The sequence below is a fragment of the Elephas maximus genome, chromosome X, assembly GCF_024166365.1.
Source record: "Elephas maximus indicus isolate mEleMax1 chromosome X, mEleMax1 primary haplotype, whole genome shotgun sequence".
In the NCBI taxonomy this organism is placed as follows: Eukaryota; Metazoa; Chordata; class Mammalia; order Proboscidea; family Elephantidae; genus Elephas; species Elephas maximus.
The window spans coordinates 130,011,903-130,156,081 of NC_064846.1; positions in this window are offsets into that span (position 1 = coordinate 130,011,903).

The following is a 144,179-nucleotide window of genomic DNA, read 5'->3' on the forward strand; positions in this document are numbered from 1 at the left end:
CATATTATCTGAAAATAGGGACAGTTCAACTTCTTCATTACCAACCTGGATGCCCTTTATTTCTTTTTCTTGCCTTATTGCCCTAGCTAGAACTTCCAGCACAATGTTAAATAGGAGTGGTGATAAAGGGCATCCTTGTCTTGTTCCTATTCTCAAGGGGAATATTTTCAGCCTCTTTCCATTAAGAATGATGTTGGCCATTGGCTTTACATATATGCCCTTTATTATGTTGAGACTTTTCCCTTCTATACCTGTTTTATTGAGTTTTTTTTTTTTTTAAATCAGGAATGGGTGTTGGACTTTGTGGAATGGCCTTTCTGTATGTTTGAGATAATTGTGTGATTCTTTTCTTTCCCCAAAGGAACATTCCTGCGCTACTTCCCCTCTCTCACCCCAAACTCCTAGCAACCACTAATTTGTTCTCCATTTCCTTAGTTTTGTCATTTCAAGAATATAACCTTTAGAGGTTGGTCTTCTTGATATCTGTTTCTCTGCCTTGGACAGCTTAACTTTCTGCATTATGTGTATGTGGGTTTAGCCTGGAAAAAAACCTTCCAGCCATTTGTATCTCACAGACTGATAAGGTTCAAGCTGTAATTTACCTACTTCTCCAGTGTACCTAGACCTAGGTCTTTCAATCTGCACCTTCCTATCCAATGACTTTTCCCTCTGGTTTTAGTTTCTTTCTGTTCTTTCCTTGCTCCTTATCCTAATTATCAAACAAACAAAACAAACCTGTTGCTCTCAAGTTGATTCCAACACATAGCAAACCTATAGGACAGAGTAGAACTGCCCCCACAGGGTTTTCTGAGGCTGTAATCTTTACAGAAGCAGACTGACACATTTTTCCTTCAAGGAGCAACTGGTGGGTTTGAACCACTAATCTTTCAGTTAGCAGCTGAGTGCTTAACCACTGTGCTGCCAGGGATCCTTATCCTAAGTAAAAAGGACATGAAAAATCTTTGCTGTTGTGATAGTCTGCTTGGTTAAATGCTTTTAAGACTGTCTCTGAAGTCATCAAAGCAGTGATCCATAATAAGGGATTCTGATCCAGTGACTGAGAAAATAGGGAATAGACAGGAGAACAGATGGGGGAGGTGTCCTACAAAAATGACTACCCATGGGCCTTATAGATGTAGTCTACTCTCTGGCGTTTCCAGTGCCATGTATCTGTACGCTTAGCCTCAGAGTAAATGTATTCTTGTAACTGAGCCATGTTCCTCCTATGTGATGAAAATTTCTTCCGAATTTAAGGTAGGCATAATTCTCACATAAACGAGAAACTTATTTACTACCTGTTATGGACTCAACTGTGTCCCCCTTAAAAAAATGTGTGTCAGCTTGGCTAGGCCATGATTCCCAGTATTGGGTGATTGTCCACCATTTTGTGATCTGATGTTGATTTTCCTATGTGTCGTAGATCCTGTCTCTATGATGTTAATGCCACCCTACAAAGCCACCCTCAATAACATCCAAAACATTGGAATAATACAAAGCATTCTCTCTGATCACACCATAAAAGTAGAAATCAATAACAGGAACATCAAGGAAAGAAAACCAAATACATGGAAACTGGATAACACTTTGCTTAAAAAAAATTGAGTAATAGGAGAAATCAAAGAAGGAATAAAAAAAATCCCTAGAATCAAGTGGTAATGAAAACTCATCATACCAAAACCTTTGGGACACAGCAAAAGCAGTGCTCCAAGGGTACTTTACGGCAATAAATACACACGTCAAAAAAGAAAAATGGGGCGAAATCAAAATTCTAGTCCTACAATTCAAACAAATAATAATAGAGGAACAAAAGAGGCCCGCAGACACCAGAAGAAAGGAAATAATAAAGATTAGAGCAGAAGTAAATGAAATAGAGAACAGAAAAATAAAAAGCATCACCAAGAACAAAAGTTGGTTCTTTCAAAAGATCAACAAAATAGATAAGCCATTGACCAAAATGACAAAAGAAAAACAGAAGAGGAAGAAAATAACCAAAATAAGAAATGAGATAGGAAGAATCACAACAGATTCAACTGAAATAAAAAAGGATCATAACAGAATACTATGAAAAATTATACTACAAGAAATTTGAAAACCTAGAGGAAATGGACAAGTTTCTGGAAAAACACTACCTACCTGAACTAACACAAACTGAGATAGGAAATCTGAGCAGACCCATAACAAGAGAAGATATGGAAGAGGTAAAAAAAAAAAAAAAAACACTTCCAACAACAACAAAAAAGCCCCGGCCCAGATGGCTTCACTGGTGAATTCTACCAACCATTCAGAGAAGAGGTCACACCAGTACTACTCAAACCATTTCAGAACACAGAAAAGGAAGGAATACTCCCGAATTCATACTATGAAGCCAGCATAACCCTGATACTAAAGCCAAGCAAAAACACCACAAGAAAGAAAGTTACAGACCAATATCTCTGATGAATATAGATGCAAAAATTCTCAACAAAATTACAGCCAGTAGAATTTAACATAATATCAAAAAAAAATAATACACCATGACCAAGTGGGGTTCAATGTAATCCACCCTGTAAATAAAACAAATGAAAAGAATTACATAATCTTATGAATCAACAATCAACACAGAAAAGGCATTTGATAAAGTCCAACACCCATTCCTGATTAAAAAAACTCTCAATAAAATAGGAATAGGAGAAAAATTCCTCAGCATAATAATGGGCATTTATACAAAACTAACAGTCAACATCATTCTTAATGGAGAGATACTGAAAGCATTCCCCCCCGAGAACAGGAATAAGACAAGGGTGCCCTCTATCACAACTCCTATTTAACATTGTGCTGGAAGTCCTAGCTACAACAATAAGGCAAGAAAAAGAAATAAAAGGCATCCAAATTGGAAAGGAAGAAGTAAAATTATCCCTGTTCACAGATGATATGATCCTATACATAAAAAACAAATTTTTTTTTTTTAATATTCCACAGAGTAGCAGGATATGAGATCAACATATGAAAATCATTTGGATTACAACCAACAAAGAAATATGGCACTTCCTTAAAGAGAACTTTGAAAAGGAAATCGGGAAAACAATACCATTTATAATATTCCCTAAAAAGATAAAGTACTTAGGAATAAATCTAACCAGAGACGTAAAAGACGTATACAAAGAAAACTACAAAACACTACTGCAAGAAACCAAAAAAGACCTACATAAATGGAAAAACATACCATGCTCATGGATAGGAAGACTCAACATTGTGAAAATGTCAATCCTACCCAAAGTGATCTACAGATATAATGCAATCCCAATCCAAACACCAACAGGATTCTTTAACAAAATGGAATAGCTAATCACCGGCTTTATATGGAAAGGAAAGAGGCCCCAGACGAGCAAAGCATTATTGAAGAAAAAGAACAAAGTAGGAGGCCTCACACTACCTGATCTCAGGATCTACTATATAGCCATGATAGTCAAAACAGCCTGGTATTAGTACAATAACAGACACATAGACCAATGGAACAGAATAGAGAACCCAGATGTAAATCCATCCACCTATGGTCAGCTGATCTTTGACAAAGAACCAAAGTCCACTAAACGGGGAAAAGACAGTTTTTTTTTTTTAACAAATGGTGCTCACAAAACTGGATGTCCATCTGTAAAAAAACAAAACAGGATCCATGCCTCACACCATACACAAAAACTAACTCAAGGAGGCAGAGCCAAGATGGTGGGATAGACAGATACTTCCAGCGAGCCCAAAGACCCGAAAAACAAGTGAAACGAGTATATTTGTGATAAGCTGGGAGCCCTGAGCTTCAAAGACAGGCTTAGAAAACAAACTGAGGAGTGGAGGAGGGGGCGGTGGGGAGAGATGGTTCAGAAGCAGAGTGGAGCTACCAGACCTGGATGGAGGGGAGCCCTCAGGCACCATTCCCAGAGCAGTGGTGGCAGTGGGCTGGTACGAGCATTCGGCCAGAGTTTCCTCAGGGAGAAGAAGCCACCCATACAGCCTACTCACACCTCTGGATCCTGAGAAGAACACCGCTCTTGGCAAAAGCGAAGTACTTGCGTATATTTTACCACGCCCCCACACCCCCAAGCTGGCTTCAGGGGCTGAATTCCCTGGGCCTGAGATAGGAACAGTTGAGCACCTAGAGCCATCCTCCCGGCCTTGGGGAAGGAAAAAATTTGCAATTGGGGGAAAAGATAATTTGCTAGCTCCACTAACTGGGGGAGCTCAGGACAGAAGCGGCTCCTGTCCAGGCATAAACCGTCCATGGACATTGATCACCTTTCCCTTCTGCATGGACCTGTGTGGGCCTATTTCGGGAGAATAGACCCTTGTGGGCAGACTCCAACTGTTTCAGCTGTGCAGTGGAGAGGGGGGTGTTTGATGTTTTACATTGCTTTGCCTATTAGATAAGGTCCTCACCTACCCACATCAGGGGCCTAAGGATTGGTAGCTCCACTCAGGTCACCCAGCCACCTGCAACAGGGGTCCAAAGATAACTGGTACCTCCCAGTCCTTACAACCAAAAACATTGGGGGCCCATGGTCCAGCTGCAGATCCCAACCACCTGAGTGGTCTAGGGAAGAGGAAAGCACTTTCCACAGAGACAGTTGGGGGTCAGTTCTCAGCCCACTGCCTTGTTCAGAGCATGACCCCCTGCTGCAATCAGATACCAGTACAAACGCCAATCACCCCTGCCCCTCCAAGACTGTAGGACAGAGCCTGTACCACACACTTGATGATCAGCTACCTGGAAACATGAGCTGAATTCATACAAGAAAACTGAACGGACTCCTAGAATGATATACCTGATAACAGCTCTAGCCAGCTGGGGACAGGACACCAGAGCTCCAAAGGCAAAAATAATCAAGCTAGCTCACTCAAGCAACCCATAGGGGTATACCAAAACAAAACAAAGCAAGGTAGCTATGACACAGTAAGCAAACATAAACTAATACAATAACTTATAGATGGCTGAAAGACAACAGTCAATATCAAGTCCCATAAAGAAACAGACCATGATCACCTCAACAGGCTCTCAAAACAAAGAATCCAGGGATCTTCTAGATGAAAATGCATTTCCGAAATTACCAGATGCAGAATACAAAAGTTTAATATACAGAACTCTTCAAGACATCAGGAAGGAAATGAGGCAATATGCAGAACAAGCCAAGGAACACACAGATAAAGCAACTGAAGAAATCAGAAAGATTATTCAGGAACATAATGAAAAGTTTAATAAGCTAGAAAAATCCATAGACAGACAGCAATCAGAAATTCAGAAGATTAACAATAAAATTACAGAATTAGAAAATTCAATAGAAAGTCAGAGGAGCAGAATTGAGCAAGTAGAAGCTAGAATTTCTGAACTCGAAGATAAATCACTTGGCACTAATATATTTGAAGAAAAATCAGATAAAATAATTTAAAAAAATGAAGAAACCTTAAGAATCATGTGGGACTCTATCAAGAGAAATAACCTACGAGTGATTGGAGTACCACAACAGGGAGGGATAACAGAAAATACAGAGAGAATTGTTGAAGATTTGTTGGCAGGTAACTTCTCTGATATCGTGAAAGATGAGAAGATATCTATCCAAGATGCTCATCGAACTCCACATAAGGTAGATCTTAAAAGAAAGTCACCAAGACATATTATAATCAAGCTTGCCAAAACCAAAGATAAAGAGAGAATTATAAGAGCAGCAAGGGATAAAAGAAAAGTCACCTACAAAGGAGAGTCAATAAGAATAAGCTCGGACTACTCAGCAGAAACTGTGCAGACAAGAAGGCAATGGGATGACATATTTAAAAAATTGAAGGAAAAAAATTGCCTGCCAAGAATCATATATCCAGCAAAACTGTCTTTTAAATATGAAGGTGAAATTAAGACAATTCCAGATAAACACCATTTTAGGGAATTCATAAAAACCAAACCAAAACTACAAGAAATAATAAAAAGAGTTCTTTGGTTAGAAAATCAATAATATCAGATACCAACCTGAGACTAGAACACCAGGCAGAGCAACCAGAAGTCAACCCAGACAGGGAAATCCAAAAAAACAAAGCAAGATTGTAAAAAAAAAAAAAAAAAGGTCAAAATAGGGTAACAGCGATGTTATTACAAAAAAGAAGACAACAATAAAATAATAAAGAGGGACTAAGAAATGTAATCATACACTTTCCATATGGAGAGAAAGACACAGCGATACAAAGAAATAAAAGTTAGGATTAAATTCAGAAAAATAGGGGTAAATGATAAGGTAACCACAAAGGAGACAAACTATTCTACTCATCAAAATAAAATACAAGAAATAATAGAGACTCAGCAGAAACAAAATCAACAACAAAAAATATGAGGAAAGGGCAACATATAAAGATAATCTACTCAGCACATAAAATTAAGTGGGAAAAAGGAACTGTCAACAACACACAAAAAAGACATGAAAATGATAGCACTAAATTCATATCTATCTTTGTTTTGTTATCCATAATTACCCTGAATGTAAATGGACTAAATGCACCAATAAAGAGACAGAGAGTGGCACAATGCATTAAAAAACAAGATCCGTCTATATGCTGCCTACAAGAGACACACCTTAGACTTAGACACAAACTAAAACTCAAAGGATGGAAAAAAAATATCAAGCAAACAACCTTCAAAAAAAAGCAGGATTGAGGGGCGGAGCCAAGATGGCGGACTAGGCAGACGCTACCTCAGATCCCTCTTACAACAAAGACACGGAAAAACAAGTGAATCGATCGCAAACATAACAATCTACGAACCCTGAACAACAAACACAGATTTAGAGATGGAGAACGAACTAATACGGGGAAGCAGCAATTGTTTCCAGAGCCTGGAGCCAACGTACCAGTCAGGTACGGCACAAGCGCAGAGAGCTGCTCCACCCCCCCCGAACTAACCCCGGGAGGGGGGCCAGCTGGTTCCGCAGGCGGCGTGGGACGCAGCCGGTGGGAGAAGTCCCCGGGAGACAGTGCCTGGTCTTGGAGCAGGAAGAGCAGCGTCCCAGCCGGGGAACCATCCCGCCGGGATTTGGACTGGATGCAGGTACGGCATAAACACGGAGAGCTGCTCCACCCCCCTGAACTAACCCCAGGAGGGGGCCCAGTTGGGTCGCACGGGCAGCGTGGGACGCAGCCGGTAGGAGAATTCCCTGGGAGGCAGCGACAGGTATTGCAGCGGGGAGAACAGCGTCCCAGCCGGGACACTCGGTCACGGCACAAGCACGGGGAGCTGCTCCACCCATCTGAACTAACCCTGGGAGGTGGCCCAACTAGTTCGTAGAGGTGGCACGGCAACGCGGCTGGAGGGACGAGAAGTCCCCGGGAGGCAGCGACTGATTTTGGAGTCGAGAGTGCACCGTCCTAGTAGGGGAGCCTTGACGCTGGGCGTGGGGCTGGAAGCGGAGGATCTGACCTTGACTCCAGTGGGCCAGACCCCCCGGAGGCAATCTCCACACAGCCAGCACACATAGGCGACGCGCCCCACGGGAATCTCAGATATAATAGTCATTCCAAGCAAGACAAGCAACTCTGGCTATATTCTGAGGTGCTACTCTCCTATCTTCTGTTCCCTCCCCCATCCTCCCCAGGAGGTTTCATTAACATCCGAATAGCCTGAGCCAGAGGGAGAACTCTGATAGGGATCTGACTGCATTTTTTTTTAGCGGATTTTCTGGAAAAACTAGTTTCCCAGTGATGGCTCGGAGACAACAATCCATACCAAACCACTTAAAGAAGCAGGCCATGACAGCTTCTCCAACCCCCCAAACAAAAGAATCAAAATCTTTCCCAAATGAAGATACAATCCTGGAATTATCAGATACAGAATATAAAAAACTAATTTACAGAATGCTTGAAGACATCACAAATGAAATAAGGCAAACTGCAGAACAAGCCAAGGAACACACTGATAAAACTGTTGAAGAACTCAAAAAGATTATCCAAGAACATAGTGGAAAAATTAATAAGTTGCAAGAATCCATAGAGAGACAACATGTAGAAATCCAAAAGATTAACAATAAAATTACAGAATTAGACAATGCAATAGGAAGGCAGAGGAGCAGAATCGAGCAATTAGAATGCAGACTGGGACATCTGGAGGACCAGGGAATCAACACCAACATAGCTGAAAAAAAAATCAGATAAAAGAATTAAAAAAAAATGAAGAAACTCTAAGAATCATGTGGGACTCTATCAAGAAGGATAACCTGCGGGTGATTGGAGTCCCAGAACAGGGAGGGGGGGACAGAAAACACAGAGAAAATAGTTGAAGAACTCCTGACAGAAAACTTCCCTGACATCATGAAAGACGAAAGGATATCTATCCAAGATGCTCATCGAACCCCATTTAAGATTGATCCAAAAAGAAAACACCAAGACATATTATCATCAAACTCACCAAAACCAAAGATAAACAGAAAATTTTAAAAGCAGCCAGGGAGAAAAGAAAGGTTTCCTTCAAGGGAGAATCAATAAGAATGAGTTCAGACTACTCAGCAGAAACCATGCAGGCAAGAAGGAAATGGGACGACATATACAGAACACTGAAGGAGAAAAACTGCCAGCCAAGGATCATATATCCAGCAAAACTCTCTCTGAAATATGAAGGCGAAATTAAGATATTTACAGATAAACACAAGTTTAGAGAATTTGCAAAAACCAAACCAAAGCTACAAGAAATACTAAAGGATATTGTTTGGTCAGAGAACCAATAATATCAGATATCAGCACAACACAAGGTCACAGAACAGAACGTCTTGATATCAACTCAAATAGGGAAGTCACAAAAACAAACAAATTAAGAGTAATTAAAAAAAATACACATAACAGGGAATCATGGAAGTCAATAGGTAAAAGATCTCAATAATCAAAAAGAGGGACTAAATACAGGAGGCATTGAACTGCCATATGGAGAGTGATACAAGGCGATATAGAACAATACAAGTTAGGTTTTTACTTAGAAAAATAGGGGTAAATAATAAGGTAACCACAAAAAGGTATAACAACTCTATAACTCAAGATAAAAACCAAGAAAAACGTAACAACTCAACTAACATAAAGTCAAACACTATGAAAATGAGGATCTCACAATTTACTAAGAAAAACGCCTCAGCACAAAAAAGTATGCGGAAAAATGAAATTGTCAACAACACACATAAAAAGGCATCAAAATGACAGCACTAAAAACTTATTTATCTATAATTACCCTGAATGGAAATGGACTAAATGCACCAATAAAGAGACAGAGAGTCACAGACTGGATAAAGAAACACGATCCATCTATATGCTGCCTACAAGAGACACACCTTAGACTTAGAGACACAAACAAACTAAAACTCAAAGGATGGAAAAAAGTATATCAAGCAAACAATAAGCAAAAAAGAAGAGGAGTAGCAATATTAATTTCTGACAAAATAGACTTTAGACTTAAATCCGCCACAAAGGATAAAGAAGGACACTATATAATGATAAAAGGGACAATTGATCAGGAAGACATAACCATATTAAATATTTATGCACCCAATGACAGGGCTGCAAGATACATAAATCAAATTTTAACAGAATTGAAAAGTGAGATAGATTATAGTAGGAGACTTCAACACACCACTTTTGGAGAAGGACAGGACATCCAGTAAGAAGCTCAGTAGAGACACGGAAGATCTAATTACAACAATCAACCAACTTGACCTCATTGACTTATACAGAACTCTCCATCCAACTGCTGCAAAATATACTTTTTTTTCTAGCGCACATGGAACATTCTCTAGAATAGACCACATATTAGGTCATAAAACAAACCTTTGCGGAGTCCAAAACATCGAAATATTACAAAGCATCTTCTCAGACCACAAGGCAATAAAACTAGAGATCAATAACAGAAAAACTAGGGAAAAGAAATCAAATACTTGGAAAATGAACAATACCCTCCTGAAAAAACACTGGGTTATAGAAGACATCAAGGAGGGAATAAGGAAATTCTTAGAAAGCAACGAGAATGAAAATACTTCCTGTCAAAACCTCTGGGACACAGCAAAAGCAGTGCTCAGAGGCCAATTTATATCAATAAATGCACACATACAAAAAGAAGAAAGAGCCAAAATCAGAGAACTGTCCCTACAACTTGAACAAATAGAAAGTGAGCAACAAAAGAATCCATCAGGCTCCAGAAGAAAACAAATAATAAAAATTAGAGCTGAACTAAATGAATTAGAGAACAGGAAAACAATTGAAAGAATTAACAAAGCCAAAAGCTGGTTCTTTGAAAAAATTAACAAAATTGATAAACCATTGGCTAGACTGACTAAAGAAATACAGGAAAGGAAACAAATAACCCGAATAAGAAATGAGAAGGACCACATCACAACAGAACCAAATGAAATTTAAAGAATCATTTCAGATTATTATGAAAAATTGTACTCTAACAAATTTGCAAACCTAGAAGAAATGGATGAATTCCTGGAAAAACACTACCTACCTAAACTAACACATTCAGAAGTAGAACAACTAAATAGACCCATAACAAAAAAAGAGATTGAAACGGTAATCAAAAAACTCCCAGCAAAAAAAAAACCCTGGCCTGGACGGCTTCACTGCAGAGTTCTACCAAACTTTCAGAGAAGAGTTAACACCACTACTTCTGAAGGTATTCCAAAGCATAGAAAATGACGGAATACTACCCAACTCATTCTATGAAGCCACCATCTCCCTGATACCAAAACCAGGTAAAGACATTACAAAAAAAGAAAATTATAGACCTATATCCCTCATGAACATAGATGCAAAAATCCTCAACAAAATTCTAGCCAATAGAATCCAACAACACATTAAAAAAATAATTCACCCTGATCAAGTGGGATTTATACCAGGTATGCAAGGCTGGTTTAATATCAGAAAAACCATTAATGTAATCCATCACATAAATAAAACAAAAGACAAAAACCACATGATCTTATCAATTGATGCAGAAAAGGCATTTGACAAAGTCCAACACCCATTTATGATAAAAACTCTCACCAAAATAGGAATTAAAGGAAAATTCCTCAACATAATAAAGGGCATCTATGCAAAGCCAACAGCCAATATCACTCTAAATGGAGAGAACCTGAAAGCATTTCCCTTGAGAACAGGAACCAGACAAGGATGCCCTTTATCACCACTCTTATTCAACATCGTACTTGAAGTCCTAGCCAGGGCAATTAGGCTAGACAAAGAAATAAAAGGTATCCGGATTGGCAAGGAAGAAGTAAAGTTATCACTATTTGCAGATGACATGATTATATACACAGAAAACCCTAAGGAATCCTCCAGAAAACTACTGAAACTAATAGAAGAGTTTGGCAGAGTCTCAGGTTATAAAATAAACATACAAAAATCACTTGGATTCCTCTACATCAACAAAAAGAACACCGAAGAGGAAATCACCAAATCAATACCATTCACAGTAGCCCCCAAGAAGATAAGATACTTAGGAATAAATCTTACCAAGGATGTAAAAGACCTATACAAAGAAAACTACAAAGCTCTACTACAAGAAATTCAAAAGGACATACTTAAGTGGAAAAACATACCCTGCTCATGGATAGGAAGACTTAACATAGTAAAAATGTCTATTCTACCAAAAGCCATCTATACATTTAACGCACTTCCGATCCAAATTCCAATGTCATATTTTAAGGGGATAGAGAAACAAATGACCAATTTCATATGGAAGGGAAAGAAGCCCCGGATAAGCAAAGCATTACTGAAAAAGAAGAAGAAAGTGGGAGGCCTCACTTTGCCTGATTTCAGAAGCTATTATACAGCCACAGTAGTCAAAACAGCCTGGTACTGGTACAACAACAGGCACATAGACCAATGGAACAGAATTGAGAACCCAGACATAGATCCATCCACGTATGAGCAGCTGATATTTGACAAAGGACCAGTGTCAATTAATTGGGGAAAGGAAAGCCTTTTTAACAAATGGTGCTGGCATAACTGGATATTCATTTGCAAAAAAATGAAACAGGACCTATACCTTACACCATGCACAAAAACTAACTCCAAGTGGATCAAAGACCTAAACATAAAGACTAAAACGATAAAAATCATGGAAAAAAAATTGGGACAACCCTAGGAGCCCTAATACAAGGCATAAACAGAATACAAAACATTACCAAAAATGATGAAGAGAAACCCGATAACTGGGAGCTCCTAAAAATCAAACAGCTATGCTCATCTAAAGACTTCACCAAAAGAGTAAAAAGACCACCTACAGATGGGAAAGAATTTTCAGCTATGACATCTCCGACCAGCACCTGATCTCTAAAATCTACATGATTCTGTCAAAACTCAACCACAAAAAGACAAACAACCCAATCAAAAAGTGGGCAAAGGATATGAACACACATTTCACTAAAGAAGATATTCAGGCAGCCAACAGATACTTGAGAAAATGCTCTCGATCATTAGAGAAATGCAAATTAAAACTACGATGAGATTCCATCTCACACCAGCAAGGCTGGCATTAATCCAAAAAACACAAAATAATAAATGTTGGAGAGGCTGCGGAGAGATTGGAACTCTTATACACTGCTGGTGGGAATGTAAAATGGTATAACCACTTTGGAAATCTATCTGGCGTTATCTTAAACAGTTAGAAATAGAACTACCATACATCCCAGAAATCCCACTCCTCGGAATATACCCTAGAGATACAAGAGCCTTCATACAAACAGATATATGCACACCCATGTTTATTGCAGCTCTGTTTACAATAGCAAAAAGCTGGAAGCAACCAAGGTGTCCATCATCGGATGAATGGGTAAATAAATGGTGGTATACTCATACAATGGAATACTACGCATCGATAAAGAACAGTGACGAATCTCTGAAACATTTCATAACATGGAGGAACCTGGAAGGCATTATGCTGAGCAAAATTAGTCAGAGGCAAAAGGACAAATATTGTATAAGACCACTATTATAAGATCTTGAGTAATAGTAAGCCTGAGAAGAACACATACTTTTGTGGTTATGAAGGGGGGAGGAAGGGAGGGTGGGAGAGAGTTTTTTTATTGATTAATCAGTAGATAAGAACTCCTTTAGGTGAAGGGAAAGACAACACTCAATACATGGAAGGTCAGCTCAATTGGACTGGACCAAAAGCAAAGAAGTTTCCGGGATAAACTGAATGCTTCAAAGGTCAGCGGAGCAAGCGCAGGGGTCTGGGGAACATGGTTTGGGGGGACTTCTAAGTCAATTGGCAAAATAATTCTATTATGAAATCATTCTGCATCCCACTTTGAAATGTGGCGTCTGGGGTCTTAAATGCTAACAAGCGGCCATCTAAGATGCATCAATTGGTCTCAACCCACCTGGAGCAAAGGAAAATGAAGAACACCAAGGCCACATGACAACGAAGAGCCCAAGAAACAGAAAGGGCCACATGAACCAGAGACCTACATTATCCTGAGACCAGAAGAACTAGTTGGTGCCCGGCCACAATCGATGACTGCCCTGACAGGGAGCACAGCAGAGGACCCCCGAGGGAGCAGGAGATCAGTGGGATAAAGACCCCAAATTCTCATAAAAAGACCAAACTTAATGGTCTGACTGAGACTAGAGGAATCCCGGAAGCCATGGTCCCCAGACCTTCTGTTGGCAGAGGACAGGAACCATCCCCGAAGACAACTCATCAGACATGAAAGGGACTGGTCAGCGGGTGGGGGAGAGATGCTGATGAAGAGTGAGCTAATTATATCAGGTGGGCACTTGGGATTGTGTTGGCAACTCTTGTCTGGAGGGGGGATGGGAGGATAGAGAGAGAGAGAAGCCGGCAAAATTGTCACGAAAGGAGAGACTGAAAGGGCTGACTCAAGAAGGGGAGAGCAAGTGGGAGTAGGGAGTGAGATGTATGTAAACATATTTGTGACAGACTGATTGGATTTGTAAACGTTCACTTGAAGCTTAATAAAAGTTAATAAAAAAAAAGCAGGAGTGGTAATATTCATTTCTGACAAAATACACTAAAGTTAAATCCATCAGAAAGGATAAGGAAGGACAGTATATAATGATTAAAGGGACAATACACCAAGAAGATATAACCATTTTAAATACTTATGCACCCAATGACAGGGCTGCAAGATACATAAAACAAACTCGATCAGCATTGAAAAGTGAAATAGATAGCTCCACAATAATAGTAGGAGACTTCAACACACCACTTTCGGTGAAGGACAGGACATCCAGAAAGAAGCTCAATAAAGACACGGAAGATCTAAATGCCACAATCAACCAACTTGGCCTCATAGACATATACAGAACACTCCACCCAACAGCAACCAACTATACTTTCTTTTCTAGTGCACATGGAACATTCTCCAGAATAGACCACATATTAGATCATAAAGCAAGCCTTAGCAGAATCCAAAGCATTGAAATATTACAAAGCATCTTCTCTGACCATATGGCCATAAAAGTGGAAATCAATAACAAGAAATGCAGGGAAAAGAAATGAAACACTTGGAAACTGAACAATACCCTGCTCAAAAAAGCCTGGATTACAGAATCCAACGAGAATGAAAAGACTTCATATCAGAACCTTTGAGACACAGCAAAAGGGGTGCTCAGAGGCCAGTTTATATCAATAAATGCACACATACAAAAAGAAGAAAGGGCCAAAATCAAAGAATTATCTCTACAACTTGAACAAATAGAAAGAGAGGAACAAAAGATACCCTCAGGCACCAGAAGAAAACAAATTATAAAAATTAGGGCTGAACTAAATGAAATAGAAAACAGAAAAGCAATTGAGAGAATTAACAAGACCAAAAGCTGGTTTTTTGAAAAAATCACCAAAATTGATAGACCACTGGCCAAAGTGACAAAAGAAAAACAGGAGAGGAAGCAAATAATGCCAATAAGAAATGAGATTGGCGATACTACAACAGACCCAACTGAAATTAAAAGAATCATATCAGATTACTACGAGAAATTGTACTCTAACAAATTTGAAAACCTAGAAGAAATGGACGAATTCCTAGAATGACACCACCTACCTAAACTAACACAAGCAGAGGTAGAACAACTAAATAGACTCGTAAGAAAAGAAGAGATTGAAAAAGTAATCAAAAAACTCCCAAGAAAAAAAAGCCCTCGTCACTGCAGAGTTCTACCAAACTTTCAGAGAAGAGTTAACACCACTACTACCAAAGGTATTTCAGGGCATAGAAAAGGACGGAATACTACCAAACTCATTCTATAAGCCACCATATTCCTGATACCAAAACCAGGTAAAGACACCATAAGAAAAGAAAATTATAGACCTATATCCCTCATGAACGTAGATGCAAAAACCCTCAACAAAATTCTAGCCAATAGAATTCAACAACATATCAAAAAAATAATTCACCATGACCAAGTGGGATTCATACCAGGTATGCAGGGATGGTTCAACATTAGAAAAACAGTGTAATTCACCACATAAATATAACAAAAGACAAGAATTACGTGATTGTATCAATTGATGCTGAAAAGGCATTTGACAAAGTTCGATACCCATTCATGATAAAAACTCTCAGCAAAATAGGAAGAGAAGGAAAATTCCTCAACATAATAAAGGGCATTTATAGAAAGCCAACAGCCAACATCATCCTCAATGGAGGGAGACTGAAAGTATTCCCACTGAGATCAGGAACCAGGCAAAAAAAAAAAAAAAAAAGATCAGGAACCAGGCAAGGATGCCCATTATCACTGCTCTTATTCTACATTGTGTTGGAGGTCCTAGCCAGAACACTTAGGCTAGACAAAGAAATAAAGGGCATCCAGATTGGCAAGGAAGAAGTAAAAATATCTCTATTTGCAGATGATATGATCTTATACACAGAAAACCCTAAGGAATCCTCAAGAAAAGTACTGAAACTAGTAGAAGAGTTCAGCAGAGTATTGGGATACAAGATAAACATACAAAAATCAGTTGGATTCCTCTACACCAACAAAAAGAACATCAAAGAGGAAATCACCAAATCAATGCCATTTACAGTAGCCCCCAAGAAGTTAAAATGCTTAGGAATAAATCTTACCAGAGATGTAAAAGACTTAGACAAAGAAAACTACGGTACACTTCTGCAAGAAGCCAAAAGAGACTTACATAAATGGAATAACATACCTTGTTCATGGATAGGAACTTAACATTATAAAAATGTCTATTCTACCAAAAGTGATCTATACATTTAAGGCAATTCCGATCCGGATCCCAACGAAATTCTTTCATGAGATGGAGAAAAAAATCACCAACTTCATAGGGAAGGGAATGAGGCCCCGGATAAGTAAAGCATTACTGAAAAAGAAGAACAAAGTGGGAGGCCTTACTTTACTTGACTTAAAACCTATTATACTGCCACAGTAGTCAAAACAGCCTGGTAGTTGTACAACAACAGCTACATAGACCAATGGAACAGATTCGAGAATCCAGACATAAATCCATCCACATATGAGCAGTTGATATTTGACAAAGGTCCCAAAAGAGTTAAACGGGGAAAAGACAGTCTTTTTAACAAATGGTGCTGGCATAACTGGATACCCATCTGCAAAAAAAGAAACAAGACTAATACCTCACTCCATGCATAAAAATGAGCTCAAAATATATCAAAGACTTAAACATAAAATCTAAAAGAATAATGATCATGGAAGAAAAATTAGGGACAATATTAGGAGCCCTAATACATGGCATAAACAGTATAGAAAACATTACTAACAATGCAGAAGAAAAACTAGATAACTGGGAGCTCCTAAAAATCAAACACCTATGTTCATCCAAAGACTTCACCAAAAGAGTACAAAGACTACCTACAGACTGGGAAAAAGTTTTTAGCTATGACATTTCCGATCAGCGCATGATCCCTAAAATCTACATGATGCTGCAAAAACTCAACTGCAGAAAGACACATAACTCAATTAAAAATGGGTGAAAGATATGAACAGACACTTCACTAAAGAAGATATTCAGGTAGCTAACAGATACATGAGGAAATGTTCTTGATAATTAGCCATTGGAAAAATGCAGATCAAAACTACAAAGAGATTTCATCTCACTCCAACAAGGCTGGCATTAATCCAAAAAACACAAAATAATACATGTTGGAGAAGTTGTGGATAAATTGGAACACTTATATACTGCTGGTGGGAATGTAAAATGGTACTACCAATTTGGAAATCGATTTGGTGCTTCCTTAAAAAGCTAGAAATAGAAGTACCATAGGATCCAGCAATCCCACTCCTTGGAATATATCCTAGAGAAATAAGAGCCTTTACACGAACAGATATATGCGCACCCATGTTTATTACAGCACTGTTCACAACAGCAAAAATATGGAAGCAACCAAGGTGCCCATCAATGGATGAATGGATAAATAAATTATGGTATATTCACGCAATGGAATACTATGCATTGATAAAGAACAGTGAGGAATCTGTGAAACATTTCATAACATGGAGGAACCTGGAAGGCATTTTATTATACTGAGTGAAGTTAGTTGCAAAAGGACAAATATTGTATGAGACCACTATTATAAGAACTTGAGAAATAGTTTAAACTGAGAAGAAAACATTCTTTTGTGGTTACAAGAGGGCGGAGGGAGGGAGGGTGGAAGAGGGGTATTCACTAATTAGATAGTAAAAAAAAAATAACCAAAAAACAAACCCACTGCCGTCGAGTCGATTCCGACTCATAGTGACCCTATAGGGCAGAGTAGAACTGCCCCATGGAGTTTCCAAGGAGCACCTGGCAGATTTGAACCGCTGACCTTTTGGTTAGCAGCCACAGCACTTAACCACTATGCCACCAGGGCTTCCCTATACTAGATAAGAACTACTTTAGGTGAAGGGAAAGACAACACAATACAGGGGAGGTCAGCACAATTAGACTAAACCAAAAGAAAAGAAGTTTCCTGAATAAACTGAGTGCTTCGAAGGCCAGTGTAGCAGGGGCAGGGGTTTGGGGACCATGGTTTCAGGGGACATCTAAGTCAGTTGGCAGAATAAAATCTATTAAGAAAACACTCTGCATCCCACTTTGAAGAGTGGCATCTGGGGTCTTAAATGCTAGCAAGCAGCCATCTAAGATGCATCAGTTGGTCTCAACCTACCTGGATCAAAGGAGAATGAAGAACACCAAGGACACAAGGTAATTCCGAGCCCAAGAGACAGAAAGGGCCACATGAACCAGAGACTACATCAGCCTGACACCAGAACTAAAATGGTGCCTGGCTACAACCAATGACTGCTCTGACAGGGAACAAAACAGAGAACCCCTGAGGGAGCAGGAGACCAGTGGGATGCAGATCCCAAATTCTCGTAAAAAGACCAGAATTAATGGTCTGACTGAGACTAGAAGGACCCTAGCGGTCATGGTCCCCAGACCTTCTGTTGGCCCAGGACAGGAACCATTCCTGAAGCCAACTCTTCAGACATGGATTGGACTGGACGATGGGTTGGAGAGGGATGCTGGTGACAAGTGAGCTTCTTGGATCAGGTGGATACTTGAGACTATGTCGGCATCACATACCTGGAAGGGAGATGAGAGGGTGGAGAGGGTTAGAAGCTGGCGAAATGGACATGAAAAGAGAGAGTGGAGGGAGAGAGCGGGCTGTCTCATTAGGGGAAGAGTAATTAGGAGTATAAAAAAAATTTTTTTTTTTTTTAGCAAGGTGTATATAAGTTTTTGCGTGAGAGACTGACTTGATTTGTAAATTTTCACTTAAAGCACAATAAAAATTATTAAAAAGAAAACATTCTGCATCCCACTTTGGAGAGTGGCATCTGGGGTCTCAAACGCTAGCATGCGACCATATAAGATGCATCAATTTGTCTCAACCCACCTGGACCAAAGGAGAATGAAGTACACCAAAGACACAAGGTAATTATGAGCCCAAGAGACAGAAAGGGCCACATAAACCAGAGACTACATCAGCCTGAGACCAGAAGAACTAGGCGGTGTCGGCTACAACTGATGACTGCTCTGACAGGGAACACAACAGACAACCCCTGAGGGAGCAGGAGACCAGTGAGATACAGACCCCAAATTTTCGTAAAAAGACCAGACTTAATGGTCTGACTGAGACTAGAAGGACCCTAGCGGTCATGGTGCCCAGACCTTCTGTTAGCCCAAGACAGGAACCATTCCTGAAGCCAACTCTTCAGACAGGGATTGGACTGGACAATGGGGTAGAAAATAATGCTGGTGAAGAGTGAGCTTCTTGGATCAAGTAGACACACGAGACTGTTGCCATCTCCTGTCTGGAGGGGAGATAGAATGACAGACGGGGCCAGAGGCTGGCTGAATGGTCACGAAAAGAGAGAGTGGAAGGAAGGAGTGTGCTGTGTCATTAGGGAGAGAGGTATTAGGAGTATATAGCAAGGTGTGTATAAATTTTTGTATGAAAGACTGACTTGATTTGTAAACTTTCACTTAAGGCACAATAAAAATTAAAAAAAAAAAAAAAACTAACTCAAAATGGATCAAAGACCGGAATATAAAACAAAAAATGGTAAAGATCATGGAAGAAAAAACAGGGACAACAACCAAATCTGTTGCCGTTGAGTCGATTCCGACTCATAGTGACTCTATAGAACAGTGTAGAACTGCCCCATAGGGTTTCCAAGGAATGGCTGGTGAATTTGGAACTGCAAAAAAAATTTTTTTTTAATTTTTTTTACCTTTTAGGTAGCAGCCATAGTACTTAATCACTGTACCACCAGAGACAACACTAGGAGCCCTAATACATGGCATAAAGAGAATACGAACCCTAACCAACAATGCACAAACACCAGAACGTAAACTAGATAACTGGGTGTTTCTAAAAGTTAAACACTTATGCTCATCAAAAGACTTCACTAAAGGGTAAAAAGAGAACCTACAGACTGGGAAAAAAATTTTGGCTACGACATATCCAACAAAGGTCTAAAATCTGTGGGATACTTCAACACCTGAACAACAAAAAGACAACCCAATTAAAAAACGGGGAAAGGATATGAACAGACCCTTCACTAAAGAAGACATTCAGACAGCTAACAGACACATGAGGAAATGCTAGCGATCATTTGACATTAGAGAAATGCAAGTCAAAACTACAATGAGATACCATCTCACCCCGACATTACTGGAACACACACACACACACAAACCAGAAAATAACAAACTTTGGGGAGGTTGCAGGGAGACTGGAATTCTTATGGACTGCTAGTGGGAATGTAAGACGATACAACCATTTTGGAAAATGATATGGTGCTTCCTTAAAAAGATAGAAATGGAAATACTATCTGATCTAGCAATCCCACTCCTAGGAATATATCCTAGAGAAATAAGAGCCATCACATGAATACATATATGCACATCCACATTCACTGCAGCATTACTCACAAAAACAAAAAGATGGAACTAACCTAAGTGCCCATCAACATGTGAATGGATAAACAAACTATGTTACGTACACACAATGGAATACTACACAATGACAAAGAACAATGATGAGTCTGAGAAACATCTCACAACATGGATGAATCTGGAGGGCATTATGCTGAGTGAAATAAGTCAATCACAAAAGAACCACAATCATAAAAACCCAAGAAAAGGTTTACACACAAAAACCCCAATCTTTGATGGATTACCTATGAGAAGAGGGGTGGGAAGGGAAAATCACTAACTAGATAGTAGAGAAGTGTTAACTTTGGTGAAAGGAAAGACAGCACACAGTTTAGAAGAAGTCAGCACAACTTTACCAAGGCAAAGTAATGGAAGCTTCCTAGACTTAGCCAAACACCTTGATGAACCGAGTTACTGGAGCTGAGGGCTGGGGACTGTGGTCTCAGGGGACATCTAGGTCAATTGGCATAATGTAGTTCATAAAGAAAATGTTCAACATCCTACTTTGATGAGTACCGTCTAGGGTCTTAGGGGATTTTGAGGAACCATCTAAGATACATCTATTGTCCTATCACGTTTGGAGCAAAGGTGAATGAAGAAAACCAAAGACACAAAGAAAATATTAGTCCAAAGAACTAATGGACCACATGAACCACAGCCTCCACCAGCCTGAGCCCAGAACTAGATGGGGGTGGATCCAGCTGGAGACTGTCTATTCTGTTTCCCACAGTAGGCTCTCCTGAAGGGAAATCTGAACAACGCACCTCATGGCGAATGTTGTTGTTGTTGTTGTTAGATGCCGTCGAGTCGGTTCCAACTCATAGTGACCCTATGCAAAACAGAACGAAACACTGCCCGGTCCTGTGCCGTCCTTACAATCGTTGTTATGCTTGAGCTCATTGTTGCAGCCACTGTGTCAATCCACCTCGTTGAGGGTCTCCCTCTTTCCCGTTGACCCTGTACTCTGCCAAGCATGATGTCCTTCTCCAGGGACTGATCCCTCATGACAACATGTCCAAAGTATGTAAGACGCAGTCTCACCATCTTTGCCTCTAAGGAGCATTCTGGTTGTACTTCTTCCAAGACAGATTTGTTCATTCTTTTGGAAGTCCATGGTGTATTCAATATTCTTCGCCAACACCACAATTCAAAGCCATCAATTCTTCTCTGGTCTTTCTTATTCATTGTCCAGCTTTCACATGCATATGATGTGACTGAAAATACTATGGCTTGGGTCAGGCGCACCTCAGTTTTCAAGGTGACATCTTTGCTCTCCAACACTTTAAAGAGGTCCTTTGCAGCAGATTTGCCCAATGCAGTGCATCCTTTGATTTCTTGACTGCTGCTTCCATGGCTGTTGCTTGTGGATCCAAGTAAAATGAAATCCTTGACAACTTCAATCTTTTCTCCGTTTATCATGATGTTGCTCATTGGTCCAGTTGTGAGGATTTTTGTTTTCTTTATGTTGTGGTACAATCCATACTGAAAGCTGTGGTCTTTGATCTTCATTAGTAAGTGCTTCAAGTCCTCTTCACTTTCAGCAAGCGAGGTTGTGTCATCTGCATAAGGCAGGTTGTTAACGAGTCTTCCTCCAATCCTGATGCCCTGTTCTTCTTCATGTAGTCCAGCTTCTTGTATTATTTGCTCAGCATACAGATTGAATAGGTATGGAGAAAGAATACAACCCCGCCGCACAACTTTCCTAACTTTAAACCAATTAGTATCCCCTTGTTCTGTCTGAACAACTGCCTCTTGATTTATGTAAGGGTTCCTCATGAGCACAATTAAGTGTTCTGGAATTCCCATTCTTCACAACGTTATCCATAATTTGTTATGATCCACACAGTCAAATGCCTTTGCATAGTCAATAAAACATCCTTCTGGTATTCTCTGCTTTCAGCCAGGATCCATCTGACATCAGCAATGATATCCCGGTTCCACATCCTCTTCTGAAACAGGCCTGAATTTCTGGCAGTTCCCTGTCGATATACTGTTGCACCCGTTTTTGAATGATCTTCAGCAAAATTTTGCTTGTGTGTGATATTAATGATATCGTTCTATAATTTCCACATTCGATTGGATCACCTTTCTTGAGAATAGGCATAATATGGATCTCTTCTAGTCAGTTGGCCAGGAAGCTGTCTTCCATATTTCTTGGCATAGATGAGTGAGCACCTCCAGCGCTGCATCTGTTTGTTGAAACATCTCAATTGATATTTCATCAATTCCTGGAGCCTTATTTTTCACCAATGCCTTCAGAGCAGCTTGGACTTCTTCCTTCAGTACCATTGGTTCCTGATCATATGCCACCTCTTGAAATGGTTGAACATCGACTAATTCTTTTTGGTATAATGACTCTGTGTATTCCTTCCATCTTGTTTTGATGCTTCCTGCATCATTTAATGTTTTCCCCATAGAATCCTTCACTATTGCAACTAGAGCCTTGAATTTTTTCTTCAGTTCTTTCAGCTTGCAGATGAAATGCTGCCCAGTTCCATGCCATCCTCACAACTGTTAGTATGTTTGAACTCATTGTTGAAGCTATTGTGTCACTCCATCTCATGGAGAGTTTCCCCCTTTTTTGTTGAGTCTCTACTTTATCAAACATGATGTAGTTTTTTAGATTGGTCTTTCCTGATGACTTGTCCAAAATAAGCAAGATGAAGTCTTGCCATTCTCACTTCTAAGGAACATTCTGTTTGTACTTCCTCCAAGATTGATTAGTTCATTCTTCTGGCAGCCTATGGTGCATATTCAATGTTCATTACCAACGCCAGAATTCAAATGCATCAATTCTTCAGTCTTCCTTTTTCCTTGTCTAGCTTTCGCCTGCAAATGAGGCAATTGAAAAAACCATGGCTTGGGTCAGTCACACCTTAGTCGTCAAAATGAAATCTTTGCTTTTTAACACTCTAAAGATGACTTTTGCAGCAAATTTTCCCAATGCAACATGTTATTTGGTTTCTTGACTACTGCTTCCATGGGCATTGATTGTTACCCAGTAGAATGAAATCCTTGACAACTTCTATTTCTTCACCATTTATCATAAGGTTGTTTATTGGTCTGGTTGTGAGGATTTTTTCTTTTCTTTATGTTCAGGTGTAATCTATATTTTGGGCTGTAAAGTTTTACCTTCATCAGTAAGTGCTTCAAGTTGTCTTCATTTTTGGCAAGCAAGGTTGTATCATCTGATAAAAAAAATAAAAAAAAGATTATTTTTTTTATCAGTTGTTAATTAATCTTCCTCCAATCCTGATGCTGCTGCATTCTTCCTATAGTGCAGCTTCTTGGATTATTTGTTCAACATATGATTAAATAAGTATGGTGAAAGAATACAACTCTGCCACCTTTTCTGATTTTAAACTATCCAGTATCCCCTTGTTCTATTTGAGTAACTGCCTCTTGGCTTGTGTACAGATTCTGCATGAGCACAATTAAATGTTCCAGTAAAGGACACCATACATTATCAGAATCAATATTTTAATACTGAATCAATATTTTAATTTTTCATATATTTTAATTTACACACACACACATGTATATATATATATAAATCTCATCAGATGGGGGAGAGTAGAGCCAACATGAGCACTAATCATTTGTAGGACCCACATGTTAGGGTTTGTCAGCTGTCAACTCCCCCAAAATACACCAGAAAAATCTGCTGATCAAGGAAAGCTAAGTTTACTGGACTTACTGCAATAAAGAGAACTTGACATTGACAAAGGCTTAGTGGTGTTTCCAAATGGGAAACTAGGGCAGAGTATTTGTACAGTTTTGTGGCATAGGCTGAATGATTTTTAAGGTGCATGTTGCAAATCAAGGAGCTTGTTGGAAGTTGGCAGAGTCTGATACAGTATTTGATTGGTGGGACCAGTGCGATGAGAGTTTGAAGTGAGTATTGATAAGTTAGCTGCTAGTGTTGATAAGTAAACTGTTCAGTTTGCTCAGTCTTTGTCTTAGGCTGGGTTCTCTAGAGGAATAAACCAGTGAAGCATATATCTATATAAATCTATATCTATGTCAATATATAGATGTAGAGAAATTTATTTCAAGGAAATGGCTCACGCAGTTGTGGAGGTTGACAAGTCCCAAATTTGTGGGTCAGGTGTTAGGGTGGAGGCTTCTCTTGACTCACATGTTTGCAGGGGCTAACGAATCCAAAATCAGCAGGTCAGGTGGCAGACTGCTGGCTCATGGGGCTGTGGAAGCTGGCAAATCCCAAAATCTACAGGTAAGGTGGCAGGCTGCTGGCTCACATCCCAAGAGCCAGTGGTCAGATGATGATGAGTCAGATGCAGGATCCAGAGAGAGTGAGCTTTGCCAGAACATTCATATATATTGGATGCAGATCACACTCCCAAGGAAACTCCCCTTACATCAGATCACAAAATGGAGGATAATTATGTAATACTGAGAATCCTGGCCTGGCCAAATTGACACATTACATTAACCATCACAGTCTTCTTTCAGGATCAGGCATATCTTGGAGCAAACAGTGAAGTTTTTTGTTTGTTTGTTTTGGTCTAGCCCCAGGAAAGTGTGCTTTCTCTATGTGAAAGTATATTTGTTCTCATAATTATTTAATACAGCGACAGAGAGTTATTTTGGTTTAGGTTCTCAGGTCCCCAAAGTGTAAAATCCTTGAGCTTTCATGGCTTAGTGGCACTTGCTTCCATAGCAGGGTTGCATGCTCTCCCTCAGCGTTCCTAATGCTCTGTTATGGACTGAATTGTCCCTCTAAAGTATGTGTTGAAATCCTTATCCCTAAACCTGTGGATGTAATTTAATCTAACGTAATGTAATCAGCTTCTACAGTGCTATCTAACGTAATGAAATCAATCAGTAGAGGTCATACCAGTGTAGGGTAGATACAAAATCACTTCTGAGTTATAGAAAGAGCGACATAGACAAGAGACATGCACCTACATACTGGAAAAGACAGAGGCCATGTAAGGATCACCAAGAACCAAGGAACTCCCTAAGCTACCAACAATGAAGGAATTGACACAGCCAAGACTCTAATTTGGACTTTTATACTTCAGAACCATGAGAAAATAAATTTCTGTTTTTTAAAGTCACCCACTTGTGGTCTTTGTGTTACATCATCAATAAGAATCTAATACACACTCTAAGGTTGAGTCTGTTGCTATAGGCTCTGGATCTTTCTCTAACAAAAGCTCTCATACTGGATCCAATCCACAATGACAACCAAGGCAGCCATCTGGGAAAGAGGCAGCATCCATACCTACAAGGTGACTACAAGTCACAAACCTAAGGGGTAAGGTACAGCAGCCTTCTACCCCACCTACAAAAGATACATGAGTGTGTATTCATAGGGAATTTTAATCTATATATCTGTATTCTGGGTAACTTTTATGTTGATCGATTCTGTAATAAATATAAGTAATCTGAAAAGGCCACCTATGGTCAGATTCTACGTTATGTCAACGCTAGTTGAGTGAATATAGCATGGTTCCCTCTAGGTCTTAGACACCACTCCTCAACCCCAAAGCTTTGACAGTGAGGAAGGGTGAGTATCCACTGGGTATTTATTATTCTCAGTTGCTATCATGGGTATATGAAAATATGAATCTTCTAAAATACCATCTTTAGATTATTTTAAGGATTTAAGGAATTTCTTTTAAAATACTGATAAAACTTCTGTCTTCTTGAATCTAACAGATTAAGCAGCTAGGATCTGCTATCATCCACCATCTCTCTGTCAGGTTGTCATACTGTGGTGGCTAGCATGTTGCTGTGATGCTAGAAGCTATGCCACCAGTATTTGAAATACCATCAGGGTCACCCACAGTGGACAGATTTCAGTGGTTCTTCTAGACTAAGACAAATTAGAAAGAAGGACATGGCAATCTACTTCTGGAAAAAAAATTGACCAGTGAAAACCTTATGGATAGCAGAGAAACATTGTCTGATATAGTGCCGGAAGATAAGCCCCTCAGGTTGGAAGGCACTCAAAATATGACTGGGTAAGAGCTTCCTTCCTAAAGTAGAGTCAAATTTAATGATGTAGATGGATTAAAGCTCTTGGGATTTTCGTTTGCTGATGTGTCATGATTCAAAATAAGTGGAAACAGCTGCAAACATCTATTAGTAAGTGGAACATTATTAGTAAGTGGAACGAAGTATGAATTAAGGAAAATTGGAAGTTGTCAAAAACAAAATGGAATGCTTGAAGATCAATATCCTAGACATTAGTGAGCTGAAATGGACTGGTGTTGGCCATTTTGAATTAAACAATCATATGGTCTACTATGTCGGGAATGACAAATGGAAGAGAAACGACATCTTGTTCATTGTCAAAAAGAATATTGCAAGATCTATAATGCTGTCAATGACAGAATAATATCCATATGCCTACAAGGAAGACCAGTTAATATGACTACTATTTGAATTTATGCACCAACTGCATTAATGCCAGAAATGAAGAAGCTGAAATATTTACCAGCTTCTGCAATCTGAAACTGATCGAACATGCAGTCAGAAGGCATTGAAAATTACTGGTTATTGGAATGCAGAAATTGGAAACAAAGAAGTATCAGTAGTTGGAAAATATGGCCTCTGTGATAGAAATGACACCGAAGATTGCATGATAGAATTTTGCAAGACCAATGAATCATTCATTGAAAATACATTTTTTCAACCACATGAACGGCAACCTTACACATGGACCTCACTGGATACAATACATAAGAATCAAATCAACTACATCTGTGAAAAGAGACGACGGAGAAGTTGAATATCATCGGTCAGAACAAGGCTAGGGATTGACTGTGGAACAGGTCACTAATTGCTCATTTGCAAGTTCAAGTTGAAGCTGAAGAAAATTAAAACAAGTCCACAAAAGCAAAAGTATGACCTTGAGCATATCCCACCTGAATTTAGAAGCCCTCTCAAGAATAGATTTGACGCATTGAACGCTAATGACCGAACACCAGACGAGTTGTGGCATGACATCAAAATATCATACATGAAGAAAGCAAAAGGTCATTAAAAAGTCAGGAAAGAAAGAAAACACAAAAATGGATATCAGAAGAGACTCTGAAACTTGCTCTTGAATGTAGAGTGGCTAAAGGAAACAGAATAAATGGTGAAGTAAAAGAGCTGAACAGAAGATTTCAAATATTAGCTTGAGAAAACAAAGTAAACAATTATAATGAAATGTGTAAAGACCTGGAGTTAGAAAACCAAAAGGGAGGCACACACTTGGCATTTCTCAAACTGAAAGAAGTGAAGAAAAAATTCAAGCCTTGAGTTGCACTATTGACAGATCGTATGGTGGCACAGTGGTTAAGATCTTGGCTGCTAACCAAAAGATCTGCAGTTTGAATCCACTAGCTTCTCCTTGGAAATCCTGTGGGGCAGTTCTACGCTGTCCTATAGGGTTGTTATGAGTTGGAATCAACTTGATGGCAACACATTCTGGGAAAAATGTTGAGCAATACAGGAAGCATGAAAGAAGATGAGAGGAATACAAAGTCACTGTACCAAAAAGAACGGTCAACATTCAACCATTTTGGGAGGTAGTAACTATGGTCCGGAAAGAAGAAGTCCAAGTTGCACTGAAGTCATTGGTGAAAAAGAAGCTTCCAGGAATTGATGGAATACCAATTGAAATGTTTCAATAAATGGATGTAATTCTGGAAATGCTCCCTCATCTATGCCAAAAAATTTCAAAGGCAGCTACTTGGGCAACAAACTGGAAGAGATCCATATATGTGCCCATTTCAAAGAAAGGTGATTCAGTGGAATGAGAAAGTTATTGAACAATATCATTAAAATCAGTCATAAGTAAAATTTGGCTGAAGACAATTCAAAAATAGTCACAGCAGCACACTGACAAGGAACTGCCAGGACTTCAAGCTGGATTCAGAAGATGACGTGGGATGAGGGATATCATTGCTGATGTCAGATGGATCTTGGCTGAGAGCAGAGAATACCAGAAAGATGTTTACCTATGTTTTATTGACTATGCAAAGGCATTTGACTGTGTGGGTCATTACAGATTATGGATGACATTGTGAAGAATGAGAATTCTAGAACACTTAATTGTGCTCCTGTGGAACCTGTGTATACACCAAGAGGCAGTTGTTGGGACAGAACAAAGGGATGCTGTGTGGTTTAAAATGAGAAAGGTGTGCATCAGGGTTGTATCCTTTCATTATTCTTGTTCAATTTGTGTGCTGAGCAAATAATCCCAGAAGCCGGACTATATGAAGAAGAACATGGCATCAGGATTGGAAGAAGACTAATATCCTTTGATATGCAGATGACACAACCTTGCTTGCTAAAAGCCAAGAGGATTTGAAGAATTTATTGATGAAGATCAAATCCTATAGCCTTCAGTATGGATTATACCTCAACAAAAAGAAAACAAAAACGCTCACGACTGGACCAATAAGCAACATCATGATAAATGGAGAAAAGATTGAAGTTGTCAAGGATTTCATTTTACTTGGATCCACAATCAATGCCTATGGAAGCAGCAGTCAAGAAATCAAACGATGCATTACCTTGGACAAATCTGCTGCAAAAGACCTCTTTAAAGTGTTAAAAAAAAAAATGATGTCACTTCAAGGATTATGGTACGCCTGACCCAAGCCATGATATTTTCAATCGTCTCGTATGCATGCGAAAGCTGGACGATGAATAAGGAAGACTGAAGAAGAATTGATGCATTTGGATTATGGCACTGATGAAGAATATCGAATATATCATGGGCTGCCAGAAGAACGAGCAAATCTGTCTTGGAAGAAGTACAGTTGGAATGCTCCTTAGAAGTGAGGATGGTGAGATTCTGTCTCCTATACTTTGGACATGGTATCTGGAGGGGCCAGTACCTGGAGAAGAACATCATGCTTAGTAGAGGGTCAGTGAAAAAGAGGAAGCCCCTCAACAAGATGGATTGACTCAGTGGCTGCAACAATGGGCTTAAACATAGCCAATCACTTTTTTTTTTTAATAACTTTTATTAAGCTTCAAGTGAACGTTTACAAATCCAATCAGTCTGTCACATATAAGTTTACATACATCTCACTCCCTACTCCCACTTGCTCTCCCCCTCTTGAGTCAGCCCTTTCAGTCTCTCCTTTCTTGACAATTTTGCCGGCTTCCCTCTCTCTCTATCCTCCCATCCCCCCTCCAGACAAGAGTTGCCAACACAATCTCAAGTGTCCACCTGATATAATTAGCTCACTCTTCATCAGCGTCTCTCTCCCACCCGCTGACCAGTCCCTTTCATTTCTGATGAGTTGTCTTCGGGGATGGTTCCTGTCCTGTGTCAACTGAAGGTCTGGGGAGCATGGCTGCCGGGATTCCTCCAGTCTCAGTCAGACCATTAAGTTTGGTCTTTTTATGAGAATTTGGGGTCTGTATCCCACTGATCTCCTGCTCCCTCAGGGGTCCTCTGCTGTGCTCCCTGTCAGGGCAGTCATCGATTGTGGCCGGGCACCAACTAGTTCTTCTGGTCTCAGGATGATGTAGGTCTCTGGTTCATGTGGCCCTTTCTGTCTCTTAGGCTCTTAGTTGTCGTGTGGCCTTGGTGTTCTTCCTTTGCCTTTGCTCCAGGTGGGTTGAGACTAATTGATGCATCTTAGATGGCCGCTTGTTAGCATTTAAGACCCCAGACGCCACATTTCAAAGTGGGATGCAGAATGATTTCATAATAGAATTATTTTGCCAATTGACTTAGAAGTCCCCGCAAACCATGTTCCCCAGACCCCCGCGCTTGCTCCGCTGACCTTTGAAGCATTCATTTTATCCCGGAAACTTCTTTGCTTTTGGTCCACTCCAATTGAGCTGACCTTCTATGTATTGAGTGTTGTCTTTCCCTTCACCTAAAGCAGTTCTTGTCTACTGATTAATCAATAAAAAACCCTCTCCCACCCTCTCTCCCTCCCCCCCTCGTAACCACAAAAGTATGTGTTCTTCTCAGGCTTACTATTACTCAAGATCTTATAATAGTGGTCTTATACAATATTTGTCCTTTTGCCTCTGACTAATTTTGCTCAGCATAATGCCTTCCAGGTTCCTCCATGTTATGAAATGTTTCAGAGATTCGTCACTGTTCTTTATCGATGCGTAGTATTCCATTGTATGAGTATACCACCATTTATTTACCCATTCATCCGATGATGGACACCTTGGTTGCTTCCAGCTTTTTGCTATTGTAAACAGAGCTGCAATAAACATGGGTGTGCATATATCTGTTTGTATGAAGGCTCTTGTATCTCTAGGGTATATTCCTAGGAGTGGGATTTCTGGGATGTATGGTAGTTCTATTTCTAACTGTTTAAGATAACGCCAGATAGATTTCCAAAGTGGTTGTGCCATTTTACATTCCCACCAGCAGTGTATGAGAGTTCCAATCTCTCCGCAGCCTCTCCAACATTTATTATTTTGTGTTTTTTGGATTAATGCCAGCCTTGCTGGTGTGAGATGGAATCTCATCATAGTTTTAATTTGCATTTCTCTAATGGCTAATGATCGAGAGCATTTTCTCATGTATCTGTTGGCTGCCTGAATATCTTCTTTAGTGAAATGTGTGTTCATATCCTTTGCCCACTTCTTGATTGGGTTGTTTGTCTTTTTGTGGTTGAGTTTTGACAGAATCATGTAGATTTTAGAGATCAGGCGCTGGTCAGAGATGTCATAGCTGAAAATTCTTTCCCAGTCTGTAGGTGGTCTTTTTACTCTTTTGGTGAAGTCTTTAGATGAGCATAGGTGTTTGATTTTTAGGAGCTCCCAGTTATCGGGTTTCTCTTCATCATTTTTGGTAATGCTTTGTATTCTGTTTATACCTTGTATTAGGGCTCCTAGGGTTGTCCCTATTTTTTCTTCCATGATCTTTATCGTTTTAGTCTCTATGTTTAGGTCTTTGATCCACTTGGAGTTAGTTTTTGTGCATGGTGTGAGGTATGGGTCCTGTTTCATTTTTTTGCAAATGGATATCCAGTTATGCCAGCACCATTTGTTAAAAAGGCTATCTTTTCCCCAGTTAATTGACACTGGTCCTTTGTCAAATATCAGCTGCTCATACGTGGATGGATCTATGTCTGGGTTCTCAATTCTGTTCCATTGGTCTATGTGTCTGTTGTTGTACCAATACCAGGCTGTTTTGACTACTGTGGCTGTATAATAGGTTCTGAAGTCGGGTAAAGTGAGGCCTCCCACTTTCTTCTTCTTTTTCAGTAGTGCTTTGCTTATCCGGGGCTTCTTTCCCTTCCATATGAAATTGGTCATTTGTTTCTCTATCCCCTTAAAATATGACATTGGAATTTGGATCGGAAGTGCGTTAAATGTATAGATGGCTTTTGGTAGAATAGACATTTTTACTATGTTAAGTCTTCCTATCCATGAGCAGGGTATGTTTTTCCACTTAAGTATGTCCTTTTGAATTTCTTGTAGTAGAGCTTTGTAGTTTTCTTTGTATAGGTCTTTTACATCCTTGGTAAGATTTATTCCTAAGTATCTTATCTTCTTGGGGGCTACTGTGAATGATATTGATTTGGTGATTTCCTCTTCGGTGTTCTTTTTGTTGATGTAGAGGAATCCAAGTGATTTTTGTATGTTTATTTTATAACCTGAGACTCTGCCAAACTCTTCGATTAGTTTCAGTAGTTTTCTGGAGGATTCCTTAGGGTTTTCTGTGTATATAATCATGTCATCTGCAAATAGTGATAACTTTACTTCTTCCTTGCCAATCCGGATACCTTTTATTTCTTTGTCTAGCCTAATTGCCGTGGCTAAGACTTCCAACACGATGTTGAATAAGAGCGGTGATAAAGGGTATCCTTGTCTGGTTCCCGTTCTCAAGGGAAATGCTTTCAGGTTCTCTCCATTTAGAGTGATATTGGCTGTTGGCTTTGCATAGATGCCCTTTATTATGTTGAGGAATTTTCCTTCAATTCCTATTTTGGTGAGAGTTTTTATCATAAATGGGTGTTGGACTTTGTCAAATGCCTTTTCTGCATCAATTGATAAGATCATGTGGTTTTTGTCTTTTGTTTTATTTATGTGATGGATTACATTAATGGTTTTTCTGATATTAAACCAGCCTTGCATAAAAAAAAAATAAAATAAATCCCACTTGATCAGGGTGAATTATTTTTTTGATGTGTGGTTGGATTCTATTGGCTAGAATTTTGTTGAGGATTTTTGCATCAATGTTCATGAGGGATATAGGTCTATAATTTTCTTTTTTTGTAATGTCTTTACCTGGTTTTGGTATCAGGGAGATGGTGGCTTCATAGAATGAGTTGGGTAGTATTCCGTCATTTTCTATGCTTTGGAATACCTTTAGTAGTAGTGGTGTTAACTCTTCTCTGAAAGTTTGGTAGAACTCTGCAGTGAAGCCGTCCGGGCCAGGACTTTTTTTTGTTGGGAGTTTTTTGATTACCGTTTCAATCTCTTTTTTTGTTATGGGTCTATTTAGTTGTTCTGCTTCTGAATGTGTTAGTTTAGGTAGGTAGTGTTTTTCCAGGAATTCATCCATTTCTTCTAGGTTTGCAAATTTGTTAGAGTACAATTTTTCATAATAATCTGAAATGATTCTTTTAATTTCATTTGGTTCTGTTGTGATGTGGTCCTTCTCATTTCTTATTCGGGTTATTTGTTTCCTTTCCTGTATTTCTTTAGTCAGTCTAGCCAATGGTTTATCAATTTTGTTAATTTTTTCAAAGAACCAGCTTTTGGCTTTGTTAATTCTTTCAATTGTTTTCCTGTTCTCTAATTCATTTAGTTCAGCTCTAATTTTTATTATTTGTTTTCTTCTGGAGCCTGATGGATTCTTTTGTTGCTCACTTTCTATTTGTTCAAGTTGTAGGGACAGTTCTCTGATTTTGGCTCTTTCTTCTTTTTGTATGTGTGCATTTATTGATATAAATTGGCCTCTGAGCACTGCTTTTGGTGTGTCCCAGAGGTTTTGATAGGAAGTATTTTCATTCTCGTTGCTTTCTATGAATTTCCTTATTCCCTCCTTGATGTCTTCTATAACCCAGTCTTTTTTCAGAAGGGTGTTGTTCATTTTCCAAGTATTTGATTTCTTTTCCCTAGTTTTTCTGTTATTGATCTCTAGTTTTATTGCCTTGTGGTCTGAGAAGATGCTTTGTAATATTTCGATGTTTTGGACTCTGCAAAGGTTTGTTTTATGACCTAATATGTGGTCTATTCTAGAGAATGTTCCATGTGCGCTAGAAAAAAAAGTATATTTTGCAGCAGTTGGGTGGAGAGTTCTGTATAAGTCAATGAGGTCAAGTTGGTGGATTGTTGTAATTAGATCTTCCGTGTCTCTGTTGAGCTTCTTACTGGATGTCCTGTCCTTCTCCGAAAGTGGTGTGTTGAAGTCTCCTACTATAATTGTGGAGGTATCTATCTCGCTTTTCAATTCTGTTAAAATTTGATTTATGTATCTTGCAGCCCTGTCATTGGGTGCATAAATATTTAATATGGTTATGTCTTCCTGATCAATTGTCCCTTTTATCATTATATAGTGTCCTTCTTTATCCTTTGTGGCGGATTTAAGTCTAAAGTCTATTTTGTCAGAAATTAGTATTGCTACTCCTCTTCTTTTTTGCTTATTGTTTGCTTGATATACTTTTTTCCATCCTTTGAGTTTTAGTTTGTTTGTGTCTCGAAGTCTAAGGTGTGTCTCTTGTAGGCAGCATATAGATGGATCGTGTTTCTTTATCCAGTCTGTGACTCTCTGTCTCTTTATTGGTGCATTTAGTCCATTTCCATTCAGGGTAATTATAGATAAATAAGTTTTTAGTGCTGTCATTTTGATGCCTTTTTATGTGTGTTGTTGACAATTTCATTTTTCCATATACTTTTTTGTGCTGAGGCGTTTTTCTTAGTAAATTGTGAGATCCTCATTTTCATAGTGCTTGACTATGTTAGTTGAGTCGTTACGTTTTTCTTGGTTTTTATCTTGAGTTATAGAGTTGTTATACCTTTTTGTGGTTACCTTATTATTTACCCCTATTTTTCTAAGTAAAAACCTAGCTTGTATTGTTCTATATCGCCTTGTATCACTCTCCATATGGCAGTTCAATGCCTCCTGTATTTAGTCCCTCTTTTTGATTATTGAGATCTTTTACCTATTGACTTCCATGATTCCCTGTTATGTGTATTTTTTTTTAATTAATCTTAATTTGTTTTTGTGATTTCCCTATTTGAGTTGATATCAGGACGTTCTGTTTTGTGACCTTGTGTTGTGCTGATATCTGATATTATTGGTTCTCTGACCAAACAATATCCTTTAGTATTTCTTGTAGCTTTGGTTTGGTTTTTGCAAATTCTCTAAACTTGTGTTTGTCTGTAAATATCTTAATTTCGCCTTCATATTTCAGAGAGAGTTTTGCTGGATATATGATCCTTGGCTGGCAGTTTTTCTCCTTCAGTGTTCTGTATATGTCGTCCCATTCCCTTCTTGCCTGCATGGTTTCTGCTGAGTAGTCAGAACATATTCTTACTGATTCTCCCTTGAAGGAAACCTTTCTTTTCTCCCTGGCTGCTTTTAAAATTTTCTGTTTATCTTTGGTTTTGGTGAGTTTGATGATAATATGTCTTGGTGTTTTTCTTTTTGGATCAATCTTAAATGGGGTTCGATGAGCATCTTGGATAGATATCCTTTCGTCTTTCATGATGTCAGGGAAGTTTTCTGTCAGGAGTTCTTCAACTATTTTCTCTGTGTTTTCTGTCCTCCCTCCCTGTTCTGGGACTCCAATCACCCGCAGGTTATCCTTCTTGATAGAGTCCCACATAATTCTTAGGGTTTCTTCATTTTTTTTTAATTCTTTTATCTGATTTTTTTTCAGCTATGTTGGTGTTGATTCCCTGGTCCTCCAGATGTCCCAGTCTGCATTCTAATTGCTCGAGTCTGTTCCTCTGACTTCCTAGTGCGTTGTCTAATTCTGTTATTTTATTGTTAATCTTTTGGATTTCTACATGTTGTCTCTCTATGGATTCTTGCAACTTATTAATTTTTCCACTATGTTCTTGAATAATCTTTTTGAGTTCTTCAACAGTTTTATCGGTGTGTTCCTTGGCTTTTTCTGCAGTTATCCTAATTTCATTTGTGATATCATTAAGCATTCTGTAAATTAATTTTTTATATTCTGTATCTGATAATTCCAAGATTGTATCTTCATTTGGGAAAGATTTTGATTCTTTTGTTTGGGGGGTTAGAGAAGCTGTCATGGCCTGCTTCTTTAAGTGGTTTGATATGGATTGTTGTCTCCGAGCCATCACTGGGAAACTAGTTTTTCCAGAAAATCCGCTAAAAAAAAATGCAGTCAGATCCCTATCAGAGTTCTCCCTCTGGCTCAGGGTATTCAGATGTTAATGAAGCCGCCTGGAGAGGGTGGGGGAGGGAACAGAGAGATAGGAGAGTAGCACCTCAGAATATAGCCAGAGTTGCTTGTCTTGCTTGGAATGACTATTATATCTGAGACTCCCGCGGGGCGCGTCGCCTATGTGTGCGGGCTGTGTGGAGATTGCCCCCGGGGGGTCTGGCCCGCTGGAGTCACGGTCAGATCCTCCGCTTCCAGCCCTACGCCCAGCGTCAAGGCTCCCCTACTAGGACGGTGCACTCTCGACTCCAAAATCAGTCGCTGCCTCCCGGGGACTTCTCGTCCCTCCAGCCGCGTGGCCCTGCCGCCCCCGAGAACCAGTTGGGCCTCCTCCCGGGGTTAGTTCAGATGGGTGGAGCAGGTCCCCGTGCTTGTGCCGTGACCGAGTGTCCCGACTGGGACGCTGTTCTCCCCGCTCCAATACCAGTCGCTGCCTCCCAGGAACTTCTCCTACCGGCTGAGTCCCACGCCGCCCACGCGACCTGGCTGGTCCCCTTCCCGGGGTTAGTTCAGGGGGGTGGAGCAACTCTCCGTGTTTATGCCGTACTTGCGTCCAGTCCAAATCCCTGCGGGACGGTTCCCCGTCGTGGACGCTGCTCTTTCTGCTCCAAGACCAGTCACTGCCTCCGGGGGACTTCTCCTACCGGCTGCGTCCCACGCCGCCCGTGGAACCGGCTGGTCCCCCTCCCGGGGTTAGTTCAGGGGGGTGGAGCCGCTCTCTGTGCTTGTGCTGTACCTGACTGGTACGCTGGCTCCAGGCTCTGGAAACAATCGCTGCTTCCCCGTATTAGTTTGTTCTCCGTCTCTAAATCTGTGTTTGTTGTTCAGGGTTCGTAGATTATTATGTATGTGATCGATTCACTTGTTTTTCCGTGTCTTTGTTGTAAGAGGGATCCGAGGTAGCGTCTGCCTAGTCCGCCATCTTGGCTCCGCCCCCCCTCATTGGAGTTTTGATTTGCATTTCTCTAATGGCTGTTTTTTAATGGCTAGTGATTGTGAGCATTTCCCTATGTGTCTATTAGCCCCTTGAATGTCTTTGGTGTTCATATCCTTTGCCCATTTTTAAACTGAGTTATTTATCTTTTTGTTTTAGAGGTGTTGGATTTTCCTACAGATTTTAGAGATTAGACCTTTGCCGTATTTGCCGTAGGCAAAAGTTTTTCCCAGGCTGTAAGTTCTCTTTTTACTCTTTTTGTGAAATCGTTTGATGAGCATGTTTAATTTTTGGAAGATTCCATTTATCTAGCTTATCTTCTGTTGTTCGTGTATTGTTAGTTATGGTTTGTAACCTGTTTATGCTGTGTATTAGGGCCTCTAGTGTTGACCCTATTTTTTCTTCCATGATCTTTTTGTTTGTTTGTTTGTTTTATTGTTAGGTCTTTGATCCATTTTGAATTAGTTTTCACGTATGGTGTTAAGTATGGGTTCTGTCTCATTTTTTTGCAGATTGACATACAGTTTTGCCAGCATCATTTGTTAAAAAGACTGTCTTTTCCCCATTTAACGGACTTTGGGCCTTTGTTGAAGATCAGGTGACCGTAGGTGAATGAATTTTCGCCTGGGTTCTCAATTATGTTGCATTGGTCGATGTATCTGTCATTGTACCATTACCAGGCTGTTTTGACTACCATAGCTGTATAATAGGTTCTTAGGTCAGGTAGTTCTGTCCTTGTACATTACTACTCTCCTTCAAAAGTGTTTTGCTTATTCAGGGCCTCTTTCCTTTCCATATAAAGTTAATGATTAGTTCTTCCATCTTGTTGAAGAATGCTCTTGGTATTGGGTAGGGATTGCATTGTATTTGTAGATTGCTTTGGGTAAAATTGACATTTTCACAATGTTGAGTCTACCTGTTCATGAGCATGGTATGTTTTTCCATTTATGTGGGTCTCTTTTGGTTTCTTGAGGTAGGATTTTGTAGTTTTCTTTGTATACATCTTTTACGTCACTGATTTTATTTATTCCTAATTATCTTATTTTTCTAGGGGCTATTCCTAATTATCTTATTTTTCTAGGGGCTACTTTCCTGATTTCATTTTCATAGTTCTCTTTATTGCTGTATAGGAATCCAACTGATTTTTGTATGCTGATTTTATATCCTACCACTCTGCTGAATCTTTCTATTAGTTCCAGTGGTTTTCTTATGGAGTCTTTTGAGTTCTCTATGTATAGTATCATATTATCCAAGAATAGGGATAGTTTTACTTCTTCCTTACCAATTTGGATGCCTTTTGGAGCCCTGGTGGCACTGTGCTTAAGCATTTGGCTGCTAACCTAAAGGTTGGTGGTTCAAATCCACTCTCTGCACTCTTTGGAGGTCTTATAGGATAGTTCTACCCTGTCTTTTAGGGTTGCTATGAGTCAGAATCGACTCAACCCTAATGGGTTTGTTTGTTTTCTTTTTCTGTTCTCGGGAAATGTTTTCAGCCTCTCTTAGTTGACAATAATGTCAGCTCTTGGTTTGTATGGATGCCCTATATTACGTTGAGAAATTTCCCTTCTATTCCTATTTTATTGAGAGTTTTTTTTTTTTATCAGAAATGGGTGTTGAACTTTATCGAATGCCTTTTCTGTGTCGATTGAGATGATCATGTGATTCTTTTATTTATGTGATGGATTACATTGATTGATTTTCTAATGTTGAACCATCTTTGCATACCTGGTATGAGTCCCACTTGGTCATGATGTATTTTTTTTATATGATGCTGAATTCTATTGGCTAGAATTTTGTTGGAAAATTTTTGCATATTCATGAGAGATATTTGTCTGTAATCTTTTGTGTGGTGTTTTTGCCTGGTTTTGGTATCAGGGTTATGCTGGTTTCATAGAGTGAATTTGGAAGTATTCCTTCCTTTTCTATGTTCTGAAATAGTTTGAGTAGTACTGGTGCAAGATATTCTCTGAATGTTTGGTAGAATTCACCCATAAGGCCATGTGGGCTAAGAATTTTTTGTTGTTGTTGGGAGTTTTTTTTTTTAATTACATGTTCAATCTCTTCTCTTATTATGGGTCTGGTCATATTTTCTACCTCAGTTTGTGTTGGTTTAGGCAAGTAGTGTGTTTCTAGAAATTTGTCCATTTCCTCTAGGTTTTCAAATTTGTTGGAGTACAGTTTTTCATAGTACTCTGTTATGATCCTTTTTGTTTCGGTTGGGTCCATTTTAATGCCCCATATTTTATTTCTTATTTGAGTTATTTGCTTTCTCTCCTGTTTTTCTTTTGTCAGTTTGGTCAATGGTTTGTTGATTTTGTTGATCCTTTCAAAGAACCAACTTTTGGTTTTGTTGATTTTATTGTTTTTCTATTCTCGATTTCATTTATTTCTGCTCTGATTTTTATTTTCTCCTTTCTCCCCCGTGGCTGTGGGCTTCTTTTGCTGCTGTCTTTCTATTTGTTCAAGTTGTATAGGTAACATTTTGATTTTCTCCCTTTCTTCTTTTTTGATATATGTATTTATTGCTATAAATTGAACTGTGAGAACTGCCTTTGCTGTGTCCCAAAGGTTAATGTTATTTTTAAAGGAAACAGTGATAAAGAAAATGGGAAAAGAAACAGAATGGAAATATGTCAGCACATTTCTGGAAGCTAGAAAACAAGTGTTTTAGCTCCTCTGTTGTTGTTGTTAACTGCCGTACAGTTTGCCCCCGACTTAAGCCCATGAACAACAGAGCAAAAAGCTGCCTGGTCCTGGGCCATCCCCATGATTCATTGGGGATCATTGTTGTGTTCCAGGTCTCCTATATGGAAGGCAAAATTCTACTACTGAGCCGCTACACCACATTTCAGCTCCTCTAAGGTATCTAAAAACAACCTTGCTTGCAGAGAATGAAAAGGACTTGAAGCACTTACTGATGAAGATCAAAGACCACAGCCTTCAGAATGGATTACACTTCGACATAAAGAAAACAAAAGTCTTCACAGCAGGACAAATAAGCAATATCATGATAAATAGAGAAAAAGTTGAAGTTGCCAAGAATTTCATTTTACTCCAATCATAATCAACACCCATGGAAACAGGAGTCAAGAAATCAAATGAGGCATTGCATTGGGCAAATCTGTTGTAAAATACCTCTTAAAAGTGTTAAAAAGCAAAGATGTCACCTTGAAGACTAAGGTGCATCTGACCCAAGCCATGGTGTTTTCTATCGCCTCATATGCATGTGAAAGCTGAATGATGAATAAGGAAGATCAGAGAAGAATTGATGCCTTTGAATTGTGGTGGTGGTGAAGAATACTGAATATACCGTGGACTGCCAAAAGAACAGATAAATCTGTCCTGGAAGAAGTACAACCAGAATGCTCCTTAGAAGCAAAGATGGTGAGATTTTGTCTCACATACTTTGGACATGTTATCAGGAGAGATCAGTCCCTGGGGAAGGACATCACATCATGCTTGGTAAAGTAGAGGGTCAGTGAAAAGGAGAAAAACCCTCAATGAGATGGATTGACACGGTGGCTGCAACAATGGGCTCAAGCATAACAAGGATTGTGAGGATGGTGCAGGACCAGGCAGTTTTTTTCTGTTGTGCATAGGGTCGCTACGAGTCAGAACGAAACAACAACAAGCTGCTCCTTCCTAATTTAAGTGCTAATAGAGGTGTTGCCACAAAAGTATACTGATTTAGGCTACTGGTCAGGAAGTGCTCAGGACAAAATTTGGTACCTCAGAAGGTGGGGCTAAGGAATGATGCTGAAAATAAGGAAGTCGTTTAAAAAGTCCGTACAAAGAACGGCTAATCCCCAGGTCCCCTTACCTCTCCAGGAGACCACCTCTCCCAGAACTGCACTGGAAACTCGAGGGTTATTCTGAGGTATCCCAGTGTGACAGAGAATCTCTAGGTTTCAGGACAGCAGGAACAGCAGAAGTTGAGGAAGACTGCCATATCGGAAAGAGTGATGAAGTAAAAAATCTGTCTAACAGAATGGTGACACAATCCCTGCTGATGCTCACGTCTAATAATGTTGGTATTTGGACTTATTTCTCCACCTCCATCTAAGTCTGATGATTGGGGCTGTTCATTTTCTTCAAAGATAAAATTCCTACAGAAACCTTATTGATATGACACTTAATGGGACCCCAGCAAACTTTCAGGGTCTTACCAGATGACTGTCCAATGAAACTGTAGAAGGAAAACAGAGGATTCCAGTAGAGGTGGCCCCAATAAAACAAAACATTAGATTTTTACTATGTGGCCAGTAGTATTCATGAGGGGTTTACGGTTCTATTGTAGAGTCTAAAAACCTAGTGATAGGGAACCGAAAACCTAAGAAAGTGAAAAACAAGGCAAAAAGACACTTGTGGGTGAATTTCCAAGCTGGTAAGACCCATGGCTGAGCCAGCTAGAGTTTTCATAGCTTCTATGATGTGGGTTCCATCCCAACCCCGGAGCCCACAGTGGCTCCCACGTTGAAGTCTCCAGGCAAGTCTGCTCCCCAGCTGGGCAACTGGATGCTCTGTGTAATGCTGCCACTGCTTCCATCCTCATCACCTCTACCAGATCAGAGTCACTGGAGAAGCATAGCACCTTCATAATGCTCAACCTCTCCCCGGGTCACAGCCCTTTCAGATATAACCCTCTGTTTGATTCTTAGCCTTCCTGGGATTTCTATCTGGAGGGTTGTAAGACTTCTGCTGCTAAAGGAAAATTCAAGAGACTGTCCTCAGTATTTTGACATTAAAAACTCATATTTTTGTGGAAAATAAGATACAGATTCTAATGATTTTAATCTCCTTTCTAGTAGAAAACAAGGAGGGGGCAGTAGAAATAGTTTGTTTTTTACTCTTTTGTGATACCTGTGATTATGGTCTAAAAAATCAAGACAAGTATGATAAACATATACCTGAATCAGAAAAATAACCTGAGATCGATTGCCCTTTTAGTGTACTGGAAAATACTGATCTGTTCCATTGGAAAAATAAGCATGCTTCTGCTTGAAGAAGATCAAGTTACAAGATTGCAAAATGAAGCGAAGAAGGACGAGAACACCATGTAACTCGAGCCAACTTGAAAGGAAGTAAAAGAAGTCATATCTATACCACAATATGGTATGAAGAAGGGGATACCCAGACATTCATAAACAGCAAAGATGAAAATTTTTGGAAAAAAATCACAAATGGAAAAAAAGTAAGCAGTGGGTCAAGAATAGCTTCTGTGTTTCAAGAACTGAAAGTTCACTAGAGGAGAAGTGTACAAAAAGACTTCAGATTCCCTTGGTGCTTTGGCATTCTGATTCTGCAAAGAAGGAAAATCTAGAAAATATTGTCATACCCAAAGAAGTAACATTGATTCTATGTTTAGTAATTAGTTGTTATGACAGACTTTCAGATTTGGAGAGCCAGAGAAACAAATATCTCTTCCATGACACTCAGGACTATTGCTAAGACCTTCTGTATCAATCTTGATGGGGAAGTGGAGGTAGGAAATTTCTCAGAAGGCAAAGAAGAAAAACCAAAAAAGACAAATGCCAAGCAAAGAAAAAAAATGCCTGCCTGCCCCCCTCCCTCCTTCAGTCCCTCCCTCCCTCCCTCCCTTCCTTCCTTCTTATTGACAAAGGGAAATCCTGGTAGCGTAGTGGTTAAGAGCTATGGCTGCTAGCAAAAGGTCGGCAGTTCAAATCCATCAAGCACTCCTTGGAAACACTATGGGCAGTTTTACTCTGTCCTATAGGGTCACTATGAGTTGGAATTGACTTGACGGCAATGTTTTTTTGTGTGTGTGTGTGTGTGTGTGCTTTTTAATGACAAAGAGCACACCACCAGTATTTCCTAAAAATGGGTCTATCTTTGAATATTCATAATAAGAAAAATGTGATTTTGCAGTGTTTGTGAAAGGAAAGTATTGTTCTGTTCATTGCAAAATTTTCATGCTTCTGTTTGAAGAAAATCAAGTTACAAGATTGCAAAATTAAGAGAAGAAGGAAGACTTTTTGGGTCATAATAGCAAATCTGTGAAAAACTGAGAATGTATAGGAGTCTGTTTCAATACACATGCTGAAACATAATGGTAGTATCATTTAGTTTTAAAAAAGTTCTCCATTAATGACTGATAACTATTAAGTGTTATACAATGTGCTGGGTTAATATTTTTCCATTTATTATGATGTTTCTTATTGGTCCAGTTGTGAGGATTTTTGTTTCCTTATGTTGAGGTGCAATCCATACTGAAGGCTGTGGTCTATGAACTTCATCAGTAAGTGCTTCAAGTCCTCTGCACTTTCAGCAAGGAAGGTTGCGTCATCTGCATAACGCAGGTTGTTAACCTGTTTTCCTCTAATGCTGATGCCATGCTCTTCTTCACGTAGTCCAGCTTCTCAGATTATTTGCTCAGTATACCAATTGGATGAGTTTAGTGAAAAGAAACAACCCTGACACACATCTTTCCTCGTTTTAAACGACGCAGTGTCCCTTGGTCTGTTCAAATGACTGCCTCTTGGGTATGTACAAGTTCCTCATGAACACAATTAAGTGTTCTGGAATTCCCATTCTTCACAATGTTATCCATAATTTATTATGATCCACACAATAGAATGCTTTTGCATAGTCAATAAAACACAGATGAAGATCTTTCTGGTATTCTCTGCTTTCAGCCAAGATTCATCTGATATCAGCAATGATGTAGCTCATTCCACATTTTCTTCTGAATCTGGCTTGAATTTCTGGCGCTTCCCTGTCAACGTACTGCTGCAGTCACTTTTGAATGATCTTCAGCATAAATTTACTTGCATGTGATACTAATGATATTGTTTAATTTCCACATTCTGTTAGGTCACCTTTCTTTGGAATGGGCACAAATATGGATCTCTTCTGACAGTGATCACAGCAGAGGGTCCCAAACAGAGAGGCAGAAGAATGTAGAACAAAATTCAAACTCACAAAAAAAAGACCAGATTTACTGGTCTCACAGAGACTAGAGAAGCCTCGAGAGTATGGCCACCAGACACCCTTTTAACTCAGTACTGAAGTCACTACTGAAGTTTACCCTTCAGCCAAAGGTTAGCCGGGCCTATAAAACAATAACACATGTAATTCAATCATGTATAGGAGACTAAATGCGGACACCAGCCCAAAAGCAAAGAGAAGGCAGGAAGGGACAGGAAAACTGTATGAATGGAAATGGGGAACCCAAAGCCAAAAAGGGGAGACTGTGACACATGTTTGGGTTGGCACAAAACAATTCCTATATTAATTGTTTAATGAGAAACTAATTTGCTCTGTAAACTTTCATGTAAAGTATAATTATATATAAATATATCTTCCAGTCAGTTGGCCAGTAGCTGTGTTCCAAATTTCCTAGTATAGACAAGTGAGCACTTGCAACATTGGATCCCTTTGTTTAAATGTCTCAATTTGTATTCTGTCAATTTCTGGAGTCTTGTTTTTCCCCAATGATTTCAGAGCAGCTTGGACTTCTTCCTTCAATACCATGGCTTCTTGTTCATATGCTACCTCCTGATATAGTTGAACGTCGACCATTTCTTTGTGGTATAGTGACTGTTTGTATTCCTTCCATCTTCATTTGATCCTTCCTGCATTGTTCAATAGTTTGCCCATAGAATTCTTCAATATTGCAACTCAAGGCTTGAATTTTTTTCTTCATTTCTTTCAGCTTGAGAAATGCTGAATACCTTCTTCTCTTTTGGTTTTCTAACTCAAAGTCTTTTCACATTTCATTATAATACTTTGTCTCCTAGATCCAATCCACCCTTTGAAATATCCTGTTCAGCTCTTTCACTTCATCATTTCTTCCATTCGCTTAAGCTGCTGTTATGTTCAAGAGCAAGTTTCAGAGTCTCTTCTGACATCCATTTTGGTGTTTTCTTTCTTTCCTGTCTTTTTAATGACCTTTTGTTTTCATCACATATGATGTCCTTGATGTCATCCCACAACTCGACTGGTCTTTGATCATCAATGTTCAATGCATAAAATTTATTCTTGTGATGGTCTCTAAATTCAGGGCTCTAAATTCAGGTAGGATATACTTAAAAAAATTTTTTTATTTTTTTATACTTAATGAGGAAACCCTTGGTGGTGTAGCGGTTAAGTGTTATGGCTTCTAACCAAAGAGTCGGCAGTTTGAATCCGCCAGGCGCTCCTTGGAAACGTTATGGGGCAGTTCTACTCTGTCCTATAGGGTCGCTATGAGTTGGAATTGACTCGATGGCACTGGGTTTGGTTTGGTTTGGTTTATACTCATTGTCATACTTTGGCTCTTGTAGACTTGTTTTAATTTTCTTCAGCTTCAACTTGAACTTGCATATGAGCAATTTATGGTCTGTTTTGCAGTCAGCCCCTTGCCTTGTCTGACTGATGATATTGAGCTTCTCTGTTTCCTTCCACAGATGTAGTTGATTTGATTCCTGTGTATTCCATCTGTCTAGGTCCACCTGTATAGTTGCCATTTATGTTGTTAAAAAAGGGTATTTGCAATGAAGAAATTGTTGGTCTTGCAAAATTCTATCTTGCGATGTCAGGCGTTGTTTCTATCACCAAGCCATATTTTCCAATTACTGATCTTTCTCTTTTTCCACCTTTCACATTCCAATCCCCAGTAATTATCAATGCATTTTGACTGCATGTTTGATCAATTTCAGACTGTAGAAGTTGGTAACAACTTCATTTTTGTCATCCTGAGCATTAGTGGTTGGTGTGTAAATTTGAATATTTTCATTAACTGATCTTCCTTGTAGGCATGTGGATATTATCCTATCACTGACAATGTTGTACTTCAGGATAGCTCTTGAAATGTTCTTTTTGACAATGAATGTGAGGCCATTCCTCTATAATTTGTCATTCCCAGCATAGTAGACCATATGATTATCCAATTCACATTGGCCAATACCAGTCCATTTCAGCTCACTAATGCCTAGGATATCAATCTTCAAGGGTTCCATTTTATTCTTAATGACTTTCTATTTTCCTGCACCCATATTTCATACATTCCACATTCTGATTTCTAATGGATGTTTACAGTGTTTTCTTCCCATTTTGAGTCTTGCCACATCAGCAAATAAAGGTCCTGAAAGTGTCACTCATCCACGCCTTTAAGGTCTACTTTATTTTGAGGAGGCAGCTCTTCCCCAGTTGTATTTTGAGTTCCTTCCAATCTTAGGGGCTCATCTTCCGATTCTATATCAGACAGTGTTCTGCTGCTATCCATAGGTTTTCACTGGCTAATTTTTTCAGATGTAGATCTCCAGGTCCTTCTTTCTGTTCAGTCTTAGTCTGGAAGCTCCACTGAAACCTGTCCACCATGGGTGACCCTGCTGGTATTTGAAATACTGGTGGCATAACTTCCAGCATCACAGCAACATGCAAGCCACCATAATACGTCAAACTGACAGACAAATGGTGGATAGTAATTATAGTAAGCTAAATATTAAATACTGGTTTAACCAGGAATTGGTATAATATCAGAGGCAATAGAGACTGGTATTATGTAAAATGCTAAATCCTCAAACATAAGTCACTTAATGAAATATTAAAGTTTAAAAATACAGAAAAGTAATCTGGAAGTAGATGTCTTGAGAGAAAGGGTCTTACACAGTGAAGTGTAATGCACAAGTCAGTTTATCTTCCATGTATGTCTTGTAGCCTGTGTTGTTTTGACCATGTAATACTGACACAAAATACAGTTTTAAAATCAAGTAGTATTGCATGATACTGTTGTACATCATAACACCCAAAAAACCAAGCCCACTGCCATCGAGTCAGTTCCGACTCATAGCGACCCCATAGGGTTTCCAAGGCTTTCAATCTCTACAGAAGCAGACTGCCACATCTTTCTCCCAAGGAGCTGCTGGTGGTTTCAAACCACCAACATTTCAGTTAGCAGTCAATTGCTTTAGCCACTGCACCACCAGGGCTCCATGTTGTATATCATAATCACAATTAAAAAAAATACATAAGAAAAAAATACCAGAGGGGAATCTAATACAAATTATATTTTATTTGAGGGATCGTTGGTGATTTTAATTCTCTTTTAGTGCTTTTTTGGGGGTTTTTCCAGGTTTCTCAAATAATGTACTTTTTATGTTAAAAAACAAAACCAATTAGCCTGCCTTCTCCCAAAGTGGAGTAGAGCTGAGTGTGGCCTTCTCTCCAGCTGTCTTGTTATTGTTGTTTTTAGGTACCATCAAGTCAGTTCTGACTCATAGCAACATTATGTACAACAGAATGAAACACTGCCAGGTCCTGTGCCATCCCCACAATTCTTGCTAACTTGAGCCCATCATTGCAGCCACTGTGTCAGTCCGTCTCGTTGAGGGTCTTCTTCTCTTTCGCTGATCCTCTATTATACCAAGCATGATGTCCTTCTCCAGGGACTGGTCCCTCCTGATAACTAGTTCAAAGTATGTGAGATGAAGCCTCACCATCCTGGCTTCTAAGGAAAGTTCTCTAAGCCTCAGGTAATTCTCATTCCAACAAGTCAAACCCATTCAGACAGAATAGAACATATAAAACCACAGTCCCTGTGACTACAATGCAACAAGATGAGTCTAAAACAACTTTTTGTTTCTATAGTTCTAGCTTGAGATATTTTACCCTTAGCACTTTCCACGATATAGCTGGGTCCAAATTTAATGATTTTACAGAGTGAATCTTTCTTCAATGAATTCAGAACAAAACCAGGGTCCTTGTAGGGGGACTTTTATGTCCTAACAGAAATCTGTATTAATGTTACTTTGCTTGCATGAACAAGTCTGTATTTTCACAGAGTACTGAATAAATGACTGGATACCCTTTGGGAGGAGTATTGTCATAGAGTGCCTGTATTTGTTGTTGTTAGGTGCCACTGAGTCAGTTCTGACTCATAGTGACCTCATGTACGACAGAATGAAACACTGCCTAGTCCTGCACCATCCTTAGAATCGTTGCTATGTCTGAGCCCATTGTTGCAACTGCTGTGTCAATCTATCTTGTTGAAGGTCTTCCTCTTTTTTGCTGACCCTCTACTTTACCAAGCATGAAGTCTTCCTCTAGAGACTGGTCCCTCCTGATAATGTGTTCAAATTACGTGAGACGAAGTCTTGCCATCCTTGCTTCTAAGGAGCATTCTGGCTGTACTTCTTCCAAGACAGATTTGTTCGTTCTTCTGACAGTCCATGGTATGTTTAATATTCTATGCCAACACCATAATTCAAAGGCATCAGTTTTTCTCTGGTCTTCTTCCTTACTCATTGTCCAGTTTTCCAATGCATATGAGGTGATTGAGAATACCATGGCTTGGGTCAGGCGCACCTTAGTCCTCAAAGTGAAGTATTATTTGCTTTTTAACACCTTAAAGAGGTCTTTTGGAGCATATTTGCCAAATGAAATGCCTCATTTGATGTCTTGACTGCTGCTTCCATGGGTGTTCATTGTGGATCCAAGTAACACGAAATCCTTTCAGCAAGCAAGGTTGTGTCATCTGCAAATCACAAGTTGTTAACGGGTCTTCCTCTATTCCGGATGATACATTATTCTTCATATACTCTGGCTTCTCCGATTATTTGCTCAGCATTCAGATTGAATAGGTATGATGAAAGGATACAACCTTGACTCACACCTTTCCTTACTTTAAACCAGGCAGTATCTATCCCCTGTTCTGTTCTAATGACTGCCTCTTGGCTATGTACATGTTCCCCATAAGCATAATTAAGTGTTCTGGAATTCCCGTTCTTCACAATGTTATCCATGATTTGTTATGATCCACACAGTCAAATGCCTTTGTGTAGTCAATAAAACACAGGTAAACAACTTTCTGGTATTCTCTGCTTTCAGCCAAGATCCATCTGATATCAGCAACAATATCCCTCATTCTACACCCCCTTCTGAATCTGGCTTGAATTTCTGGCAGTTCCCTAACAATATACTGCTGCAACCTTTTTTGAATTATCTTCATCAAAATTTTACTTGGGTGTGATATTAATGATATGTTTGCTAATCTCCACATTCTGTTGGATCATCTTTCTTTGGAATGGGCACAAATAAGGATCTCTCCAAGTCGGTTGGCCGGGTAGCTATCTTGCAAATTTCTTGGCATAGACAAGTCAATGCTTGCAGCGTTGCATCCTTTTGTTGAAACAGCTCAATTGGTAATCTGTCAATTCCTGGAGTCTTGTATTTTGCCAATGCCTTCAGGGCAGCTTGGACTTCTTCCTTCAATACCGTCAGTTCCTGATCATATGCTACCTCCTGAAATGGTTGAACGTCCACCAATTCTTTTTGGTACAGTGACTCTGTGTATTCCTTCTGTCATCTTTTGATGAGTCCTGCTTCATTCCATATTTTTGCCCACAGAATTCTTCAATATTGCAACTCAAGGCTTGAATTGTTTCTTCATTTCTTTCAGCTTCAGAAATGCTGAGCATGTTCTTCCCGTTTGGTTTTCTAACTCCTGGTCTTTGCACATTTCATTATAATACTTTATTTTGTCTTCTTGATCCACCCTTTGAAATCTTCCATTCAGCTCTTTTTCTTCATCAGTCCTTTCATTCGCTTTAGCTGCTGCACATTCAAGAGCAAGTTTCAGAGTCTCTTCTGACATTAATTTTGGTGTTTCCATTCTTTCCCGTGTTTTTAAAGACCTTTTGCTCTCTTCGTGTGTGTTATGTCCTTGATGTCATCCCACAACTCGTCTGCTCTTCGGTCATTAATATTCAGTGTGATCTATTCTTTTTTTTTGTTTGTTTTAATAATTTTTATTGTGGTTTAAGTGAAAGTTTACAAATCAAGTCAGTCTCTCACACAAAAACCCATATACACCTTGCTACACACTCCCAATTACTCCTCCCCTAATGAGACAGCCTGCTCACTCCCTCCACTCTCTCTTTTCGTGTCCTTTTCGCCAGCTTCTAACCCCCTCCACCCTCTCATCTACCCTCCAGGCAGGAGACGCCAACATAGTCTCAAGTGTCCACCTGATCCAAGAAGCTCACTCCTCACCAGCATCCCTCTCCAACCCATTGTCTAGTCCAATCCATGTCTGAAGAGTTGGCTTCGGGAATGGTTCCTGTCCTGGGCTAACAGAAGGTCTGGGGGCCATGACCACCGGGGTCTTTCCAGTCCCAATCAGACCATTAAGTCTGGTCTTATGAGAATTTGGGGTCTGCCTCCCACTGATCTCCTGCTCCCTCAGGGGTTCTCTGTTGTGTTCCCTGTCAGGGCAGCCAGCAGTTGTAGCCGGGCACCGTGTAGTTCTTCTGGTCTCAGGATGATGTAGTTGCTGGTTCATGTGTCCCTTTCTGTCTCTTGGGCTGCTAATTACCTTGCGTCCTTGGTGTTCTTCATTCTCCTTTGATCCAGGTGGGTCGAGACCAATAGATGCATCTTAGATGGCTGCTTGCTAGCCTTTAACCCCAGACGCCACTCTTCAAAGTGGGATGCAGAATGTTTTGTTAATGGATTTTATTATGCTAATTGACTTAGATGTCCCCTGAAACCATGGTCCCCAGCCCCCTGCCCCTGCTACGCTGGCCTTCGAAGCATTCAGTTTATTCAGGAAACTTCTTTGCTTTTGGTTTAGTCCAATTGCGCTGACCTCCCCTGTATTGTGTGCTGTCTTTCCCTTCACCTAAAGTAGTTCTTATCTACTATCTAATTAGTGAATACCCCCTCCCACCCTCCCTCCCTCCCCCCTCTTGTAACCACAAAAGAAGGTTTTCTTCTCAGTTTAAACTATTTCTCAAATTCTTATAATAGCGGTCTTACACAATATTTGTCCTTTTGCAACTGACTAATTTCACTCAGCATAATGCCTTCCAGGTTCCTCCATGCTATGAAATGTTTCACAGATTCCTCACTGTTCTTTATTGATGCATAGTATTCCATTGTGTGAATATACCATAATTTATTTATCCATTCTTCCATTGATGGGCACCTTGGTTGCTTCCATGTTTTTGCTATTGTAACAATGCTGCAATAGACATGGATGTGCATCTTTCTGTTCATGTAAAGGCTCTTATTTCTCTAGCATATATTCCAAAGAGTGGGATCGCTGGATCCTATGGTAGTTCTATTTCTAACTTTTCAAGGAAGCGCCAAATCGATTTCCAAAATGGTTGTACTGTTTGACATTCCCACCAGCAGTGTATAAGTGTTCCAATCTCTCCACAGCCTCTCCAACACTTATTAACTTGTGTTTTTTGGATTCATGCCAGCCTTGTTGAAGTGAGATGAAATCTCATTGTAGTTTTGATCTGCATTTCCCTAATGGCTAATGATCGGGAACATTTCCTCATATATCTGTTAGCTACCTGAATGTCTTCTTTAGTGAAGTGTCTATTCATATCTTTTGCCCATTTTTTAATTGGGTTATTTGTCTGTTTGCAGTTGAGTTTTTGCAGTATCATGTACATTTTAGAGATCAAGTGCTGATCAGAAATGTCATAGCTAAAAACTTTTTCCCAGTCTGTAGGTAGTCTTTTTACTCTTTTGGTGAAATCTTTGGATGAGCATAAGTGTTTGATTTTTAGGAGTTTACATTTATCTAGTTTTTCTTCTACATTCTTTATAATGTTTTCTATACTGTTTATGACATGTATTAGGGATCCTAACATTGTCCCTATTTTTTCTTCCATGATCTTTATCGTTTTAGATTTTATATGTAGGTGTTTGATCCATTTTGAGTTAGTTTTTGTGCATGGAATGAGGTATGTGTCTTGTTTCATTTTTTTGCAGATGGACATCCAGCTATGCCAGCACCATTTGTTAAAAAGACTGTCTTTTCCCCATTTAACTGTTTTGAGGCCTTTGTCAAATATCAACTGCCCATACGTGGATGGATTTATGTCTGGATTCTCAATTCTGTTCCATTGGTCCATGTATCTGTTGTTGTATCCGTACCAGGCTGTTTTGACTACTGTGGCAGTATAATAGTTTCTAAAATCAGGTAAAATAAGGCCTCCCACTTTGTTCTTCTTTTTCAGTAATGCCTTATTTATCCGGGGCCTCTTTCCCTTCCATATGAAATTGGTGATTTGTTTCTCCATCTCACTAAAGAATGTCCTTGGGATTTGGATCAGAATTGCATTAAATGTATAGATCGCTTTTAGTAGAATAGACATTTTTATAATGTTAAGTCTTCCTATCCATGAGCAAGGTATGTTCTTCCACTTATGTAAGTCTCTTTTGGTTTCTTGCAGAAGTGTACTGTAGTTTTCTTTGTATAAGTCTTTTACATCTCTGGTAAGATTTATTCCTAAGTATTTTATCTTCTTGGGGGCTACTGTAAATGGCATTGATCTGGTGATTTCCTTTTCCATGTTCTTTTTGTTGGTGTAGAGGAATGCAACTGATTTTTGTATGTTTATCTTGTATCCCGATACTCTGCTTATATCCCAATACTCTGCTGAACTCTTCTATTAGTTTCAGTAGTTTTCTGGAGGATTCCCTAGGGTTTTCTGTGTATCAGATCATGTCATCTGCAAATAGAGATACTTTGACTTCTTCCTTGCCAATCTGGATGCCCTTTATTTCTTTATCTAGCCTAATTGCTCTGGCTAGGACTTCTAGCACAATGTTGAATAAGAGGTGATAAAGGGCATCCTTGTCTGGTTCCCCATCTCAATGGGAATGTTTTCAGGCTCTCTCCGTTTAGGGTGATGTTGGCTATTGGCTTTGTATAAATGTCCTTTATTATGCTGAGAAATTTTCCTTCTATTCCTGTTTTGCTGAGAGTTTTTATCATGAATGAGTGTTGAACTTTGTCAAGTGCCTTTTCTGCATCAATTGATAAAATCATGTGATTCTTGTCTTTTGTTTTCTTTATGTGGTAAAACCTTAATTGTTTTTCTAGTGTTGAACCATCTCTGCATACCTGCTATGAATCTCACTTGGTCATGGTGAATTATTTTTTTGATATGATGTTGAATTCTATTGGCTGGAATTTTGTTGAGGATTTTTGCATCTACATTCATGAGGGATATAAGTCTATAATTTTCTTTTCTTGTGGTGTCTTTACCTGGTTTTGGTATCTGGGATATGGTGGCTTCATAGAATGAGTTTGGTAGTATTCCATCCTTCTCTATGCTCTGAAATACCTTTAGTAGTAGTGGTGTTAACTCTTCTCTGAAAGTTTGGTAGAACTCTACAGTGACCAGGGTTTTTTTTTTTGTTGGGAGTTTTTTGATTACCTTTTCAATCTCTTCTTTTGTTATGGGTCTATTTAGTTGTTCTACCTCTGTTTATGTTAGTTTAGGAAGGTAGTGTGTTTCTAGGAATTCAACCATTTCTTCTAGGTTTTCAAATTTGTTTCAGTATAGTTTTTCATAGCAACTTGATAGGATTATTTTAATTTCAGTTGGGTCTGTTGTAATATCGCCCATCTCATTTCTTATTCAGGTTATTTGCTTCCTCTCCTGTGTCTCTTTTGTCAGTTTGGCCAATGGTTTATCAATTTTGGTGATTATTTCAACAAACCAGCTTTTGGTCTTGTTAATTCTTTCAATTGTTTTTCTCTTTTCTATTTCATTTAGTTCAGCTCTAATTTTTATGATTTGTTTTCTTCTGGTGCTTGTGGGTTTCTTTTGTTGCTCTCTTTCTATTTTTTCAAGTTGTAGGGATAGTTCTTTGATTTGGGCCCTTTCTTCTTTTTGGATGTGTGCATTTATTGATAAAAATTGGCCTTTGAGCACCGCTTTTGCTGTGTCCCAAATGTTCTGATAGGAAGTGTTTTCATTCTCATTGGATTCTCTGAATTTCTTTATTCCATCCTTAATGTCTTCTATAATGCAGTCTTTTTTGAGCAGGGTATTGTTCAGTTTCCAAGTGTTTCATTTCTTTCCCCTGCTTTTCCTGTTATTGATTTCCACTTTTATGGCCTTATGGTCAGAGAAGATGCTTTGTTATATTTCAATGTTTTGGATTCTGCTAAGGCTTGTTTTATGACCTAATATGTGGTCTATTCTAGAGAATGTTCCATGTGCATTAGAAAAGAAAGTTTAGTTGTTTGCTGTTGGGTGGAGTGTTCTCTATATGTCTACGAGGTCAAGTTGGTTGATTGTGGCATTTAGATCTTCTGTGTCTTTATTGAGCTTCTTTGTGGATGTCCTGTCCTTCACCGAAAGTGGTGTGGTGAAGTCTCCTAAAATTATTGTGGAGCTGTCTATCTCACTTTTCAATGCTGATAGAGTTTGTTTTATGTATCTTGTAGCCCTGTCATTGGGTGCATAAATATTTAATATGGTTATATCTTCTTGGCGTATTGTCCCTTTAATCATTATTTAGTGTCCTTCCTTATCCTTTCTGATGGATTTAAATTTAATGTCTATTTTGTCAGAAATGAATATTGCCACTCCTGCTTTTTTTTTGATTGTTGTTTGCTTGATATATTTTTTTCCATCCTTTGAGATTTAGTTTGTGTCTCTAAGTCTAAGTTGTGTCTCTTGCAGGCAGTATATAGATGGATCTTGTTTTTTAATCCATTCTGCTACTCTGTCTTTTTATTGGTGCATTTAGTCCATTTATATTCAGGATAAATATGGATAGGTATGAATTTAGTGCTATCATTTTGATGTCTTTTTTTGTGTGTTGACAGCTTCTTTTTCTCACTTGATTTTATGTGCTGAGTGGATTTTCTTTACATATTGTTCTTTCTTTATATTTGCTGAGTCTGTATTTTTCCCTTGTATTTTATTTTGATGAGTAGGATATTTTCTTTCCTTTGTGGTTACCTTATTATTTACCCCTATTTTTCTAAATTTATAAGTAAATTTTATTTCTTTGTATCAGCATATCTTCCTCTCCATATGGAAGGTGTATGATTACATTTCTTAGTCCCTCTTTATTATTTTAATGTTGTCTTCTTTTATCTAATAACATTGCCATTACCCTGTGTTGGGCTTTTTTTTCTTAATCTTGCTTCATTTTTTTTTTTTTTTTTTTTTTGGATTTCCCTGTCTGGGCTGACTTCTGGTTGCTCTGCCCAGTGTTCTAATCTTGGGCCAATACCTGATATTATTGATTTTCTGACCAAAGAACTCCCTTTAGTATTTCTTGTAGTTTTGGTTTGGTTTTTATGAATTCCCTCAACTTGCATTTATGTGTAAATGTCTTAATTTCACCTTCATATTTAAGAGACAGTTTTGATGGATATATGATTCTTGGCAGGCAATTTTTTTCCTTCAATTTTTTAAATATATCATCTCATTGCCTTCTTGCCTGCATGGTTTCTGCCGAGTAGTCTGAGCTTATTCTTATTGGCTCTCCCTTGTAGGTGACTTTTCTTTTATCCTTCACTGCTCTTGCAATTGTCTCTTTATCTTTGGTTTTGGCAAGCTTGATTATAATATGTCTTGGTGATTTTCTTTTAAGATCTACCTTATGTGGAGTTCAATGATCATCTTGGGTAGATATCTTCTCATCTTTGATGATATCAGAGAAGTTACCTGCCAACAAATCTTCAACGATTTTCTCTGTAGTTTCTGTTATCCCTCCCTGTTCTGGTACTCCAATCACTGGTAGGTTATTTCTCTTGATAGAGTCCCACATGATTCTTAAGGTTTCTTCAGTTTTTTTTTAATTCTTTTATCTGATTTTTCTTCAAATATATTAGTGCCAAGTGATTTATCTTCGAGTTCAGAAATTCTAGCTTCTACTTGCTCAATTCTGCTCCTCTGACTTTCTATTGAATTTTCTAATTCTGTAATTTTATTGTTAATCTTCTGAATTTCTGATTGCTGTCTGTCTATGGATTTTTCCAGCTTATTCAACTTTTCATTATGTTCCTGAATAATCTTTCTGATTTCTTCAGTTGCTTTATCTGTGTGTTCCTTGGCTTGTTCTGCATATTGCCTCATTTCCTTCCTGATGTCTTGAAGGGTTCTGTATATTAAACTTTTGTATTCTGCATCTGGTAATTCCAGGAATGCACTTTCATCTAGAAGATCCCTGGATTCTTTGTTTTGAGAGCCTGTTGAGGTGATCATGGTCTGTTTCTTTATGTGACTTGATATTGACTCTTGTCTCCGAACCATCTATAAGTTATTATATTTGTTTATGCTTGCTTACTGCATCATAGCTGCTTGCTTTGTTTAGATTTGGTATACCCCTATGGGTTGCTTGAGTGAGCTAGCTTGATTATTTTCACCTTTGGAGCTCTGGTGACCTGTCCCCAGTTGGCTAGAGCTGTTATCAGGTATATCAGTCTAGGAGTCCATTCAGTTTTCTTGTATGAATTCAGCTCAGGTTTTCAGGTAGCTGATCATCAAGTGTGTGGCACAGGCTCTGTCCTACAGTCTTAGAGGGGCAGGGGTGATTGGCGTATATACCCGTATCTAATTGCAGCAGGGGGTCACGCTCTGAATAAGGCAAGGGACTGAGAATCGACTCCCAAGTGTCTCTGAGGAAAACGCATCTCTGTTCCCTAGAGTGTGCTGGTGGGTGGGCTCTGCAGATGGACCATGGGCACCCAAAGTTTTTGTTGTCAGGACTGGGAGGTACCACTTATCCCTGGACCCCTGTCCCGGGTGGCTGGGTGACCCAAGTGGAGCCACCAGTCCTTAGGTCCCTGTTGTAGGTAGGTGAGGACCTTGTTTAATAGGCAAAGCAATGTCAAATGCCAAACACCCACCTCTCCTCCGCACCACTGAAATGGTTGGAGTTTGCCAACAAGGGTCTATTCTCCCGAAATAGGCCCACACAGGTCCATGAAGAAGCGAAAAGTGCTCAAGGTCCACGGACGTTTTATTCCTGGACAGGAACCGCTTCTGTCCTGAGCTCCCCTGGTTAATGTAGGTACAAAATTATCTTTTCCCCCAAATTGCAAAGTTTTTCCTTCCTGAAGGCCAGGAGGACGTCTCCAGGTGCTCACCAGGGTCTATCTCAGGCCCAGGGATTCAGCTGCTGAAGCTGGCTTGGGGGTGACGGGTGGGTGCAGTAAAATATCTGCAAGTACTTAACTTTTCCTGAAAGCACCCTTCTCCTCAGCTTCCAGAGGTGTGAGTGGGCTGTGTGGCTGGCTGCTTCTCCCTGAGGAAACTATGGCTGAACGCTAGTACCAGCCCGCTGCTGCAGCTGCTCTGGCAATGGTGCCTGAGGGCTCCCCGCGATTCAGGTCCGGCAACTCCTCTCTGCTTCTGAACGGTCTCTTCCTTCCCCTGCCCCTCAGTTCGTTGTCCAAGCTTGTCATTGATGCTCAGGGCTCCCAGCTTGTCAGAAAGATACTGGTTTCACTTGTTTTTTGGGTCTTTGTTGTAAAGAGGGCTCAACAGAAGTGTCTATTTCGCCATCTTGGCTCCTCCTCCCCAGTGTGATCTATTCTTGAGATGGTTTCTAAATTCAGGTGGTATATACTTGACATCATATTTTGGCTCTTGTGGACTTGTTTTAATTTTCTTCAGCTTCAACTTGAACTTGCATGCAAGCAATTGATGGTCTGTTCCATAGTTGACACCTGGCCTTTTTCTGACTGATAATATTGAGTTTCTCCATTGTCTGTTTGCAATTTGAGTTCTGTGTATTTCATTTGGTGTGGTCCACCTATACCATAATGCCTTCTCCAGCATCGTTTCTATCACCAAGGCCATATTTTCCAACTACTGATCCTTCTTGTTTCCAACTTTCTCATTCCAGTCACTGTGATTATCAATGCATCTTGATTGTGTGTTTGATCAATTTCAGACTGCAGAAGTTGGTAAAACTCTCCAATTTCTTCATCTTTGCATTAGTGGTTGGTGGGTAAGTTTGAATAATAGTTGTATTAACTAGTCTTCCTTGTTGGCATTTGGATATTATCCTATCATTGACAGCATTGTGCCTCTGGGTAGATCTTGAAATGGTCTTTCTGATGATGAATGTGATGCCATTCTTCTTCAGTTTGTCATTCCCAGCATAGTAGACCATATAAATTCAAAATAGCCAATACCAGTCCATTTTAGCTCACTACTGCCTAGGGTGTCAATGTTTATGCGTTCCATTTCATTTTTGACGATTTCCAATTTTCCTAGATTCAAATATCGTACATTCCACGTTTTGATTATTAATGGATATTTGCAGCTGTTTCTTCTCATTTTGAGTCATGTCACACCAGTAGATGAAAGTCCCAAAAGCTGTACTCCGTCTACGTCACTAAGTTTGGCTCTACTCTGAGGAGGCAGCTCTTCCCCAGTCATCTTTTGTGTGCCTTCCAACCTGAGGGGCTCTTCTTCCAGCATTGTATCAGACAATGTTCTGCTGCTATTCATAAGGTTTTCACTGGTCAGTTTTTTCAGAAGTAGACAGCCAAGTCCTTTCTGGTCTTAGTGTGGAGGCTCTGCTAAAAACTGTACATACCAGTGCCATAGCTTCCAGCATCACAGCAACATGCAAGCCACCATACCTGCTTACTCCTTTTCGTATAGAATTGGACTGGACTTGAATATTTTCAGTGTTTTTCTGAGTTGGTCCATGTTCTGCCTGATTCCTATTCTTCCTAGGTATCTTTATGCTACCATCAAAACTTTAACTGGCTACTGAATTGGTCTTGAATGGGCAGAACTACGATTCTTTTCTCACTTAGGTCTGATTCCTAAAGCTAGGGCGTAACTGGTGGTGTGGTTTTTCTTTCAATTTGATTTTTTCATTTGGTTTTTCCCATATTTTGGTCTAAGAAGAAGCTTCCATTTTCAGGCTCATGGATTAGTTATGCCATCTCACAGAGTTTGAGTCTACACTCTGGCCCTCTCAAAATCATTTTCCGAGGATATGTAAGCCCCTGTGTCTGCTGGATGGCCCAGGTAGCTTCCGATGTTAGGTAGCTGTGTTAGTTATCGAGAGCTCTTACAACAGAAATACCACAAGAGGGTGGCTTTAACAAAGAGAAAATTATTCTCTCACAGTTTAGGAGGCTAGAAATCCAAATTCACGGTGCCAGCTCCAGGGGAAGGCTTTCTCTGTCGGCTCTGGGGAAAGTTCTTTGTCATCTTCCCTATCGAGGAGCTTCTCAGTGCAGGGACCCCAGGTCCAAACGAAGTGCTATTCTCCTGATTCTTGTTTCTTGGTGGGATGAGGTCCCCATGCCTCTCTGCTCGCTTCTCTTTTATACTTCAAAAGAGATTGGCTCAAGACACAATCCAATCTTGTAGATTGAGTCCTGCCTCATTAACATAACTGCTGCTAATCCTATCTCATCAACATCATAGAGATAGAATTTACAACACATAGGAAAATCACATCAGATGACAAGATAGTGAACAATCATACAATCATGGCCTAGCCAAGTTGACACATATTTTTGGGGGACACAGTTTAATCCATGACAGTAGTCTAGCAACAAACTGGCACAGTAGAAAAGGCTGCAAGATCCTTAGTTGGTACTTTCTGCCCCCTGCTGACTTCTTTATAAAAATATGGAATGTCAGCGGATTCATTTTATCCATCTCCCAAACATTTCTTTGGAGGTGGAATCAGGACTGTCAAATCTCCCAAGCTCTCATCATCTTACAAGCAGCAAGCAAAGCTGCAGCCTTAAAGGGTGACTTCACACAAAATGGAAGCTGAATCTGGTACTAATGGGACCAGGAATACAGGTTGGGGCTCTAGCAGACTTTTGCTGCAGCTAGAAACTGAGAAAACAGAAAAACAAAACAATATAGCCAGGCAATGGATGTGGGGATGCCTCTATTACCCTCAGCTACAGTAGTTATGGAGAATAACAGAGGTATCCCCACATTTAGATGTCAAGCAGGGGAGGGGAACTCACCACCAATTACACACTACTTGTAAATTTCCACAATAAACTTGCTTTAGACCTGCAGAGTGCCTAATTGAGAGCACTCCTGTAGTGCGGGTCCACGTGGGAGGGGCCAAGCACGTAATGGCCAGGCTCCTATGCACATAGTTTCAATGGTATAACAATTATTTTGGCAAGACAAGGCACATGAGGAGTTGATATACGTCATGCTGTCATCATCTTCATCCTTATGGACCAGAATCTAGTTAGTCCTCAACCAGTTACTCCTACCTGCAATACCCCCAAGGTAAATGTATCCATAGAAGAGAGCTCCCACCAAGGAAACACTTATTACTCAGAGGCTCCCATTGGACCATGTGACACCTGTTGCCTAACTCTTCAGAAAGCTACACGAATTTTTGTAGAGAAGTTGTTCAGGTGTCGGTCGTCTTTAGGACCTTGCTACTAAGTTGGGGTCCATGGGCCAGCAGCATCAGCATCACCTGGGAGCTTGTTAGAAATGCAGAATCTCTGGCCAGACCCAGACCTACTGAATCAAAATCTGCATTCTAACAAGGTCCCCGAGTGATTCATATGCATGCTAGAGTTTGAGAAGAAGTGCCCTAGAACCAGGGTCCTCAAATAGGAGGCTGCTCAAGTTTCCTTGCTGTCCTCAGCCTTTTGAGACGGATCAAGTCTGGAGATGGTGAAACCTCTCTGCGGGATGGTAATGACCTGAACTGTGCCTTACTTTTGCAGGGACTGGATGTGGAGAAGCCTGCTCTATTTTTGTTTGTTTGTTTTCCACCACTCCCTTTAAAAATAAATTTTCTTCTTTTCCCTCTTAAGAGCCCTGGGGGTGATCAGGAGGTGCTTTAATGGTCCATTAGCACCAGAGTCTAAAACTGTTAGCAACAGAAAACTGGTTCTCCATTTCCTGGATATAGTAGGGACTGTGGGGTGTGGTGGGGTGGGGATGTACTGATATTTATTCACTTCTGTGAAGGATCTATATTTCTGGCAACAAAAGAAAGATGTTTTTATTCTACTCTGAAGAAGGTTACTTCCACACCATGATGTAAAAAGCAAAATGGCTGAGGAATCTCTTTGCCCACTGCCTTTCTCTTTCCAGGCTCCTCCCATCTAAACTACCCCAGCTGACTGTCAGAGCTCTAGCTCAGGACTTTCTCCAGAGCTCTCTGTTGCAGACTTGTCCACTCCACCAGTTACCAGTTGCCATTGAGTTGACTCTGACTCATGATAATCTCATGTGTGTCAGAGTAGAACTGTGCTCCATAGCATTTTCAAGGGCTAATTTTTTAGAATTAAATCACAAGACCTCTCTTCTGAGGCACCTCTGGATAGACCTGAACCTCCAACTTTTTGGTAAGCAGCCAAAAGCTTAACTGTTTGCACCACCACGGGTACTTCAAAGTCATCATGGCCCAGACATTGAACTTTCTCCTCGAGTGTCCCCAACCTTCTCTTGTATTCATGATTAGTTAATGATATTCTTATCTTTTATAGACTGAATTGTGTCCCACAAAAATATGTGTCGTGAATCCTAACCCCATACCTGTGGATGTAATCCCACTTGGGAATAGGGTTTTCTTTGTTATGTTAATGAGGGCATATCAGTGTAGGGTGGGTCTTAAACCCATCACTTTTGACATATAAAAGAGCAGATTAGGCAAAGAAGGAATCAGACACGGGGAGAAGACCAACATTATCTGAAGATGATGGAGGCAGACCAGTCCACAAGCCCAAGAACTCCAAGGATTGTTGGCTACAGAAGCTGAGACAAGGATTTTCCCCCTGAGCCAACAGAGGGAGAGTCTTCCTGTAGAGCCAGTGCCCTGAATTTGGACTTCTAGCCTCCTCAACTGTGAGACTCACAGCACTATGAGTAGGAATTGACTCGATAGCACCCAACAACAACAACAAACTGTAAGAAATTCAATTTCTGTTTGTTAAAGCCATTTATTTGTGGTACAGTATTTCTATTATAGCAACACTAAGAAACAGACACTATCCAACTAGTCATGCAAGCCAGCAACCTAAGAGCCTCTCCAACTCTTTCATCACTTTCCTGTTGCCCCCCACAAGGAAAAATATTCCATTTACAATGGCTTTTGCTTACCAGCACCAGTTGTGATGCAGTTGACTCCGACTCATGGTGATCCCATGTGTGTCAGAGTAGAACTGTGCTGCATAGGGTGACGCTTGCCTAAGAGGTACTGAAATTGACTGTGTGTCATCACAACTGGTTATAACCAGCTGAGGCTGGTAAATGACCATGATTGTTGAGTGCCCCTGGTAAGCTGGACACTCAATGGACCTAATCAGTGAACTATAGGACTTGTTTATACTAACCTTGTCAGAGCTGTGGATGCATTCTGTTTTGTCCAGAGTGCTAGTTTTAAATCCCCAATCTGGCGTTTAAAAGCCATGTATTTCTGCCTCAGTGAATGAACAAATTAGTGCATTTCTTCAGTATGTGTTACTTTGCCTGGGAAGTTAGTGGACTCAGGATTGTAACTTTTTAACCTCTGGTGGTTTTTATTTTATTTTCTCTGATGCTCTTAGTATTTGAGTATCCAGTTCTATTGATTTGTGGTGTTGGCAAAGAGTACTGAATATTCCTTGGACTGCCAAAAGAATGAACAAATTTGTCTTGAAAGAAGTACAACCAGAGTGCTTCTTAGAAGCAAGGATGGTGAAACTACATCTCACATACTTTGGACATGTTATTAGGAGGGATCAGTCCCTGGAGAACGACATCATGCTTGGTAAAGTAGAGGGTCAGTGAAAAAGGGGAAGACCTTTAATGAGATGGACTGACACAGTGGCTGCAACAATCAAGCATAACAATAATTGTGAGGATGGTGCAGGACCGGACAGTGTTTCGTTCTGCTGCACACAGTGTCACTATGAGTTAGAAGCAACTTGACGGCATCTAACAACAACAAAAACAATGAAAAATATTTATCAAATGCACCCCAAACACCATTTACCTCGTTCCAATTCTCATCTCTTGCCTGAATTATGGTAAATTCTCCCTAACTGCTTTCCATATTGCCAAATTTCTGCCCTAACCACTCTCCCAGCTCCCTGTGAAGGGTGGAAGATATATCCAACATTCTAAAATACTAAACTTATCAGTACCCTGCTGCTTTCCTCTCATAAACAAGAGTCCAATCCACTTGGTCACCAGATCGAGAGAGCCTCGTGTATCATATTAACTACCTTTCAGCTTCAACTACCTGTCTTACTACATATTATCTGGTAATACTGAATTACTCGCAGTCTTCCATGAAAACATGTGAACAGCTTCCATGTAAATCACTCATGCTATTCCTCATCTTTCCTTACCTGAGCTTAGTCTTAGAAGATGAATAGGATGTAGCCTGTGTTGAATCAGGCAGGGCCCCGACAGGAAAGACATGGCACACACAAATTAGGATAATTTAAGGAGGGTTTATGGCACTTTTTTTTTTTTTTTTACAAAAAGTTTAATTAAAAAGTAGACAGGGTGAAAAGTACTATAAGAGATAGTGCAGAAACTCAGGACTAGAAGCAGTAATTACTATGAATCGACTAGAAGAGATGGTTACCGGAAAGAGCTGTTATTGGGAACTAGAATGAGAGCAAACCCTGTAGAGAAGGCCCGCTGAGAGAAGCAGTGACCTTCTGCGACACAGGCAACCCAAAGCCACCTTGTAGGGAGAAAGTCATGGGAATAAGGTCCTGATGCACACCCCTTTCTCCTTGTGATCTCCTGCTGGGGCTCCCCAGTACATTTCTAGGCTCTCTTGACCTCCAGCAGCTTCCAGCCTATATAGATCAGGCTCCCAGGATAGAGAGCAGTATGGAAAAGGGTAGAAGTTGATCCGGAGGGTGAAGAAAATACCCAGCACAGGTGTCATTCCAAAAACCTTGGGCACTGGCCTTTTTCTTTCTTTCTTTTTTTTTTCTCCCATGTAAGCAAATCTACCTTACAGCTCTTATGAGAGTGTGAGTGTCTCAAGGGAAGAGAATATGCTTTGTCCAGCTTTGGGTTCACGGAGCCCAGAACATAGGAAATGTTCAGTGACTTTAACTGACCAAGTTCACTTTTATCTTTCCCTATCCTTCCCCTCACTTTAGAATTGCCCTTTCTGAATTGTTGAATCTTGGTTACCTTGTGCCTGGTGTTTCTCTCTTGGCCCTAGGTATGGCAGTACCACATAGTAATAGAACCCTAGGCTCATTCTTGAATTGAGGAGGAGACCTAGAATTCAAAACCAGCTTATGGCATCTTCCCTTTGTTCTTCAGTGCAACAGGTGGAAGGACTTTTTCATTAGGTGGTATTTTGCTGCCACCTCCTGGTGTTCTCTCACCACAATCAAGGCTAATCAGGAAATAAAATGAAGTCACACTTCCCCAGCTGAGGTGGGGTCAAGGGAAAATGGAAGGAGTAGACCTTTCTCAAAAACAAGCAGGCCTGACTGGCCCTAGTTTCCTGTTGTCCAGAGGGCAGGAAAGTCTACTGTTTCAAGGGCCAATCAAATAAAAGTGTTCTAGTCTTTCAAGACAAAGCCCTAGACTTTGATTTCATCAATAGCTTTAATTAAACATTGAAATGCTAGTATAGTGACCTCCTTGCCTCTCCACTGACTTCTGCAACTATGGATATATTGTACTTCTCTGCCACACTCGAGTGATTTCCCAGAGGGAAGGAACTGGTTTGTGGAGTGCTTTTGAAGTTTTAATATTACGGAATAGTTTAATATGCAGAAGAATACAGTAAGCACTGCACCATATACAAATGCCAGAGTAAACAGGCAATTACAAGAAATGAAACATTGCAGATATAAATTCCCTTTATACCCCCCAGGCAACCACTGTCCTGAAGATGGTGCGTTTTCATCCACTGTATATTTTTATATTTTGTTATAGTTACAAATATATTTTATTGTGTATTTATTATATTATTTTCCAAAAGTGATATATAATATTATTATTATTTTTGTTTTTATATTCACATAAATGGTCTACTGTATGTGTCATTCTGAAGTTTGATTCTTTCTCAGTGGCATATCAGGGTATTATGTCTGCCCTGGATGCGTGGCACTACTGAGCAGTTTCTATTAACCTGGTACAGCCCAACACCCTTCCTCAAGCACGGTAAGGTGTTAATTAAAGGATTAACGAGCTCGACTTGTATTTTTTGAACTGATAATATGGTAAAGTTATCTAAAAGAGAGGTGTCAGATATTTGGACAGGGGCTCAATTTCAGTGCTTGCCATAGGTGCCATTTTCTATAGATACGCTGGTCATTTAGGATGCGTTCAATCTTTTTGATATTACAAATAATGCTGCCGTAAACGTCCTTGTAGCATGTCTCCTGGAGCACAGAAATTGCCTTGTTGTTGTTGTTAGGTGCTGATGAGTTTTTCCCAACTCATAGCAACCACAGGTACAACAGAACAAAACACTGCCTGGCCCTGCCTCGTCCTCTGTATCACTATTATGCTTCAGCCCATTGCTGCAGCCACTGTGTCAACCCATCTCAGTGAGGGTCTTCCTTTTTTTCGCTGACCCTCTACTTTACCAAGCATGGTGTCCTTCTCCAGGGACTGACCCCTCCTGATAACATGCCCAATGTATGTGAGACAAAGTCTCACCATCCTTGCTTCCAATAAGCATTCTGGTTGTACTTCTTCCAAGACAGATTTGTTTGTTCTTTCGGCAGCCCAAGGTATATTCAATATTCTTCATCAACACTGTAATTCAAAGGCATCAATTCTTCTCTGGTCTTCCTTATTCATTGTCCAGCTTTCACATGCATATGATGCCTTTGAAAACACCATGGCTTGGGTCAGGCGAACCTTGGTCGTTAAAGTGACATCTTTGCGTTTTAATACTATAAACAGGTCTTTTGCAGCAGATTTGCCCAACGTAACACATCATTTGATTTCTTGACTACTGCTTCCATGGGTATTGATCGTGGATCCAAGTAAGATGAAATCCTTGACAACTTCAATATTTTCTCAGTTTATCATGATGTTGCTTATTGGTCCCAAAACCAAAAAATCAAACCCAGTGCCATCGAGCGGATTCCGATTCACAGCGACCTTAGTTTCCAAGGAGCACCTGGTGGATTCGAACTGCTGACGCTTTGGTTAGCAGCTGTGGAACTTAACCACTATGCCACCAGGGTCCCGTTGTGAGGATTTTTGTTTTCTTTATGTTGAGGTGTAATCCATGCTGAAGGTTGTGGTCTTTGATCTTCATTAGTAAGTGCTTCAAGTCCTCTTCACTTTCAGCAAGCAAGGTTGTGTCATCTACATACCATAGGTTGTTAATAAGTCTTCCTGCAATCCAGATACCATCTTCTTCTTGATATAGTCCAGCTTCTCCAATTATTTGCTCAGAATGCAGACTGAATAAGTATGGAGAAAGGATACAACCCTGACTACACCTTTCTTAACTTTAAACCACACAGTACATCCTTGTTCTGTCCTAACAACTGCCTCTCGGTCTAAGAACAGGTTCCTCATGAGCACAATTAAGTGTTCTGGAATTCCCATTCTTTGCAATGTTATCCGTAATTTGTTATGATCTACAGAGTCAAATGCCCTTGCATAGTCAATGAAACACAGGTAAACATCTTCCTGGTATTCTCTGCTTTCAACAACGATCCATCTGACATCAGCAATGGTATCTCTTGTTCCACGTCTTCTTCTGAATCTGGCTTGAATTTCTGGCAGTTCCCTGCCTGTGTACTGCTGCAACCGCTTTTGAATGATCTTCAGCATAATTTTACCTGTGTGTGATATTAATGATATTGTTCAATAATTTTCACATTCTGTTGGATCTCCTTTCTTTGGAGTGTGTACAAATATGGATCTCTTCCAGTCAGTTGGCCAGGTAGCTGTATTTCAGATTTCTTGACCTAAACAAGTGAGTGCTTCCAGTGCTGTATCTGTTTGTTGTAACATCTTAATTGGTATTCCATCAATTCCTGGAGCCTTGTTTTTCACCAATGGTTTCAGTGCAGCTTGGACCTCTTCCTTCAGTACCATCAGTTCTTAATCATATGCTACCTCCTGAAATGTTTGAACATTGACCAATTCTCTTTGTATTCCTTCCATCTTCTTTTGATACTTTCTTTGTCATTTAATATTTTCCCTGCAGAATCCTTTAATATTGCAACTCAAGGCTTGAATTTTTTCTTCAGTTCTTTTAGCTTGAGAAATGCTGAGCATGTTCTTCCCTTTTGGTTTTCTATCTCCAGGTCTTTGCACGTGTCATTCTATTTTACTTTGTCTTCTTGAGCCGCCCTTTGAAATCTTCTGTTCAGCTCTTTTGCTTCTTCATTTCTTCCTCTTGCTTTAGCTACTCTACATTTAAGAGCAACTTTCAGAGTCTTTTCTGACGTCCATTCTGTTTTCTGTCCTGTCTTTTTAATGTCCTCTTGCTTTCTTCATATATGATGTCCTTGATGTCATTCCACAAGTCAACTAGTCTTCAGTCATTAGTGTTCAATGTGCCAAATATTTTGTTGATATGGTTTCTAAATTCAGGTGGGATGTACTCAAGGTCATATTTTGGCTTTTGTGGACTTGTTCTAATTTTCTTCAACTTCAGCTTCAACTTGCAAATGAGCAATTGATGGTCTGTTCCACACTCAGCCCCTGGTCTTGTTCTGGCTGATGATATCGAGCTTTTCCATCATCTCTTTCCACGGATGTAGTCAATTTGACTCCTGTGTATTGTCTGGTGATGTCCATGTGTTTAGTCACCATTACGTTGTTGAAAAAAGGTATTTGCAATAAAGAAGTTGTTGGTCTTGCAAAATTCTATCATGCAATCTCCAGCATCATTTCTATCACCAAGGCCATATTTTCCAACTACAAACGCTTCTTCTTTGTTTCCAAGTTTTGTATCCCAATTGTCAGTAATTATCAATGTATCTTGATTGCATATTGGATCATCTTCAGCCTGCAGAAATTGGTAAAAATCTTCGATTTCTTCATCTTTGGCCTTAGTGGTTGGTGCGTAAATTTGAATAAGAGCCATATTAACTGGCCCTCCTTGTAGGCGTATGGATATTATCCTATCACTGACAGTGGTGTACTTCAGAGTAGATCTTGAAATGTTCTATTTGACGATGAACTCGATGCCATTCCTCTTTAATTTGTCATTCTTGGCATAGTAGATCATACGATTGTCTGATTCAAAATGGCCAATGCTAGTCCATTTCAGCTCACTAATGCCTAAGATATTGATCTTTATGTGTTCCATTTCATTTTTGATGACTTACAATTTTCCTAGGTTCATACTCCATACATTCCACATACCAGCTATTAATGGATGTTTGCATCTGTTTCTTCTCATTTTGTGTCATGCCACATCAGCAGATGAAGGTCCCAAAAGTTTGACTCCATCCACATCATTACGTTCGACTCTACTTTGAGGAGGCAGCTCTTCCTCAGTTATCTTTTGTGTGCCTTCCATCCTGAGGGGCTCATCTTCTGACACTATATCAGACAATGTTTCACTACTATTTATAAGGTTTCACTGATCAATTTTTTCAGAAGTAGACTGCCAGGTCCTTTCTTCCTGGTCTGCCTTAGTCTAGAAGCTCTGCTGAAACCTGTTTACCAAGGGTGACCCTGCTGGTCTTTGAAATACCAGTGGCAAAGCTTCCAGTATCACAGCAACACAGCCACCACAGTACGACAAACTGACAGGCATGTGAAATTGCCTTAGGTCTAGAATACATACCTTGCATTAGAATTTCTGGATTTCAGGTGATGTATGTCTTTGCTTTTACTGTTGGTAGGTGTTGTCGAGCCAGTGCTGACTCATAGCAACCCTATATATAACAGAATGAAACATTGCCTGGTCCTGCATCATCCTCACAATAATAGGTGTGTTTGAGCCCATTGTTTTAGCCATGTGTCAATTCACTTCATTGAGGGGCTTCCTCTTTTTCACTGACCGTCTAGTTTACCAAGCATGATGTCCTTCTCCAGGGACTGGTTCCTCCTGATAATATATCCAAATTAAGCTAGAGGAAGTCTTGCCATCCTCATTTCTAAGGAGTATTCTGGTTGTACTTCCTCCAAAACAGATTGTTTCTCTGGCAGTCCAAGGTATATTCAATATTCTTCGCCAACACCATAATTCAAATGCATCAATTCTTCTTAGGCCTTCCTTTTTCATTGTCCAGCTTTCACATGCTTCTGAGGTGATTGAAAAGACCATGGCTGAATGGACACGGAAATAGAGGGTGGAGAGAAGGAGTGTGCTATCATATTAGGGGGAGAGCAACTAGGAGTATATAGCAAGGTGTATATAAATTTTTGTATGAGAGACTGACGATTTGTAAACTTTCATTTAAAGCACAAAAAACAAAACAAAACAAACAAACAAGACCATGGCTGGGGTCAGTGACACCTTAGTCATCGAAGTGACATCTTTTTAAAATTTTAAAGAGATGTCTTGAAGCAGACTTTCCCAATGCAATATGTTGTTTGATTTCTTGACTGCTGCTTCCATGGGCGTCGATCTTGCCAAAATGCTACTGGTAGCCCTGGGTGGTGCAAATGGTTAAGTTCTTGACTACTAGCCAAAAGGTTGCTGTTGGAAACAACCCAGAGGTGCCTCAGAACACAGGCCTGGCAATCTGTTTCTGAAGTCAACTGGATGACAACTAACAACAACAGAGGAAAACAGCACTTCGAATTTGGACAACAGGGGTTGAGAGTTCCCATCTCCCCACGTTCTTGCCATGAATCTGTATTATTAGACTTTAATATCTGGCAATCCAGTGGGTATAAAATGGTATTACATTGTTGTTTTAATTTGCCTCCCCTTGATTTTTAGGAAAGATAAGCATCTTTTCATTTGTATGTTAGTCATTTGGAGTTTATTTCTATAAAAATCCTAAGACTGGTTTATATTTTAGAACTTTAATGAATTTTTAAACATTGCAGAAGAATGAAAGCTTGCTATGGGTGGTTGACCTATTCACTTCCAGGAGCATTTAATAATTTCAATTCCCTGTTTTCAGTACTGGCCACCAGGTGACAGCACTGTACTACAGAACTTGCATCCTGCTTTACCAGGAACTTGTTTTCCATAAGATTCGAGATGCTGGGTCTTAATCATTTTAGGCAATGTAACAGTGGATTTCAGCACATTTGAGCAAACAACTTCTAAAAATTAAAATGTATTTAGGCAAACAATATTATTCTTTAGAAGAAAATCTCAAATCAAATTGAGCTCCGAGTCTAAATATCTAAGTAGATATTAGATATCTGATTTCTGTTGTGCTCATCATAAAATTGTTGTTGTTGTTGTTGTCAGTTGCTCTCGAGTCAATTCCGACTCATGGCAACCCTAGATGATAACAAAATGTTGAAAGCAAACATTTTTTGAATTGCTAATTATATACTAGGAACTGTGTGGGAGAACACAGTATACTGCCATTTAATTCTTGCTGCAACTGTATGAGGTATACATCCTTTCTTCATCTATCAAATAGGGATAACTGACTCCTAGAGAGGTTAAGAAACTTCTCAATAGCACACAGCTAGTTAAATGTCACAGCCATGGTATTTTTACACAGATAGGCTGGTTCCAAAGCTTGTGTTCCGCACTATTATGCTACTCTGGTTCTCAACGTATACAATTCTTCAATTAGCCTGTATCCAAATCCCCAAGGCAGTTTGTGCTTAGGGATAAGAATAAACTTGGACTAACAAGGGGTACAAGGGGGAATCCTTTCTAAAACCGTCTCCTAGTGGTGGAGACACATCTGGTTATTTCTGAGGTCAGCTGTCTCTTCCAGTAACAAGCTTTTTTCTTTTTTCCTTTTTAATCATCCTCCTTTCAAAGTCAGTTCCTAAAATAATAACCCAACATTTCTTTCACTTGGTCTTCTTGTAAACTTTCCCTGAGTTTTACAGCACCCAACAAGAAAATACTTGCTAGCTAATGCTGCATGTGTCAGTATATCTTCCAGCAATTTCCTCCTTCTCAAAAGAGGATTCCAAGTCTTTATTTCTCTTCTGTCACTGGAGCTGGGTGTTCAGTATATAATCCTCCTTGCTAATTTTCATTAGTGATTGGGCTTCCTTTAGAAACTTAATGTTGCTGTATCAGTGACATTAGTGATACTATTTTTCACAGCAGATCTGAAATTGTCATGAAAGAGACCTCTTAGATATCACTGCAAATGGTCTTGGCTCCGCCCCTGTTCCAGCTACTGTGGTGTGTAGCCAGTTGCAAGAAGGCTTCCACTAGCTTCACACAGGAACAACCAGACAGCCCTTGGCCTTGACATCGCACCAAGTCCTTCCGGCTTTCTGATCCTATTTCACATGTTGTCATCTAGTTAGCTCCTGCTCATGGCAACCCCATGTACAATAGAATGAAATGTTACCAGTCCTGTGCCATCTTCAAGATCATTGGTATGCTCAAGTCCATTGTTGGGGCCACTGTGTATTTTTAGTGCCTTCAAACCTAGGGAGTCATCTTTCAGCACTATATCAGACCCTATTCTATAGTGATCCATAGGGTTTTCACTGGCTAATTTTTGGAAATATATTGCCAGGCCTATCTTCCTAGTTTGTCTTAGTCTGGAAGCCTCACTGAAACCTGTTTACCATGGGTAAACCTGCTAGTATTTGAAATACTGGTGGCCTAGCCTCCAGCATCATAGTGACACACAAACTACCATAGTATGACAAACGGATGGATGGATGGTGTAATTTGTATGCACAAGGGAATTAACAACCTTGATCAAAGGAGGACAGGAACTAACAGGCAAATGCTCCTCCCTTTTCTCCCCCCAGGCAAACAATTCTCAGACACATTTCATAAGGCTTCTCAGAAGGGCCTGAAGAATCAGTCATCAGTCACCCATGTTGTTGCTGTTGGGTGCCATCGAGTCAATTTTTGACTCTTAATAACCACATGTGACAGAGTAGAACTGCCCCGTAATCTTTTTTTTTTCAGACTGTCACATATAAGTTTATACACACCTTACTCCGTACTTCCACTTGCTCTCCCCCCTAATGAGTCAGCCCTTCCAGTCTCTCCTTTCGTGACAATTTTGCCAGCTTCCAACTCTCTCTATCCTCCCATCCCCCTCCAGACAGGAGATGCCAACACACTCTCAAGTGTCCACCTGATATAATTAGCTCACTCTTCATCAGCATCTCTCTCCTACCCACTGTCCAGTCCCTTTCATGTCTGATGAGTTGTCTTCGGGAATGGTTCCTGTCCTGGACCAACAGAAGGTTTGGGGACCATGACCGCCGGGATTCCTCTAGTCTCAGTCAGACCATTAAGCATGGTCTTTTTGTGAGAATTTGGGGTCCGCATCCCACTGATCTCCTGCTCCCTCAGGGGTTCTCTGTTGTGCTCCCTGTCAGGGCAGTCGTCAATTGTGGCCAGGCACCAACTAGTTTTTCTGGTCTCAGGATGATGTAGGTCTCTGGTTCATGTGGCCCTTTCTGTCTCTTGGGCTCTTAGTTGTCGTGTGACCTTGGTGTTCTTCATTGTCCTTTGATCCAGGTGGGTTGAGACCAATTGATGCATCTTAGATGGCCGCTTGTTAGCATTTAAGACCCCAGACGCCACATTTCAAAGTGGGATGCAGAATGTTTTCATAATAGAATTATTTTGCCAATTGACTTAGAAGTCCCCTTAAACCATGGTCCCCAAAGCCCCGCCCTTGCTCCGCTGACCTTTGAAGCATTCATTTTATCCCGGAAACTTCTTTGCTTTTAGTCCAGTCCAGTTGAGCTGACCTTCCATGTATTGAGTACTGTCCTTCCCTTCACCTAAAGCAGTTCTTATCTACTAATTAATCAGTAAAAAACCCTCTCCCACCCTCCCTCCCTCCCCACCTCATAACCACAAAAGTATGTGTTCTTCTCAGTTTATACTCTTTCTCAAGATCTTATAATAGTGGTCTTATACAATATTTGTCCTTTTGCCTCTGACTCATTTCGCTCAGCATAATGCCTTGCAGGTTCCTCCATGTTATGAAATGTTTCACAGATTTGTCACTGTTCTTTATCGATGCGTAGTATTCCATTGTGTGAATATACCACAATTTATTTACCCATTCATCCGTTGATGGGCACCTTGGTTGCTTCCAGCTTTTTGCTATTGTAAACAGAGCTGCAATAAAACATGGGTGTGCATATATCTGTTTGTGTGAAGGCTCTTATTTCTCTGGGGTATATTCCGAGGAGCGGGATTTCTGGGTTGTATGGTAGTTCTATTTCTAACTGTTTAAGATATCGTCAGATGGATTTCCAAAGTGGTTGTACCATTTTACATTCCCACCAGCAGTGTATAAGAGTTCCAATCTCTCCGCAGCCTCTCCAACATTTATTATTTTGTGTTTTTTGGATTAATGCCAGCCTTGTTGGAGTGAGATGGAATCTCATCGTAGTTTTAATTTGCATTTCTCTAATGGCTAATGATCGAGAGCATTTTCTCATGTATCTGTTGCCCCTGTAATCTTTACAAGAGTAGATGACTAGGCATTTCTTCCGGGAATTGCTGGGCTGGTTCAAACTGCCAACCTTTTGGTTTAGCAGCTGAGTGCTTAACAGTTGTGTCATCAGGGCTCCTCATCAGTCACCATAGTAGTAGAAAACTTTGTGACACATCCTTATACAGAATAACCCTCCTTCCGTTGTCCCAACTCTGGTCCCTCAGTTCTGCTCCCTCATACCACTTTCAAATAAACTGTTTTTAAGACCCATGACCAAACACCACTAGGAATACACCTGTAGTAAAAAAAAAAAAAAGTTTATTTAGATTGCTACAGTAGGGGAGAACACACTCCAGAGTCCCCATGGGGCGCCTCAGTAAGAATGAATTGGGAGAGGCTTTTTACAGTATTTGGCTTTGTGATGGATGATCTTAAGGAGGATATAATAAAGTGGGGGCCAGTTCTGATCTGAATGTTATTGGGAAGCAGGAGCTATTTGCTTGTTGGTTATTTTAATAATTCTTATCTAGGAGGTGAAAGGATTAAAGGGAGAGTAAAGTTGTCGACCACCATGTCTGTCAGTTTGTTGTACTGTGCTGCCTTGCATGTTGCTGTGATGCTGGAAGATTTGCCACTGGTATTTCAAATACCAGCAGGGTCACCCTTGGTAGGCAGATTTCAGTGGAGCTTCCAGACTAAGACAGACTAGGAAGAAGGACCTGGCAGTCTACTCCTGAAAAAATTGACTAGTGAAAACCTTATTAATAGCAGAGAGACATTGTCTGATACAGTGCCAGAAGATGAGCCCCTAAGTTTGGAAGGAACTCAAAATATGACTGGGGAAGAGCTGCCCCCTCAAAGTAGAGTTGATCTTAATGAGAGGAATAGAGTCAGGCATTCAGAACCTTCCTCTACTTACTGATGTGGCACCACTCAAAATGAGAAGAAACAGCTACAGACACCCACTAATAATCGGAACATGGAATATATGAAATGAACAAATCTACCTTGGAAGAAATACAGCCAAAGTATTCCTTGGAAGTAAGGATGGCAAGATTTCATCGCACATATTTTGGACATGTTATCAGGATGGATCAGTCCCTGGAGAAGGACACTACGCTTGGTAAAGGAGTGAGTCAGCGAAAAAGAGGAAGATCGACAATGAGATGGATTGACACAGGGGCTGCAACAATGGGCTCAAGCATACTAATGATTGTGAAGATGACACAATCTGTTTCATTCTGTTGTACACAGGGTCGCTACAAGTTGGAACCGACTTGATGGCCCCTAACAACAACAACAACAACAAAGCTGTAACTGATAAGAAGCATCAGTCTTTCATATTAGTCAGAAAAGGGAATGTTTAGTTTCTTTGTGTGTATGTGTGTGTGTGTATGGTTGCAGAGTTGCCTTGCCTCTGTCTTGTTCCATACATGATCACAGAGCACTTGTCTGTACATTGTTTATATCCTGTGAGCATTATTTACATTCAATTGAGAACATCATGGCCTAAAAGCAGGGCAGTTTTTCACTTTCTCATTACCTACTCACAAGCCTTAGCCTGTATTCCTCAGATTCCTTCTGAGGGCTATGAGGGAGAATCTCTTCCAAGGATAATGCTTCTCTCCTACCTTCTGGTAACTGTTGGCATCCTTGGTGCCCCTTGGCTTGTGGCAGCATAATTCCAATCTCTGCCCCCATCTTCACTGGCATTCTCCCTGTGTGTCTCTCTGTCTCTTCTCCTCTTCTTATAAAGACAGCGGTCATATTGAAGTGGGGCCTGCCCTACTCCAGTATGACCTCATATTAACTAATTACATCTGCAAAGATATTATTTCCAAATAAGGTCATATTTACTGGTACTGGGGTTAGGATTTGAACACACCTTTTAAGAGGACACAGATCAACCCATAATAGTACCTATTCCTCAATATTTAGCTTAGAAATCACTTCGGCCATGTTGTCTTGCTGAATTCCATCAGTCAGAGCAAGGATAAGGAGATTCTGCACTGTGTCCATAAGATGCTGTACCTTGCTCTCTAATAGCACTTCTCACATTGTGCTGTAATTTGATCTCCTGCAGCAAGGCAGGGGAGAAAAAGCTTGTTGACATTGGAGCATATGTCTGAGTTATCCTTCTATTCCAGTTAAATTATAAAGTTATATAAACAAATATTCATCAAAATATACATTTAATTCTTTCAATGTACTAGATACTGTTCTAAGATCCTGAGTACAAGCAAGACTGTTTGGTCAGGAATCTTGGAAATAATGAGAACTCAAAGTCAAAATTTGGACCAAAGTCCAACTTTCTCAGCTTGACAGTCAAGACTATCTACCATTTGGCTACAAAATTACATTTCAGTAGGCAAATTCTTCCATACTTTCCTACAAGATCATTCAATATCATATAATTAGACCAATATGCTGTTTCTTAATCATATTTGCCAGCCTCCAATCTTAGTACCTGTCCTCACAATACACTCCTCACCTGGAAAGAACTCATTCCCCTGTCTCTCTGCCTCTTACCTTTTTTAGCCATAACTGGTTAGTGCCATGTAGATAGCAGATATTTCAGGATGTGGTCTAAGTGTTAAATTCTGACATCTGACCACTGCCCTCAAGTGTTGGGGTATTTTTCTCTGACTTTTTACTTTGCCCTCTCATTATTGAGCCCCTGCCTTTCACTGATCGTGAGCATAATGATCTCAGCATATGTAGTGACCATCTCTCCGTGAGCTTCATCCCTCCACTTGGTGAAGCAATGGATCACCAAGCTTCTCCTTCAATGGGGGACCAAGAAATCTCTTGGTAAATAAATCCTCAAAACAAGCTGAATCATCTCAACTATCCTTTCTAATAACAATGCTCCTGGCTTGAGCAGGATTGGGGCTTGAAGGATGATTTTAAGCATCAATGTGGTTTACCACTCGGTAGTCTTTCAGTCAGGTCCTACTGACCTATGCCTGAGTCCTGGGCTGAGAAGGCTGCAGGTTAAAAATGAGTGAAATGGTCCTATTGAAATGCTTGAGACATGGGACCTAAAACAGTGCAGCTTTATTTCCCAAATAGCATTTTTATAATGTATTTTGTTTTTGTTGTTGTCATTGAGAATATATATAGCAGAACATACGCCAATTCAAAAATTCTTCTACAAGTACAATTCAGTGACATTGATTACATTCTTCAAGTTGTGCAACCATTTTCACCCTCCTTTTCTGAGCTATTCCTCCCTCCATTAACATAAACTCACTGCCCCCTACACTTCCTATCTAATCCTTCAAGTTGCTGTTGTCAATTGATCCCACAGAGATGGATCTTAAAAGAGCACAATGCTCAAGGCAGACATTCTTTACTAGTTAAGTGAAACTACTGTTTGGTTTTAAGATGACTTCAGGGGATATTTTTTGTTTAAGGTTTAAGATGTAAAGATTATCTCAGGGCAATAGTTTCAGGTTCGTCCAGCCTGCATGGCTCCAGAAAGTCTGGAATCCATGAGTATTTGAAATTCTGGTCTGTATTTTCCCTCTTTCGATCAGGAGTTTTCTACAGAATTTTTGATCAAAACGTTCAGTAATGGTAGCCAGGCACCATCCATTTCTTCTGGTCTCATGGCAAAAGTGGCAGTTGTTCATGGAGGCAATTAGCCACACATTCTATTTCCTCCTCGGATTCCTAACTCTCTTTCTTTCTGTGTTGCTCCAGGCAAATAAAGACCAATTGTCATGTATTTGTGGTTGGGCGGGACCATCTGATCCATTTAGACCAATGAATTGAGAGTATTTATTGTTAGTGCAAAACACACTAGAACTCTCCCCTTACCACAGCTACTGGAAGTGCTTCAAATAGTGGCTTTTCTCTTAGCTTGGGTCCTGGACTTGGAGAAAAAATAGAAAAGAACCACAGTCAACTCATGAAGAACATGTAGTGTGAATGAGAAATAAACCTTTGCTGTTTGTATCACAGTCTCTATAAACTGTGAGTTGTTGTGGCAGCCATGGAGATGTGCTGCTTGTCAAGGAGTGCAGCTAACTGACACCCTCCACCTTTGAGATCCATTGCAGCATATAAGCCAAGGCCATGCTCTTCTGGGGAAGCTCCCACCCAATGACTGACTGTTTATGCCCAATATGGGACTCCACTAACAGGCAATCTTTGCCCCAGGGCTCTCTGTTGTGTTGGCCGACTTTGGCAAATCTGCATTGCATTCTGAGCCTCTCTCTGCCTGATTCTGCCTCCTTCTTTCTTTCCTTTCTTCTCATTTGTCTTTCATAGGCATTACTCCCTAGTAAGTGTCTTATACACCTAACTCATTTTCAATGTCTGCTTACTAGGGGACCTGAGCTAATACTGTTATCCTATGGTAAAAGTCATCTATTTGTGTACACAGTGAGTAGGGCACATGTACTGTGGCATAGAGGATAAGGACAGGAAACTATGAGATATGAGTAGGGATAAATAACACCCTTCCTGGGATAACTGAGTTTCATTTAAACCATCAGTGTTTGAAACTAGCAGAACAGTTTAGGGAGACTCTAAAACTGTTGGTTAGATAGTTGTCCTGTGCCTGAATGAGTTTCCCCCTTTATTTAAAGGGCACAGCTTCAACTTTTCTTTTCAGAGTCAAACCTAATGTTTGTTCCTTTAATTTTCAATGAATGCTATTTGTGGACAGTAATGTGTGTTTGTCCACCACCTTCCCCCAATTCGAAAGTGAGAGGGAGCATCACTTTCACAGTTAAAACAGAAAATTAACTATGGAGATAAAGGAGAAAAGCTCCTGCCTTGCTAGGGTCCTATTTAGGAAAATACACTGTGGACATATAATATTCCTTGCTAATGACAATAATCATTTGTTTTTCCCCCACTCTTGAATGGTTATTATTTAACTGGGAATGAGAGCACAAAATAGGTCAAAAGGACATAATCTGCAGCTCCTGCACATGGTGATAAAAATAATATGCTTTGGGTTTTTATAATCATCTTAGGTAGCTACTGACTCATTAAGTATGACATGCCCTACAGGTTGTCCTTACTGACACTGAACCAGAAGTTATAGCCCCATGCTTAAATGTTTCACAATTACCTTCCTCAGGATGTTAATTATCAACTTGGATTTCTCTCCTGGATGACTCAGTGGACTATAATATCCCCGACGGTAAATACCTATGGCAGGGCTGTGAAGCAATCATCTTCATAAAGAGGGACTGGGTCACTAAGATAGAAATGGTCCTATAAATACTAGTGCCTGACAGGTCTCTGGGAGGCACTCCCTCCAGCTAAGAGAAGCCATTTGGCATATTCAGCATGATCTGCTTTACTGCACTGGAATTACATAGCTCTACCAGTGCTGACTTATCTGTAGAAAACATGTCTTATGAAAGAACTATTTCCCCTGGAATTTTAGTTCTTTTGCTCTTTCATTTACTAAGTTTAGCATGCTGGCTAGTTCTTTCGGGAAGCAGACGCAAGATGGCGTTAAGAGTGCAAGCAGCTCATTGAGGGGTAAATACCTGTAAAAAATGAAACAGATAGAAAGCAGAATTGGGCAGGAAAAACCTTTAGACCATAATGTCGATCTGACACCTGAAGAAAGAAGCAAGGAGGCAGGACTGGGCAAAAGAGCTTCAGACTGTGATGAAAATATGACAAACTCTTGGCCAACGCAGTGGGGAGCTCCAGAGCAAAGATAGCCCATTAGTGGAGTCTCACATTGGGCAGAAACGGCCAGGCTGTAGAGCCCCTGCCATGCTCAGCCATCAGCCAGGGCTTCCCGGGAAGATTAGCCTTGGCTCAAAAGCTGGAAATGCTCAGCTAACTGCGTTCCTCACAGCTGAATGACAAGGGCTTTCCTGAAGAGAGGTCTGAGTGGTGTACCTCCAAGGCTGCCTCATGTACTGTCATCCTTTTGTGAGTACAAGATGGATTCATTTTAGAATTACTCTTGGGGAGTACGTAATGAAAAATTAACAACAGGGTAGTAAATATAATGCCACAGAGTCTTATTGGTCAGAGTTTGACATAAATGATGCTGTGAGGAAGCCGAAGACCTGGCCTTTCTTCTTTTCCATCCCAGTGCTGGTTGGGGAAGATTTGGCAAGTAGTTCCCTAACTCTTCTGAGCCTCTGTTTCCTGATATGTGAAATGGGGCTATCTAGATTGAAAGATAGTTGTCAGGATTAAATTACACTTTTAAAAATTCTCTTTGCAAAGCACCTGACATATTTTTAGTGCCTCCTCTTTCTCTTCTTGTAGGTGAAAGTGAACCTTTAAATTAAGCTCAATTAGTCTGATTAAGATCAGTTTGGGAGGTAGAGTTTCAAGAAGATAAATGCCTAATTATTTCAGGACTATTAAAATAAATTGTGTTAATCAGTGTTCTCATGTTGGATTTCCTTCACTTGCAACCCAAAATTACCTGTACCTGTTGCTGTCGAGTCAATTCTGACTCATAGGAACCCTGTAGGACAGAGCAGAACTACCCCACAGGGTTTCCAAGGAGCAGCTGGTGGATTCGAACTGCCGACCTTTTGGTTAGCAGCCAAGATCTTAACCACTGCACCACCAGGGCTCCTAAACCAAAATTAGATAAAGCAAATACAGGAATTCACTGGTTTATGTAACCAAGATGCAAGAACACCAGAGATATTAATGGATTCAGGGATAACTGAAGTGAGGAGTTGCAATGCCACAGAGTCCTCACTCTTTGCCTTCCTTCCCTGCTTTTATCTTTGATTCAGCTTTATTCTCTCAGGCTGTCTTCCTCCTCAAGGCAAAAACCAAGGCCCACATTCCTCTGTTGATGAAGCTGGAAAGGTGTATATATGTGAAACCTGGAGCTGCTAATGAATATTCCCTTAATTCCAATTCAGAAAATCTTGTTATGGGCACTCCCCTTCAAAATCAGATAGAGTGTGGGGGGAGACCAGATTATCAAAAAAATAGTTTACCCAGCTCCACTTTCTTCAAGACCATCACCTCCAAACTAGCAATCTTCACTACACCAGTCTGTAGATGAAGCAGATGTAGCTTCTGTGTTGTCAACCCTCTTTTTATTTTTCCACCCTAACCTTCAGCAATTAACTGTAGAATTTATGGTGGTGAGGGGTACAGTTGGACTAGGCAGTATCATATGATCAAGAACAGTCATTTTGTCTTAAAAAAGTTAATTTCCCGTAATTCCTTCCTATGCATCTTTTCTCATATAATTTTATCCTGTTTTAACATAAAGGCTGGAACTCAGTTATCTGATGGTGTCTTAGATTGGGCTACCCCAAGAAGCAGACCCTGAGGGAAGGATTTGAGTGAAAGTACTTTGTTTGGAAGGTAATCCCAATAATCACCGGTAGGGGAGAGGAGGAATAAGATGGAGATGGAATGAAAGCCAACAAAACATACATTATTGAGAAGGATATTTACCTGTGAACGAACACCTGGGGCTCAGTCCTGTGAGGGACCTCTGGAAGAAGGTGGTCTACATTTAGAGTCAAGGGGGCTGGAATATTTATCCAACAAACTCTGTTAGTCATTGGTCAAGGGTTACTTCTGGAAGTATTGACTCCCCTGGCACTTATAGCCTACATGCTAGATGAGTGGGCTTCAGCAGCCAGAGCAAGCCCTCAGGCATGAGTTACAGGTGTCATCAGTTGACAGCTATTGGGTCAGCATGCCCTAGAATAGTGAATATATTAATTATCTGTTGCTGCATAACAATAACAAATTATCCTGATTTTTTGTGAGATAATGTTTATTGTTTCTAAAACATTGTTTCTGTGGATCAGGAAATTGGCTTAGTTGGGTAGTTCTGGATCAGAGTTTCTCAGGAGGTTGCAGTCATCTGAAGGCTTGACTGAGGCTGGAAGATCTGCTTTCAAGATAGCTCACTTGCATGTCTGTTGGCAGGAGGCCTCATATCCTTGCTGGCTGTTGGCAAAAGGCCTCATGTTCTTGTCATCTGGGCCCCTCCTTAGAGCTACTTGAGTGTCCTCAAGACATAGCAATTGGCTTCCTAAGAGTGAGTGATCCAAAAAAGAGAGCAAGGAGGGATTTGCAATGCCTTTTATGACTTAGTTTTGGCAGTCACACACCCTAATTTCCACCATATTGTATTTTCATAGAAGTAAATCAGTAATTCCAACCCAAACTCAAGAAGAGGGTTATCAATGTCCATCTTTTGAAGGGAGGTGTGTCATAGAATCTGTGGACATATTTTAAAACCACCACAGAGAGTATGAGAGGTGTCTGTTAATGGTGGGTCTCTACCCCTGCTGTATCTGTCATTAATCTGGGTTACAGTTCTTGGCAGAAGACACTAAAGATCAATTATACTGTCAACTACTTTTTAACACTCATTTTGTCCCTTCCCAAATACATATACATTCCCTCCTTGCCTCTCTCATCGTCTTTACTCCATGCGCCTCAAAAAAGAGCAACAGTTGTTTACCACTACACCAATGCATCACCAATAAATTACTTCTCCATGCCAGAAGGAGCCCTGGTAGCACAATGTTTAAGTGCTTGGCTGCTAATTGAAAGACTGGCTGTTCAAACCCACCCAGTGGTCCTACAGAAGAAAAACCTGGCAATCTGCTTCCATAAAGATTAAGCCTAGAAAACCCTATGGGGCAGTTCTACTCTGTCACACAGGGCCTCTATGTGTTGAAAATTGACTCAACATTACCTAACAAGAACAACTCCATGTCAGGGTATTATCATTATACTACTCCAGAAGGCATCATCCCATTGTAATCTAAAACTATGATGCTGAGCAACTTAATGGCACACTAACTCCCCATATCTCTTTGCCTAAGAACTCTAAGTCTACATATGTGGTCTACTTGAGGATTGGTTCTTTATCTTAAAGGACATTGGCAACCTCGGCCTCAGGCTTTTTGTCTACATGTGTATAATTCCCTGCAGTGCCTAATATAACACTTCTGTTTTTTTCTGTTTCAATACTGCCTTTATTATCCCTACCTCATAGACCTCTGTACCCCTCCTTTCTTCCTCTTAAGTGTTATACAATAAAACTTGCAAAAGCCAGAAACTGTGTAGGGTGGAAACCTGTGAGAGAAGGAAAACTCAAATATTTTTCACTAAAATGAGCAATAGAAGAGTGGTAAGCCTGTATCCTGTCAAAGGCAGAAAACTTGTGAGACCCAGAAAAACAAGGCAGTCCTGTCAAGTTCCAGCTCTCACAGGTTTCACTGTATATTGTTTGGTGCTTTCTGAAAATAGAGTAATTTTAGGAGAGAGTGAAATATGACTTAACTCTGCCTTGTGGGAACTCTGAGACAAGGACTTGAGTACATGTTGTTTATTTGGGAAGTGATCTCAAAGAATGAAGGAGTCAGGGAGTGAGCCAGTGGAGGTGGAAAACCCAATATAAGGATGCACAATGGAGACTGTTGCTGTGAGGAACAGGATCTTGATTCCACTGGGGACCCCTAAGAAATGTAGAGAAACTGATGGGAGGCTGAAGCTTTTATCCGTTTATCCATCATTCTCTACCTGCCAATTTAAGAGTCACCCTTGGGGCATTACTTTCCCATACCTTTGTTCTATGTCTATGTTCAGGCAAAGCAAGCTACTAATATATTGGAGAAGGCCCTAGGGCAAACAGTTAAAGGAGTGTGGCAGAAGCTTGAGGTAGGATGAGTGCATAAGAGGGTCTTTGCACAGAACTGCTTACCATAATTTTGGCTGAAATCAGAAATCAGAGATGGGCCGAGGGGATATGACTACAGTACCAGAGGCATCTGTTACAATGGCCAAATACTGAATATTGAGACAGCCTTTGGGCTAAATGGAAATACCCTAATGGAAGATAAGTGCCAGGGGTTGAAGTTACTGAGGCAGATTGGACTTAAATTTACCTGGACATGTGGCAGCCAAAAATCTTGATTCAGCGTGAAAATCATGACTTTATTGAGATAGGAGCATGAGAAGACAGGCAGGGATAACTAGAAAGCAGACCTCAGCAAGGCACACGTCAGCAAAGGTCCAAGTACAGTGCTTTGTTAGAAGAGCTGGTCTATGAAGATGCCAGGTGTGGGGCTGGTAGCAAAGTTCAGTACCTGGGGGAGGGAGCGAGGTCAGGGCATGCCCTGTGGGTACATAAAAGTAGCATGGTTCATAAGGGAGTCCTGTACAACTGGGGTGGCAGAAAACAAGTGTTGAAGGTCCACTATGGTCAGTTCTAGAGGAATCAGTAGAATAGAAGGAAAAGGATATGGTGGCGGTAGTAGAGGGCTGAAATAGGGCAAAGTCGTCTCCAGAAGGCAAGGCTAAATGGGTCGTGGTCACACATCTGGGTGTCATCCTTAAGAAGCATGACTCTACATATAAAACTAACCTATAGTTGCAATCTTTATGGAAGCAGACTGCCACATCTTTCTCCCACAGAGCAGTTGGTAGGTTCGAATCACAGACCTTTCGGTTAGTAGCCGAGCACTTAACCACTGTGCCACCAGGGCCCCTTTATAGCTAATCCAGGATCTGATAATTCTTTTTAATGTCTGTTGACTGCTCCTTTCTCTCCTTGCCCACTGCATTTTTTCTAGCTCAGGTCACCATAGACTACTGCAGCCATCTTCTAACCAGTCCCCTGTCCAAAGTTCTGACTCTTCAAATCATTTCTCCACAAAGCTGCTAGTGTAATAGTTCTAGTACGTCCATCAACCGTGTCATTCCCTTGCTTAAGACAACTTCTGATTATTATTTAATTATCGGGTTAGCTACCTGATAATTACCAGGAGGTCTTCCTAACCTCTAGGCTGAATTAGGCTCCCTTCTTCTTTTTCTATAGCACCTGGTTCTTACCTATACTCTATTATCAAAGATACCCTGTAATTGCATGTTTCAATCTGGGAGCCATGTCTTGTTTGACTGCATCTAGTGCTCATTATAATTCCTGAAATAAAGAAGGCCTCAATTTTAAGATGAGATGTAGAAACTACTTGTCTCTAAAAGATGTTATAAGGCAGCCTCTTTGGTATAGTTTTTTATTCTCTTTTATGATAAAGAAAAAGGCCTCCCTGGTTGAGTGACCCACACTTTGCTGCAAAGATTTACAAGAGCTGAACCATGATCCTGTTGATAAGGCCTAGGGAGGCAACTGCCTAAGCAATGGCATCTGGGGAGGCACAACATTGCTCTGCCTGCTCCCAAACACTCCCCACCCCCAACACATGACTCTTCTAAAATATCATCTTTAGATCATTTTAAGGAGTTCCCTTTAAAATATTCATAAAACTTGTGTCCTCTTGAGTATAACAGGCTGAGCAGCTAGTATCTGCTATCAACCACAACCTGTCTGTCAGTTTGTTGTACTGTGGTGGCTTGCGTGTTGTTATGATGCTGGAAGCTATGCCACTGGTATTTCAAACACCAGCAAGGTCACCCATGGTGAACAGGTTTCAGAGGAGCTTTCAGACTAAGGTAGACTAGGAAGAAAGGCCTGGGGTCTACTTCCAAAAAATAACCAATGAAAATCCTATGGATTACAACAGAAAATTCTTCGATATAGTGCTGTAAGATGAGTCCCCTAGGTTGGAAGGCACTCAAAACACACAGTGGCTGCAGCAATGGACTCGAGCATCTCAATGATAGTGAAGATGGCACAGAAACAGGCAATGTTACATTCTGTTCTACGTGGGGTCACTATGAGTTGGAGCTGACTTGACAGCAACAGCAACAACAACAACAACCTGCTACCTCATCAAGCTACTGCACCTCACTTTGCAGAGAAGAAGATTCTAAAGGGGGAGGATAGAAAACAATGATGCATTATATGAGGGAGAGGGGTAGATGAAGGACATAGACCAGTGATTCTCAAAGTGTGATCCCTGGAACAGCAGCATCAGCATTTAGAACTGCTAGAAATGCAAATTCTCAGACCCCACCCAGACCTACTGAACCGGAAACTCTGGGGATGAGGTCCAGCCATCTGTGTTTTAGCAAGCCCTCCAAATGATTCTGACACATGCTAAAGTTTGAGAACCACTGATAGAGACAAAAAACAAAACAAACAAAAACTATACCAGAATGTCAACCCTGATTAATTTTTCTTTCCTACTGAGCTAGACTGGGCTTCACAATTCAGTACAGTGCTTCAGGTGTCCACTATTGATTAATCAGTTAGGGATGTTTGCCTTGACTGTGAGATGGGGACAGGGATGGAGGTTGCACATGTCAGTTACAAGGGGCATACCCAGACATATCACAGACAGAACAAAGGCCCCTAACAAATCAATACTTGAGCATAACATTTTTCTCTTAACCTGGGCTTCTCCAACTTGAATGTGCCCATGAATCCTCTGCGGATCTTATTAACATGCAGAGTCCTTGGTCTGCAGTGGGGACCACATTCTGCATTTGTAACCTGCTCCCAGGTGATGCTGATACTGCTGGCCCACAGGCCAGAATTTTAGTATCAAGCCTTGAAACTATTTTCCCAACTTGGTTTTGGAATTCTCTGCTGAAATACTGTTATTGGTAAGAATAAACAAAATATTATGCCATTGTGCACTGAAAACAATGACACCTGGTGAACCTCTCCGAAGGGCAGTTAACTGCAGAGTCCATTTTCTGCTCCTGTGGCCCCTGCCCTGTAAGACCTGCATTGAAGCACTGGAACCTTCCCACCTTCTTTCTATTTGTTCATCACATTGTTTTTGGCCTTTGGGTCAATGCAAGAGGGGAACCAAAATGGTAAACAGCATCTGATGACTGATATCTTTCCCTTCTCACCTCTCCCTTTTAAATAAAATCTACCTGCTGTCAATTACTGACTGCTTCTTGGCAGGGTTAGAAATTCTGCTAAAATTAGATCAGCAGCACTTTGGAATCTGGGGTTCTCTGGGATTGTAACAACAATAATAATTTTTTTTAAAAAGCCTCATCATCCTCTCTTCTCCACCCTCCCTTTTCTTCTATATGTTTTTTCTTTCCCTGGAGTTGCTTAAGTCATCCTATTAGGTCTTTTCCTAAAAATGCTCAGTCACCATGGAGTACAGCCAGCTGTGGCAGTGGCAACCAAAATCCTTGCTGCATTCAAAAACAAACAAGATGAATTGGCAAATGTTTTGTTGCATATATTTTTACCACAATAAAAAATTTAAAAAAAAAACAAGCAAAGTAATAAAACCTTCATGCTATTGTTTTTCTTCTAAAATTCTGACTCACAGAACAGAACACAGTTGTTTCTCTTTGTTTTTTCTCCTTTCTTTTCCTTCTTCCCCTCTTCCCTTCTCCTTTCTCTATCTCCTTTCTCTTCCTCCCTCTCAATTTCTCATCCTCTTCCCCCTCCCCTTTGACTCTTTTTCCTTCCTTGTCCCTTGCCCTGCTCTCTTTTTCTCTTCTTTTCTCCTCTCTGGTTTTTTCCTCCCTATGTCCCCTTCTCTCTTTGCCCCTCTCTCTTTCCCTCTTTTCCTTTGCCCTCCCCCATCATCGTTCCTAGAATATGAAGGTGTTATAAGAATCTCTTTACCAGACAGGTTGATGTGTTTCTCCAAAGTCTGTCATTGTGGAGTCAGCTGACACTGAATTTAAATGAGGCCTGAAAGGGGTTATTTCAGACTCCCCATTTAGTAACCATCCTTCAAATGAATGCTCCAATTGTTTGTTTTAAATTAATGAATTGTTATTAACCAAAAACCTGAAATCCAATACTTGCAGGTAGAACATAGAGTTTCCATTAATGCGGAACAAGCACAATACGTTTAAGGTAGCAGCATGTTTATTGCTTTTCATTTGAAGGTATTAGGTAATGAAGGGGGTGCCGCAGCATCTGCCACTTTTGTTGACAGCTCGCCTCCCGTGATGTGAGGCCACGTGGCTCTCTCCAAGTGTGGGGTGCAGACATTAGCCTCACACCCACTACTTGTAATGTCTTATTGAGATGATGGAAGCGCGGACTGCTGCAGCTAACTTGACAAATGAATCTGGAGCCTCTCAGAGATGCATGGATGTGTGCCCGACATCAGTCACAAGTTATCCCAATATTTTTACCAGGTCCAAAGCTCCAGAGCCGTTTGGTGATATTTTATCAATACAATACAAACAGTTGCAGCTAAGTCGACTCCGACTCATGGTGACCTCACGTGTGTCAGAGTAGAGCTGTGTTCCATAGAGTTTTCAATGGCTGATTTTTCAGAAGCGGATTGCCACACCTTTCTTCTGCGGTGCCTCCAGGTGGACTCAGACCTCCAAACTTTTGGTTAGCAGCCAAGCACTTTAATGTTTTGCACCACCCAGGAACTCCTTTCATCTACAGTGGGGGAGAAATAAACAGGAGAGCTGTCAGAAACCCTCAGCTGCTTGCCTTCCTATAGCAGCTGTGCTGGGAGGAACATTCCCTGAGGTTCTCTGCCTCTCCCTATCCTCCGGGCCGTATTTTCTCCTCCTGTGCTTGTTGCAAGCACTACCCAGAATTTTTCCAACGACCTGAGGCTTCAGAGCTGCCTTATACTGACCAGAAATCTGTTTGTAATCACGTCACACGATTACAGACTGGCTAGAAGCAATGCATGGACAGGGAAACTGACCAATGTGCAAGCGTTAGGTCCTTATCCATTATCTTTTTCATTATATATCTGAGTCCTTTTGGAAAGCTACACATCTTGCCTTCCTGGCCTCACACGCATATTTAATGTACATGAATTTACCTGTATACATTCAGCAAAGAGGGTTGAGGAGGGATGAAAGAGGCATGGAGAAGGGATGTGGGAGGAATGGAGGATCTCTTAAACACTTTAAGAGATCCTGCCTGTCACTGTCATTCCACTCATTGGGTATGTGCCTCAGATTGAAACTCCCTGAGGGAACAGCAGATTCTAAGCATCCACCTCATGCTCATTGCAATGTTTCTTGCCTCACTGAGTATGATTCTAGTATTTAAAGATTCAGTATGTATTTTTAATACAATGTAGCCCCTATGTGCAACTGGAATGTACGGAGAAATTCTATTTCTATAAACTGAAGCGGTAGTGGAGTAGGTAAGAAAGAGCATAGGGACTGGAATCGGACTGCCTGGTTCTAAATCCTGGGACTGGCACTTACTAGATATTGTGGCTTTAATCTCTCTGAGCCTCAGTCTCCCATCTGTAAAGTGGGGTTAATAGTAAGAAACTCATTAGGGTTGTTATGAGGATTAGCTTAAAAAAAAAAAAGCCTGTTGCCATTGAGTCGATGCTGACACGTAGCGACCCTGTAAGTCAGAGTAGAACCGCCCCATAGGATTTCCAAGAAGCAGCTGGTGGATTTGAACTACTGACCTTTTGGTTAGCAGCCAAATGCTGAACAACTGCGCCACTAGGGCTCCAACTTGTCAACAGTCCTGTTAAAATTGAAGACCATTTTCTACTTCTGTTTATTGGAGGATCTTTCTTAAATGTTTTTGGTATACTCAGCCTCAGACTTGCTCTTTCTTTTGGACCTGCTGTCTACCTAAACCAGTTGCCGTCCAGTCAACTCTGACTCATGGGGACTCCATGTGTCTCAGGATAAAACTGTGCTCCATAGGTTTTTCAATGGCTGAGTTTTCAGAAGTAGATTGCCAGACCTTTCTTCCAAGGCACCTCTGGGTAGACTCAAACTGGCAACCTTTTGGTTATCAGCCAAGCATGTTAACTGTTTGCACCACCCAGGGACTCCACTGTCTACCTAAAACAAACAAACAAAAAACAAACCCGTTGCTGTCAAATTGATTCTGAGTCTATGTGTATCATAAAAGCAAGTTGGTATGTTCATGATTCTTTTTCTTTTTTTAGGAGGCCATTGAAAATACCATGGCTTCGGTCAGGCGCAACTTAGACTCAAGGTAACATCTTTGCTTTTCAACACTTTAAAGAGGTCTTTTGAAGCAGATTTGCCCAATGCAACGGGTCTTTTGATTTCTTATTTGTTTATTAATTTTTTAAATTGTACTTTAGATGAAGGTTTATGGAGCAAACTAGCTTCTCATTAAAAAGTTAGTATACATATTGTTTTATGACATTGCTTAACAATCCCATGACATATCAACACTCTCCCTTCTCAACCTTGGGTTCCCTATTACAAGCTTTCCTGTCCCCTCCTGCCTTCTAGTACTTGTCCCTGGGCTGGCATGCCCCTTTAGTCTCATTTTGTTTTATGGGCCTGTCTAATCTTTCGCTGAAGGGTGAACCTCAGGGGTGACTTCATTACTGAGATAAAAGGGTGTACGAAGGCCATACTCTCAGTTTCTCCAGTCTCTGTCAGTCTGGTCTTTTTTTGTGAGTCCGAATTTTGTTCTATGTTTTTCTTCAGCTATGTCCAGGACCCTCTATTGTGATCACTGTCAGAGCAGTCAGTGGTGGTGGCCAGGTACCATTTAGCTATATTGAACTCAGTCTGGTGGAGGCCATGGTAGATGTGGTCCATTAATCATTTGAACTAATTTTTCCCTTGTATGTTTAGTTTTCTTTATTCTTCCTTGCTCCCAGAGGGGTAAGACCAATGCAGTATCCTAGATGGCCACTCACAGGCTTTTAAGACCCCAGACACTACTCACCAAAGTAGAATGTAGAACATTTTCTTTATAAACTGTGTTATGCAAATTGAGCTAGATGTTCCCTGAGACCACGGTCCCCATGGCCCCCATCCTAGCAATTTGGTCCCTCAGGAAGTTTGGATGTGTCTGTGGAGCTTCCATGACCTTGCTTTGGACAAGTTGTGCCAGCTTCCTCCATATTGTGTACTGTCTAACCCTTCACCAAAGTTACCATTTATCTACTGTCTAGCTAGTGTTTTTCCCTCCTTCCCTGCCCTCCCTCATAACCATCAAAGATTGTTTCTTTCTGTGTGTAAACCTTTTCAGGAATTTTTACAGCAGTGGTCTCATGCAATATTTGTCCTTTTGTGACTGACTTATTTCACTCAGCATAATGCAATCCAGATTCATCCTTGTTGTGAGATGTTTCACAGATTCATCATCATTCTTTATTGTTGCATAGTACTCCATAGTGTGTATGTACCATAGCTTGTTTATCCATTTATCTGTTGAAGGGCATCTAGGTTGTTTCCATATTTTTGCTATTGTGAACAATGCTGCAAAAAAAATGAACGTGGGAGGTGGAGCCAAGATGGCGGAATAGACAGACACTTCCCTTGAGCCCTCTTTACAACAAAGGCCCGAAAAAACAAGTGAAACAAGTATATTTGTGACAAGCTGGGAGCCCTGAGCATCAAAGGCAAGCTTAAGACAATGAACTGAGGGGCAGGGGAAGGAAGAGACCGTTCAGAACCAGAGAGGAGTTACCGGACATGAATCGCGGGGAGCCCTCAGGCACCATTCCCGGAGCGGCGGCGGCAGCGGCGGGCTGGTCCTAGCGTTCGGCCACAGTTTCCTCACCGAGGAGCAGCCAGCCACACCGCCCACTCACACCTCCGGAACCTGAGCAGAAGGGCACTCTCAGCAAAAGCTAAGTACTTGCGTATATTTTACTGAACTCCCACCCACCCCCACCCCAGCTTCAGTGGCTGAATCCCTAGGCCTGAAATAGACCCTGGAGAGCACCTGGAGCCGTCCTCCTGGCCTTGGGGAAGGAAAAAATTTGCAACTGGGGGGAAAGATAATTTGCTAGCTCTATTAACCTGGGGAGCTCAGGACAGAAGAGGCTCCTGTCCAGGCATAAACTGTCAGTGGACCTTGAGCACCTTTCCCTTCTTCATGGACCTGTGTGGGCCTATTTCGGGAGAATAGGCCCTTGTTGACAAACTCCAACCATTTCAGCTGTGCGGTGGAGAGGTGGGTGTTTGACATTTCACATTGCTTTGCCTATTAAACAAGGTCCTCACCTACCCATATCAGGGACCTAAGGACTGGTGGCTCCACTTGGGTCGCCCAGCCACTGGCAACAGGGGCCCAGGGATAACTGGCACCTCCCAGACCTTACAAAATCGTTGGATGCCCATGGTCCCTCTGCAGAGCCCGCCCACCAGAACACTCTAGGGAACAGAGACGCATTTCCATCAGAGACACTTGGGGGTTGGTTCTCAGCCCCCTGCCTTGTTCAGAGCATGACCCCCTGCTGCAATCAGATACGGGTATATACACCAATCACCCCTGCCTCTCTAGGACTGTAGGACAGAGCCTGTACCACACACTTGATGATCAGCTACCTGAAAACCTGAGCTGAATTCATACAACAAAACTGAATGGACTGCTAGACTGATATACCTGATAACAGCTCTAGCCAGCTGGGGCAGGACACCAGAGCTTCAAAGGCGAAAATAATCAAGCTAGCTCACTCAAGCAACCCATAGGGGTATACCAAAACAAAACAAAGCAAGCAGCTATGACACAGTAAGGAAGCATAAACTAATACAATACGTTTGCAGACAACAGTCAATATCAAGACACATAAAGAAACAGACCATGATCACCTCAACAAGCTCTCAAAACAAAGAATCCAGGGATCTTTTAGATGAAAGTGCATTCCTGGAATTACCAGATGCAGAATACAAAAGTTTAACATACAGAAGACTTCAAGACATCCGGAAGGAAATGAGGCAATATGCAGAACAAGCCAAGGAACACACAGATAAAGCAATTGAAGAAATCAGAAAGATTATTCAGGAACATAATGAAAAGCTTAATAAGCTGGAAAAATCCATAGACAGAGCAATCAGAAATTCAGAAGATTAACAATAAAATTGCAGAATTAGACAACTCAATAGAAAGTCAGAGGAGCAGAATTGAGCAAGTAGAAGCTAGAATTTCTGAACTCAAAGATAAATCACTTGGCACTAATACGTTTGAAGAAAAATCAGATAAAATAATTTAAAAAACTGAAGAAACCTTAAGAATCATGTGGGACTCTATCAAGAGAAATAACCTACGAGTGATTGGAGTACCACAACAGGGAGGGATAACAGAAAATACAGAGAAAATTGTTGAGGATTTGTTGGCAGAAAACTTCCCTGATATTGTGAAAAATGAGAAGATATCTATCCAAGATGCTCATCGAACTCCACATAAGGTAGATCTTAAAAGAAAGTCATCAAGACATATTATAATCAAGCTTGCCAAAACCAAAGATAAGGAGACAATTATAAAAGCAGTGAGGGATAAACGAAAAGTCACCTTCAAGGGACAGCCAATAAGAATAAGCTCGGACTACTCAGCAGAAACCATGCAGGAAAGAAGGCTATGAGATGACATTTTTTAAAAAATTGAAGGAAAAGAATTGTCTGCCAAGAATCATATATCCATCAAACTGTCTCTTAAATATGAAGGTGAAATTAAGACATTTCCAGATAAACACAAGTTGAAGGAATTCGTAAAATCCAAACCAAAACTAGAAGAAATACTAAAGAGAGTTCTTTGGTTAGAAAATCAATAATATCAGGTATCGACCCAAGACTAGAACACTGGGCAGAGCAACCAGAAGTCAACACAGACAGGGAAATAAAAAAAAAAAAAACCCAAAGCAAGATTGGAAAAAAAAAAAACACAGGGTAACGGCGATATAATTATATAAAAGAAGACAGCATTATAATAATAAAGAAAGACTAAGAAATGTAATCATACACATTCCATATGGAGAGGAAGAAATAAAAGTTAGTTATAAATTTAGAAAAAGAAGGGTAAATAATAAGATAACCACAAAGGAGACAAACTATCCTATTCATCAAAATAAAATACAAGGGAAAAATATGGACTCAGCAGAAAGAAATCAACAACAACAAATATGAGGAAAAGACAATATATAAAGAAAATCTACTCAGCACATAAAATCAAGTGGGAAAAAGAAGTTGCCAACACACAAAAAAAGACATCAAAATGATAGCACTAAATTCATACCTATCCATAATTACCTTGAATGTAAATGGACTAAATGCACCAATAAAGAGACAGACTGGCAGAATGGATTAAAAAACAAGATCTGTCTATATGCTGCCTACAAGAGACACACCTTAGACTTAGAGACACAAACAAACTAAAACTCAAAGGATAGAAAAAAATATATCAAGCAAAAAAACAATCAAAAAAGAGCAGGAGTGGCAATATTAATTTCTGACAAAATAGACTTTAAAGTTAGAACCATCGTAAAGGATAGGAAGGACACTATATAATGATTAAAGGGACAATACACCAAGCAGATACAACCATATTAAATATTTATGCACCCAATGACAGGACTACAAGATACATAAAACAAACTCTATCAGCATTGAAAAGTGAGATAGACAGCTCCACTATAATACTAGGAGACTTCAACACACCACTTTCGGTGAAGGACAGGACATCCAGAAAGAAGCTCAATAAAGACACTGAAAATTTAAATGCCACAATCAACCAACTTGACCTCATACACATATACAGAACACTCCACCCAACAGCAAACAACTATACTTTCTTTTCTAGTGCACATGGAACATTCTCTAGAATAGACCACATATTAGGTCATAAAACAAGCCTTAGCAGAATCCAAAGCATTGAAATATTACAAAGCATCTTCTCAGACCATAAGGCCATAAAAGTGGAAATCAATAACAGGAAAAGCAGGGAAAAGAAATCAAACACTTGGAAACTGAACAATACCCTGCTCAAAAAAGACTGGATTATAGAAGACATTAAGGATGGAATAAAGAAATTCAGAGAATCCAATGAGAACGAAAACACTTCCTATCAGAACCTTTGGGACACAGCAAAAGCGGTGCTCAGAGGCCAGTTTATATCAATAAATGCACACATACAAAGAGAAGAAAGGGCCCAAATCAAAGAACTATCCCTACAGCTTAAACAAATAGAAAGAGAGCAACAAAAGAAACCCTCAGGCACCAGAAGAAAACAAATCATAAAAATTAGAGCTGAACTAAATGAAATAGAAAAGAGAAAAACAATTGAAAGAATTAACAAGACCAAAAGCTGGTTTTCTGAAATAATCACCAAAATTGATAAACCACTGGCCAAACTGACAAAAGAAAAACAGGAGAGGAAGCAAATAACCCGAATAAGAAATGAGATGGGCGATATTACAACAGACCCAACTGAAAATAAAAGAATCATATCAGATTACTATGAAAAACTATACTCAAACAAATTTGAAAACCTAGAAGAAATGGATGAATTCCTAGAAACACACTACCAACCTAAACTAACACAAACAGAGGTAGAACAACTAAATAGACCCATAACAAAAGAAGAGATTGAAAAGGTAATCAAAAAACTCCCAACAAAAAAATGCCGTTTTCCGGACAGCTTCACCGCAGAGTTCTATGAAACTTTCAGAGAAGAGTTAACACCACTAAGGTATTTCAGAGCACAGAAAAGGACCGAATACTACCAAACTCATTCTGTGAAGGCACCATATCCCTGATACCAAACCAGGCAAAGACACCACAAGAAAAGAAAATTATAGACCTATGTCCCTCATAAATGTAGACGCAAAAATCCTCAACAAAATTCTAGCCAATAGAATTCAACAACATATCAAAAAAAATAATTCACCATGACCAAGTAGGATTCATACCAGGTATGCAGGGATGGTTCAACATTAGAAAAACAATTAATGTAATCCACCACATAATAAAACAAAAGATAAGAATCACATGATTTTATCCATTGATGAAGAAAAGGCATTTGACAAAGTTCAACACTCATTCATAACAAAAACTCTCAGCAAAATCAGAATACAAGGAGAATTTCTCAACATAATAAAGGGCAACAGCCAACATCACCCTAAATGGAGAGAGCCTGAAATCATTCCTCTTGAGATCGGGAACCAGACAAGGATGCCCTATATCACCACTCTTATTCAACATTGTGCTGGAAGTCCTAGCCAGAGCAATTAGGCTAGATAAAGAAATAAAGGGCACCCAGATTGGCAAGGAAGAAGTCAAAGTATCTCTATTTGCAGATGACATGATCTGATACACAGAAAACCCTAAGGAATCCTCCAGAAAACTACTGAAACTAATAGAAGAGTTCAGCAGAGTATCAGGAAACAAGATAAATATACAAACATCAGTTGGATTCCTCTACACCAACAAAAAGAACATCGAAGAGGAAATCACCAAATCAATGCTATTTACAGTAGCCCCCAGAAGATAAAATACTTAGGAATAAATCTTACCAGAGATGTAAAAGACTTATACAAAGAAAACTACAGTACACTTCTGCAAGAAACCAAAATAGACTTACATAAGTGGAAGAACATACCTTGCTCATGGATAGGAAGACTTAACATGATAAAAATGTCTATTCTACCAAAAGCGATCTATACATTTAATGCAATTCTGATCCAAATCCCAAGGACATTCTTCAATGAGATGGAGAAACAAATCACCAATTTCATATGGAAGGGAAAGAGGCCCCAGATAAATAAGGCATTACTGAAAAAAGAAGAACGAAGTGGGAGGCCTTACTTTACCTGATTTTAGAACCTATTATACTGCCACAGTAGTCAAAACAGCCTGGTACTGGTACAACAACAGATACATGGACCAATGGAACAGAATTGAGAATCCAGACATAAATCCATCCACATATGAGCAGCTGATATTTGTCAAAGGCCTCAAAACAGTTAAATGGGGAAAAGACAGTCTTTTTAACAAATGGTGCTGGCATAATAACTGGATATCCATCTGCAAAAACAATGAAACAAGACCTGTACCTCACTTCAGGCACAAAAACTAACTCAAAATGGATCAAAGACCTAAATATAGAATCTAAAACGATAAAGATCATGAAAGAAAAAATAGTGACAACGTTAGGAGCCCTAATACATGGCATAAACAGTTTAGAGAACATTATAAAGAATGTAGAAGAAAAACTAGATAACTGGGAGCTCCTAAAATTCAAACACTTATGCTCATCCAAAGACTTCACCAAAAGAATAAAAAGACTACCTACAGACTGGGAAAAAGATTTTAATTATAACATTTCTGATCGGCACCTGATCTCTAAAATCTACATAATACTGCAAAAACTCAACTGCAAAAAGACAAATAACCGAATTAAAAAATGGGCAAAAGTTATGAATAGACACTTCACTAAAGAAGATATTAAGGTAGCTAACAGATATATGAGGAAATGTTCCCGATCATTAGCCATTAGAGAAATGCAGATCAAAACTACAATGAGATTTCATCTCACTCCAACAAGGCTGGCATTAATCAAAAAACCACAAAATAATAAATGCTGGAGAGGCTGTGGAAAGATTGGAACACTTCTACACTACTGGTGGGAATGTCAAATGATACAACCACTTTGGAAATCGATTTGGCACTTCCTTAAAAAGTTAGAAATAGAACTACCATAGGATCCAGCAATCCCACTCCTTGGAGTATATCCTAGAGAAATAAGAGCCTTTACACCAACAGATATATGGACACCCATGTTTATTGCAGCACTGTTCACAATAGCAAAAACATGGAAGCAACCCAGGTGCCCATCAATGGATGAATGGATAAATAAATTATGGTATATTCACACAATGGAACACTACGCATGGATAAAGAATAGTGAGGAACTTGTGAAACATTTCATAACATGGAGGAACCTGGAAGGCATTATGCTGAGTGAAATTAGTCAGTTGCAAAAGGACAAGTATTGTATAAGACCACTGTCATAAGAACTTGAGAAATAGTTTAAACTGAGGAGAAAACATTCTTTTGTGGTTAAGGGGGGGGAGGGAGGGAGGCTGGGAGAGGGGTATTCACTAATTAGATAGTAGATAGGAACTACTTTAGGTGAAGGGAAAGACAGCACACAGTATGGGGGGGTCAGCACAATTGGACTAAAGCAAAAGCAAAGAAGTTTCCTGAATAAACTGAATGCTTCTAAGGCCAGCGTAGCAGGGGCAGGGGTCTGGGGACCATGGTTTCAGGGAACATCTTAGTCAATTGGCATAATAAAATCTATTAAGAAAACATTCTGCATCCCACTTTGAAGAGTGGCATCTGGGGTCTTAAATGCTAGCAAGCAGTCACCTAAGATGCATCAGTTGGTCTCAACCCATCTGGATCAAAGGAGAATGAAGAACAGCAAGGGCACAAGGTGATTACAAGCCCAAGAGACAGAAAGGGCCACATGAACCAGGCAGTACATCATCCTGAGACCAGAAGAGCTAGATGGTGCCCTGCTACAACCGATGACTGCCCTGACAGAGAAGCCCTGAGGGAGCAGGAGAGCAGTGGGATGCAGACCCCAAATACTCATAAGACCAGACTTAATGGTCTGACTGAGACTAGATGGTCCCCAGTGGTCATGGCCCCTAGACTTTCTGTTGGTCCAGGACAGGAACCATTCCCGAAGCCAACTCTTCAGACATGGATTGGACTAGCCAATGGGTTGGAGAGGGATGCTGGTGAGGAGTGAGCTTCTTGGATCAAGTGGACGCTTGAGACTATGTTGGCATCTCCTGCATGGAGGGTAGATGAGAGGGTGGAGGGGGTTAGAAGCTGTTGAAAAGGACACGAAAAGAGAGGGTGGAGGGAGAGAGCAGACTGTCTCATTAAGGGGAGAGTAATTGGGTGTGTGTAGCAAGGTGTATATGGGTTTTTGTGTGAGAGACTGACTTGATTTGTAAACTTTCCCTTAAAGCACAATAAAAATTATTTAAAAAGATGAACATGGGTGTGCGTGTATGTTCATGATTCTTAATGCTTATTTTGTTAAGCAAAGAAAATTTTTGATGGCTTTCAGAAACTTCATGCAATTCAGCCTCTCACTGAGATCATCTTCTCAGTGGAGGCTTTGTTGAGAGATGAAACACTTCATATCTCTTTGTATGAATGAAATTATCTGATAATTTTCCGCTGGTTTTCCATACACCCTGCATGTACTTTGGTAAATAGTCCCTTTCAGGAGCCCTGTAGTGGATGCTGTGCTGTGCTGTGCTGAGAAGGTTTTCCTTCAGAACGGAAGGATGTACTCCCCTAGCTGCTGTCAGGTGTCAGTCATCTCCTCTCTGGGAATTGCTTTCTGCTGAAGGAGCTGCCTCACCCAAGGTTATGCCCCCTTCCTATGGGCAGCCCATGTCTAATGACTAGTCAGTATAAGGGAGATAAAGGCTCAGTCCCCTCAGCACAATTTGATAAAATTTTGAAGGACCATCCCAGCTTCTGAGCTTCTGTTTGGGTCTGTTGAGACCTTGGTTGAGAAGGCATCACAGCTGAACTTCTCGCTCTGCCCAGTTCTGCTTCCCTTTCTTCCCTCACTAGTCATAATCCGTGGAGCGCTCCACTACAAACTTCCTGCTTGCTAATCTCCATCTTACACCAAGATTTGTTTTTTCTTCTTCTTTTTTTTTTTTTACATAGAGCAAGCGATTTGGGGTTGTTCTGATTGTGGGAAAAGGGTTGTGTCTAACAGGCTTTTTAAAATCACCTTTTCTGGTGTGTCACATTCACACACACACACACACACACACACACTCCGTTTATAATTTCCAATTTATTTTTTTTCTTTTCTTTTTTTATTGTGCTTTACATGAAAGTTACAGTTTGTTAGTTTGTCATGCAAAAATTTATACACACATTATTACATGACCCTAGTTGCTCTCCCTATAAAGTGAAAACACATTCCTCCTTTCCACCCTGTATTTCCCTTGTCCATTCAGCCAGCTCCTGTCCCTTTCTGCCTTCTCATCTCTCTTCCGAACAGGAGCTGCCAATTTAGTCTCATGTTTATCTACCTGAGCTAAGAAGCACACTCTTCAAGAGTATCATTTTATGTCTTATAATTCAGTCTAATCTTTGCCTGAAGAGTTGGCTTCAGGAAAGGTTTTAGTTTTGGGCTAACAGGGAGTCCAGGGGCCATGTCTTCTGGGATCCGTCCAGTCTCAATCAGACCATTAAGTCTGGTCTTTTTACAATAATTTGAGTTCTGCACCCCAATTTTCTCCTGCTCCGTCAGGGACTCTGTTGTGTTCCCTGTCAGGCCAGTCTTTGGTGGTAGCCAGGCACCATCTAGTTCTTCCGGTCTCAGGCTGATGGAGTCTCTGGTTTATGTGGCCCTTTCTGTCTCTTGGGCCCATATTTTCCTTGTGTCTTCAGTGTTCTTCATTTTCCTTCACTCCAGGTGGGTTGAGACAAATTGATGCATCTTAGATGGCCGCTTGCTAGGTTTTATGACCCCAGACGCCACTCACAAAAGTGGGATGCAGAACATTTTCTTAATATAAACTTTGTTATGCCAGTTGAACTGGATGTCCCCTGAAACCATAGTCCCCAAAAACACCTACCCCTGCTACTCTGTCCCTCGAAGTGTTTGGTTGTATTCAGGAAACTTCTTAGCTTTTGGTTTAGTCCAGTTGTGGTGACTGCCCCTGTGTTGTGTGTTGTCCTTCCCTTCACCTAAGATAATTCTTGTCTACTACCTAGTTAGTGAATACCCCTCTCCCTCCCTCCCCACCCTCGTAACCATCAAAGAAAGTTTTCTTCTGTCTTTAAACCTTTTCTTGAGTTCTTGTAATAGTGGTCTCATATAACATCTGTCCTTTTCGACTAATTTCACCCAGCATAATGCCTTCTAGATTCACCCATGTTATGAGATGTTTCGTGGATTCATCCTTGTTCTTTATCGTTGCATGGTATTCCATTGTGTGAATATACCATAATTTGTTTATCCATTCATCCATTGATGGGCACATAGGTTGTTTCCATCTTTTTGCTATTGTGAACAGTGCTGCAATGAACATGAGTGTGTGTATATCTATTCATGTGAGGGCTGTTTTTTCTCTAGAATATATTCCAAAGAGTGGGATTGTTGGATTGTGTGGCACTTCTATTTCTAGCTTTTTAAGGAAGTGCCAAATCAATTTTCAAAGTGGCTGTACCATTTCACATTCACACCAGCAGTGTGTAAGTGTTCCAGTCTCTCCACAACCTTTCTAACATTTACTATTTTGTGTTTTTTGGATTAATCCTAGCATTGTTGGGGTGAGATGGTATGTCCTTGTAGTTTTGATTTGCATTTCTCTAATGGCTAATGATCATGAGCATTTCCTCATGTATCTATTAGCCACCTGAATGTCTTCTTTAGTGAAGTGGCTGTTCATATCTTTGCCCATTTTTTAATTGGGCTATTTATCTTTTTGTTGTCGAGGTTTTGCAGTATCTTATAGATTTTAGAGTTTGGACACTGATTGGATTTGTAATTTTGGTTTGGTTTTTGCAAATTCCCTAAACTTCTGTTTATCTGGAAATGCCCAAATCTCACCATCATATTTGAGAGGCAGTTTTGCTGGATATATAATTATTGGCTGGCAATTTTTTTCCTTCAAGGCTTTATATATGTCATCCCATTGCCTTCTTGCCTGCATGGTTTCTGCCGAGTAGTCCGAGCTTATTCTTATTGACCCTCCTTTGCAGATGACTTTTCATTTATCCCTAGCTGCTCTTAAAATTCTCTATCTTTGGTTCTGGCAAGTTTGATTATAATATGCCTTGGTGACTTTCTTTTGTGGGGTTTGATGCACATCTTGGATATATATCTTCTCATCTTTCACAATATCAGGGAAGTTTTCTGCCAACAAATCTTCAACAATTCTCTCTGTATTTTCTGTTATTCCCCCTATTCTGATACTCCAATCACTTGTAGGTTATTCCTCTATAGAGTCCCACATAATTCTTAGGGTTTCTTAATTTTTTTTTTAATCTGATTTTTCCTCAAATAAGTTGGTGGCAAGTGTTTTATCTTCAGTCTTACTAATTCTGACTTCCATTGCCTCAATCCTGCTCTTATGACTTTCTATTGAGTTGTCTAATTCTGAAATTTTATTGTTAATCTTCTGGAATTCTGTTTGCTGTCTCTCTATGGATTCTTGCAGCCTGTTAAATTTGTCATTATGCTCTTCTATAATCTTCTTAAGTTCCTCTGTTGCTTTGTCTGTGTGTTCCTTCACTGGTTCTACATTTTGCCTGATCTCTTTTCTGATCTCTTGAAGAGTTCTGTATATTAATCTTTCATATTCTACCTCTAGTAATTCCAGAAAATTTTCTTCATCTGGAAGATTTCTTGATTCTTTGTTTTGGGAGCTTGCTGAAGCCATCATGTTCTGTCTTTTTATGTAATTTGATATTGACTGTTGTCTCCGAGACATCAGTAAGTTATTATATTTATTTATTTTATGTTTGCTTACTGTGTCCTAGCTTCTTGTTTTGTTTTGATATGCCCAGATAGGCTGTTCGTGTGAGCTAGTTTGATTATTGGTGCCTTTGAAGCTCTAATATCCTGTCACCAGGTGGTTAAATTTGTTACTAGGCATGTAAGCCCAGGAGCCTGTTATACTTTTCTTGTGTGGATTCAGCTCAGGTATCCAGGTAGTCTGTCACCAAGTGTGTGGTGCAGGCTCTCACTTACATCCTAGATGGGCAGGGGTGATTGGTGTAGGCACAGGTGTCTGGCTGCAGTAGGGAGTCATGTGCTGAGCAATACAGGGGGCTGACAGCTGCCCCTGAATATCTGCGAGGAAAGTGTGTCCCTGTTCCCTAGAGCACGTAGGTGGGTGGGTTTTGCAGCTGGACTATGGGCACCCAATGCTGTTAGCTGTAAGGACTGGGAGGCACCACTTATTCTTGGACCCCTATCATGGGTGGCTAGGTGGTGTGGGTGGAGCCACCAGTCCTCAGGCCCCTGATGTGGGTAGGTGAGGACCCTTCTTAATAGGCAGAGCAGTGTCAAATGTCATGAACCTGCCACTCCATCATATAGCTGTTACAGTTGAAGTTAGGCTTCAGATATATACCCTGCTGTACTGTGCTAATGAGGGCCTACACTGTTGAAATGGGCCCACACAGGTCTATGCAGGGGTGAAAGGCATTCGAATTCTGGGATCCCCTTATACCTGTGCCTAGGCAAAGGAGATGTGCCTGCCCTGAGTTCCCAGCTTAGGGGATCTGGCAGATTATTTTCCCGTTTGTTAATTTTTTCCTTCTTCAAATCCTTTTTTTTTTTTTTAAATCTGGGAGAATGGATCAGGATGAGCAATGGGTCCTATTCTGAGCCCCGGGGGATGTGGTAATCTCTGAAGCCAGTCCAGGACCCGGTACAGAGAGAGGGCGAGACAGGTAAATGGGAAAGAGGTTTTTTCCAAATGGGTGTTTTTTGATATGTGCAGTAGGTTAGATGCATGTACTTATTTTTTGTTGATTGAGCACCACTTTTCAGTGGTTCTAGAGGCTTGAGTAGACTTTTCACCGCTTGGTCTCTCCTGATGTGGAAAACACATCCTTAGTGCCACTGCTTGCCTCACCATTCACACCAGCCGATCCAGCCAGCAGGATGCGGTTCCTGCTGGGTCAGGTCTGGCAACTCCTAGCTGCTTCTAAACCATCTCTCCCTCCCCTTGCCACTCAGTCCAGTTCCTCCGCTTCGCCTTTGATGTTCAGGGCTCCTAGATTGTCATATGTAATTGATTCACTTGTTTTTTAGGGTCTTTGTTGTAAGAGGGACCATAGGAAACGTCCTACTACTGTGCCATCTTGGCCCTGCTTCAGCTAATTTCCAATGTATTTATCCAGGATTCAGAACTTCATGAAAGTGAGGTGGCTACACAGAGAAGAAACAGATACAGTATATCTTGGATTGGATTTTGCTCTTGTCCCTTTGGCAATACTGTACTTGCTCAAAGACTGTCAGAGGCAGTTCTGTGTCCTGATAGAGTATGGAATTGACAAAATAGCCCATTTGTTGCTATGGTACAAAACATTTATACTGTGCCTTACATAACTAGGAGCTCCGGTGGTGCAGTGGTTAAGAGCTCAGGCTGTGTTCCTTCTGGAGGATCTTGGGGGAGAATCTGTTCCTCACCTTTTCTAGCTTCTAGAGGCCACCTCTATTCCTTGGCTCGTGGCTTCTTATTCCATCTTCAAAGTCAGCAGGTAGTATCTTTTCTCTTCTCTGACCTCTGCTTCCATCTTCACATCTCCTTCTCCTTCTCTGACCCTCCTGTTTCCAGATAACCCAGGATAATCTCATCATCTCAAGATCTTTAACGTAATCACATCTGTCAAGTCTCTTTTGCCATGTGAGGTAACATATTCACGGGTTCTGAGGATTAGGACATAGCAATCTTTGGGGGGCGTTATTCTGTCTATCACACCTTTGTTGTAACTGCATCACAGCCCAACTTCTTCTGCCCACTCCTGCTGCCCTCATTTCCTCACAGGTGTTGATCCTAAGAGCACTCCTTATTAAACTTCCTACACAGAAATATCCATCTCAAAATTCTGCCTCCCAGTGGACTCAAGCTGTTACATAGAGCAATCCAGAAGGTTAGGAGGAGCCTGGACATGAAACTACAGTCATGCTTCACACAACATCCATCTGAGCAACGTCTGACTGCATATATGTCCATGTTCCTTTTTTTTTTTTAAAGGGAAAGCAGCTCTCCTTTTGTTTATAATTTCCTCCTAGTTGTTTTAAAACCCCCGAACCCTCAGAGTAAATGAGCAGTGCACTCCAGGGTGCATCCCAATCCCCGCAGTGCCTCCTCCTCCTCCTTCCCCTCCTCGTGGCTTCATTCACCTCATCAGCTGCCATGCTGCACATGATCAGCCCTGCTTCCAGCACCTGCACACCCTGTCCCTGCCTGGTCCTTGCAGCCACCTCTCTGTGCCTCCCCTGCACTCCCTGCCCTGAGCTCTGGTGTGCACAAAGTCCCAATCTGATCCAAAGCTGTCACCCAGCCTGCAGCTGCTCACCCAGCAAGGCCAGCATACAGTGGATATAGCTCTCAGGTTTTTTTCCTTGCAGGCAGGTGACAGCGGGGGCTGTGAGTATGGGCTGCTCCTGCTCCTCGGGCTGGTGGAACAGTGGGAAGGGGTGGGGATTGCCTACATATAATATGGTGTTCCCACGATGTCCAAATCACGTAAAGTCCTATTTTCACAGAATGTATCGCGGAACCCTGGTGGCATAGTGGTTAACAGCTTGGCTGCTAACCAAAAGGTCAGCAGTTCAAATCCACAAGCTACTCCTTGGAAACCCTATGGGGCAGTTCTATTCTGTCCTATAGGGTTGCTATGAGTCAGAATCAACTCGACTGCAACAGGTAGTAGTAGTAGTATCGTGGATGTTAAGTGATGCATGACTATGTAAATATGGAATAGAGGTAATTTGTAATTATTCCTGAGAACCAAGGCAGTATTCCTTTGGACAGCATCTTGTCTTTACTCCTAGAATCATCATGCCTTAGTTCTCTAGAGACTTAGACCTTATTTTAAAAACAAGGGGTTCAGTTTTTCCTTGTCTCCTTGGTATAGGAGACTCTCCCATGCAATACTGAGCAAAAATTCCAGTAGTCTCAAAAAGAAAACAAGACAGGAAGGGTGTTGTAGGTTGGGTGTTTGAAGGTTTATTAGGGAGTATCCTCGATATCAACACCTAGGGAAAAGGAAGGAATCAAGATTGGGCAGAAGGACAAAGAAGTTGGCCTATAATGTAGTCTCAACAAGAACTCTGCCAATTCCATTGGGTGCTCTGGAGCTGGGATGATCCTTCAGAAGTGTCTCAAGTTGGGGCAAGAGGTCTGGGTTTTTACATTCCTGTATTGACCAATCATTAGACATAAGCTTCCCTCAGAACAAAGAGAGGAAACTGCTGAACTGTTTTGTAAAATGGTGGTAGCATTTTGCATTTCTAACAGCAATATATGGGAGTTCCAGTTGCTCTGCATTCTTGTCAGCACTTTGTATTGTCAGTTATTATTATTATTTTAATTTTAGCTTTCTAGAGGTATATATCCCATTGTTGTTTTAATTTGCATTTCCCTAATGAATAATGATGTTAATCATCTTTTTATGTGCTTATTTATCGTCTGTATAACCCTCCATGAGATGGATTGACACCGTGGCTGCAACAATGGACTCAAACATACCAAAGGTGGTGAGGATGGCACAGGGCCAGGCAATGCTTTGTTCTGTTATACATAAGGTTGCCATGAGTTGGAGCCGACTTGATGGCAACTAAGAACAATAATATCTTCTTTGGTGAAGTGTCTGTTCAAATCTTCTGCCCATTTTTGAAAAATCGGGTTATTTGTCTTCTTATTGTTGAACTTTCAGGGTTCTTTATATTCTAGATATAAGTCCTTATCAGATAAGTGTTTTGCAAATATTTTCTTCCAGTCTATGCTCGTCTCTTCAAGGGATGTTTCCAAGAATAGGTGAGAGTACTCTCAACTCAGTGCCTATGTTTTCAGAGTAAGAGAAGAAAGTAAGGGTCAAGGTGGGAGAGATGGAGTGGCATAACTGTGCCTCTAGGGAGGGCAATAAAGAAGATCAGCCAGCTTTATAAGACCCATGTTTCTGCGTCTATTGCTTGGGCTACAACACATGGCACTGATGTAGAATTACCAAAAATAAATCCAGCAAATTATAACAAGTTTGATTGTGAAACTTTGAGATCCCTCCTACTGGGGAGATTCCTGCCAGTGGAAATAGCACTCAGGTAATGCTAATTATACAAAGCATTTTCTTACTGTGAATGTAGTGAAGTAAATGATAAGATGGTACTCAATAAATAAAATCAACTTTAAAGAGAGAAACTGCTGCTCCAAACATGCCTTCTCAGTTTTGGGAAGAGCTTCCAAGCTACTCCTCTTAGGTATATACATGTGAGTTGGTGCCCATACTCTTTGGAAAACATGTCTGTATTGATTTCCTAGGGTTGCTGTACAAATTACCACAAACTTGGTGGCTTAAAAAAACAGAAGTTTATTTTCTCACAGTTCTGGAGGCCAGAAGTCTGAAACCAAGGTGTTCGCAGGGCTATGCTTCCTCCAAAGGCTCTAGAGGAGAATCCTTCCTTGCAAACTCTGTGGTGTGATTTATATTCCAGAAATCTCCAAGGCTGGTATTCACCTCAAATCTCACTCTTGGTTTGCCACTTCTCCAGCCCTGCTTTGCTTCCCCCACATCTTTATTGGTTTCTCCTGGAGCACTTAATCACTCATACCTGAATCCTCATCTCAGGGACTGCTTCTAGGGAATAGAACCAAGATATAAGTATCCACTATTGAGTCTGCCTCTGCGGGAAATGGGCCATTATTGTGCCAGGACTTTGCAAGAAACATACAGACTGCCTCTCAGAACTGTCAGCCTGAGAGAAGAGAGGCCAGGACATTTACCTCTTGCCTTCAGTCTCCCATTCATTGAAGGTTTGACTCTGGGACTGCTAACTCTTCTGTATTTGTTGGCTGGGCTGTCCGTGCTGCTGGTATGGCAGGCTCTGAAGACATCAGAGGATATGCTAGGTAGAAAGTGAAAAAACACTTGTTGAGAGAGTAAGGTGGGACATCCTCAACTCCAGGTGAATCTGCACTTGCATGGAACTGTCCATGGTAGCTTCAGGTGAGAGAAGAGGTGGGACAAAGAACGTGATGGGGGCAGGGCTTCGGACTGGTTCAGTGATGGCTGAGGAAGGGAAACAGGAACAGACCCTAAGTTTTACAATTTGGCAGATTTGGCGCAGTACCTGGAATGGGAAAAATTATGGTTAAAGCCCTGGAATGGGAGACTTGGAAGAGGCGTAGTGAGCCCTTTCAGGAGCCTGATGCACGAGATTGGATTATTAGCAGGACTGTAGGAGAGCAACACGCATTCAAAGTGATGCGGTTGGCTGTAGTTTTTGAGCGGAGCACCGCCATCTTTGAGTGGGGCAGCATTGCTTCAGACTGCGTTCAAAATCCAAGGACAAGAGATTTGGTTGCTATGCAATGCATACACTGCTGCCCTTGTTCTCTAAGAGGGTGTCTTAGTCATCTAGTGCTGCCGTAATAGAAATACCACAAGTGGATGGCTTTAACAAAGAGAAACTTATTTCCTCACAGTAAAGTAGGCTAAAAGTCCAAATGCAAGGCATCAGCTCCAGGGGAAGGCTTTCTCTCTCTGTCAGTTCTGGAAGAAGGTCCTTGTCCTCAATCTTCCCCTGGTGGAGGAGCTTCTCAGGCATAGGGACCCCAGGTCCAAAGGACATGCTCTGCTCCTGGTGCTGCTTTCTTGGTGGTATGAGGGCCCCAACTCTCTGCTTGCTTCCCTTTCATCTCTTGAGAGATAAAAGGTGATGCAGGCCACACCCCAGGGAAAATTCTTGTACATTGGATCAGGGATGTGGCCTGAGCAAGGGTGTTATATCCCACCCTAATCCTCTTTAACCACAGGCAGAGATTATGATTTATAATACATAGGAAAATAAAAAAATGGAGGACAATCACACGTGGCCTAACCAAGTTGACACATATTTTGGGGGGACATAATTCAGTCCATTACAGAGGGAGATTAAGTTTCTAACAGGGCTTCCACCTGTAATTTTTCCCATTCCAGCTATCTTTTTAGTTCACTGTAACTTCAAAATTTGGGTCAGGTCCAGTGACGCTTCTTCAGCCATGACTGCACCAGGCAGAACCAGTTCAAAGCCCTGGATGCTGGGCACCAAAGTGTCTTCTAGGGTGACCTAGTAAATATAAACTGTAACCCTGTGGTCGCCTGCATAGGGTATCACTGCAGCTTGTGCTTTTGCTAGATGAGCAGTGGACCAAGTTCAAAAATTACACCATGTAACAGGACAGAGTATAATCAACTAGAAACTAGTGTCTGCTAGTAAAGCAGCATTCAAACTGGTTTATGCTACCCCTAAAGATACACAAAGACTTCCCAAAGGACACATGGGCATGGAGAGTTTCAGGGGAATCTATTTCCAGGCACTTAATTTCCATATGTACTATTAAGATTCCCCCTTCCAGTTCTCCTTTCTCCCTTTTCCTTTTCCCACTTTACAAAACACAGGCCTGCCTCTCATCCAAGCCAAATTTTATGGAGATGTATTGCCCCAGGTGTAAAAACACCCTAGGCACCAAACAAAAAGACAATTAGACATATTGGAGTCAGCCAAGCTTCCTTTAACTAAGGTCTTATGAGCCTGCTATTGTATTTAATATTTTTCCCTAATATATATGTTTCTCTTAAGGGTGAATCAAGGTATTAGAAAATTGGAGGATTTTGGCTCATGTTTGGATGTTCTGAATTTAGTTATAGAGTGGATTAGCAGTGGCGAGGAAACCCTGGTGGCATAGTGATTAAGAGCTATGGCTGCTAACCATAAAATTCGGTAGTTTGAACCCACTAGGCACTCCTTGAAAACCCAATGGGGCAGTTCTACTCTGTCCTATAGGGTCACTATGAGTTGGAATCGACTTGACGGCAATGGCTTTGGAAACTCTGGTAGCATAGTGGTTAACAGCTGTGGCTGCTAACGAAAAGATTGGCAGTCGAATCCACCAGGAGCTCCTTGGAAACTCTATGGGGTGGTTCTACTCTGTCCTATAGGATCACTATGAGTCAGAATCGACTAGACGGCAATAGTTCCTTTTTTTTAGCAGAGGTGATGACAAATTTCCATTGACTATATATATATTTTTTATATTTAGGGAATGGAAGAGGCAAGGTCTATTAAGAATGTACACATTATTTCTGAGAGAGAGTCCTTGAAAGAAAAGAGATGAGAGTCATTATGGATTAAACTGTGTTTCCCCAAAATACACATTGTAATCCTAACCCCTGTACCTGTGGATATTGATGTTTGTAAGTTCCATTTCATTTTTGACAATTTCCAATTTTCCTAGATTCATACTCCGTAAATTCCATGTTTCCATTAGTAATGGATGTTTGCAGCTGTTTCTTCTCATTTTGAGTCATGCCACATCAGCAAATGAAGGTCCTGGAAGCTTGACCCCATCCATGTCATTAAGGTCAATTCTACTTTGAGGAGGTAGCTCTTCTCCAGTCGTATTTCCAACCTGAAGAGCTCATCTTCTGGCACTATATTGGACAATGTTCTGCTGTTATTCATAAGGTTTTCACTGGCTAATTCTTTTCAGAAGTAGACTGCCAGGTTCTTCTTCCTAGTCTGTCTTAGTCTGGAAGCTCAGCTGAAACCTGTCCACCATAGGTGACCCTGGTGGTGTTTGAATACTGGTGGCATAGCTTCCAGCATCACAGTAACATGCAAACCCACACATTACGACACACTGACCTCACAACTGGAGCAATAAGCAACATCATGATAAATGGAGAAAAGACTGAAGTTGTCAAGAATTTCATTTTACTGGGATCCGCAATCAGCACCCATGGAAGCAGCCGTCAAGAAATCAAAAGACGCGTTGCATTAGGCAAATCTGCTGCAAAAGACCTCTTTAAAGTGTTAAAAAGCAAAGATGTTACCTTGAAGGCTAAGGTACACTTGACCCAAGCCATGGTGTTTTCAATTGCCTTATATACCTGTGAAAACTGGACAATGAATAAGGAAGACAGAAGAAGAATTGATGCCTTTGAATTGTGGTGTTGGCGGAGAATGTTGAATATACCATGAACTGCCAAAAGAAGGAACAAACCTGACTTTGAAGAAGTGCAACCAAAAATGCTCCTGAGAAGCAAAGATGGTGAGACTATGTCTCACATACTTTGGACGTGTTATCAGGAGGGATCACTCCCTGGAGAAGGACATCATGCTTGGTAGAGAGCCAGTGAAAAAGAGGAAAACCCTAAATGAGATTAATTGACACAGTGTCTGCAACAGTAGGTTCAAACATGACAATGATTGTGGGGCTGGCACAGTCTGTTGTGCACAGGTTGCTATGCGTCAAAACCAACTCGACGACACCTAACAACAACAACATACCTGTGGGTGTAGTTCTGTCTGGAAGTAGGATTTTCTTTGTTATGTTAATTAGATCACACCCAAGTAGGATGGGTGCTAAATCTAATCACTTCTGAGATATAAAATGATCAATTAGACACAGAGACATACATGCAGACACGGGGGGAAGACAGATGCCATCTGACAATGATAGAAGCAGATGAATCTACAAGCCCAGGAACACCAATGATTGCTGGCAGCTACTAGAAGCCAAATAGACAACGAAGGGCCTTCCCCTAGAGTGACACCCTGAATTCAAACTTCTAGCCTCCTGAACTGTGAGGAAATAAATTTCTGTTCATTAAAGCCTTTCACTTGTGATATTTCTGTTATAGCAGCACCAGAAAATTAAGGCAAGAGTGTTGAAAACCGATGAAGATGCAAGTGTCTATTTTGTCCAAGCAGCAATTCATGATAAGGCTTCATATTTTGTCTTTTTTAGATTATGAATATTCAAAAAAATTTAAAGCATTCTAAGTAACATCAATCTTTTACAAAAATCATTTGCTTTGCATAGTCAATGTTTTCATTAATGAGATGGAGAAAGAGAAATTTCTTTCACCAATGTCTCGGTATCTGTTTTCAGCTCCAAGGTTTAGGTGAAAATAATATTTAATTTACACAATAACATAAAAGCAATGTATAAAAATTTAAAATATTTAAATTTTTCCAACCCCTTCTGAGTATGTGATATTATGCAAGGCACCTCTAAGTGAAAGATTACCAGGTATAATTAATTGTCATTTGCACATCTTAATAAATCCTTTTTTTACATACGTCTCAGAAAATGAAAAAAAAGAATGACTGAATTGACCAGATAGCAAATCATTTTGCAAATCATATGCTTTCCAATTTTTTACTTTCAAGTGATTCAAAGGAGGGCCTAATTGAGTTATCAGATGACCAAAAACCAAACCCGTTGCCATTGAGTCGATTCCGACTCATAGTGACTGTATAGGACAGAATAGAACTGCCCCAGTTTCCACAGAGCACCTGGTGGATTCGAACTGCTGACCTTTGATGGTTAGCAGCCATAGCTCTTAACCACTACACCACCAGGGTTTCCTAGTGGAAGATACATCATTAAAATGCTTTTAATGATATTACCACTGCTTGGTTTTTGGCATATAACTTGGGATAGAGTGACTTTGCTGTAATAAAACTATTTCTATCCATTTACTTATCTATGTGAAGAAGATTTCTCAGTTTTTATATCTATCAACATAAAACAAATTTACTGTAACCTTTGAAATATGCCAGGTGTATTATTTAGTTCCTTTCATGAAATGCTCATTCTGTGTGTACAGATCTGATACACTCTGTAGAGATTGCAGCAGGAAGCAAGAGTGGAGAACAGTGCCCTGCCCCTGTGATCTAGCTTTTTTGTCTGTTTCTGTTTTTCTTTTCCTTACTGTTAGGCAGGTACAACCTGAGTTGTATTTTTCCCAGGGGGCTAAGACCTGTTCAGTAATTGTAAAAAGGAGTGGCAGGGAGTCCTTTTATGACAATTTTTTCTTCAGACAGCACTGTACTAGCTCCATCACTTTGAAATAACTCGTGGCAAGGTGCTCTCAGGTTAATCAGTACAAGGTGACAGTGTTCGCAATATAATTAGAGAGCTCAAAGGCACCAATGAAAATTCAGTAATGCATATACTTCCTTGTTGTGTTTTCCTTGAGGAGTATCTGACACTCTCAGCATCTTCGATTATACATTTCTAGGAGAGCAGTCTTTAAACAACATGCTACCTCTGATAACCACAACCCTACATTAGTGGATTTTATTTATTTAGGTTGGGAGATGGCAGGATTTTCCAAGACCAGCTAAACTTTTCCTGATCCCTTTGTTACACTTTATACAAATAACTGTTGTAACCATTGTATTTGTTAATATCTTAACTCAATTAAAGCCAGAAAAATAAAACACAAAAAACAGTGGGAAGTGCACAGTTGTTATATTAAATTTTAATTTTGAAAAGATCTTGCAATCATTTCAAAGAAAATGTGAGCATTAAGTTAATGGTGAACTAGACTGTTTGATTTTAAGTGCCCCTGAGAGAATGAAGAAGAGAGAAGAAAAAAAATCATGCCACAGTTGACTCCAGAAAATAAACAGCTTCATCATACATCAGTGCCTAAAATATATATAAGTGAACATTAGAATTGCAAATGAGTCAGAAGAGGAAAGAACTCTGTCTAATTTTACATGATTTTGTTTTGCATTGGTCTAGGGGGCTTTTTCCTTCTATACACTAAGAACGAATTCCTAACTTCAAGCAGTGGCATGGACAAGAATTGCCCTATTTCATGTTGTGATTATGACATGGAAATCTGCCTCTTTTGAAATCATATATGTGGAACCTAATGAACTTGATTAATAGGAAAAAAATAGGATTTATGGCAGAAAAATACCTTACCATGAATATATGCTTAATTTCTAAAGCATGATGCATTGTGTGTAAATACGTTCAGGCTCAAAAGTCCTTGGAATTTAAATTCACAAGAGGAACCAGGTCCTGCCTGATTAAATGATCAGATGTGGGGATGTTGAGCTATGTGGTTTGATTTTAAGTGGCCCTGAAAGAAAGAAAAATGATCTGTAACTACCTACATCATGCTGCCTCCCAAGTGCTGATTCTTGCTTGTTTAACAGAAACTAAATTGGGATTTCCATCATGTTTATTATTGTTTTTTGGGATTTTGCTGCCTAACCTTATATTGAATGTAAGCATAATGAACCTCCTCTTTTGTCCCTATGTTGTTATTTTTGTTGTTAAAAAAAAAAAAAACTGCCGTTAAATCACCCCTGACTCAGAGCAACACCATGGAAAACAACATCCCCATGATTGGTTGTCGCTAGGACCATTGTGATTCCTAAGGTTTTCGCTGGCAAATTTTCAGAAGTAAACTGCCAGGCCTTTCTTCCTAATTCCAATATGTCTGGAAGCTCTGCTGAAATCTGTTCCACATCGTGGCAACACACAAGCCTCCACTCACAGACAGGTGATAGACGTGCATGAGGTGCATTGGCTCGGAATCCAACCGGACCTCCAGCATGGAAGGGGAGAATTCTGCTACTGAAATACCCATGCCCCTCTTCTGTCCATACACTCATTGCCAGTGAGTCAATTCTGACTCACGGCCACCCTATAGGTCAGAGTAGAACGGCCCCATAGGGTTCCCAAGGGTGTAATCTTGATGGAAGCAGACTGCCACATCTTTCTCCCGGGGAGCAGCTGGTGGGTTTGAACTGCCGACTTTTCAGTTGGCAGCCAAGCACTTAACCACTGTACCACCAGGGCTCATTTCTGTCCATAGAGAGGACTAAAATGGGAGTTTATATGGGGGCAAATCTAGGGTTAGAACTCAGCTCTTCTAATCATGTGGCTCCAGGACTTGGGGCCTGGATTTGGGGTTTTATCACTATTTACAAAGGGATGAATGTTCTCATTTACCCCAAATGTATCTGTTCTGTAGGTCCTTGAAGTAACTCTTGGTTTTCTTTTTTTTTAACAGACAAATACATACAAGGACTTAAGAAGGTGAAATATATATATGCTCATAATTAAACTCTCTTTGGATGGATGAATAAACCAGCCCAAGGTCAATGTGTGAGGCCTGGCATCTTTCCCTGTGCTCTGGTCATTCAACTTAGCCACCCCATGGCAGGTGGGCCTGCATGCTACAGAATCCAGGGGCATCTCTTTTCCACTTGAGGAAATCTATATAAAAATGGGGAATAAAAACGATCCTACCTAAAGCCAAACTTAAGGAGAAATGCCATGAAAGGATGAAAGATGCTGTATATGTGAGCATGCTCAGGGAGGTTTGGAAGAGAAGAATGAGACCCATGCTTGACAGAGTGAGAATTACCAGACTGTGACTATGAACCTGAGAAGAGACACTGGGCACTCCTGTCACGGGGCATGTGACTCTTCTTCTGCGTGAAAATGCTGTAATAGTCTCATGGGAGGAAATTACCTTGCAAGGGGATGCCAATTCTCTCCAGAATCCACCACCACCGCCTTCTGCCTCCAGGCCCATAGCTGAAGTCCTGTCATAGCACACTCAATGAGGGACAAGTGCAGAGGCTGAGTGGGGAGGAGATAACTTCAACACTGGAAAAATTGCAAGTGGGATCTGGATTGTGCGCAAATCACAACCTCCATGACAAGTGGGATTTGCATTTTTCTGATTGTAAGCAACTAGCCCATATTTAGGGGACCTGGGGTATTTCCTAGAGGGAGCGACAGATGAAGGAGCCCTGAAGGATGAATTAAATTAATCAGATGAAGGGAGCGTTCCTCGTAACAATAGCAGACATAACCACAACCCATTAATACAGTTGCAAGTAGATGAGTTGGACAGCATGTAAAGCATCAAGAAAAGCAAGGCAAGAGAGGAGGATGGAAAGGTAAACAGGGCCAGATAGTGAGCGGTATTATGGATTGAACTGTGCCCCTCTAAAATATGTGTTGCAATCCTAACCCCTATGTCTGTGAATGTAATCTAATCTAATCCCCTTCCGTGATACAATGTAATATAATCAATCATCTGAGATCAGGCCAGTGTAGAGTGAATCCAAAACCTAATCACTTCTGACTTATAAGGAACAGTCTAGACACATAGACAAGTGAGCGCACATGGGAGAAGACAGACTCCGTCTGCATCTACAAATCCAAGAACGCCAAGGATTGCTGACAGCTACTGTGAGCTGAAATAGGCAAAGAAGGACCTACCCCTACAACCACGCCCTGAATTCGGACTTCTAGCCTTCTGAACTGTGAGAAAATAAATTTCTGTTGTTTAGAGTCATGCACTTGTGATATTTCTATTACAGTAGCACTAAGTAACTAAAACTAGGGGTCTTAGAATTTTAACTCTTTCCCCAGTATATAGGCAATGCACAATCATTGAAGAGCTTTAAGCAGGAGAGTGTAATGATGATCATATTTCACTGTAAAAAAATATTCTGACTATAGTACAAAGAGGAATCTTTAGGTGGTTGGGAGCATTTTGTAATATTCCCATGCCCTAACAAAGGTAGCAGCTATGGAGATGGAAAGAAATATGGATGAGAGAAATTTGTGATGTACATTTGGTCATAATTGATGCTTGGAAGGAAGGTGTCAGGGAGAGTGAGGCAGCACAGATGATGACCAGGTGATGCTCCATCCTAGGGTCACTGGGTGACCAGAAGAGGCTTGATTAGCCTCCACACTGGCCAATCTCATAACATAAGGGGGTTTCCTCACTCAAATGATCTAATCGTGGTATTTCTTAGCTGTACAAACTCATTATGCATAGCCATGGAATATGCAGAGCAATATTTATGCCCACACATGTTACAAATTTGCTATAAGCTGTATGAGTGCGTTAAGCACTCTCTGCTTCCCAAACTATTTCAGAGGAAAAGCTTCCAAAACAGCTCCCTTATGGCTGCAATGAACATCTCCTTTGCAATTGCATTTGTCAAAACAGCCTGTCCCACATCCTCTCTCCCCCATCCTGAGGCTTCAGCTTTGCAGGGGAAGAAACAAGAGCTAATGAGAGAACGTGGAGAAATGGAATCCAGAAAATCAGCTGAAGGGATGCCTTGAAGACTTCTGAAAGCAAGCTTGACCATTTTGCACCCTGTCTTTAAAAATGCATGGAGCTGATCCAATTAGTTGGAGAGCTGAATTTTTTTTCCTGCATTTGTAAGCAGATGAACACTGAGAAATCACTGGCTGGAGTGTTAGAAGCAGAATATCAAGAGAATCCCTAGAAAAGAGAAAGAATGTTATGGATGACAGGAGGTAAGGGCATGAAGAATTTATCAGGAATGTTGAGACAGACTTCAATGATGCAGTGAGGGAAATTTATTAACAAGTGACTGGGAGAAAGAAAAACTCAGAATGAAGAATGATATCAAATTTGCTGGTGCCTGAGCTGACAGGAGAATGGAGGAAGAAGGATAGCATATGTGTAGTGTCTGTGTGAGACACACTGCCTCAACAGCAAGAGTAGCAGATGAAGTTGGCTGCTCTTGCGATGTCATGCTAAGGGCCTTAGGGAAGTCACTGGACCCTTTCTCCTTGCTGCACTCCCGATTGTCTCTGAAATTTCTCTGTTGGAAATTAGTTAATTGTGTGTTCTTTTCTCTGTAATCATACTTTGAAGCATAACACATCTAGCACAAAGCTAGCCTTGTGGCTGTCTTCTGTAAAAACTTTCTGATTGTTTAGAAAACATGAATCCTCCTGGGATGGAAACGTGGCATTTCATGTTGAGTGGGGGATAAGTACACATTGTATATGCTTTCTTAAGCTATATGAGGACATTGGTGGGTCAGTGGTAGAATTCTCGACTTCGGTGCAGGAGACCCAAGTTGATTCCCGGACACTACACCTCCTGTGCAGCCAATAATCATCTGTCAGTGGAGGTTTGTATGTGTTGTTATGATGCTGAACGGGCCTCAGCAGAGTTTCCACACTAAAATGGACTGGGAAGAAAAGCTTGGCAATTTACTTTTGAAAATCAGTCAATGAAAACCCTATGGACCACGGTAATCTGATGTGCAACTGATCATGGGGATGGTGCAGGATTGGGAAGTGTTTAGTTTGGTTGTGCGTAGGGTCACCATGAGTCGGGGGCAACTCAATGGCAGTTAACAATAACAAACTATGTAAGAGCACTGGCAACCTGAGACCTGGAAAGTTAGGAAGAAGGATGCTCAAAAGAGGGGAAAAGCCCACTAACGGTCCCAAGAGATCTGCACTTCCTATTTTTCCATGCAGCTTCTGGCCATGGGGAAATTGTGTGGGGTGGAGTCAGTGTTGTGGTTCAAATCCCACCCTAAACTTAATTTTTTCAATTAAATACTGTTGTAATATTAATCCTAAATCTCAAGCTAGAAGATGTTCTAAGTAGAAAATATTTCTCCCTTGACTCCACTACACAAATAAATAGAGCAGCTGCATGCGTTTTTCTGTGTTCTCTTCCAATAGAGGCATGCGTCGATTAACGTCCATGTATTGTTCGGTGAAATAGGACATTATGTGATTTGGTTGTTGTTGGAACACCATATTATATACAGGGGATAGGTATGCATTATGGTCACTGGGAGAGGCTGGGACCCACGCCATCACCCCGAGGGACCACGTGAAAACTTTAGCTCTGCTACCGCCATTCCTGCGTGGTCTCCCCAGGTCTTTCAGAGCCGAGCCTGGCTCCCGCCCGCCTGCCACCATCTCCTTTCCCTTCCTTCCTCCCTGCCCCATCTGATGGGGCATTAAACTCTTTGAGCCCCACACGCTCCTCCCCTGCCTCCTCCTTCGTCTCTGCCTCCTCCCCTGGCCACCTTTCCGGCTCCTCCTCCCACCACTACCACAGCCTGGACGGCTTGGTGCCCGCCACCACAGGAGGAGTATCCGGCTTCCAGCCCGGTCATCTCGTGCAGGGCTCCAGGGTGAGTGGGGCAGTGGCCTTGGTGGGGCATTCCCCTTGGCGACTCCTGCAACACCTGCAAGGTCCCTGCCGCCCTATGGCCGGAGCAGATGCATCGCCCGGAAAACTAGTGAGAGACAGATCAGACCGCCGTCTGGTATGTTCCATTCTCCCACCGGCATTTCTGACCTCTTATTATAACCTTATGGAACCATGGAGGTATATGTGGTCAGAGGTTGCCCAAGCAGACCTTAACCGAAGCATACCTGTATTTGTTCTTATACAAATGTATCTTACATAATTGTAATTGTAGCATAGTTATTTTATATTTTGTTTTTCACATAATTTTTTTTTTTACATGTTGTTACCCAGTTTTAATAATTCGAGTTTTCATGGACTTATGTGGCGTGATTTACTCAATTGTATTTTTTTTTATCCCCATAGGACAGTTGTGCTGGCTTGTAATTTTTCTCAATTATAAATAGTGCTAAAATGAACATTCTCTATTTTAAAGACCAGGAAGTACCTGGTCAAAGGGGTACGGATATTTAGGCAGCCTTTGAGATATTGCTGGATTGCTTTCCAAAATGTTTGGCAATTTTTAGTCCACCAAATATTTCTATCTTACTTGCCAGCATTAAGTGTAATCATTTTAAATGATTCTATTTTTTTTAATGGTATAATATATGACTTTACTGTTTCACCATGTATTTCTTTTTTTATATTTAATTTTTTTGCAAAAATATACATAGCAAAACCTGCTCATTTCACATTTTCTAGACATAGTGATCAATGATATTGGTTACATTCTCAATGCTGTGTCAACATTCTTGATATCTCTTTTCTAGTTGTTTCACTTCCATTTACTTAATCTCCCTGCCCCAACCTTCTCATCTACACTTCAAAATAGCTTTTGACCCTTTGGTCTTTTATAGGTAATTTTTTTTAAAGAAACACAATACTCAAGGGTGATAATCTTTACTCTTTGGCTAATCTATTACTTAGTTTGAAGGTGACTTCAAGGAATAGTTTCAATTCAAGTTTTGAAGAGCAACTCAAGGCCATAGTCTCGAGGGTACTCTTCCAGCCTCAGTAGATCCAGTAAGTCTGGATTTGAATTTGAAGTTCTGTTCCACATTTTTCTCCCTTTTTATCAGGATGTCTCTATTATGCTCTTCATCAGAACATTCAGTAGTGGTAGCTGGGCACTATCTAGTTCTTCTGGTCTCAAGGCAAAGAAGGCAGTGGTTCACATAGACAATTAGTTCTGTTCCTTCTCTGATTCTTGGGTTTCCTTCTTTCTCTTTTGTTCCAGATGAAAAAAAGCTCAATAGTTGTATCTAGATGGTCTCTAATAAGCTTTTAAGACTCCCAACACTACTCACCATACTAGGATGCAGAACATAAATTTTATGCCAATTGACTGGATTGTGCCATGAGACCACAGCCCTAAGCACCCAAACCAAGAGAAATAAGCCCATGAGGTGATTGGTTATGTATAATTAGTATGAGCATCTTACCCAGTCTAGCATTTGCCCATTCATCCCTTTTTGATATGTACAGCTTATTGACATCAGTTACATCAATTATGTTGGGCAAACTTCACCCATATTTGGTGCCACCTTTCCAGTTTCTATAAACAAAAAGTTACTACTACCTAGCGAGCACTTGTCCATCTTCCTCTCCATCACACCTGAACATTAATTTCTGTATATTTACCTATTTATGTCATTTCATAAAAGTGAGAACATAAAATATTTGTCTCTTTGGGATTGACTTATTTCACTCAACATAAAGTTCTCCAGGTTCATCGCATTATGTTTCAGGAACTCATTTTTTCTTTATCTCTGAGTATTGTTCCATTGTATGTATGCATCACATTTTACTTATCCATTTACACATTGATGGGCACTTAGGTAGTTTCCATCTTTTTACTACTGTGAACCGTGGTGCAATGAACATATTGTTGTTGTTGTTAGGTCACATCAAGTCGGTTCTGACTCATAGTGACCCTATGTACAACAGAACGAAATACTGCCCATTGTTGCAGCTACTGTGATGAATTCTACTTTACCAAGCATGATGTCTTTCTCCAGGGACTGGTCCCTCCAGATAACATGTCCAAAGTACGTGAGGTGAAGTCTCACCATCCTCACTTCTAAGGAGCACTCTGGCTGGCTGTATTTCTTCCAAGACAGACGTGTTTGTTCTTCTTGCAATCCATGGTACATTCAATATTCTTTGCCAACACCATAATTCAAAGGCATCAACTCTTCTTAGGTCTGCCTTATTCATAGTGCAGCTTTCGCATGCATATGAGGAGATGGGAAATGTCATGGCTTGGGTCAGGTGCACCTTAGTTCTCAAACTGACATCTTCACAGACTCATGGTGGTGCAGTGAACATAGGTGTGCATATGTCTGTTTGTAACACTCCTATTAGATTTCTAGGTTATATACCTAGGAGTGAAATTGCGGGTCATATGGCAGCTCTACCTCTAGTTTTTTGGGGGAACTGCCAGACTGTTTTCCACAATGGCTGTACCATTTTGCATTGCCACCAGCCATGGATGAGTCTTCTACTTTTTCCACATCTCCTCCAACACTTGTTATTTTCTGTTTTTTTTTTTAATCTTAGCCATTCTAGTGGGAGTGAAATGGTATCTCATTGCGATTTTAATTTGCATTTCTCAGATGGTTAAAGACATTGAGGCTCTTTTCATGTGTCTGTTAGCTATTTGAATACCTTCTTTGGTGAAGTGTCTGGTCATGTCCTTTGCCCAGTTTTTGCTTGGGTTATTTGTCTTTTTGTTGTTAAGCTGTAGAAGTTTTCTATATATTTTAGATAGAACATAGACCCTTATCAACTGTCATTTCCAAAGATTTTTTCCCAGCCCGTAGGTTGTCTCTTTACTTTTTTGATAAAATCTTTTCATAATCCTAAGTATTTAAGTTTTTTTAATCTCTTCTCTTATTTTTTAAATAATTTTTATTGCGCTTTAAGTGAAAGTTTACAAATCAAGTCAGTCTCTCACACAAAAACCCATATACACCTTGCTACACACACCCAATTACTCTCCCCCTAATGAGACAGACTGCTCTCTCCCTCTACTCTCTCTTTTCGTGTCCTTTTCGCCAGCTTCTAACCCCCTCCACCCTCTCATCTCCCCTCCAGGCAGGAGATGCCAACATAGTCTCAAGTGTCCACCTGATCCAAGAAGCTCACTCCTCACCAGCATCCTCTCCAACCTATTGTCCAGTCCAATCCCTGTCTGGAGAGTTGGCTTCGGGAATGGTTCCTATCCTGGGCCAACAGAAGGTCTGGGGGCCATGACCACCGGGGTCCTTCCAGTCCCAATCAGACCATTAAGTCTGGCCTTATGAGTATTTGGGGTCTGCATTCCACTGCTCTCCTGCTCCCTCAGGGGTTCTCTGTTGTGTTCCCTGTCAGGGCAGTCATCGGTTGTAGCCGGGCACCATCTAGTTCTTCTGGTCTCAGGGTGATGTAGTCGCTGGTTCATGTGGCCCTTTCTGTCTCGGGCTCGTAATCACCTTGTGTACTTGGTGTTCTTCATTCTCCTTTGATCCAGGTGGATTAAGACCAATTGATGCATCTTAGATGGCTGTTGCTAGCGTTTAACACCCCAGATGCAACTCTTCAAAGTGGGATGCAGAATGATTTGTTAATAGGTTTTATTACGCCAATTGACTTAGACGTCCCCTGAAACCATGGTCTCCAGACCCCTGCCCCTGCTACGCTGGCCTTCGAAGCATTCAGTTTATTCAGGAAACTTCTTTGCTTTTGGTTTAGTCCAATTGTGCTGACCTCCCCTGTATTGTATGCTGTCTTTCCCTTCACCTAAAGTAGTTCTTTTTATAAAGTAGTTCTTATCTATTATCTAATTAGTGAATACCCCTCTCCACTTTCTCCCTCCCCCCTCTCGTAACCACAAAAGAACGTTTTCTTCTCAGTTTAAACTATTTCCAATTTCTTATAATAGTGGTCTTATACAATATTTGTCCTTTTGCAACTGACTAATTTCACTCAGCATAATGCCTTCCAGGTTCCTCCATGTTATGAAATGTTTCACAGGTTCCTCACTGTTCTTTATCCATGCGTAGTATTCCATTGTGTGACTATACCATAATTTATTTATCCATTCATCCATTCATGGGCACCTGGGTTGCTTCCATGTTTTTGCTATTGTGAATAGTGCTGCAATAAACATGGGTGTGCTTATATCTGTTGGTGTAAAGGCTCTTATTTCTCTAGGATATATTCCAAGGAGTGGGATTCCGGGATGGTACGGTAGTTCTATTTCTAACTTTTTAAGGAAGTGCCAAATCGATTTCCAAAGTGATTGTACCATTTGACATTCCCACTAGCAGTGTAGAAGTGTTCCAATCTCTCCACAGCCTCTCCAACATTTATTATTTTGTGTTTTTTGGATTCATGCCAGCCTTGTTGGAGTGAGATGAAATCTCATTGTAGTTTTGCTCTGCATTTCTCTAATGGCTAATGATCGTGAGCATTTCCTCATATATCTGTTAGCTGCCTGAATGTCTTCTTTAGTGAAGTGCCTATTCATATCTTTTGCCCATTTTTTATTTGGGTTATTTGTCTTTTTGCAGTTGAGTTTTTGCAGTATCATGTAGATTTTAGAGATCAGGCGCTGATCAGAAATGTCATAGCGAAAAACTTTTTCCCAGTCTGTAGGTAGTCTTTTTACTCTTTTGGTGAAGTCTGTGGATGAGCATAAGTGTTTGATTTTTAGGAGTTCACATTTATCTAGTTTTTCTTCTACGTTCTTTACAATGTTTTCAGTATTGTTTATGCAATGCGTTAGGGCTCCTAATGTTGTCCCTATTTTTTCTTCCATGATCTTTATCGTTTTAGATTTTATATTTAGGTCTTTGATCCATTTTGAGTTAGTTTTTGTGCATGGAGTGAGGTATGGGTCTTGTTTCATTTTTTTGCAGATGGATATCCAGTTATTCCAGCACCATTTGTTAAAAAGACTGTCTTTTCCCCATTTAACTGTTTTGGGGACTGTCAAATATCAGCTGCTCATATGTGGATGGATTTATGTCTGGATTCTCAATTCTGTTCCATTGGTCCATGTATCTGTTGTTGTATCAGTACCAGGCTGTTTTGACTACTGTGGAGGTATAATAGTTTCTAAAATCAGGTAAAGTAAGGCCTCCCACTTTGCTCTTGTTTTTCAGTAATGCCTTATTTATCTGGGGCCTCTATGCCTTCCATATGAAATTGGTGATTTGTTTCTCCATTTCATTAAAGAATGTCATTGGGATTTGGATCAGAATTGCATTAAATGTATAGATTGGTTTTGGTAGAATAGACATTTTTATAATATTGTCTTCCTATCCATGAGTGAGGTATGCTCTTCCACTTATGTAAGTCTCTTTTGGTTTCTTGCAGAAGTGTACTGTAGTTTTCTTTGTGTAAGGCTTTTACATCTCTGGTAAGATTTATTCCTAAGTATTTTATCTTCTTGGGGGCTACTGTAAATGGCATTGATTTGGTGATTTCCTCTTCGATGTTCTTTTTGTTGGTGTAGAGAAATCCAACTGATTTTTTTTTATTAACTTTTATTAAGCTTCAAGTGAACGTTTACAAATCCAATCAGTCTGTCACATATAAGTTTACATACATCTCACTCCCTACTCCCACTTGCTCTCCCCTTCTTGAGTCAGCCCTTTCAGTCTCTCTGTTTGTGACAATTTTGCCGGCTTCTCTCTCTCTCTATCCTCCCATCCCCCCTCCAGACAAGAGTTGCCAACACAATCTCAAGTGTCCACCTGATATAATTAGCTCACTCTTCATCAGCGTCTCTCTCCCACCCGCTGACCAGTCCCTTTCATGTCTGATGAGTTGTCTTCGGGGATGGTTCCTGTCCTGTGTCAACGGAAGGTCTGGGGAGCATGGCCGCCGGGATTCCTCTAGTCTCAGTCAGACCATTAAGTTTGGTCTTTTTATGAGAATTTGGGGTCTGCATCCCACTGATCTCCTGCTCCCTCAGGGGTCCTCTGCTGTGCTCCCTGTCAGGGCAGTCATCGATTGTGGCCGGGCACCAACTAGTTCTTCTGGTCTCAGGATGATGTAGGTCTCTGGTTCATGTGGCCCTTTCTGTCTCTTGGGCTCTTAGTTGTTGTGTGGCCTTGGTGTTCTTCATTTTCCTTTGCTCCAGGTGGGTTGAGACCAATTGATGCATCTTAGATGGCCGCTTGTGAGCATTTAAGACCCCAGACGCCACATTTCAAAGTGGGATGCAGAATGATTTCATAATAGAATTATTTTGCCAATTGACTTAGAAGTCCCCTCAAACCATGTTCCCCAGTCCCCCGCCCTTGCTCCGCTGACCTTTGAAGCATTCATTTTATCCCGGAAACTTGTTTGCTTTTGGTCCAGTCCAATTGAGCTGACCTTCCATGTATTGAGTGTTGTCTTTCCCTTCACCTAAAGCATTTCTTATCTACTGATTAATCAATAAAAAACCCTCTCCCACCCTGCCTCCCTCCCCCCCTCGTAACCACAAAAGTATGTGTTCTTCTCAGGTTTACTATTACTCAAGATCTTATAATAGTGGTCTTATACAATATTTGTCCTTTTGCCTCTGACTAATTTCAGTCAGCATAATGCCTTCCAGGTTCCTCCATGTTATGAAATGTTTCACAGATTTGTCACTGTTCTTTATCGATGCGTAGTATTCCATTGTGTGAATATTCCACAATTTATTTACCCATTCATCCGTTGATGGACACCTTGGTTGCTTCCAACTTTTTGCTATTGTAAACAGAGCTGCAATAAAATGGGTGTGCATATATCTGTTTGTATGAAGGCTCTTGTATCTCTAGGGTATATTCCCAGGAGTGGGATTTCAGGGTTGTATGGTAGTTCTATTTCTAACTGTTTAAGATAACGCCAGATAGATTTCCAAAGTGGTTGTACCATTTTACATTCCCACCAGCAGTGTATAAGAGTTCCAATCTCTCCGCAGCCTCTCCAACATTTATTATTTTGTGTTTTTTGGATTAATGCCAGCCTTGCCGGTGTGAGATGGAAACTCATGGTAGTTTTAATTTGCATTTCTCTAGTGGCTAATGATCGTGAGCATTTTCTCATGTATCTGTTGGCTGCCTGAATATCTTCTTTAGTGAAATGTGTGTTCCTATCCTTTGCCCACTTTTTGATTGGGTTGTTTGTCTTTTTGTGGTTGAGTTTTGACAGAATCATGTAGATTTTAGAGATCAGGCGCTGGTCGGAGATGTTATAGCTGAAAATTCTTTCCCAGTCTAGGTGGTCTTTTTACTCTTTTGGTGAAGTCTTTAGATGAGCATAGGTGTTTAATTTTTAGGAGCTCCCAGTTATCGGGTTTCTCTTGATCATTTTTGGTAATGTTTTGTATTCTGTTTATGCCTTGTATTAGGGCTCCTAGGGTTGTCCCAATTTTTTCTTCCATGATCTTTATCGTTTTAGTCTTTATGTTTAGGTCTTTGATCCACTTGGAGTTAGTTTTTGTGCATGGTGTAAGGTATGGGTCCTGTTTCATTCCAACTGATTTTTGTATGTTTATCTTGTATCCCGATACTCTGCTGAACTCTTCTATTAGTTTCAGTAGTTTTTTGGAGGATTCCTTAGGGTTTTCTGTGTATCAGATCATGTCATCTGCAAACAGAGATACTTTGACTTCTTCCTTGCCAATCTAGATGCCCTTTATTTCTTTATCTAGCCTAATTGCTCTGGCTAGGGCTTCCAGCACAATGTTGAATAAGAGTGGTGATAAAGGGCATCCTTGTCTGGTTCCCAATCTCAATGGGAATGTTTTCAGGCTCTCTGCATTTAGGGTGATGCTGGCTGTTGGCTTTGTATAAATGGCCTTTATTACGTTGAGGAGTTTTCCTTCTATTCCTATTTTGCTGAGAGTTTTTATCATGAAGGAGTGTTGAACTTTCTCAAATGCCTTTCTGCATCAATTGATAAAACCATGTGATTCTTGTCTTTTATTTATGTGGTGGATTACATTAATTGTTTTTCTAATGTTGAACCATCCCTGCATGGTTGGTATGAATCCCACTTCGTCATGGTGAATTATATTTTTGATCTGTTGTTTAATTCTATTGGCTAGAATTTTGTTGAGGATTTTTGCATCTACGTTCATGAGGGATATAGGTCTATAATTTTCTTTTCTTGTGGTGTCTTTACCTGGTTGTGGTATCAGGGATATGGTGGCTTCACCGAATAAGTTTGGTAGTATTCCATCCTTTCCTATGCTCTGAAATACCTTTAGTAGTAGTGATGTTAACTCCTCTCTGAAACTTTGGTAGAACTCTGCAGTGAAGCTGTCCAGGCCAGGGCTTTTTTTTGTTGGGAGTTTTTTGATTACCTTTTCAATCTCTTCTTTTGTTATGGGCCTATTTAGTTGTTCTACCTCTGTTTGTGTTAGTTTAGGTAGGAATTCATCCATTTCTTCTCGGTTTTCAAATTTGTTTGGGTATAGTTTTTCATAGTAATCTGATATGATTCTTTTATTTTCAGTTGGGTCTGTTGTAATATCGCCCATCTCATTTCTTATTTGGGTTATTTGCTTCCTCTCCTGTTTTTCTTTTGTCAGTTTGGCCAATGGTTTATCAATTTTGGTGATTATTTCAAAAAACCAGCTTTTGGTCTTGTTAATTCTTTCAATTGTTTTTCTCTTTTCTATTTCATTTAGTTCAGCTGTAATTTTTATGATTTGTTTTCTTCTCGTGCCTGAGGGTTTCTTTTGTTGCTCTCTTTCTATTTGTTCAAGTTGTAGGGATAATTCTTCGATTTTGGCCCTTTCTTCTTTTTGGATGTGTGCATTTATCGATATAAATTGGCCTCTGAGCACCCCTTTTGCTGTGTCCCAAAGGTTCTGATAGGAAGTCTTTTCGTTCTTATTGTATTCTCTGAATTTCTTTATTCCGTCTTTAATGTCTTCTATAATCCAGTCTTTTTTGAGCAAGGTATTGTTCAGTTTCCAAGTGTTTGATTTCTTTTCCCTGCTTTTCCTGTTATTGATTTCCACTTTTATGGCCTTATGGTCTGAGAAGATGCTTTGTAGTATTTCAATGATTTAGGTTCTGCTAAGGCTTGCTCTATGACCTAATATGTGGTCTATTCTAGAGAATGTTCCATTTGCATTAGAAAATAAGTATACTTGGTTGCTGTTGGGTGGAGTGTTCTGTATATGTGTATGAGGTCAAGTTGGTTGATTGTGGCATTTAGATTTTCAGTGTCTTTATTGAGCTTCTCTCTGGATGTCCTGTCCTTCACCAAAAGTGGTGTGTTGAAGTCTCCTAGGATTATAGTGGAGCTGTCTATCTCACTTTTCAATGCTGATAGAGTTTGTTTCATGTATCTTGCAGCCCTGTCATTGGGTGCATAAATATTTAATATGGTTATATCTTCTTGTTGTATTGTCCCTTTAATCATTATATAATGTCCTTCCTTATCCTTTCTGATGGATTTAACTTTAAGTCTATTTTGTCAGAAATTAATATTGCCACTCCTGCTCTTTTTTGATTGTTGTTTGCTTGATATATTTTTTCCATCCTTTGAGTTTTAGTTTGCATCTCTAAGGTGTGTCTCTTGTAGGGAGCATATAGACGGATCTTGTTTTTTAATCCATTCTGCCACTCTCTGTCTCTTTATTGGTGCATTTAGTCCATTTACATTCAGGGTAATTATGGATAGGTATGAATTTAGTGCTATCATTTTGATGTCTTTTTTTGTGTGTTAGCAACTTCTTTTCCCCACTTGATTTTATGTGCTGAGTAGATTTTCTTTATATATCGTCCTTTCCTCATATTTGTTGTTGTTGATTTTGTTTCTGCTGAGTCTGTATTTTTCCCTTACATTTTATTTTGATGAGTAAGATAGTTTATCTCCTTTGTGTTTACCTGATTATTTAGCCCTATTTTTCTAAATTTAAAGCTAACTTTTATTTCTTTGTATCACTGTATCTTCCTCTCCATATGGAAGGTGTATGCTTACATTTCTTCGTCCCTCCTTATTATTTTAATGTTGTCTTCTTTTATCTAATAACATCGCCATTACCCTGTGTTGGGCTCTTTTTTTTTTAAATCTTGCTTTGTTTTTTTTTTTTTTTTTTGGATTTCCCTGTCTGGGTTGACTTCTGGTTGCTCTGCCCAGTTTTCTAGTCTTGGGTTAATACCTCATATTATTGATTTTCTAACCAAAGAACTCCCTTTAGTATTTCTTGTAGTTTTGGTTTGGATTTTACGAATTCCCTCATCTTGTGTTTATCTGGAAATCTCTTAATTTCACCTTCATATTTAAGAGACAGTTTTGGTGGATATATGATTCCTGGCAGGCAATTTATTTCCTTCAGTTTTTTCAATATGTCATCCCATTGCCTTCTTGCCTGCATGGTTTCTGCCGAGTAGTCCGAACTTATTCTTATTGGCTCTCCCTTGTAGGTGACTTTTCTTTTATCCCTTGCTGCTCTTATAATTGTCTCTTTATCTTTGGTTTTGACAAGCTTGATTACAATATGTCTTTGTGACTTTCTTTTAAGATCTACCTCATGTGGAGTTCGATGAGCATCTTGGATAGATATCTTCTCATCTTTCACAATATCAGGGAAGTTTCCTGCCAACAAATCCTCGACAACTTTCTCTGTATTTTCTGTCATCCCTCCCTGTTCTGGTACGCCAATCACTCGTAGGTTATTTCTCTTGCTAGAATGCCACATGATTCTTAAGTCTTCTTCATTTTTTTAAATTCCTTTATCTGACTTTTCTTCAAATATATTAGTGCCAAGTGATTTATCTTCGAGTTGAGAAATTCTAGCTTCTACTTGCTCAATTCTGCTCCTCTGACTTTCTATTGAGTTGTCTAATTCTGTAATTTCATTGTTAATCTGAATTTCTGATTGCTATCTGTCTATGGATTTTTCCAGCTTATTCAACTTTTCATTATGTTCCTGAATAATCTTTCTGATTTCTTCAGTTGCTTTTTCTGTGTGTTCCTTTGCTTGTTCTGCATATTGTCTCATTTCCTTCCTGATGTCTTGAAGGGTTGTGTATATTAAACTTTTGTATTCTGCATCTGGTAGTTCCAGGAATGCACTTTCATCTAGAAGATCCCTGGATTCTTTGTTTTGAGAGCCTGTTGAGGTGATCATGGCCTGTTTCTTTATGTGACTTGATATTGACTGTTTTCTCTGAGCCATCTGTAAGTAAAAAAAAAAAAAAATTTTATCTATAAGTTATTGTTTTAGTTTATGCTTGCTTACTTTGTCATAGCTGCTTGCTTTGTTTTGTCTTGGTTTACCCCTATGGGTTGCTTGAGTGAGCTAGCTTGATTATTTTTGCCTTTGGAGCTCTGGTGTCCTGTCCCCAGCTGTTATCAGGTATATCAGTCTAGGAGTCCATTCAGTTTTCTTGTATCAATTCAGCTCAGGTTTCCAGGTAGCTGATCATCAAGTGTGTGGCACAGGCTCTGTCCTACAGTCCTAGAGGGGCAGAGGTGATTGGCGTATATACCTGTATCTGATTGCAGCAGGGGGTCATGCTCTGAACAAGGCAGGGGGCTGAGAACTAACCCCCAAGTGTCTCTGAGGAAAATGTGTCTCTGTTCCCTAGAGCGCGCTGGTAGGTGGGCTCTGCAGAGGGACCATGGGCACCCAAAGTTTTGTTGTAAGGACTGAGAGGTACCACTTATCTCTGGACCCCTGTCGCATGTGGCTGGGCGACCCATGTGGAGCCACCAGTCCTTAGGTCCCTGTTGTGGGTAGGTGAGGACCTTGTTTAATAGGGAAAGCAATGTCAAACGTCAAACACCCACCTTTCCACTGCACAGCTGAAATGGTTGGAGTTTGCTAACAAGGGCCTATTTTCTGGAAATAGGCCCACACATGTCCATGCAGAAGGGAAAGGTGCTCAAGGTCCACGAAGGGTTTATGCCTGGACAGGAGCCGCTTCTGTCCTGAGCTCCCCCAGTTAATGGAGCTAGCAAATTATCTTTTCCCCCCAGTTGCAAATTTTTTCCTTCCCTAAGGCCAGGAGAATGTCTCCAGGTGCTCACCAGGGTCTATCTCAGGCCCAGGGATTCAGCCACTGGAGCTGGCTTGGGGGTGGGCGGGGGTTCAGTAAAATATACGCAAGTACTTAGCTTTTGCCGAGAGCGCCCTTCACCTCAGGTCCCAGAGGTGCGAGTGGGCTGTGTGGCTGGCTGCTTCTCCCTGAGGAAACTGCGGCCGAACACTAGGAGCAGCCCGTCGCAGCCACCGCCACTCCGGGAATGGTGCCTGAGGGCTCCCAGTGATTCAGGTCCGGTAACTCCTCTCTGCTTCTGAACGGTCTCTTTCTTCCCCTGCCCCTCAGTTCGTTGTATAAGCTTGCCTTTGATGCTCAGGGCTCCCAGCTTGTCACAAATATACTCGTTTCACTTGTTTTTTTAGGTCTTTTTTGTAAAGAGGTCCCGACGGAAGCATCTGTCTATTCCGCCATCTCTGCTCCGCCTCCAGTATTTAAGTTTTATGAGGTTCCAGTTTTCTATTGTTTCCTGTTGCTCCTGCATTCATTGTTGTGTTTGATAACCTATCACTGAAAAAGAAAAAATAGGTCTCAAAATTTTGCTACTATATTTTCTTCCAAAAACTTTATGGTTTAGATTTACCATTTAGGTCTTTGGTCCATTTTTAATTAGTTTTTGTGTGTAGCGTGAAGTATGGATCTTGTTTCATTTTTCTGCATGTGAATTCAGTTTTGTCAGTTCCATTCGCTGGAGAGACTATTCCTTCTTCATTTAATGGATTTGACCCCCTCATTGAAAATAAATTGACCATTGACCATAGATGTTTGGATTTATTTTTGGGTTTTCAATTCTATTCCTTTGCTCTATGTGTCCATCATTAAGCCAGTATCAGACTGTTTTGATTAATGTAGCTGTGAAATATGTTTTGAAGTCAGGAAGTTTGAGGCCTCCTACTTTGTTCTTCTTCAAAATGGCTTTGGTTATTCAGGGTTTCTTGTCTTTTAATATAAAATTGAGGATTAGTTTGTCCATTTCTGTAAAGAATGCTGTTGGAATTTTTATTGAGATTGCATTAAATCTGTAGATTGCTTTGGGTAGTATTGACATCTTGACTATATTAAGTCTTCCAATTCATGAACACAGAACATCTTTCACCTGCAGGTATGCATCGCTTAACATCCATGATATGTTCTGTGAGAACCTGCCCAGGGAGGGGATGATGCAGGTCAAGGAGTCTGAGGGCACCCAAGACAGGGCTGGGGTGTTTGGGGCTCATACATTTCCATCAGTGCTCTAAGGACCACACCAGGCAAAATGCGGGGACTAGACCTGCCAAATTGTAGGAGCTGAGGGACACTGGGGTTGGGAGTTTGGATCTGGGCCTCTTTTGCTGCAGACTAGTTGGCTTCTAGATGGCACACAACAGGAGTGGGGTTTTGACCTCAAGAGAGGGTTCTGGCATCCTGGCACTCAAATACCTGGGTGCCCCAGCCCACTGATGTATATGCGGCTATACATTGCCAGAACAGACATTAAGCAATGCATACCTGTGTTAAGCCTTCCAGTCCATGAGCATGGAAAGTCTCTCATCTTTTTAGATCTTCTTTGGCATCTTTCAGCAGTGTTTTATCATTTTCATTGTATAAGTCTTTCACATCCCTGGGTGAATTTATTCCTAGATATTTTATTCTCTTAGATAGCATTGTAAATTGAGTTATTTTCTTAATCTCCTTTTCAGATTTCTCATTGCTGGTGTATAGAAACCCAGCTGATTTTTGTATGTTGGCCTTGTATCTTGCAACTTTGCTTAATTTATTAGTTCTAGAAGCTTTTTAGTAGATTCTTTGGGATTTTCTATATATAGGATCATGTCATCTGCAAATAGAGATTTTTTTACTTCTTCCTTTACAATTGTGGTACCTTTTATTTTGTCTTCTTGCCTTATTGCTCTTGTTAGGACTTTCAGTTCAATATAATAAGAGTGGTGAAAGTGGGCAAACTTGTCTCGTTCCTGTTTTCAAGGGGAACATTCTCAATCTATCTCCATTGAGTATAATGTTGACTGTTGTTTTTTTTTTTTATCATAAATGCCCTTAGTTATGTTGAGAAACTTGCCTTTTATTCCTATCTTGTTGAGAGATTTATCAAGAAAGGGTGCTATATTGCTAGTGGAAAGTAAAATGGTACAACCACTATGGAAAATGATGTGGGACCTCCTTAAAAAGCTAAAAATAGAAATATCATATGATCCAGCAATCCCACTCCTAGGAATATATCCTGGGGAAATCAGAGTCATCGCACAAATAGACATAGACATATGCACACCCATGTTCATTGCAGCACTACTTGAAATAGAAAAAAGTTGGAAACCAATCAACAGATGAATGGGTAAACAAATTTTGCTACGAACACACAATGGAGTACTACACAGTGATAAAGAACAATGATGAATGTGCAAAACATCTTGCAACATGGATGCATCTTTGAAGGCGTTATGCTGAATGAAATAAGTCAATCAGGAAAGGACAAATCTTGTATGAGATCACTATTATAAGAACTCAAGAAAAGGTTTACACAGAGACAAAAATTTTTTTGATGGTTATGAGGGTGGGGAACCATGGAGAGGGGAAGTCCCTAACTAGGTAGTAGATATGTGTTAACTTTGGTGAAGGGAAAGACAACGCACAATATAGGGGAAGACAGCACCACTTGACCAAGACAAAGTCATAGAAGCTTCCTGGACACATCCAAACACCTTGAGGGAACAAGTTGCTGGGGCTGCGAGCTGGAGACCATGGTCTCAGGGGACATCTAGGTGAATTGGCATAAGATAGTTTATAAAGAAAATGTTCTACATTCTACTTTGGTGAGTAGCGTCTCTGGTCTCAAATCTTGCAAGTGGCCATCTAAGATACGTCTATTGGTCCCATACCATCTGGAGCAGAGGAGAATGAAGAAAACCAAAGACACAATGAAAATATTAGTCCAAAGGACTAATGGACCACATGAACCACAGCCTGCACCAGCCTGAGCCCAGAAGAACTAGACAGTGCCTAGATACCACCACTAACCACTCTGACAGGGATTACAATAGAGGGTCCTGGAAAAAGTGGGAAAAAATATTGAACAAAATTCAAATTCACAGAAAGAGACCAGAGTTACTGGTCTGACAGAGACCAGAAGAGCCTCAAGACTGTGGCCCCTGGATATCCGGCTAAATCAGAACTGAAGCCACTCCCCAAATTCACCTTTTAGCCAAGGATTAAACAGGCCTATAAAACAAACAACAACACATGTGAGCAACATGCTTATTAGTTCAATCAAATGTACAAGACCAAATGGTCAACACTTGCCCAAAAGCAAAAATGAGAAGGCAGGAAGGGATAGAAAAACTGGACAAATGGGAGGAGGGGCCAAGATGGCAGAGTAGTCAGATGCTTCTGGAGATCCCTCGTACAACAAAGACCAGAGAAAACAAGCAAAACAATTATATTTATGACAAGCTAGGAGCCCTGAACATCAAAGGCACAGTTAGAAAATGGATTGAACATCAGAGGGAGGGAGAGACGGTTCAGAAACAGAGAGGAGCTGCTGGACCTGAATTGCAGGGAACCTTCAGGCACCATTCCCAGGAGCGACTGCAGTGGGCTTTTGGTAGCTTTTGGTCGCAGATTCCTTAGGGAGAAACAGACACCCACACAGCCTACTCACACCTCCAGAACCAAAGAAGAGCAGAGCTTTCAGCAAAAGCTAAGCACTTGCAAATATTTTACTACACCCCCAGCCCCCAAGCTGGCTTCAGTGGCTGTTGATTTCCCTGGGCCTGAGATAGGTTCTGCTGAGTGTCCTGAGCCATTCTCCCACCCTTGGAGAAGGAATAAATTCACAATTGGGGGGGAAGATAATCTGCCAGCTCCACTAACCAGGGGAGCTCAGGACAGAAGCAGCTCCTGTCTAGGCACAAGCTGTCTGAGGACTTTGAATACCTTTCCCCCCTGCATGGACCTCTGTGGGCCTATTTCAGGAGAAAAGGCCCTTGTTGGCAGACTGCAACTGTTTCAGCTGTGTGGTGGAGAGATGGGTATTTGATGTCTGACACCACATTGCCTATTAAACAGGGTCCTTACCTATCCACATGAGGGGCCTAAGGTCACTCAGGTCACCCAGCCACCTGCAACAGGGTTCCAAGGATAACTGGTACCTCTCAGTCCATACAACCAAAAGCATTGGGTACCCATAGTCTGTCTTTGGAACCCACCCCCCTCTGCACTCTAGGGAACAGGGACACACTTTCCTCACAGACACTCGGGGGATGGTTGTTAGCCCCTTGCCTTATTCAGAGTGTGACCCACTGCTGCAACCAGATACCTGTACCTCCAAGACTGTAGGACAGAGCCTGTACCACACACTTGATGACCAACTACCTGGACACCTGAGCTAATTCCATACAAGAAAAGTGAATGGACACATAAGCTCATAAACCTGATAATAGCTTTAGCCATCTGGTGACAGGATGTTAGAGCTTCAAAGGCAAAAATACTTAAGCTAGCTCACTCAAGCAGCCTATTTGGGCAATCAAAACAAAACAAAGCAAGAAGCTAGGATAGAGTAAGCAAACAAAATAAACTAATACAATAACGTATAGATGGCTCAGAGACAACAGTCAATATCAAATCATATAAAGAAGCAGATCATGATTGCTTCAACAAGCTCTCAGAACAAAGAATCAAGGGATATTCTGGATGAAGGTGTCTTCCTGTACTTACCAGATGCAAAATACAAAATATTAATATACAGAACTCTTCAAGATATCAGGAATGAGATCAGGAAGGAGATCAGGCAATACACAGAACAAGCCAAGGAACACAAAGATAAAGCAGTTGAAGAAATTAAACAGGTTATTCAAGATCATAATGAAAAATTTAATAAACTGCAAGAACCCACAGAGAGACAGCAATCAGAATTTCAGAAGATTAACAATGAAATTACAGAATTAGACAATCCAATAGAAACACAGAGGAACAGAATTGTCGAAGTAGAAGGCAGAATTTGTGAGATTGAAGATAAAACACTTGGCACCAATATATTTGAAGAAAAATGATAAAAGAATTAAAAAAAATGAAGAAACCTTAAGAATCATGTGGGTCTCTATCAAGAGAAATAACCTATGAGTGCCAGAACAGGGAGGGATAACAGAAAATACAGAGAGAATTGTTGAAGATTTGTTGGCAGAAAACTTCCCTGATATCATGAAAGATGAGAGCTATCAATCCAAGATGCTCATTGAACTCCATATAAGGTAGATCTTAAAAGAAAGTCACCAAGACATATTATAATCAAACTTGCCAAAACTAAAGATAAAGAGATAATTTTAAGAGCAGCTAGGGATAAGTCACCTACAAAGGAGAGCCAATAAGAATAACCTCGGACTACTCAGCAGAAACCATGCAGGCAAGAAGGCAATGTGATGACTTATACAAAGCATTGAAGGAAAAAAATTGCCAGCCAAGAATCATATATCCAGCAAAACTGTTTCTCAAATATGAAGGTGAAATCAGGACATTTCCAGATAAACAGAAGTTGAGGGAATTCGTAAAAACCAAACCAAAATTACAAGAAATACTAAAGGGATTTCTCTGGTTAGAAACTCAATAATATCAGGTATCAACCCAAGACTAGAACACAGGAAACAGCAACCAGACATCAACCCAGACAGGGAAATCACAAAAATTAATCAACATAAAAAAATGACGAAAACAGGGAAACAGTGATATCATTATGTAAAAGAGCACAACATTAAAACAATAAAGAGGGACTAAATGTACTCATATATCTTATATATGAAGAGGAAGACAAGGTGATATAAAGAAATAAAAGTTAGGTTTAAACTTAGAAAAATAGTGGTAAATATTAAGATAACCACAAAGGAGACTAACAATCCTACTCATCAAAATAAGCTACAAGAAAAAAAAATAGAGACTCAGCAGAAACGAAATCAACAACAACAAATAAAAGGAACAGATAATATATTAAGATAAACTACTCAGCACAAAAAATTAAGTGGGGTAAAGAACCTGTCAACAATACACAAAAAAAGACATCAAAATGACAGCAATAAATTCATGTCTATCTATAATTACGCTGAATGTAAATGGACTAAATCCACCAATAAAGAGACAGAGAGTGGCAGAATGGATAAATAAAACGTAATCCATCTATATGCTGCATATGAGAGGCACATATTAGACTTAGAGACAGAAACAAACTAAAACTCAAAGGATGGAAGAAAATATATCAAGCAAACAACAATGAAAAAAGAGCGGGAGTGGCAATATTAATTTCTGACAAAATAGACTTTAAAGTAAAATCCACCACAAAGGATAAGGAAGGACACTATATAACGATTAACGGGAGAATATGCCAGGAGGATAACCCAGTAATAGAACCATATTAAATACTTATGCGCCCAATGACAGAACTACAAGATACATAAAAGAAACTCTAGCAGCACTGAAGAGTAAGATAGCTCCACAATTATAGTAGGAGACTTCAACACACCACGTTCAGTGAAGGACAGAATATACAGAAGGAAGCTCAATAAAGACACTGAAAATTTAAATGCCACAATCAACCAACTTGACCTCATACACATATACAGAACACTCCACCCAACAGCAACCAAGTACACTTTCTTTTCTGGTGCACATGGAACATTCTCTAGAGTAGACCACATATTAGGTCATAAAGCAAGGCTTAGCAGAATCCAAAACACTGAAATATTACAAAGCATCTTCTCAGACCATAAGGCCATAAAAGTAGAAATTAATAACAGAAAAAAGCAGGGAAAAGAAATCAAACACTTGGAAACTGAACAATACCCTGCTCAAAAATGACTGGGTTACAGAAGACATCAACGATGGAATAAAGAAATTCATAGAATCCAAGGAGAATGAAAACACTTCCTATCAGAACCTTTGGGATACAGCTAAAGTCGTGCTCAGAGGTCAATTTGTATCAATAAATACACACGTACAAAAAGAAGAAAGGGCCAAAATCAAAGAATTATCCCTACAACTTGAATAAATAGAAAGTGAGCAACGAAAGAAGCCTTCAGGCACCAGAAAAAACAAATAATAAAAGCTTGAGGAAAATTAAATGAAATAGACAACAGAAAAACAACTGAAAGAATTAACAAGTCCTAAAGCTGGTTATTTGAAAAAATCAACAAAATTGACAAACCATTGGCCAAACCGACTAAAGAAAAACAGGAGAGGAAGCAAATAACCCGAATAAGAAATGAGATGGGTGATATCACAACAGACCCAACTGAAATTAAAAGAATCATATCAGATTACTATGAAAATTGTACTCTAACAAATTTGAAAACCTAAAAGAAATGGATGAATTTCTGTAAATACACTACCTAAACTAACACAGAGGTAGAACAACTAAATAAACCCATAACAAAAGAAACGATTGAAAAGGTAATCGAAAAACTCCCAACAAAAAAAGCCCTGGCCCGGACAGCTTCGCTACAGAGTTCTACCAAACTTTCAGAGAAGAGTTAACACCACTACTACTAAAGGTATTTCAGAGCATAGAAAAGGATGGAATACTCCCAAACTCATTCTATGAAGCCAGCATATCCCTGATACCAAAACCAGGTAAAGACACCACAAAAAAGAAAATTACAGCCCTATATCCCTCATGAACTTAAATGCAAAAAAACCTCAACAAAATAATAGCCAATATATTCAATGACATATCAAAAACATAATTCACCATGACCAAGTGGGATTCATACCAGGTATGCAGGGATGGTTCAACATTAGAAAAACAGTTAATGTAATCCATCATATAAACAAAACAAAAGACAAGAACCACATGATCTTATCAATTGATGCAGAAAAGGCATTTGACAAAGTCCAACACCCATTCATGATAAAAACTCTCAGCAAAATAGGAATAGAAGGAAAATTCCTTAACATAATAAAAAATAAATAAATAAAGGGCATATATTCAAAGCCAACAACCAGCATCACCCTAAATGGAGGGAGCCTGAAAACATCCCCTGAGTTCAGGAACCAGACGAGGATGCCCTTTATCACCACTCTTATTTAACATTGTCCTGGAGGTCAATGACGGATTAGGCTAGATAAAGAAATAAATGGCATCCAGATTGTTAAGGGAGAATAAAAGTATCTCTATTTGCAGATGACATGATCTTATACACAGAAAACCCAAAAGAATCCTCCAGAAAACTACTGAAACTAATAGAAGAGTTCAGCAGAGTATCAAGATACAAGGTAAACATACGAAAATCAGTTGGATTCCTCTACACCAAGAAAAAGAACATCGAAGAGGAAATCACCAAATCAATATCATTTACTGTAGCCCCCAGGAAGATAAAATACTTAGGAATAAATCTTACCAGGGACATAAAAGACCTATACAAAGAAAACTACAGTACACTACTGCAAGAAACCAAAAGAGACCTCCATACGTGGAAAAACATACTTTACTCACGGATAGGAAGACTTAACACTTTAAAAATGTCTATTCTACCAAAAGTCATTTATAGATACAATGCAATTCGGATCCAAATTCCAATGACATTTTTCATTGAGTTGGAGAAACAAATCAACAACTTCATATGGAATGAAAAGAGGCCCCTGATAAGTAAAGCATTACTGAAAAAGAAGAACAAAGTGGGAGACCTCACTCTACCTGATTTTAGAACCTATTATACCACCACAGTATTCAAAACAGCCTGGTACTGGTACAACAACAGATACATAGACCAATGGAACAACATTGAGAGCCCAGATATAAATCCATCCACATGTGAGCAGCTGATATTTGACAAAGCCCCAAAGTCAGTTAAACGGGGAAAGGACAGTCTCTTTAGCAAATGCTGCTGGTATAACTGGATATACATCTGCAAAAAAAACAAAAGAAGACCCTTACCTCACACCATGCACCAAAACTAACTCAACATGAATCCAAGACCTAAGTATAAAATCTAAAACAATAAAAATCATGGAAGAAAAAATAGGGACAACACTAAGAGCCCAAATACATGGCGTAATCAGTGTACAGACAATACTTACAATGCACAAACACCAGAAGAAAAACTAGATAACTGGGAGCTCCTAAAAATCAAACAGTTATGCTCACCCAAAGACTTTACCAAAAGAGTCAAAGGATTACCTATAGATTGGGAAAAAGTTTTAACTTTGACATTTCTGATCAGTATCTGATCTCTAAAATCTACATGATAATGCAAAAACTCAACTACAAAAAGACAAATAACCCAATTAAAAAATGGGCAAAGGATATGAACAGGCACTTCACTAAAGAAGACATCAGGTAGCTAACAGATACATGAAGAAATGCTCACAATCATTAGCCATTGTTGTTGTTGTTAGGTGCCGTCGAGTCGGTTCCGATTCATAGCGACCCTATGCACAACAGAACGAAACATTGCCCGGTCCTGCGCCATCCTTAAAATCTTTGTTATGCTTGAGCTCATTGTTGCAGCCACTGTGTCAATCCACTTAATTGAGGATCTTCCTCTTTTCCGCTGACCCTGTACTCTGCCAAGCATGATATCCTTCTCCAGGGACTGATCCCTCCTGACAACATGTCCAAGGTATGTGAGATGCAGTCTCACCGTCCTTGCTTCTAAGGAGCATTCTCGTTGTACTTCTAAGACAGATTTGTTCGTTCTTTTGGCAGTCCATGGTATATTGAATATTCTTCGCCAACACTACAATTCAAAGGCATCAACTTTCCTCGGTCTTCCTTATTCATTGTCCAGCTTTCACACGCATATGATGCGATTGAAAATATCATGGCTTGGGTCAGGCACACCTTAGTCTTCAGGGTGACATCTTTGCTCTTCAACACTTTGAAGAGGTCCTTTGCAGCAGATTTGCCCAATGCAATGCATCTTTTGATTTCTTGACTGCTGCTTCCATGGCTGTTGATTGTGGATCCAAGTGAAATGAAATCCTTGACAACTTCAATCTTTTCTCCGTTTATCATGATGTTGCTCATTGGTCCAATTGTGAGGATTTTTGTTTTCTTTATGTTGAGGTGCAATCCATACTGAAGGCTGTGGTCTTTGATCTTCATTAGTAAGTGCTTCAAGTCCTCTTCACTTTCAGCAAGAAAGGTTGTGTCATCTGCATAACACAGGTTGTTAATGAGTCTTCCTCCAATCCTGATGCCCCGCTCTTCTTCATATAGTCCAGCTTCTCGGTTTATTTCTTCAGCATACAGATTAAATAGGTATGGTGAAAGAATACAACCCTGACGCACACCTTTCCTGACTTTAAACCAATCAGTATCCCCTTGTTCTGTCCGAACAACTGCCTCTTGATCTATGTAAAGGCTCAGCATGAGCACAATTAAGTGTTTTGGAATTCCTATTCTTTGCAGTGTTACCCATAGTTCGTTATGATCCACACAGTCAAATGCCTTTGCATAATCAATAAAAGAGGTAAACATCCTTCTGGTATTCTCTGCTTTCAGCCAGGATCCATCTGACATCAGTAATGATATCCCTGGTTCCACATCCTCTTCTGAAACCGGCTTGAATTTTTGGCAGTTCCCTGTCGATATACTGCTGCAGCCATTTTTGCATGATCTTCAGCAGAATTTTGCTTGCGTGTGATATTAATAATATTGCTCCATAATTTCCACATTTGGTTGGATCACCTTTCTTGGGAATAGGCATAAGTATGGATCTGTTCCAATCAGTTGGCCAGGAAGCTGTCTTCCATATTTCTTGGCATAGACGAGTGAGCATCTCCAGTGCTGCATCTGTTTGTTGAAACATCTCAATTGATATTCCATCAATTCCTGGAGCCTTGTCTTTCGCCAATGTCTTCAGAGCAGGTTGGACTTCTTCCTTCAGTACCTCTGGTTCCTGTTCATATGCCACCTCTTGAAATGGTTGAATATCGACTAATTCTTTTTGGTATAATGACTCTTTGTATTCCTTCCACCTCCTTTTGATGCTTCCTGCATCATTTAATATTTTCCCCATGGAATCCTTCACTATTGCAACTAGAGGCTTGAATTTTTTCTTCAGTTCTTTCAGCTTGAGAAATGCCAAGCATGTTCTTTCCTTTTGGTTTTCCATCTCCAGCTCTTTGCACATGTCATTACAATACTTTATTTTGTCTTCTCGAGAGGCCCACTGAAATCTTCTGTTCAGTTCTTTTACTTCATGAATTCTTCCTTTTTCTTTAGCTGCTTGATGCTCAAGAGCAAGTTTCAGAGTCTCCTCTGACATCCATCTTGGTCTTTTCTTTCTTTCATGTCTTTTCAGTGACCTCTTGCTTTCTTCATGGATGATGTCCTTGATGTCATTCCACAACTCGTCTGGTCTGCGGTCACTAGTGTTCAATGTGTCAAATCTATTCTTGAGATGGTCTCTAAATTCAGGTGGGATATACTCAAGATCATACTCTGGCTCTCATGCACTTGCTCTGATTTTCTTCAGTTTCAGCTTGAACTTGCATATGAGCAATTGATGGTCTGTTCCACAGTCGGCCCCTGGCCTTGTTCTGACTGATGATATCGAGCTTTTTCATTGTCTCTTTCCACAGATGTAGTCAATTTTATTTGTGTGTGTTCCATCTGGCGAGGTCCATGTGTATAGCTACCGTTTATGTTGGTGAAAGAAGGTATTTGCAATGAAGAAGTCATTGGCCTTGCAAAATTCTGTTATTCGATCTCCGGCATTGTTTCTATCACCAAGGCCATATTTTCCTACTACTGATCCTTCTTCTTTGTTTCCAACTTTCGCATTCCAATCGCCAGTAATTATCAATGCATCTTGATTGCATGTTTGATCAATTTCAGACTGCAGCAGCTGATAAAAATCTTCTATTTCTTCATCTTTGGCCATAGTGGTTGGTGTGTAAATTTGAATAATAGTCATATTAACTGGTCTTCCTTGTAGGCATATGGATATTATTCTATCACTGACAGCTTTGTACTTCAGGATAGATCTTAAAATGTTCTTTTTGACGATGAACGCAACACCATTCCTCTTCGAGTTGTCTTTCCCAGCATAGTAGACTATATGATTGTCTGATTCAAAATTGCCAATATGAGTCCATTTCAGCTCACTAATGCCAAAAAAATTTTTTTTTTAATGCCTAGGATATCAATGTTTATTCGTTCCATTTCATTTTTGACGATTTCCAATTTTCCTAGATTCATACTTCCTGCATTCCAGGTTCTGATTATTAATGGATGTTTGCAGCTGTTTCTTCTCATTTTGAGCCGTGCCACATCAGCAAATGAAGGTCCCGAAAGCTTTAGTCCACCCACGTCATTAAGGTCAACTCTACTTTAAGGAGGCAGCTCTTCCCAGTCATCTTTTGAGTGCCTTCCAACCTGGGGGGCCCATCTTCCAGCACTATATCAGAAAATGTTCTGCTGCTATTGATAAGGTTTTTACTGGCTAATGCTTTTCAGAAGTAGACTGTCGGGTCCTTTTTCCTAGTCTGTCTTAGTCTGGAAGCTCAGCTGAAATCTGTCCTCCATGGGTGACTCTGCTGGTATCTGAATACCGGTGGCATAGCTTCCAGCATCACAGCAACACACAAGCCCCCACACTAGGACAAACTGACTGACACCTGGGGCAAATACAGATCAAAACTACAATGAGATTCCGTCTCACTCCAAGAAGGCTGGCATTAATCCAAAAAACACTAAACAATAAATGTTGGAGAGGTTGTGGAGAGACTGGAACACCTATACACTGCTGGTGGGAATGTCAAATGGTATAACCACTTTGGAAATCAATTTGGAAGTTTCTTAAAAAGCTGGAAATAGAACTAACATATGATCCAGCAATCCCAGTCCTTGGAATATATCCTAGAGAAATAAGAGCATTTACATGAACAGGAACATATGCATACCCATGTTCATTGCAGCACTGTTTATAATAGCAAAAAGATGGAAGCAACCAAGGTGTCCATCAATGGATTCACACAATGGAATACTCCACCCAACCAACCCATCAATAAAGAACAATGATGAATCCCTGAAACATTTCATAACATGGAGGAATCTGGAAGGCATTATGCTGAGTGAAATTGGTTAGTGTCAAAAGGACAAATGTTGTATAAGACCACTAGTATAAGAACTTGAGAATAATTTAAACAGAGAAGAAAATATTCTTTGATGGTTACGAGAGTGGATTGGGAGGGAGGGAGAGGGGTATTCACTAATCAGATAGTAGACAAGAACTATTTTAGGTGATGGGAAAGACAACACACAATACAGTAGAGGTCAGCACAACTGAAGTAAACCAAAAGCAAAGAAATTTCCTAAATTAGCTGATCCCTTTGAAGCCCAGCATGGGGGGGGGGGGCTTCCAGGACCATGGTTTCAGGGGACATCTAGGTCAATTGGCATAATAAACTCTATTAAGAAAACATTCTGCATCCCACTTTGGAGAGTGGCATCTGGGGTCTTAAACTCTAGCAAGTGGCCATCTAAGATGCATCAATTACTCTTAACCCACCTGGATCAAAGGAGAATGAAGAACACCAAGGATACAAGGTGATTATGAGCTCAAGAGACAGAAAGGGCCACATAAACCAGTGACTACATCATCCTGAGACCAGAAGAACTAGATGGTGCCCGGCTGCAACCGATGATTGCCCTGACAGGCAACAAAAGAGAGAACCCCTGAGGGAGCAGGAGAGCAGTGGGATGCAGATTTCAAATGGTCTTTAAAAGATCAGACTTAATGGTCTGACTGAGGCTAGAATGACTCCGGAGGTTATAGTCCTCAGACCTTCTTTTAGCCCAAGACAGGAAGCTTTCCCAAAGTCAACTCTTCAGTCAGGGATTGGACTGGCCTGTGGGATAGAAAATGATACTGGTGAGGAGTGAGCTTCTTGGATTAAGTAGACACATGAGACTGTGTTGGCATCTTCTGTCTGGAGGGGAGATGAGAAGGCAGAGGGTGTCAGAGGCTGGCAAAATGGACATGAAAATAGAGAGTGGAGAGAAGGAATGTGCTGTCTCAGGGGGAGAGCAACTAGGAGTATATAGCAAGGTGATATAAATTTTTGTATGAGAGACTGACATGATTTGTTAACTTTCACTTAAAGCACAATAAAAATTAAAAAAACGAAACTATACAAATGGACATGAGGAACCCAGGGTGGAAAGGGAAAGAGGGAGAGTACTGACACATAGTGGGGATTGCAACCAATTTCACAGAACAACTTGCATGTAAATTTTTGAATGAGAAACTAATTTGTGCTGTAAACTTTCACATAAAGGACAATAAAATTAAAAATTAAGAAGAAAGTTGTCATATTTTACAAAGTGCCTTTCCTGTGTTTATTGAGATGATCATGTGATTCTTTTCTTTTATTCTATTAATGTGGTGTATTACATTGCCTGATTTTATAATGTTAAACCAAACTTGGATTCCTAAAATAAATTCCACTTGATCATGACGTGTAATTCTTTTAATATGCTGTTAGGTCTGGAAAATATGGCTTTGGTGATAGAAACGATGCCTGAGATCACATGATAGAATTTTGCAAGTCCAATGACTTTTTTTTTTTTTGACTTATTCATTGCAAATACCTGTTTTTACCAAGATAAATGACCACCATACCATGGACCTCGTCAGATGGAATACACAGGAATCAAATTGACTACATCTGTGGAAAGAGACAATGGAAAAGCTCAATGTCATCAGTCAGAACAAGGCCAGGGGCCAACTGTGAAATTGCTCATATGCAAGTTCAAGTTGAAGCTAAAGAAAATTAGAACAAATTCATGAGACCTAAAGTATACCTTAAGTATATTCCACCTGAATTTAGAGACCATCTCAGGAATAGATTTGACTCATTAAACACTAATGAATGAAGAGCAGATTAGTTGTAGAATGACATCAAGGACATCATACATGAAGAAAGCAAGAGTTCATTAAAAAGACAGGACAGAAAGAAAACACCAAAATAGATGTCAAAAGAGCTGTGAAACTTGCTCTTGAATGTAGAATAGCTAAAACAAAAGGAAGAAATGATGAAGTAAAAGATCTGAACAGAAGGTTTCAAAGGGTGGCTCAAGAAGACA